The sequence below is a fragment of the Hypanus sabinus genome, chromosome 5 (assembly GCF_030144855.1).
Source record: "Hypanus sabinus isolate sHypSab1 chromosome 5, sHypSab1.hap1, whole genome shotgun sequence".
Lineage (NCBI taxonomy): Eukaryota > Metazoa > Chordata > Chondrichthyes > Myliobatiformes > Dasyatidae > Hypanus > Hypanus sabinus.
Window position 1 is genome coordinate 33,464,495 of NC_082710.1, and position 144,179 is coordinate 33,608,673.

The 144,179-nt window shown below is 40.1% G+C and overlaps 2 protein-coding genes across 3 annotated transcripts; both read right to left on the reverse strand.

Moving 5' to 3' along the window:
• Window positions 1-14,379: 14,379 nt before the first annotated feature.
• LOC132394042 (E3 ubiquitin-protein ligase MARCHF3-like) lies at window positions 14,380-104,529 on the reverse strand. Its single transcript, XM_059969693.1, has 5 exons — window positions 104,328-104,529; window positions 36,198-36,437; window positions 32,144-32,348; window positions 17,696-17,905; window positions 14,380-16,878 (listed from the first exon to the last, which is right to left on the reverse strand). The coding sequence occupies exons 2-5, from the start codon at window positions 36,383-36,385 to the stop codon at window positions 16,720-16,722; spliced, it is 762 nt and encodes a 253-aa protein (XP_059825676.1). The 5' UTR covers window positions 36,386-36,437; window positions 104,328-104,529; the 3' UTR covers window positions 14,380-16,719.
• Window positions 104,530-121,492: 16,963 nt separating this feature from the next.
• LOC132394043 (AN1-type zinc finger protein 5-like) lies at window positions 121,493-135,741 on the reverse strand. 2 transcript variants are annotated; one of them, XM_059969695.1, is made up of 6 exons: window positions 135,569-135,741; window positions 131,437-131,596; window positions 129,569-129,668; window positions 127,137-127,231; window positions 125,549-125,671; window positions 121,493-123,090 (listed from the first exon to the last, which is right to left on the reverse strand). In XM_059969695.1, the coding sequence occupies exons 2-6, from the start codon at window positions 131,585-131,587 to the stop codon at window positions 122,942-122,944; spliced, it is 618 nt and encodes a 205-aa protein (XP_059825678.1). In that variant the 5' UTR covers window positions 131,588-131,596; window positions 135,569-135,741; the 3' UTR covers window positions 121,493-122,941. The 2 variants fall into 2 exon arrangements, with proteins under 2 accessions (XP_059825678.1, XP_059825677.1); XM_059969694.1 differs by having other exon boundaries at window positions 121,493-123,093; window positions 135,569-135,739.
• Between the last annotated feature and the right edge of the window lie 8,438 nt (window positions 135,742-144,179).

Below are 144,179 nucleotides of genomic sequence, written 5' to 3' on the forward strand. Positions count from 1 at the left end.
TTCCTATGATACTTCTTGCATTGAAATATACACTACTTGGGACATAAGTTGCACCATGATTAACTTTAGATTCCTGACTTTGTTGTCTGAACAACATCTATCTATCTCCACTCTCTTCTGGCATTCTGGTTCCCATCCTATTATAACTCTTGTTTAACCACATCCCCCATCTCCTGTGTAGCACTAGCAAATGTTGCTGTTATGATATTAGTACCCATGTCGTTCTCCTGTTCAGGTACAAACTGTTTCTTCTGTACAGGTCCCATCTTCTCTGGAAGAGCGCTTGATAATCCAAACTTCTTATGCCCTCCCTACACAAGCTACTTTGCCATGTGTCAAACTGTATAATCTTTCTATTTCTGGCCTCACTGGCATGTGCGTGGTTAGCAATCCGGAGATCACAACCCTGGAGGGCCTGCCCTTAACTCCCTGAACTCACTTTGCCAGTCTTCCTATCCAAGTCATTTCTACTAATATGGACCATGAACTCTGGCTGTTCACCCTCCCACTTAAGAACACTGAGGACTTGATCTGAGATGTCATGGATCCTGGCACCCGGAAGGCAACATACCATCTAGGAATCTTGTTCTCTGCTCCCCTAACTAACCCATCTCCTATTACCACAGTTTACCTCTTCTCCCCCTTCCACTCTGAATCAGAGTCATCATATACAAACATAAGATTCATTTTTCTTGTGGGCATACTCAGTAATTTCATAATAGAAAACTAACCCTAATAGTATCAATTGGGTTGCACAAAAACCCATATTCAACCAGTGTGCAAAAGATAAACTGCAAATACAAACGGAACAAAGTAAGAATGGAGAGCGGCCATTGAAGGAGTGGAACTTCGAGGCTTTGGCAAGAAGAGGCGGAGGAGGAGCTTGCTCCCAGTGAGGTAAGGCTGGGTAAGGTTCTTTAATTTAATTAACTTAGGAGTTGGTAATGAAGGCAGTAGATAGGGCAGTCCAGTGCTCCGATTGTAGGATGTGGGAAGTCGGACAGCACAATTGTCTCTGATGACTACACTTGCAAAAGGAGCTGGATGAACTTTGGATCATTTGGGAGGCAGAGGCAGTAATAGATTGGAGTTTCAGGGAGATGGTCACCCCTAAAAGTTAGGAGACGGGTAGCTGGGTGACTGTCAGGAGAGGGAAAGGGAATAGACAGAAAGAGCAGAGCACCCCTGTGGCCATTCCCATCAACAATAAGTATACCGTTTTGGATACTGTTGGTGGGGACGACCTACCAGGGACAAGTTGTAGTGGTCGTTTCTCTGGACCCTCAGCTCAGAAAGGAAGGAGGGAAAAGCGGAGAGCAGTAGTGATGGGTGTTGTCTACAGGCAACCAAACAGTAGCATGGATATTAGGTGCAAGTTGAATAGGGAGTTAACATTGGCATGTGGCAAAGGTAATGTTGCAGTAGTTATGGGGGATTTCAGCATGCAGGTGAACAGGGAGAATCAGGTTGGTGCTAGATCACAGGAAAAGGAGTTTGTAGAGTGCCTACGGGGTGCATTCTTGGAACAGCTTGTACGAGAGCCGACCAGGGACAAGACTATTCTGGATTTAGTGTTAGGTAATGAACAGGATTTGATAAGCGATCTTGCAGTAAAGTGATCATAATATGATAAGTTCTAATCTGCAATTTGAGAAGGATAAGGGCAGCTTGGAGGTGTCAGTGTTGCAGTTGAACGGGGAAACTATGGAGCCATGAGGGAGGAGCTGGCCAAAGTTGACTGGACGGATAGCCTAGCAGAAAAGACAGTGGAACAGTAATGGCAGGTATTCTTGGGAATAATGCTCAAGGTGCAAAATCAGTTCATCCCCCAGAGAAGGAAGGATTCAAAGGGGGGAAAGGAGCCACAGTGGTTGACAAAGGAAGTCAGAGATTGCATAGCATTAAAAAAAAGGAAGTATGACAGAGCTAAGGTGAGTGGGAGGACAGATGATTAGGAAGTTTTTAAGGAACAACAGAACTTATCTAAAAAGACAATACGGGGAGAAAAAATGAGGTACGAACGCAAGCTAGCCAGGAATATAAAGGAAGATAGCAAAAGCTTTTTTAGGTACGTGAAGAGAAAGAAGATAGTTAAGAACAATGTTGGGCCCTTGAAGAATGAATTGGGTGAAATTGCTATGGGAAACGGAAATGAGAAATGAGAATTTAATGAGTACTTTAGATCTGTTTTCACTAAGGAAGACACAAGCAATCTCCCAGATGTATGGATGGGCCAAGGACATAGGGTAACAGAGGATATGAAACAGATTGACATTAGGAAGGAAACGGTGATGAGAAGACTGATGGGACTGAAGGCTGACAAATCCCCAGGTCCGGATGGTCTGCATCCTAGGGTACTAAAGGAGGTGGCCCTGGAAATTGCGGATGCATTGGTAATCATTTTCCAATGTTCCTTAGATTCAGGATCAGTTCCTGAGGATTGGAGAATGGCTAATGTTATCCCACTTTTTAAGAAAGGAGGGAGGGAGAAAACAGAGAACTATCGACCTGTCAGCCTGACATCGGTGGTGGGGAAGATGCTAGAGTCCATTATTAAGGATGAAATAGTGGCATATCTAGAGAGCAGTGATAGGATTGGGCCGAGCCAGCACGGATTTACCAAGGGTAATTCATGCTTGACTAATCTGTTGGAGTTTTTTGAGGATGTAACCAGGAAGTTAGATGGGGGAGATCCAGTGGATGCAGTGTACCTCAATTTTCAGAAGGCACTTGATAAGGTCCCACATAGGAGATTGGTGGGTAAAATCAAAGCTCGGGGGAAGACATTGACATGGATAGAAAACTGGTTGGCAGATAGAAAGCAAAGGGTAGTGGTGAATGGGTGTTTCTTGGAATGGCAGGTGGTGACTAGCGGGGTGCCACAGGGCTCGGTATTGGGACCACAGCTGTTTACAATTTACGTCAACGATTTGGATGAAGGCATTGAAAATAACATCAGCAAATCTGCTGATGATACTAAGCTGGGTTGCAGGGTGACATGATGAGGATGTTAGGAGAATTCAGGGTGACTTGGATAGGCTGAGTGAGTGGGCAGATACTTGGCAGATGACGTTTAATGTGAATAAGTGTGAGGTTATAAGAATCTTTGGTGAACCTTTGGGAATAAGAACAGGAAGGCAGATTATTATCTGAATGGTGTAGAGTTAGGTAAGGGAGAAATACAAAGAGATCTAGGAGTCCTTGTTCATCAGTCACTGAAGGTGAATGAGCAAGTGCAGCAGGCAGTGAAGAAGGCTAATGAAATGTTGGCCTTTATTACAAAGGGAATTGAGTACAAGAGCAAGGATATCCTCTTGCATTTGTACAGAGCCCTGGTGAGACCATTCCTGGAGTATTGTGTACAGTTTTGGTCTCCAGGGTTAAGGAAGGACATCCTGGCTGTAGAGGAAGTGCAGCGTAAATTCACGAGGTTAATTCCTGGGATGTCTGGACTGTCTTACGCAGAGAGTTTAGAGAGACTGGGCTTGTTCACGCTGGAATTAAGGAGATTGAGAGGGGATCTGATTGAAACATATAAGATTATTAAGGGATTGGACAAGATAGAGGCAGGAAATATGTTCCAGATGCTGGGAGAGTCCAGTACCAGAGGGCATGGTTTGAGAATAAGGGGTAGGTCATTTAGGACAGAGTTGAGGAAAAACTTCTTCTCCCAGAGAGTTGTGGGGGTCTGGAATGCACTGCCTCGGAAGGTAGTGGAGGCCAATTCTCTGGATGCTTTCAAGAAGGAGCTAGATGGGTATCTTATGGATAGGGGAATCAAGGGATATGGGGACAAGGCAGGAACCGGGTATTGATAGTAGTTGATCAGTCATGATCTCAAAATGGTGGTGCAGGCTCGAAGGGCCGAATGGTCTCCTTCTGCACCTATTGTCTATTGATAGTTAGGGGGACAGGGGTTCTGTGAGAGAGATTGAGAATCCTAGATGGTCTGTTGCCTCCCTGGTGCCAGGGTCTGTGACATCTCAGATCCAGTTCTCCATATTCTCAGGAGAGAGGGTGAACAACCAGATATCGTGGTCCACGTGGGGGCCAATGACATAGATAGGAGTAGGGATGAGATCCTGAAGAAGGAATATAGGGAGTTAAGAAAGAAGTTAAAGAGCAGGACCTCAAGGGTGGTAATCTGGGGATTGCTTTCTGTGCCATGAGACAGAGAGGGTAGGAACAGGAAGTTATGGCAGATGAATGCATAGCCGAAGAGTTGGTGCAGGGGGCAGGCGTTCAGATTTCTGGATCATTGCAATCTCTTCTGGGGAAGGGCTGACACCTGAACTGGAAAGGAACCAATATCCTGGCAGGCAGGTTTGCTAGAGCTGTTGGGGAGGGTTTAAAGTAGTTTGGCGGTGGATGGAAATCAGAATGTGAGTACAGAGATTAGGGTAGAAGGACAAGGGCATGATGCTATGTGTTCTGAGTTGGTGAGGAAGGACAGGCAGGGGAGAAAACATAAATGTAGCCAGTTAGAGGGGTTGAAATGTGTCTATTTCAGCACTAGCAGTATTAGGAATAAAGGGGATGAACTTAGAGCATGGATCAATATGTGGAACTACGATGTTGTGGCCATTACTGAAACTTGGCTGGAGGAAGGGCAGGATTGGCTGATGCAGGTACCGGGGTTTAGGTGTTTAAAAGGAATAGGATGGGAGGTAGAAAGGGGGGGGGGAGTGGCATTGCTGGTCAGGGATAGTATCACTGCTTTAGAAAGGGTGGACGCTGCAGAGGGAGTGTCCACTGAGTCGGTGTGGGTGGAAGTCAGAAATAGGAAGGGATCAATCACTGTGCTGGGAGTCTATAGGCCCCCAAATAGCCCTCAGGACACCGAGGAACAGATAAGCAGGCAGATTTTAGAATGGTGCAGGAAATACAGGGTAGTAGTTACGGGTGATTTCAACTTCCCTCATATTGACTGGCACCTCCTGACTGCAAGAGGGATAGATGGGGCTGAGTATGTCAGGTGTGTTCAAGAAGGATTCCTGACACGGTATGTGGAACGACCGACAAGAGGAGAGGCTATACTGGATCTAGCTCTGGGTAATGAACCTGGCCAGGTGACAGACCTCTTGGTGGGGGATCATTTTGGTGAGAGTGACCACAACTCCCTTAGCTTCAGCATAGCTATGGAAAAGCATGAAAACAGACAAAATGGGAAAGTTCTTAACTGGGGGAGGGCTAACTATGAAGGGATGAGGCAGGAATTAAGAGTAAATTGGAAACAGATGTTCAAGGGTGAAAGCACAGAAGTAATGTGGAAGAAGTTTAGGGACCACTTGTGCTGAGTTCAGGATAGGTTTGTTCCACTGAGACAAGTAAAAAATGGTAGAAAAAGGGAACTGTGGAAGAAGGAAGCATATGTTAGATATAAGAAGCAGGAAGCAGGAGGGGCTCATGAGAAATATAGGGTAGCCAGGAAGGAGCTTAAGAAAGGACTTAGGAGAGCTCGAAGGGGGCATGAGAAGGCCTTGGCATGTAGGATTAAGGAGAACCCCAAGGCATTCTATGTGTATGTGAAGAACAGAAGGATGACAGGAATGAAGGTGGGGCTGCTAAAGGATAAAGAAGGCAACATATGCCTGGAGGCAGAGGACGTTTGGGAGATCCTAAATGAATACTTTGCTACAGTAATAACAAGTGAAAAGAACCTTCATCAGGGTAAGGTTGAAATAGAACAGGCCTGTGTGCTGGACAATGTGGAGATTAAGGAAGAAGAAGTGTTGGATCTTCCTAAAAACATCAAGATTGATAAGTTCTCAGGGCCGGATGTGATGTACCCCAAGTTGCTGTGGGAAGTGAGAGAAGAGATCACTGGAGCAGTAGCTATGATCTTTGAATCCTCTTTGGCTGCAGGGGAGGTGCCTGGAGGATTGGAGAATGGTAAATGTAGTTCCCATGTTTAAAAAAGGTAATAGGGAGAATCCTGGGAGCTATAGACCAGTGAGTCTTACGTTGGTGGTCTGCAAACTATTGGAAAGGATTCTTAAGGATAGGATCTACGAGCATTTGGAGAAGTACAATCTACTCGTGGATAGACAATGTGGCTTTGTGAAGGGAAGGTCATGCCACGGGCACCTAATTGAGTTTTTTGAAGAATTAACAAAAGAAATTGATAGGGTGGTAGATGTGGTCTACATGGATTTTAGCAAGGCATTTGACAAGGTCCCCCATGAGAGACTCATCCAGAAAGTCATGAGGCATGGGATCAGTGGAACTTTGGCTGTTTGGATAAAAAATTGGCTTACAGGAAGAAAGCGGAAGGTAGTAGTGGAAGGAAAGTATGCTGTCTGGAGGTCAATGACTAGTGGAGCGCTGCAAGGATCTGTCCTGGGACCCCTGCTCTTTGTGATTTTTATAAATAACCTGGATGAAGAGGTGGAAGGATGGGTGAGTAAGTTTGTGGATGACACGGAGATTGGAGGAGTTGTGGATGGAGCTGTAGGTTGTTGAAGGTTACAAGAGGATATAGACAGGATGCAGAGTTGGGCAAAAAAGTGGCAGATGGAGTTCAATCCGGATAAGTGTGAGGTGATGCAATTTGGAAGGACAAACCAGAAGGCTGAGTACAGGATTAATGGTCAGTTACTTAAGAGTGTGGATGAACAGAGGGACCTCGGGGTTCAAGTCTATACATCCCTCAAGGTCGCTGCACAGGTTGATAGGATAGTTAAGAAGGCCTATGGGATGCTAGGCTTCATTAACAGGGGGATTGAGTTCAAGAGTAGAAAGGTCATGTTGCAACTCTACAAATCTCTGGTGAGACCGCACTTAGAATATTGTGTTCAATTCTGGTCACCTTATTATAGAAAGGATGTGGAAGCTATGGAGAGGGTGCAGAGGAGATTTACCAGGATGTTGCCTGGATTGGAAAACAAGTCTTATGAGGCAAGGTTAGCAGAGCTGGGACTTTTCTCTTTGGAGCGTAGAAGGATGAGAGGGGACTTGATAGAGGTCTACAAGATTATGAGAGGCATAGATAGGGTGGATAGCCAGTACCTGTTTCCCAGGGCACCAATAGCAAACATTACAGGGCATATGTACAAAGTTAAGGGAGGGAAGTTTAGGGGAGACATCGGGGTAAGTTTTTTACGCAGAGGGTTGTGGGTGCCTGGAATGACTTGCCAGGGATGGTGGTGGCGTCTAAAACATGAGGGGTATTTAAGAGCCTTTTGGACAAGTAGATGGATGAAAGAAAAATAGAGAGATACGGGGTAGTATTTTTTTTAAGGAATATATGGGAGGGCACAATATCGAGGATTGAAGGGCCTGTACTGTGCTATAGTATCCTAGTGTTCTAGTAATACTAATGAATAAATAAGCAATAAATATTAAGAACATGAAATGAACAGTCCTTGAAAGTGAGTCCATGGGTTGTGGAAACATTGCAATGATGGGGCAAGTGAAATTATACCCTTTGGTTCAAGACCTCAATGGTTGAGGGGTAATAACTATTTATAAACCAGGTGGTATGAATCCTGAGACTCCTCTGCCTTCTTCCTGATGGCAGCAGTGAGAAGAGGGCATAACCTGGGTGGTAGGGTCCCTGATAATTGATACTGTTTTCCTGCAACAACACTTCCTGTAGATGGCTCAATGGTGGGGAGGGCTTAACTCATGATGGACTGGACTTCATCCACTACAATTCGTAGGATTTTCCAGGCAAGGGTATTGGTGTTTCCATACCCGGTTGTGATGCAGCCAGTCAATATACTGTCTACCGCACATCTATAGAAGTTTGTCAACATTTTAGATGTCATGCTGAATCTTCACAAACTCCTAATTGCACTTGCATGCTAGGCCCAGGACAGGTCCTCTAAATAACACCAAGGAATTTAAAGTTATTCACCCTCTCCACTTCTGATTCTCTTGTGAGAACTGGTCCATGGACCTCTGGTTTCCACCTCCTAAAGTCACTCCATAGTTTCTGGTCTTGCTGATGTTGAGTGAGAAGTTGTTGTGACACCACTCAGCCAGATTTTCAATCTCCCTCCTTTATGCTGATTCATCACCACCTTTGATTCAGCCAACAATGGTGATGCAATCAGTAAATCTGAATATGGTACTGGAGCTGTGCTTAGCCACACAGTCATCTGTGTAAAGTGAATAGAGCAGGGGTGGGGGGCTAAGCGCACAGTACCTGTGCTGATGAAGATCAGGAAGGAGATGTTGTTGCCAATCCAAACTGACCAGGGTCTGAAAGTAAAGAAATCAAGGATCTGCAGAAGGGTCTTGGCCCAAAAGATCAACTGTACTCTTTTCCGTAGACACTGCCTGGTCTGTGGAGTTCCTCTAGCATGTTGTGAGTGTTACAGGGCTTTAGGCTGCTCACATGTTAGCATCAGAGACTAAAATCACAGGATCATCGGGCTTTCATGAGTATGTAATGTTTGCTCCATGTTTTGATGGTCAAAGCAAGCATAGAAGGCATTGAGCTTATCTGGATACAAAGCCCTGTTGTCTCCTATGTTGCTTGATTTTACTTTATAAGAGGTGATAGTATTTAAGCCCACCCACAACCGTCAAGCATCCATTGTTGGCTCAAGTTTAGTCTGGAAAAGCCATTTCACCTGTGAGATGATATTCCAGAGATTGTACATAGACCTCTTGTGACTTTCCTGGTCACCGGATTTGGATGCCTCTTTATTGGCCCTCAGCAGACTGCAGATCGTATGGTTCATCCACGGCTTTTGGTGGAGAAAGACTGAAACATTTAGTGGGGACACACTTGTCTACAACTGTTTTAATAAAGTCCATGGCAACCACAGTGTATTCATTGGGATCCACAGATGAGTCCCTGAGCACAGCCCCGTCCACCAACTCATAATTGCTCCTCTGCCCTCCACAATCACCTCCTTGTTGTCCTAATTTCCAGAGCTCTGCTTTTTAGCCTCTGCCTATGTGAAGGTAGGAGACTCAGTTTGCTATGGGGTAGTCTACAGCCTTGAATTCCTTTAAAAGTAGTTCTTCTGCTCTCAGAAAATGTTAAGTAATTTGTTTTGGATTAGAGTGGTATTTGTGCTTTCTGCAGCGCTCTAAGAAAATGGAACGACTATTCTGACTAATGAGACTTGAAGGTGAGCAGGCAATTTACAAAACTTTACTCCATGTCTGACATTGAGAAATAAGCCTGTTTAAGGTAGGGGTTGGCTTCTAGTTTCAAATGGTTCCATTTACAGTCAGAGAATGTATAATACAACCTGAAATTCTTATACTTCACAGACATCCATGAAAAACAGAACCCCAAAAGAATGAATGACAGAAAAACATTAGAACTCAAAAATCCCCCTCATCCTCCCCCATGCAAGCAGCAGCATCAACTCATCAACCTCCCCTCACCCACCCCTGCCCATTTTCAGCAAGAAGCTAGGTACATGCACTTCCATAACAGCAATACATTCTACATTTTACAAATTATTCCTTACTTCATTCTTTTGTTACAGTTTCAAGAATTTGGTACAATGTGCCAAGTTAGAAAGATGTTGTTTGTACAGATAGCCCAAGTATATTGGACTATCTATACCAAGAATCTTGTTTAGAAGAATAGGGGAAAGGGGATCTTGTTGAAACCTATGGAATATTGAAAGGCATTAAGTATAGTGAATGTGGAGAGTATTTTTTTTTAATATTGGGGGAGTCTGTGTCTACAGGGAACTGCTTCGTACTACAAGGATGTTCCTTTAGAACAGATGAAGAGGCATTTTTTTAGCCAGAGGTTGCTGAATTTGTGGAATCTATTGCCACGGACAGTTGTGGAGGCCAAGTCATTGGGTACATTTAATGTGGAGGTAGATAGGCTCTTGATTAGTAAGGATAGCAAAGATTTCAGGGAGAAGACTGGGGAATGGGGTTGAGAGGGTTAACGAGTCAGCCAGGATGGGAATTGGAGCAAACTCGATGGTCCGAATGGCTTAATTTTGCTGCTATTTCGTATGGTCTTATGGATCAGCTTTTGTAGGAAGCTACTAGACAGTGCTGCTTGATATTGAACCCAATTAATTAGGGGTAAGGATGAAAAAGATGTCCTGTTAAGTATCAAGTATTTAAAAATTTATTTGCTTCTAAATACAATATAAATGTTACTGGTAGTATGAGGGAAGAAGCTACTGTTCTTGTTCAGTGTGTGAGATAAACCAGCTGGACTGAAATCTGGAGTCAGTCCTGAAGTGTTTAGAATCAGAATCAGAATCAGGTTTATTAGTACCAGCATGTGACGTGAAATTTGTTAATTTAGCAGCAGCAGTTCAATGCAATATATAATACAGAAGGAAAAAATAAGTACGTAAATCAATTATGTATGTTGAATAGATTAAAAAATGTGCAAGAAACAGAAATACTGCATATTTAAAAACAGCGAGATAGTGTCCAAGGGTTCCATGTCCATTTAGGAATCGGATGGCAGAGGGGAAGAAGCTGTTCCTGAATCGCTGCGTGTGCGCCTTCAGGCTTCTGTACCTCCTACCTGATGATAACAGTGAGAAAAGGGCATGTCCCGGGTGCTGGAGATCCTTAATAATGGGTGCTGCCTTTCTGAGACACTGCTCCTTGATGATGTCCTGGGTACTTTGTAGGCTAGTGCCCAAGATGGAGCTGATTAGATTTACAACCCTCTGCAACTTTTGGTCCTGTGCAATAAGCCCTTCCATACCAGACAGTGATACTGCCTGTCAGAATGCTCACCATGGTACAACTATAGAAGTTTTTGAGTGTATTTGTTGACATGCTAAATCTCTTCAAACTCCTAATGAAGTATAGCCACTGTCTTTCCTTCTTTATAACTACATTGATAGGTTGGGACCAGATTAGATCCTCGGAGATCTTGACGCCTAGGAACTTGAAGCTGCTCACTCTCTCCACCTCTGATCCCTTGATGAGGATTGGTATGTGTTCCTTCGTCTTACCCTTCCTGAAATCCACAATCAGCTCTTTTGTCTTACTGATGTTGAGTGCCAGGTTGTTGCTGGGGTACCATTCCTCTAGTTGGCATATCTCACTCCCGTATGCCCTCTCGTCACCACTTGCGATTCTACCAGCAATGATTGTATCATCAGCCAACTTATAGATGGCTTGTTATCTATTTTATAGTAGCTTGTTATCCTTTGTTGCCACTTGAAGGATCCTCAATGAATATTTCATACTTGATCTTCCTAGCTACAAATATTGAGGATCCATTTGTATGGCCACACACACCATTTGTCAGGGTGGTAGTTTGGCTGTAGTGAAAAACTAGTCATTGTGTTGTGGAGTAATATGTAAGGGTCTTGGCCAGAAACGTCAACTTTGTTCATTTCCATGGATGTTGCCTGACCTACTGAGTTACTCCAGCATTTTGTGTGTGCTGCTTTAGATCTCCAGCATCTGCAGAATTTCTTGTGTTGGCAGTTATTAATCACGTTTAGAACAGGACTGTTCATAGGAATGCAGATAGCTGGAAGGTTTGGAATGTGAACGGCCGGTCTGGCGAATTGGCATTTCTGCATTTCTTAATGGGCTGCTTATAGTTTTGGGGAAGACTACATACCTCCTAGTAGTGTTGATTATATTGTGAATTTGTTGAGGCTTAGTGGCCTCTTCATTGGCTAGCTCTTTGTGCCTGAGAAAATAGCCTGTGCAATTGCTTTTGCTTTCTGTTGATAGCTGTCATGGGCGCACATGGGTAACAGGCAGCCGATGTTTCTGCTCTTGAATCCATGGAAAACCTCTGCACATTTTCCCCACACCTGCTCTGGGGAATTGAATGCAACTTTCCATTCTCTACCTACTGGCTGCAGAAAGCATGAATGTTGTAGGTTCCTTTCAGAATACAGCATCTCTTAGTGTCAAGTTTACAACCATATTCATTTCAGCAGCTTTTTTCTTTTTTGCCATTGTCATGGTTTGGGGCTCCAACAGGTAATTCAAACTTAAAGGGTTCTGTTGATTGTTGGGCTGTAAACATAATAGAAAATTCCAAGCAATTCAACACCTGTTATTTAACAGATGAAGGATTTAAAGTCCTTACTGATTTTGGTAACATCCATTCATTACTCTTCTACAGTTTAAAATCAATTTATTTCAGTAGCCACTAGATGTCACTGTGAGACCTGTTTCTGTCTTGAATTTTAGTTATTTTTCCGGTATCATTGACGATATATTTTTAAAATCTTTGCACCTCTGACAATGCCTTCATTGCAAATTGAAAGGGTGGAACGATGGGCCCTCTTCTCCAAAGATCACATCTTATTCCGCTCTGTGGGTTTTGACTGCTGGACTTCTGTTAACTGGACTACTTCGAAAACGCACCCGTATCAAGTTCAGATCCCCGCATGCCTCACGGCCGCACTCTTAGCCTTTTTATGGAACCACAAACCTGTTCAATTCAATTACTGTGGGTGTCGAGATTGTTCCCAATATAGAAATTGGACTACTATTGTTTCATGTACTTACATACATCCATATAGCTCTTTTCATTACACCAGTGCACAAGGGAAGACTGTTACAGAAAGTGCAGTGCATACAAACAAGATGCGACACCACGATGAGGTAGACTGTAAATTCAAGAGTCCAACTTATTGTACCGGGAGGCTATTTAGTTCTTATATCAGCAGGATAAAAGCTTTCCGTGAGCCTGCTGGTACGTACATCTTCTGCCTGATAGATAGGGGTGAATGTCTGCTGTGGGTGGGGTCTTTAATCATTCTAACAGCTTTGCTGAGGCAGCAAGTGTAGACAGAGCCTGGGAAGTGGAGGCTGGTTTCTCCGTGCTCAACTGCGTCCATGGGCAGAGCAGATACCATTCCAAGATGTAATGCATCCAGATAAATTAGTGAGTGCCAAAGGGGATATGGTGCATTTTTGACAACTTGGCGTGGTGGAATGGTAGGTTGTCAAATACAGAAAACTAATGGGCGTATTTAATACAAATTATGTGGCAACTAATGACACCTAAAGAACATGCTGGTGAGGTAGAGTTGGTACATAGAACCTGATTATTTTCGAATTGCTTCAAAGAAAGGCAGTAAGTGGACGAGGGAGGGAGTTCAGAGGCAGATCTAAAAGGAATTCTTAAGGTGGTAATGAATAGTCCGAGAGAAGCTACAGCAGAATTATTGAGAAAAAGAGTGTATAAAGAAAAACATTTTCAGACTGACTTTTTGTCAGAATTGGAAAAGTTACCTGCAATAACATTCCGGCACACATGGAGATGAGAAATGGCAAGATCAAAGGGATGATCAGAAAGCATGGGAGATAGGAGAGAATGAAGAATGTAGGGTGAACTGCTTGGTAAAGGGAGAAGAGACAAAAAGAACATTAGTAAAAACTCCCCCACCCACCCAGAAATCACAGGGCCACTTCCGTAGTTACAGTCTAAGAATTACTGCAGTAATTGAAGGGGACAGGTGCTGCAGTGGGAAGTATCTAGTGAGAAGCTGCTGCGGCAGCAGTTGTTCCAGGGATGGAAAGGGGAAAATACATCTAAAATCATTTTAATACAAATCTTCCATTAGCAAGATAGGGCAATCAGAAATAACTGACAAGGTATTGTTGATGTAATAGATGCAGGTTCAATAAAAGCACAGGTCATGTTGCAATATACTGCCCCTGCACTACAAAGTGGAATTATGGGGCATGCCAGCATCTTGAGGGGTAGAGTGCAGGGGCATGGTCACTTAACTGCTGGTAATAATTTGTTACTGACCCTTCAACTTCAAGCTAGCATAAATGGAACAGGGCCATTTATTTGAAAGAGTGTGATGAACATTCATCTAAAGACAAGGAAAGTCGGTGGGAGCTCTGGAAATGGTTGCATAAAACTAAAATGCATTTTAGATACTAAAGGTACTCATTGCAATTTATTTCATATGCAAATTTTGCAGCACTTGACTTCAGGATTTAAATTGCATCTGATTCCTCTCACTGAAGGTTTAACATTAAAAGAATACATTAACATGACTGAATTCTTAAATTCTGGACCACCTTTAAATCTGGGTATTTGTTGGAAAACTTGTATTTAGAACTGTAAGTCAAACGTATCATTGGGAAAATGCTGGAATCAGTGTTAAGGAACTAAATGAGGAGACATTTAGACAATTAAGGCAGTCAATCTTAATCAATATGGTCTTATGAAAAGGAAATCTTGACAAATATCTTAGTTTTTCTCTTGAGGATCCAGTAAGGTGATAGATGAATAGACACAGTGGATTTGAACTTCCAGAAATCGATCAGGAAACTTCCGGCACCTTATCACATGAGGCCAATGGCTGTGTGATAACACTGGCATGGATGGGGCAATATCATTTAAAAGAAAACAAAAGGGTTAACCTTTTGCATGACAGCAAAAACAATTCTGAAAAAACTTGTGAAAAGAGACAGTTAACATTTCAGGGCTGATGCAGTTCATCAAGATGAGCAAGAGTAAACAATTCCTCATGCTCTTTATTTTGTAAATATTGTAATATCTCATGGTTTTCTCATTCAATGGTTCCAACAAATATTGTTCCAAACAATAAATTGCTTCCTGTTTTCTAAGGACTCTTAATGATTAATACAAATTATACTTAATTTTAATTTCTGGTTAATAAAAAGATATAATATTACATTTGTACAAGTAAACCACAAGGAAGGAGAAAATACTCGCACAAAACTGGTATTCTCCACAGCAACTTCAATCAAGGTATCCAGGTATTTAAGTTATGACCACATGTTTGATCCACACTTTTGGAAAATTACCATGAAAGTTCTGTTTTTCCTCTTCACCTCCTTCACCTTAGCACCCTAAAACAGTGTTTATTTTAAAACATTAAAGTGGAAATATTCTTAAACTCTTACCTGATTTAAGAGTATCACTTTTTTTTTACTAATACTTTCCTGGAGGTAGCAGTTCAGTGTTGCGAGTCAACACTTGTACTTACAAGGGAACTTAACTCCTTTCCTTCTTGCTGTTATCCCTTGTTTTGCAAATTTAACTTTTAATCTCTATATTAGGTAGGTATCAAATTTAGCTACTTGTAGGTAGACAATTAATTAGATATAATGTGAAATCAATGTGTCTGAACTACCTGTCCTGAATGTTTGTTCCACCTTTTTATTACTTTGATTATGGACAATTCATCATTCCATAAAGTAATTGTGAAGTTCACAAATTTGGAAATTGAGTACTAATATCTACCAATTTTTATCTCAAACTATGAAAATCCACTTTCAGTTCAGGCTATTATGCTCTTCTAAAAATGACATACCTCTAGTGGGGAATAAAGCTGAACACTGAATTAGTTACATGGATAAAATAATGAATGATGTATAAGCACAAAGGCATAACGGGAGCTTATGCTAAACCAAATGCATTTGGGTTAATTTTGTAGTAGTAGAATAAATACTAAGAGAAATTGCATTTCAGTATAATCACACATATAATAGGAACCAACACAAGGTTTTTCAGAATTTTTGAACTAATTAGGAACATCAGTTCTGAGATCTGCACCACTTGTGTGTACGTACATAAAATAAATTTCCAACATTAAAATTATTACATCAGCTAAACATTTAGTAAGCAAACTAAAAGGGAATGCAGTTGCTAACTGAAGGTAAGGATTAAAGAAATTACTTAAATGTCTAATTCATGGTGATACTGTGAACAGAACGGTTAAACAATTTTACTCAATTTAAATTTAAATTGGACAGCAAGATTCTATGTTCAGAAAACATTTCCAAATCTTTTATAGAAAAAAAATTAGAGTAAAATTACAACTTTTGAAATATGACATCAAATTCACAGCAACATCAAGTATAAAGATCAATGAGGATAAAAAGAATCCAATTAACATTCATTTTCATGTAGCAAATAAATATTTAATATTTACCACCAATTCATTCTTGGTGAAATTTATGTTCATAGTTGTGACAAAGATTACACTTTTTTTTGGTAAGTCACCTGTATTTCATAAGTTATTAAAAAGTTTTAGCATTAAATCATCACTGTGCAATATGGCAGTGAAAGTTTTGGTTGTGGACCCACAGTTTAAATACTGTAGTGTGAGACCATGGCTTCAGAGCTGCACAATGGCAGTACACTATGCATGGCTCAGTCCTGGGCTGGGTGTGAAGGTCACCTGTGAAGTTACAACAGCTGGACTCAGTTGGGGGGGAAGGTAGTAAGAAGGGATCTTCTCCCCCCCCCCCCCCCCCCAGTCAAAGAATCATGACGATTGTGGCTGATCATCTCCTTAATAATGTTTTCTTGCACTGGATCCATGTCACTCAATTTTCCCTTAGCATTCAGAAAGACATTCACAGCTATTTTAAATGAAAATAACAGCCTCGACACCCCTCGAGAGAAAAGAATTTCAGATTCGCCAACACTAATAGAGAATTTTTTCCTCATTTTAGTATTAAATGGCTACCCATTATTAAAACTTAGTTGAGGTGAGGATGCTCAAGGACTTGTGGGTTTCAGAAATGTGAAATAACATCTTGCAGTACAGAAAATGCTTCCATAGCACAAGCCTAATGCATGGCTGTCCTTTCCTGTAAAATAACCGCAATTATGTGATTTGACCTAGAAACTGTTGCACTTGTGTTCCACTTCACATGAACAAAATTATTTTTTTCATATTTACAATGATAAAATGATAAAACACGGAAGTTAGGATATATTCTGAAGAAAGGTTACATCCTAAATGACTATATGGTTAAAACTCAATTTTAAATCCAGAATTGTGACATTGGCTAAGGTTACACAATTGTCTCTTTTGAGTTCCTCTTCACTGGATGCTGACCAAGAAGCAATTGTTGAGTAGATGATGCATCTGATGTCTTTGGGATAAGCAATATTACTCTCTGATTAGCTCGACGCCACTCATTATACAACCGGCAGTGGTAACGGAATGAAACCTGATTCAAAAGAAAACTCAGTTAGCAAATTATCCCCATATTTCCACAGATCAACAGCAGGGAAACCATTGCTAACCCTGAACAGAGAACTGCCCTGCTGCCATCCCACGTTATGTAACTAGCCCTCCACGGGCATGAGTTCAGATCCCATTAGGGTTGTTGGAAAATTTATGTTGTTAATTAAACACTCAAACATTTACGTTCATAATGATGAAATCACTGGATTGAGACATAGCTGGAACTCAGGGAGGGAGTGCAGAATATCTTGTAGAGTCATAGAAAACTACAGCACAGAAAAAGGCTCCAATGTGCATTTAGTCCATGCTGAACCATTATTCTGCTTAGTCCCATCAACCAGCATCTGAACCATAGCCCTCCACACACCTATCCATGTACTTATCTAAACTTCTTTTGAATGTAGAAATGGAACCTAAGTCTACCACTTATGCTGGCAGCTTGTTCCACGCTCTCACCACCCATCTCAGTGAAGTTCCCCTTAAACATTTCACCTTTCACACTTAACCTATGACCTCTAGTTCTTGTCAACCCAACTTAAATATTAGAGACAAATACAAGTAGTTAATCAGTAGATATGAACACTGATTAAAATTACTACTGAACAAGAGCTACTTGTTTACATGCACTAACTGCAACAAATTAGGGGCAGACTCAAGGAAAATATGTGGATGAGTCATTTCATTTATTAGAGAGCTGCTCTACATGTTTAATTAATGAATATAATGGCTGACAATATCTCTGCCATATCAGAGTGAAATTATGATTAGTATATTATGAGTAAGAGATAAATTATACTCACTAGTGTCCAAAAGAGATAAATAGTAAAGAGTGCAACAGTTAAGGCAATGAGTCCAATCGCTTCCAAGCGGCTGCTGAAGTGTAGATGGTCAACTGCGCCCCGTAAACACAACCAGCCCGAGATTGTGGCCAGAGGGGTTATAAACAGAAAGCACACCATGTCTCCGAACAAGGTCCGCTTCTCGTGTTGCGGGCCTGGATTTCTCAGCCACTGTATTGGACGAAAAAGAAACAAAAACACGTTTTGACTTAGTGAAGTTCTTCACATTCCTTCAAACAAAAATGGTCAAAGTCGAATTCTCACTGTGCAACATCTCAATTTTAACTGTACAATTCTTTTGTAAATACGTAACATGGCTTATTTTAAGCAGATATTTGGCTCGCTGTATCTGTGATTTCATTTAAATGGATTTCCCATGGAAAACAAGCATTTGAAACATTTTCTACACAGAAGAATTCAGGCTAAATCTTTACATTTAAAAAAAATTCTAAACTCTTACCAAATCCATACTGGGAACTGCTGAACCTTCACCTTAATCAACAAAAGCACTACTTTTAATCCTTACATTACTGAGAGAACATTTATCTATAGTGCCTTTTGAAGGTAAATGGTGCCTTTGCACCTGAAAAAAAGTTTCCTGTTGGGTTGCATGGGTCTCAGTATGGGCCCCTTGCTGTTGTAGTAAATATTTGGACTTAAATATAGGGACAAAAATTAAGAAGTTCGCTGATGATACAGAAAATTGGCTGTGCTAGACAGTGAGGAGGAATGTGATGAATGGGGTTGAATTCAGGTTGGATGTCCAGGTCCCAAGTATGTATGGGAGTCACAAAGGTTGGGACCACCCCACATCTCCGTGTTTGGAAGTCTGTGCGAGTTAGAATGTCAAAGTCCATACAAGTCCAGAAGTAGAGGCCCAAAGGTCAAACCCAGTGAAGTCTGGTAGGCAAAGCTGAAGGTTGAACCCTAGAGAATGAGTCCAGAGGTAGAAGCCTGAATGTTGAAGGCCAGAGGCAGAGCCTTGATGGAGTCATAAGGGCCTGAAAGAGTCATGAAGACCAGGGTCACTGGTGTTGGAGGTTTTTGAGAGTTCAGAAGGTCAAACCCTTGATCAGCTTTCTGGGATGAAGTCAAAGCTGGAGGTCGGACCTCTGCAAGTCTGAGAATCTGGGAACAAGGACTTAGGGCCTGGAAGCAGCCTGTCCTGGGTTTGGAGGCCTGCCTGGTTGTGTGAGTGGGTGGGACAGGAAAGGGGCTTGTTTTGTTGTTACAGACACAAATTGCTGGCTGACCTCAGCAGACAGGCAGCATCTATGGGAAAAATAAAGAGCCAACATTTTGGGCCAAGATACTTCATCAGGACCTCAGAAAGCGTCTTGACCCAAAGCGCCAGCTCTTTATTCCTGTCCATAGATACAGCCTGCTGTGATGAGTTCCTCCAGAATTTTGTGCACGCTACCCTGGATATTCAGCATTTGTAGATTTTTTTTTCATTCTGCTGTCTTGTTTTATTTTTGTTTCACTTGCTGCTAGTGGTGTTCTGTGGAAAATTGTGGGTATGGTACGTTGGCAGAATACGTAGTGACACTTGCAGGTTGGTTCCAACACTTCCTTGGATGTGCTGGTGGTTAATGCAAACAATGCACTGTTTGTTGCAATGTATGTACATGTGATAAATAAATCTGAACCTCAAGTTAAAAAGAACTTGGATAAGTATAATGTGCTGGATATAGACCTAATGATGGAAGATGGGATTATGCTGGGTAATGTTTTCAACTGGCATTAAAATGTTGGGTCATGTGGCCTTTTGTTATAAATCTTGAGTTGGAGAACACAGGAACATTTCCAATTACAACCACCTCATGTTTTTTGTGCCTTTCGATAGTGTTATGAATGTACCACAGCTCTGAGGGGCTGAAGGTAGCCCCCTCCTTTGTGAGAATCGCAAGATCACTATTGAGTCCGTTCAGGAGACCCAGGAAATGGGAGAGAGAGACGTGCCGAATACCTCGTTCCTCCGCGATGCAAAATAATGCGACATTGACCATTGTCTCCTGGACACCACGTTTGTGGATTGGGGACTATGCTACGTGCAAGCCCTCGGGCAAAGTGGGCTGGTTGAGAGAGGGATTACATCATCCCAACCTGATTGACATCTGAGACCCCGTGAGGAAGTATAAAACAGGGTCTGGGGGGAACAACCCCTTCAGACGCACCAGAAGAAACGCTAACGATCCCGTAGTAGCGGGAAGCCATTTGAAGGCAGTCACGTGCTGGAATCGGTGACTTGAACCACAGAAACCAGCTTTTAGCTAACAATGGGGAAGCCCGCTCCCCTGATTCAACGGATTCGCTTCATAAAAGACCCGGGCAAGTTTCTTTTCTCACCAATCTCTCTCTCCAACAAGTGAAAACCCAGCAGTCCCCCAAAAGGCTGAAGCCTGTCGGAACTGAGTGACTTTTATATTTCCATCGGACAATATATTATCCCTTAGACCAGGGGTCAGCAACGTTTACCACTGAAAGAGCCACTTGGACCCGTTTCCCACAGAAAAGAAAACACTGGGAGCCGCAAAACCCGTTTGACATTTAAAATGAAATAACACTGCATACAACGTTTTGTTTTGCCTTTATGCTATGTATAAACAAACTATAATGTGTTGCATTTATGAAATTGATGAACTCCTGCAGAGAAAACGAAATTACATTTCTGCATGCAACAAAAACATTTTGAACTCCGAAAAAAAGACGTTGGGTTGAAGGTTACTTTGAAGTAAAATACTCAACGTCTATTTGAGTCCTTCTTGTATTTATGAAAAACGCCAAACTTAAATTTGCCGCCAGCAGCAAACCAAAAATAACATCAGCCAGCTGTCAGCCTGAAAAATAAAAGGACTATTTCACTGAACAATGAAAACATATGAATATACGTAAAATAATAGGCAATTAAAATATTTATCATACTTGTTCAGGTTGACTCACAACTGACAATGCAGTCGTATTCAGTAGGGATGGATCGATGCTTAGGGGAGTGACCGGGAAGGATAATGTGTTTTTTTTCCTCTCTGAACTCACAGAAGCATTTCCCAAACGATGTTTGCATTGCGATGATTGCAGAATGTAAATACTCCGAATTTATCATGTCGTGACCTTGTTTGAACTCTCTCAAATTGGGGAAGTGAGACAATGTGCCTTTCTGTAAATCTCTGGCAAACACTGTCAACTTGCGCTCGAATGCCAAAACATCCTCCAACATGTGCAGGGCTGTACGTCCTTTCCCCTGAAGAGCTGTGTTCAGCGTGTTCAGGTGCGCTGTCATGTCTACCATGAAGTCTAGCTTTTCCAGCCACTCTGGCTGTTCCAGCTCAGGAAAGTTGAGCCCTTTGCTGCCCAGGAAAGTTTTCACTTCTTCCAGACACGCGACAAAGCGTTTCAGCACCTCCCCTCTGGACAGCCAGCGATAAAAACACGTTGTAGCGGTTGCTACACGCAGTCAGTAAACTGCAGTCAAAGATAGCTTTATTCGAACTAAACAGCCTTGCTTTTAAGCCTCCCTCAACCCGCCCCCATGGGCGCGGATGCTGCAAAAGACACGTACTCACAAACCCCCGTAGGCTATCTCCCTTAGCCTGAACGCTGGCTAATTGTGAGCCGGTTCGGATGTGTCAGGAAATGGGTCGCCACAACGTCTTATTTAGATTGTACAAGATCACCATAATCTTCAAATTTAGATTTACATTTCAAAAACTAACAAACTAACATAAAATACATTTTAATTAAATACTGACCATGTAGCGGTGTGCTACACGCAGCGCTAAAATTACGACACGGAGTCGGTAACTGCAGTCGAAGGAAAAAACTTTATTCGAAATCTTCAGCCTCACTTTTAAGCCTTTGTCAACCGGCCCCCCGTGGCGCAGAGGCTCCAAAGCTCTGTGCTCGCAAACCCCCGTAGGCTATCTAATTGTGAGTCGGTTCGGATGTGCCAGGAAAAGGGTCGCCACAACCAATTATTTCCCAAAGCAACAGGGAGCCGCAGCACAGACGTAAAAGAGCCACATGTGGCTCCGGAGCCGCAGGTTGCCGACCCCCGCCTTAGACAAACGATTGAGCTGTTTCCTATTGATGGTTATTATTAGACCCGCGCTTTTAGATTGAGTAGTGACGACGTATATTATCTGAATGTTTGTATTAATCTTATTTTTGTGCCCCTTCATAAATAAAGACTTTTAAAAATAGTACCGTCAGACTTCAACGGACCTCTCTATCTTTGCTGGTAAGTGAACCAGTTACGGGATTTCGTAACAGTTGGGGTTCTCGTCTCGGGATTTGACACCAAACTGGAGGGCCAGTGAATCGGGCTTGTAGGTCCAAAACTTGGATCTGGTTACACGGGTAGCCAGATGGGAAACCAGCAAAGATGGACGTGGGTGAATTTATAGAAAACCCGACTCTGGAGGCGGCCTCCAAGTCGGACTTGATAAAATTGGCGAAGGAGTTAAACCTCGCAGGGGTGAGGTTGTCAATGAAAAAGCAGGAGGTGCGAAGGGCAATAACTCAGTATTATATCGGGAAGAATGTGTTTACAGCTGAGGTATTGGAAAATATCCCTGAAAAGGTACCAGCTAGTGGGGCGGCTCAGTTAGAGTTGGAAAAATTAAGGTGGGAACATGAAATTAAGTTAAAACAGCTGGAAATAGAGAGGGGGAGAGGGGGAGAGAGAGAGAGAGAGAGCATGAACTTCAGCTAAAAGAGCTGGAAGCAGCTGAGGAGGAGAGGACCGAGAGGAGCGGTTTGATGTCAGTCGGGCGTTGAGGTTAGTACCCCCGTTCGAGGAGACGGATGTTGATAGTTATTTCTTGCTTTTTGAAAAGGTGGCAGTGAATCAGAAGTGGCCCAGAGAGCAGTGGGTGGCGTTGTTACAAAGTGTGTTAAGAGGGAAGGCCCAGCGGGCATATGTGGCGTTGTCCACGGAAGGGGAAAGGCAAGACGGCCAGAGGTTTCCGGGTTTGACCTGTTTTAATTGTGGAAAGGGAGGGCATATTGCATCACGATGCTTTGCTCCGAGGAAAGAGATAGGAAAAGGAAAAGCCGCAGTCCCTATCGGGTGTGCCGTGGTAATCAGTAAATCGACAAGAGAGCCCCGGGTAGACAGAGTACGAGAAGGGTCTGAGACTTGTCTGACACACGGAACCGTGTCTGTGAGGAAGGGGGAACCACCAATTCCCGTACGAATCTGGAGAGACACGGGCACTGAGCTGTCGTTGATCAGCAGTAAGGTACTAGAATTTGGTCGAAGAACGGGCATGGTAAAGGTAGAGGGGATCAGCAAAAGAATAGAAATGGTGGCCTTACATGAGGTCATTATGGATTGTGAGCTGGTGTCTGGACCCGTTGAAATAGGGGTGCCATCAGAGTTCCCGAGAACTGACGCAGACATCCTTCTCGGTAACGATTTAGCAGGTGGTAAGGTTTGGGCAGCCATGATGCCGACCCGCCGACTGGCAAGTGCGGTGGCCCTGCCCCTAGAGTCCCAGATCTATCCCGCATGCGCGGTCACTTGCAGCCTGTCGAGAAAGGCAGCTGAGAACGAGAGCAGTTTAAATCGGGCCAGTTTTGATTAGGCCGAGATGTTTCTACCGACCCTGTACCACGAGGGTTTAGAGGGGGGTAAAACGAAGAGTAGTAAAGTGAAGGAGGGTAAGGGAGCGGAGGTAGATCTGCCTTTAGCGAGGAGAAAGGTCCGAGAGGCAGAAAATAAAGATGAGGAACCGATAGAGCGGTTAAGAGGTCCAGAGTTGGACATGGATGATCTGTCTGGTTTGGCAGAACTGTTTGAGGAAGTTGAAACTCCTAAAGGTGTTCCCGATAATGAAATGAGGGCAGCCCTAGATGAAAAGGGTGCCCTTACCTCAAAGAAATCTGCTGGGTTGGCAGATGAGGTTGTTTCAGCCCACGGGGTTGAGTTTACTCCGGAAGGGAGTTGCCCAGAGAGTACCTGGGACAAACGGGGGAGCTTAGAATTTAAAAAGGGTACAGGTATTGAAAGCCTGGAAGAGGCCAATGTCCCGTTTGAGTGTGTCCAAGATGGGGATGCACGTGGTACTGAACCTAGTAACAGAGCTCAGAAGAAGTCTGAGGTATTTGATTTAGTGGAACGGGGCGGCCGTCCTTGTGGGTCAGATAGACTTGGTTCAGTGGGAAAAGGGTTAACCTTGGTAACCGTGGGAAGTGTGAGTTCACCGGTGTTTGTACTCGAAGGTGAGTTCAAAGTTAACGCAGAATTTAAGAATGGGGAGATGAGGATTATTATCGAAGGAAACAGAAAGTCTGTAGCTCCCAACTCGAATGAAGAAATTTTAAACCTGGCAGATCGCTTACAGAGTGAGCCGGGAGATAGCGGGGCCCCCCACTCTATTGTTATGCCAGGATGGGGTGTGAAGAGGCCAAATTCGAAATGCTACTTGAACAAAGAGTTCAAATTAAAAACCAATAGCCTGAAGGGTGCTGACGAAAGAGCTAGCCACCTGGGTAAAATTAAAGAATTGGGTGGAAATGGTCTAAGTTTGGGACACAGTGTTGATAAAATAACCCCTATGAACGAGGCGGGCGGGAGTTTACCACGCCAAATTAATCAAGTTCCCCACGGGGGGACTCACCGGAAAAGAGGCGATGGTTAATGGGGATGCCATTTTAAACAGGAAAGCAGGTTGTACAGGATTGCGCCAAAGCCTATGAATAATAAAGACAGCCCCTTGGAGACCTGCCGGTTAAGTAAAACGACCGAAACGATTAGTAGATTAGTATTCGCATAAACTTTTGTAGATGCACATAAGCTAAGATCACACCTCCTTAGTTTTGTTGCTGAAGGAAAGAAATAAAAATAGGTGGTTATTAAATTGAAGTCTGATGCTAAAAGACTTTAGTACAGTATGCGATGTTAAGATATTAAAGAAAGTGACACTGTAATCGTTAACTGTTTAGATACTGAATTGAATGTATAACTGTATTACTCTGTAAAAAAAAACTTTTGTATTGTGTTAGATTCTAAAACCCTGTAAGACTCTGTACTACTTCGTTTTCACTGCTGGTGAAAACGCTTTGAAGAAAGGGGGTGTTATGAATGTACCACAGCTCTGAGGGGCCGAAGGGTACGGGGTAGCCCCCTCCTTTGTGAGAATCGCAAGGTCACTATTGAGTCCGTTCAGGAGACCCAGGAAATGGGAGAGAGAGACGTGCCGAATACCTCGTTCCACCGCAATGCAAAATAACGCGACTTTGACCATTGTCTCCTGGAGACCACATTTGTGGATTGGGGACTATGCTACGTGCAAGCCCTTGGGCAAAGTGGGCTGGTTGAGAGAGAGATTGCATCATCCCAACCTGATTGACATCTGAGACCCCGTGAGGAAGTATAAAACAGGGTCTGGGGGGAACAACCCATTCAGACGCACCAGAAGAAACGCTAACGATCCCATAGTAGCAGGAAGTCATTTGAAGGCAGTCACGTGCGTTCGATTCTGTTGCTGGAATCGGTGACTGGAACCACGGAAACCAGCTTTTAGCTAACAACGGGGAAGCCCGCTCCCCTGATTCAACAGATTCGCTTCATAAAAGACCCGGGCAAGTTTCTTTTCTCACCAATCTCTCTCTCTCTCCAACAAGTGAAAACCCAGCGGTCCCCCAAAAGGCTGAAGCCTGCCGGAACTGAGTGACTTTTATATTTCCATCGGACAATATATTATCCCCTAGACCAGGGGTCAGCAACCTTTACCACTGAAAGAGCCACTTGGACCCGTTTCCCACAGAAAAGAAAACACTGGGAGCCGCAAAACCCGTTTGACATTTAAAATGAAATAACACTGCATACAACGTTTTTTTTGCCTTTATGCTATGTATAAACAAACTATAATGTGTTGCATTTATGAAATTGATGAACTCCTGCAGAGAAAACGAAATTACATTTCTGCATGCAACAAAAACATTTTGAACTCCGAAAAAAAGACGTTGGGTTGAAAGTTACTTTTAAGTAAAATATTCAATGTCTATTTGAGTCCTTCTTGTATTTATGAAAAACGCCGAACTTAAATTTTCCGCCAGCAGCAAACCAAAAATAACGTCAGCCAGCTGTCATCCTGAAAAATGAAAGGACTATTTCACTGAACAATGAAAAAATATGAATATGAGTAAAATAATAGGCAATTAAAATATTTATCATACTTGGTTAATGGGATTTCTGCTCCTGGACCTCAGCGCACAGCGTCTGCACATCAGGGCTGTATGAGGTCACCTTCATCTTTACACAGGATCGCAAGCTGTCATCTGTGAGGTTTTCAATATCACTCCATTTGTGTTTCTGAGCAAGAACAGCCTTCTGACGGGCAACATCTTCAAGGTCTGCTGTCAAGCGTCTAAACTTGGACACCCATATGTCTTTGTCGGCTATGTCGGCCAGTTCCATCTCAAGATCAGGTTGACTCACACCTGCCAATGCAGTCGTATTCAGTAGGGAAGGATCGATGCTTAAGGGAGTGACCGGGAAGGATAATGTGTTTTTTTCCTCTCTGAACTCACAGAAGCGTTTCCCAAACGATGTTTGCATTGCGATGATTGCAGAATGTAAATACTCCGAAATTATCATGTCGTGACCTTGTTTGAACTCTCTCAAATTGGGGAAGTGAGACAAAGTGCCTTTCTGTAAATCTCTGGCAAGCACTGTCAACTTGCGCTCGAATGCCAAAACATCCTCCAACATGTGCAGGGCTGTACGTCCTTTCCCCTGAAGAGCTGTGTTCAGCGTGTTCAGGTGCGCTGTCATGTCTACCATGAAGTGTAGCTTTTCCAGCCACTCTGGCTGTTCCAGCTCAGGAAAGGTGAGCCCTTTGCTGCCCAGGAAAGTTTTCACTTCTTCCAGACACGCGACAAAGCGTTTCAGCACCTTCCGTCTGGACAGCCAGCGATAAAAACACGTTGTAGCGGTGTCAGTAAACTGCAGTCAAAGATAGCTTTATTCGAACTAAACAGCCTTGCTTTTCAGCTTCCCTCAACCCAGCCCCCATGGACGCAGATGCTGCAAAAGACGCGTACTCACAAACCCCCGTAGGCTATCTCCCTTAGCCGGAATGCTGGCTAATTGTGAGCCGTTTCGGATGTGGCAGGAAATGTGTCGCTACACTTAGGTTGTACAAGATCACCATAATTACATTTCAAAAGCTAACAAACTAACATAAAATACATTTTAATTAAATACTGACCAATTATTTCCCAAAGCCACAGGGAGCCGCAGCACAGAGGTGAAAGAGCCACAAATGGCTCGGGAGCCGCAGGTTGCCGACCCCCGCCCTAGACAAACGATTGAGCTGTTTCTTATTGATGGTTATTATTAGACCCGCGCTTTTAGATTGAGTAGTGACGACGTATATTATCTGAATGTTTGTATTAATCTTATTTTTGTGCCCCTTCATAAATAAAGACTTTTAAAAATAGTACCATCAGACTTCTCTATCTTTGCTGGTAAGTGATCCAGTTACGGGATTTCGTAACAATAGATATCACTTTTCCCTCAAACCTCTCATTGTCTAAGACTAGTTCCCACCTTCTCTCTGCATTTTTGTTTTGTTGTGACTAAATCAAAGTACAAAAGCCTGAAGACCCACACTTGGCATTTTAGGAACAGCTTCTTCCCCTCCACTACCCATGAATACTACTTCACTATTCCTTGATGGAACTATTTATTTCTGTCTGGTACTGTGCTGCTGCTACAGAACCAACACATTTCGCAGCATTTATCAGTGATAATAAATCTGCTTTTGCTTCTGCCGCGGATATCCGTGGCATGAAACTCAGGGCTTCAAAGGCCTAAATGAGCGCAGCCATTACTAGGTAGAGCTAAATGAAGAGTTAACTATTCAGCCAATTACTTGCAATTAGTTCAAAAATTTATTGCTATCATAAAGGTAAAAAATTTCCATATAACAGAAAGATCTAGTTGGTAATGGGAAACCAAAAAACCCGACACAGAAACATCGCTACCCCAATCCATCAATAATGAGCAGCATTTAACTATGACGTCATTACGCAAGCCTACAACAATCCAAGCTTAATTTTTCCTGTGTGGTCTTTAAGCAATAGACTTACAACTTCCTACAGCATATAGAAATGCATTCAGTCCATATTGAACCCTGCACAATTTACTGCAAAGTTCATCTTTAAGTAAAGGTCTAAGTAGAGCTCCACATTTGCCTCAACTTGTATTCACTGCAAATGTTGTCACTCCACATGCAAAATGTAAAACTTTTTAACATGAAACCTGCAGAAAACTGCCGCAAGTATCCAGAACACTTTCACAATTTACTGGTATTATCTTGTGATCAATTCCTTCCTTCAGCTCACTTTTAAGTTGAGACTCAGTCAAAAGAGAACTTGCCATCATGCATCTGTAAGAATTAGATATAAACTACTTCTAGTCTTGTGTCTGCCTCTATTGTATTTGCTCCTGATATTAGAAATAGTTTATCAATTCACACCAGGCAACAATAGCATCACCAAATGGAGCAGCCAGACATTTACATTAATGAAATCAGAATACTCTTTTGGAATACAGACACTAAGCAAAGTACACTTGACGTATTAAGTTTTACATATAGTTTTCATCTTAACCCCAAGTGCTAATACAGTTCCTTTTCTGTGATTAGAATTTGTAGCTTCCCTAATGCTTTAAGTTCATTTAGAAAAATGAGAAAGGCAAAATAAAGAGGAAAAAACTGAGCATTGCCACCTTTAAAATTGATATTCCCTATGACACACAGGAGCCTTTCACCAATTTATGATCATGCCAGCTTCCAGTGGATAATCCCATTAAAACCATTATCCCTCTCATCATTTTCTGCACCCTTGTATCTCATTCTCTCTCATACATACTCCCCTGAATTCTTCATAGATTCTTTTTGCCATTACCTACTCTAAGGGCAATTTACAATCAATTCACCCTAAGTACATATTTGAAATCTAAGAAGAAATCCACTGCAGTCACAGAGAAGATGTCAAAATGTCACACAGACGGCAGCTCTAATCAGGAATGAACCAGCATCTTTGAAGATGTGAGGTGGCAGTGCTGCCGTGCGGCAAAATAATAATCACATGGGTATCCAATAAACAATCCAGAGCAGTTAGCAGAAGATTATGGGTATGAAGTAATAAAATGGTAACATTATTTTATAATAAACAATGAAGAAATATTAAAAGACTGTGGAACACTATTCCCATTAGCCCTGGAAGTTGCCCAAAAGCTCTCTGAAGGCAATTGGATTGGGTCACAGGACAACTCAGACAAGAGTTGTGTACATTTGGATCAAGACCTTCCAAACTGATTTCAAAATATTTCATCTTTGGTCTCACATTTCTCCTTCCAAGATGATTAACAAAATGCTTTTCTTCTTCTTCTTCTTCTTCATATTATTGAAATGCTTTACAAATTTCCAACCAGGAAAGCCAAGACCTGTTTATAAATATTTTATGATTATAATATTGAAATGCTTTACCCATTTCCAACCAGGAAAGCCAAGACCTGTTTATAAATATTTTATGATTATAATATTGAAGTGCTTTACCCATTTCCAAACAGGAAAGCCAAGCCCTGTTTATAAATATTTTATGATTATAAATTTGCATAAGTATATACCCAACAAAAGTTATATGAAAAGGAGAGAGGTTTAAGACTATAATGCAAAATATTCATCAGAGGATTCTCCTTAAAACCTTGCACAATCCCATAGCGTAACTGATACTGGCAGAGAACCACATCTGAAAAAAAATGGCAAGAACAGGAAAAAATGATTCAGTTAAAAATATGGAACTAGAGAATACATATACGTAAAATCACAGGTAGTGAGTGTTAAATTTTGGGGAAACAAGAAAGAAATAACTTTAGATGAGAAAGCATCTTGACATCAATATAGGTAACCATATAACAATTACAGCACGGAAACAGGCCATCTTGGCCCTTCTAGTCCATGCCAAACACTTATTCCACCTAGTCTCACTGACCTGCCCTCAGCCCATAACCCTCCATTCTTTTCCTGTCCATATACCTATCCAATTTTACTTTAAATGACAATACCAAACCTGCCTCTACCACTTCTACTGGAAGCTTGTACCACTCTCTGAGTAAAGAAATTCCCCCTCATGTTACCCTTAAACTTTTGCCCCCTAACTCTCCTACTCTCAATGGAAAAAGCCTATCCATGTCAACTCTATCTATCCCCCTCATAATTATAAATACCCCTATCAAGCCCCCCTCAACCTTCTACACTCCAAAGAATAAAGACCTAACTTGTTCAACCTTTCCCTGTAACTTAGGTGCTGAAGCTCAGGTAACATTCTAGTAAATCTTCTCTGTACTCTCTCTATTTTATTGACATCTGTCCTATAATTCGGTGACCAGAACTGTACACAATACTCCAAATTCGACCTTACCAATGCCTTGTACAATTTTAACATTATAACCCAACTCCTATACTCAATGCTCTGATTTATAAAGGCCAACATACCAAAAGCTTTCTTCACCACCCTATCCACATGAGATTCCACCTTCAGGGAACTATACACCATTACTCCTAGATCACTCTGTTCTACTGCATGCCTCAGTGCCCTACCATTTACCATGTATGTCCTATTTTGATTATTCCTACCAAACTGTAGCACCTCACACTTACCAGCATTAAACTCCATCTGCCATCGTTCAGCCCACTCTTCTAACTGGCCTAAATCTCTCTGCAAGCTTTGAAAACCTACTTCATTATCCACAACACCATCTACCTTAGTATCATCTGCATACTTACTAATTCAATTTACCACCCCATCATCCAGATCATTAATGTATATGACAAACAACATTGGACCCAGTACAGATCCCTGAGGCACACCACTAGTCACCAGCCTCCAACCTGACGAACAGTTATCCACCACTACACTCTGGCATCTCCCATCCAGCCACTGTTGAATCCATTTTACTACTTCAATATTAATACCTAACGATTGAACCTTCCTAACTAACCTTCCATGCAGAACCTTGTCAGAGGCCTTACTGAAGTCCATATAGACAACATCCACTGATTTACCTTTGTCAACCTTCCTCGTAACCTCTTCAAAAAAATTCAATAAGATTTGTCAAACATGACCTTCCACGCACAAATCCATGTTGACTGTTCCTAATCAGACCCCGTCTATCCAGATAATCATATATACTATCTCTAAGAATACTTTCCATTAATTTACCCACCACTGACATCAAACTGACATGCCTATAATTGCTAGGTTTACTCTTAGAACACTTTTCAAACAATGGAACCACATGAGCAATAAGCCAATCCTCCGGCACCATCCCTGTTTTTAATGATGTTTGAAATACTTCTGTCAGAGCCCCTGCTATTTTCACAATAACTTCCCTCAAGGTCCTAGGGAATATCCTGTCAGGATCTGGAGATTTATCCACTTTAATATTCCTTAAAAGCATCAGTACTTCCTCCTCTTTAATCGTCATAGTTTCCATAACTTCCCTACTTGTTTCCCTTACCTTACACAATTCAATATCCTTCTCCTTAGTGAATACTGAAGAAAAGAAATTGTTCAAAATCTCCCCCATCTCTTTCGGCTCCACACATAGCTGCCCACTCTGATTCCCTAAGGGACCAATTTTATCCCTCACTATCCTTTTGCTATTAATGTAACTGTAGAAACCCTTTGGATTTATTTTCACCTTACTTGCCAAAGCAACCTCGTATCCTCTTTTAGCTTTTCTAATTTCTTTCTTAAGATTCTTCTTACATTCTTTATATTCCTCGAGCACCTCATTTAGTCCATGCTGCCTATATTTATTGTAGATATGTCCCTTTTTCCTAACCAAGTTTCCAATATCTCTTGAAAACCATGGCTCTTCTCAAACTTTTAACCTTTCCTTTCAACCTAACAGGAACATAAAGATTCTGTATCCTCAAAATTTCACCTTTAAATGACCTCCATTTCTCTATTACATCCTTGCCATAAAATAAGTTGTCCCAATCCACTCCTTCCAAATCCTTTTGCATCTCCTCAAAGTTAGCCTTTCTCCAATCAAAAATCTAAACCCTGGGTCCAGTCCTATCCTCCTCCATAATTATATTGAAACTAATAAGTGTAACGTGTAACAATTTCAAAGGCTGTTAATACTCAATGGAAGCATGCTCCATTTCAAATAAAGCACGGATTACCCAATAAACACATCTTTCCAAAGATGGGCCTCAGCTCAAGATGAAAAGCTTTTCTTTATAAGTGACTCTCTAGATAGCAGTTCATGCAGTTGGAACTAAAGGTTCCTTCAGTTAACCTCCACCACATTTTTTGTTTTAAAAAAGAAATTTTGTAAACCAATTGCTGCACAATGATTCCTTTGAAAATAAATGAAATACAGACCTCTATTAATGGTCGAGGTTTCTGTTCCACTGAAAACTTGAAGTGGCAGAGTTCACAGTAATTGGTGTTTGAAGAAGAAAGCCAGTGTTCTAAGCAACTCCTATGAATAGTTCCTAGAGTCCCAGTACACTCACAAGGAGAGAGTAGATCTTCCTGATTGCTGCCTTCATGACAGATCCTACACATAGGCCGGTCATTGAATGCACTGCAAAGGAAATTGGTTCATCGTCAATGTCTGAAGCTAAAATACAATAACAGAATTGGTCGAATAAGCCTTCGCAGTCATGTTAAGAATATACAGCAGTTCTCACGACATATTCAAAGATTTATTAATTAAATAATAATGATTTTTTAAAAATTATTTCAACAAATAAATAAATAGCAGAGTTTATGGGGTCTGAAATCACACTCTAAAATGTTGCTTCCAAATCCAGCTTGCAGCATGGCAAATTTGCAGAGGGAATGGATTGGAATATAGGCACTGCACAATATACCACTGCTGCAGGACAAGACTGCATAAGCAATAAATATAGTGGTTAAAACATATTCGAGCTGGAAGCCTGTAATTAGTGGAGAACCCCAGGGATCTGTACTGGGACCTCTACTGTTTGTGAAGTATACAAATGACCTGGATGAAAATGTAGATGGGTGAGTTAGTGAATTTGTGGATTATATCAAGATTGGTGGATTTGTAGACGGTCTAGAAGACTGGCAAAGAATACAGCACAACATGGATCAGTGGCAAATATGGGCAGAGAAATGACAGATAGAGTTTAACCCAGATAAATATGAGACAGTACTGTGTTCAGGGCAAGCTTCTTAAGAGTGTTGCTGAGAAGGGAGACCTTGGGATCCAAGTTCATAGCTCCTTGAAAGTGGCTACACAGGTCAATAAGGTGGTTAAGAAGGCTTATGGAATGCTTGCTTTTATTTGTCGAGGCATTGAGTTCCAAAGTCAGGACGTCGCATTGCAACTTTAAAAAATTCTGGAGTATTGCATACAGTTCTGGTCACCCCACTATTGGAAGGATTTTGAAGCTTTGGAGAGGGCACAAAAGAGGTTTATGAGGATGCTGACTAGCTTAGAGGGCATGTGCTATGGTTTTCTCTGGGGCGTCAGAGGCTGAGGGGAGATCTGATAGATTATGAATGGCATAGAAAGAGTGGACTGAGAATACAGTATCTGTTTCCCAGGGTTGAAATGTCTAACACCAGAGGGTATGCATTGAAGGTGAGAGGGGTGGGTTCAAGGGGAATGTGAGGGTTAAGTTTTTTTAAATTCTAAGTTGTGGATGCCTGGTATGGTGGCAGAGGCAAATACATTACAGGCTTTTAAGAGATGGATGCAAGGAAGATGGCGGGATTAGAATTTGGGTATTCTTGGTTTAGCACAGTATTGTGGGCTGAATGGCCTGGTGCTGTGCTATTCTGTTCTATGAAGGTAAGCTACCCAATAATATAAAAGAGGATACCAAAAGTTTTCTCAGATAATAATAAAGAGTAAAAAAAAAGCTGAGAGTGGATATCAGGCTGCTGGAAAATGAAGTTGGGGAGGTAGTAATGGGGGACAAAGAAATAGAAGGTGAACTTAAGTATCTTGCATCAGTCTTCCTATAATCATATAACAATTACAGCAAATAAACGGGCCATCTCGGCCCTTCTAGTCTGTGCCGAACGCTTACTCTCACCTAATCCCACCTACCTGCACTCAGCCCATAACTCTCCATTCCTTTCCTGTCCATATACCTATCCAATTTTTTTTAATGGAAAAAGCCTATCCACATCAATTCTATTCCCCTAATAATTTTAAATACCTCTATCAAGTCCCCCCCTCAACCTTCTACGCTCCAAAGTCACTATGTGGAAAGTCATTGTGGAAGTCACTAGCCAAAGACAATTGCAATATCACTCCATTCTTTAAGGAGGGAGGAGAGCAGAAGGAAGGAAATTATAGGCCAGTTAGCTTGACTTCAGTGGTTTGGGGATGTTGCAGTCCATTATTAAGGATGATGTTTTGTGGTACTTGAAGGGACATGATAAAACAGGCCTAAGTCAGCATAGTTCCCTTAATGGGAAATCTTGCCTGATAAATCTGCTGGAATTCTTTGGGGAAATAACATAGACAAATGAGAGTCAGTTAATGTTGCTTACATAGTTTTTTTAAAAGGCCTTTGACAAGGTGCCACACATGAGGCTGCTTAGCAAAGTAAGAGCCCATGGATACTGGCATGGTTAGAAGATTGGCTAACTGGCAGGAGGCAAAGACTGGGAATAAAGAGGGCTTTTCTAGTTAGGGACTACAGTTTTACTGTAGGGGCTGGTATTGAGACCGCTCCTTTTCACAATCATTATACTGTATGTCAATAATCTGGAATTTGATGGCTTTGTGGCCAAGCTTGTTGCTGGAATGAAGATAAGTGGTGGGACAGGTAGTGTTGAGGAAGCAGGGAGTCTGCAGAAAGACTTGGGACTGATTGGGAGAATGAGCAAAAAAAAAAGTGGCAGATGGAATATAGTGTAGGGAAATGAATGGTCATGCACATTGGTAGAAGGAATTAAGGTGTAGACTATTTCTAAACAGGGAGAAAATTCAAAAATCCGAAGTGCAAAGTGACTTGGGAGTCCTTGTGCAAGATTCCCCCTAAAGGTTAACTTGCAGGTTGCGTCAGTGGTAAGGAAGGCAAATGCAATGTTAGCATTTATTTCAAGAGGACTAGAGTATAAATGCAAGGATGCAATGCTGAGGCTTTATAAAGCATCCCTCAGACGGCACTTGGCGTACTGAGAGCCACTTTGGGCCTTTTACCCATGAAAAGATGTGCTGGCATTGGAAAGGGTCCAGAGGAGGTTCACAAAAATGATTCTGGGAATGAAAGGGAAATGAGGAGTGTTTGATAGCCCTGGGCCTGTACTCACTGGAATTTAGGATGGTGGGGGTGGGGGGAACTTCATTGAAACCTATTGAATATTGAAAGGCTCAGATAGAGCGGGTGTGGAGAGGTAGTTTGCTATAGTGGGTGGATCCAGGATCAAAGGGCACAGTGTCAGAATAGATGGCAGTAGAGTTAGAACAGAAATGATGAGGAATTTCCTTAGCCAGCTGATGGTGAATCTCATAGCTACAGATGGCTGTGTGGGCCAAGTCAATGAGTACGTTTAAAGTGGAGGTTGATAAAATCTTGGTTATTTAGGACATCAAAGGTTATGGGGAAAAGGCAGGAAAATGGGACCGAGTCTGAACCCTTTTTTTGTGCAAAGCCTTAGAGATTGTGGAGCCATGAACTTCATCTCCAGTTGCAGCCGCTGACTTCTGCAGCTCACTGAGAGTGACTGATGGCATCACAGTTGTCTAACAAGTGCCATTCTTCTCTGGCAACTAAGTTTAGAGTGGCAGCTTGACCAGTGTGGTTGTGGTTTCATGATGAGCATCCAGCTCTGAGGTATGTTCAGTGCTTTTGAGATGGTCATATACTCTTCCCCAGACTTGTGCTTCTCTGCTATAATTTCCCTGACTTGTCGAGTGCTCTTTTGTCTTCATTTTGCTTTGGTCTGCTGAAAATCTACCGTATTGTTGGACCTTACACAAATTCATTGAAAACAGGTGATCCTCTAATTTTCTGCATCAATAAATTGGATGTGTCGGTAAGATAATACTGTATGTTACACCTGAAGAAAGTTCACAAAGTAATTACAAAGGGGATGAATACTTCTGCAGACTCACAATTTTGGTTTATAATTTTTCAGTTAATATTGACAGGCTTTGGAATGTTTCTTTTGATTTGCCATATTGCACGATGTTTTGCAGATTTGCTCAAAAAGTTCTACTTAGATAATTTATTTAAATTTAGAACGTGGGTCAGTAAAATATGAAAATAGTTGTGAGGGCTGGATTCTTTTTCAAGGCACTATATTAATTACACCACAAGTCAATGGCATAGTCTGTCTAATCCGATAACACAGATAAGGAATACACACTGGAATAAACTATTCTATGTCAAAATGCATTTTTACTTCCTTTTAGCAATGCTGAAAATAATTGAAAACATCTTTGTACCCGTGCGTATTTAGCGTTTTGACCACAGTTGTTGACAGCAGCTGCCTGTCTTTCGCAGAAACCTGCATCACGAACTGTGGCTGCCCATTCACTGCAGCAGCAGAGTCATCCACCGTTTTCACCAAAGGAACTAAGCCAGTGCAGTCTGGAAGGACATCAGGCAGATGAGTATGATGGTTGGTTGTCATGGTAACAGGTAATTAATCCCTCAGATAGTGTGAAAAACATTCATATTTCCATCTGGAAAAAAGGGGGGAAATATATTTTAATTATTAAGCTCTAGGACATACTGTTTCATGGAGATGAAATCTTAAATTAAGAACTAAATTCTGAAACTACTCAACAAGAAATGCAGCATCTGCCAACAGAGATAAAGAGATAATATATCCAGTTGAAACACAGATAATGTTCAGGTTTCATCTGTCATTCTATTGCAAAAGTATAGAATTTTTGCGACCACACCTGAGATATTGTGCACAGTTTCAGACTCCTTATCTAAGATGGGATGTACCGTACTTGAAGGGAATGCAATGAAGATCCTCTGGAATGGTTCCATGGTTGGTGGATTTGTCATGCAAGGGAGATACAGTAAACTAGAAATGTGTTTTTTTTAAACAGCTTAGATGAATCTCATGGAAGCTTACTAAATTCTTAAATGATTGGCAGACAAGATCCAGGGAGGATGTTTCCCTGACTAAAGAGTTTAGTGAACTCCTAACTGAGCGAAGGGAGAAAAAATTCATTCAGGAATGGTTGAATCTTTAGAATTCCCCACACCAGGATTCCTCAAGTTTGTCATAGCCAGAGGGGTAGTGTGGATCGCTCCCACTGGCCTCTGAAACCAAATTCAGCTCCACAAGTGGCTTAGCAACTAAGCCTGAAAGAACCATTTCTATTGACACAGAAGGGGTACAAGTGGGAAACTGGCACCTTAAGCCCAGTTGCTTCCGGCAGATGGGGCTCATCAGCTGTGGTTGGCAACTCATCTAGGAGAAGGAAAACTCTGATCTCAAATCCCTGCTGCCTTGCCTACTCATGGGGTAGGCTTCGGAAGTAAACCCTGAGCTGGAGTCCCTAAGGCAGTCCTCCATTGAGTTCAACACTGACTGACAACTCCTGTGATGCCACTGGTACCAAACTGTTTTGGTTTATGCCATTCCTTTGAACTCATCAGCTGGGAGGAGAGGGGAAGCTTGCTACATCGGCAGCATCTTGCTCTCCGTATTGTACTGCCTTGGCTGGCTTGCATATGGATGTAGGCCTCTAGGAAGCGACATCCATGGTTGATCCTGACCAGTGGAGGCCCTCCCCTTACCGAATGGACATAGAAGCTCAGTTGTTATACTCATTCAAAGTAGAGATACATAGACTTATGAACATTTATGGAAACCAAGGGTTATGTGGAAGCTGGTGATAAATGATGCTGAAGTGAAGATTTAGCCATAACCTTGATCCCACAGTCCAAAAAGACACCAGTTGGTAGGTTAATTGGTTATTGTAAGTTGTCCCATGGTTAAATGAAGATCAAGTTGAGGGATTGCTGGACAGCATGACTCAAAGGCCGGAAGGGCCTACTCCACGCTTAATCTCAATAGATAAATAAAAGCACTGCAAATTTAAATAGCTGAATGGCCTGCTGTTCCTCAAAACCATAACAAATCTAACTTGCAGAAAAAAGTGGGAGGAACGAAGAGAAGATATTTATTGCTTAAGTAAGGGTAGTATGCCTGCGTTACACGGGAGATCAGGAGCAACTGATCTTGAGGATTTAGTTTCAGGGTACTTGGAGGCACTTGATAAAATAAGCCCTCAAGGGAAAATCTTTCCTGACAAATCTGCTGGAATCCTTTGAGGAAATAACCAACAGGAGAAACAAAGAGTCAGTGGATATTGTTTATATGGATTTTCAAAGGCCTTTGACAAGGTGCCTCACATGTACCTGTTTAACAGGAGCCCATGGTATTACAGGGAAGATAGTAGCATGGATAAAGCAGTGGCTGATCGGCAGGAGTGGGAATAAAGGGGCCCTTTACTGGTTGTGCGCTGGTGACTATTGGAGTTCCACAGGGGTATATGTTGGGACTGGTTCTTTTTATATTACATGTCAATGACTTGGATGACAGAATTGATGACTTTATTGCAAAGCTTCCGGACAATATGAAGATAGGTGGAGGGGCAGGTAGTTTTGAGGAAGTAGGGAGGTTCTAGAAGGTTAGGCAGGTTAGGAGAATGGGCAAAGAAGTGGCCGATTGGAGTACAGTGTCAGGATGTTTATGGTGATGCACTTTAGTAGGAGAACTGAAAGGGCAGACTATTTTCTAAATGGAAAGAAAATACACAATTCAAAATTCTGCACTAAACATCAAGCAAAGCACCCATCCTAACTGGACCTATTGATTGCTCTGTACAGTCTCATTTGCTACCACCCACCCCTTTCATATCTTAACCATTTACCTACAAGCCATTTAGCCCAGTCTCTTGCATGATGTTGGGATGCAAGAAGAAACTGTACAAAACCCAAACAGTCACAGGGAGTCCATGCAAACTCCATAAAGACAGCATTGGAGAAAAGGATTGAAGCTAGCCCTCTGGAGCTGTGGGAAAACAGCTCAACTAGCTGTGGTACTGGCCCACCTCAAAAAGCTGTGAAGATGGAGTTGTTGAATATTTCAAGATAAATATAGACAAATAAATGAATACCAAGGGGTAGGGCAAGACACTGTATTCTTATACATATGTTGTGGAGAAATTACTTTAGTCAGAGGGTGGTAAATCTGTGGAATTTATTGCCACAAATGGCTTTCGAGGCCAAGTTATTGGGTGCATTTAAGGCAGCGAGATAGGTTCTGGATTAACCAGGGCATCAAAGGGTATGGAGAGAAAGCAGGGGAATGGAGATGACTGGAGGATTTGTATCAGCCCATGATTAAATGGCGGAACAGACTCAATGGGCCGAAAGGTATACTTCTGCTCCTATATCTTATGGTCTTAAGTTGTAACAGACAATATTCTGAGGGGGAATGACAGGAAGAACCTCCAGTGAGGGTACGTGAAATATGATTGTCATAATGTTATGTTTTGTAACTCCAAAACATAAAATCTAATTAAAAGAAAATCAAGAAAGCTGGGAGGTAACATGTGTACATTAAGTTTTTTTACTTCAAGTGAGACGTGCACGTCTAATGTGGTGGCATGATGTTTGCCACTTAGGCACTTTTACATATAACTGGCAATGCATTATGTAAACAACAGAATGCTTCATCAACATATTTACAAAACTACTCAAATATTACTAAAATATGAAATACACAACACTTTTTCCTGCTTAACTATAAACTCCAACTCAATATAAACTGCATCTTAACTACTATACACATAGTATACTATATAATACAATGACCAAAGAGACATTTGCAGCATATTAAAGTTTAAGCTGTCCCATTCAGGCCTAAAAATTTAATTGCTGTGGGGAATCTTGGGATAACTTTCCTGACCAGGGGAATCACTCTGCTTGGCAGGTGAGAGTTGGGGCTGTGAAACAATCTCAGGCTACATCCACACTACACCAAATAAATCCGTAACCGAAGCTTTTTCTCTTCGTTTTTACCCTCCGTCCACACTAAAACGGTGTTTTTGTCCCCCGAAACCAGAGCTTTTCAGAAACACTTCCCAGGGTGGGTATTTCTGAAAACTGCTTGGGCAGATCAGTGTGGAAGGGGTAACTGGAGACGTCTGAAAATGCTGTCAGATGGCAGCACGCCATTTCATTGTTTTCTTGAATGCAACCTAACAATTTCAGAACAGATGGCAACGGGACTGAAGCCAAAAAAGTTAGAAATGTCCTCACCAAATATTTTGACCCATAACTTACTGAATAAATAAGTATACTCACTTTGCCCTGTTTTCTGTCCTTGCTCATATGAAGGTGGTTTACCTATTTATGCAAGTACTTCTCTGACAATAGTTGTGTAACAGCCTAATGTAACACTGTATGGAAATACAAGATAACACTGATGCAGACATGTTTATACATTTAACAAAGTGCTTTATTAGTGCAACAAGAGTTAGTCAGTTTTTCAACGTTCGTCGTCAGCCAAGTCAATCTGTCCATGAACATCCTGTTGGTTGCCTCCGTACGCTCCAGTATTTGTTTTTTTTACTTTTAAGTTCTCTTGCGTGAGAGCCAACAGCTGTCCGTTGTTTTAAGTTTTTCTAGTCTGTAACTACACAAACGCGCACTTTTACGGCTAGAATTGACACCAAATATGTCGCTTGTTTTCGGTAGATGTGGCCTGCGCATGCCCAGTAGGAGGAGATTAGCCAAAATCTCCGTTTCAAGGTGGATAGAGATATTTTCAAAAACGCATAGTGTGGATGCCTATCGTTTTTACGCATAACCGGCGTTTTCAAAATTATCTGCTCTAGTGTGGAGGTAGCCTCAGGTTCTGGGGCCTCCTCTCTGGTAGCTATAGGAGTTGACTCTGGGACTACAAGAAGTGGTTCTGACAGTCTGGTGTCTGGAGGCGCTGACATCCCAAAAAATGCATAGCAAGCTTCATCGGATGACGTGGATCCTAATGTGTGACTACAGTGTCTGACATCAACATTTCCTTTACCTTTTTGAAAGCAACCTTACACTGTTTTGTCCATTGTCATTTCTTCCTGATCTGTAATAATGAGTTCAAGGGGTGGAGCATGGTAACCAGGTTTGGCAGGACTGTTATAATAATTGACAATCCTAAAAAGGACCATAGAATACGTACACAATGCTGGAAGAACTCAGCAGGAATTTCAGGAATCAGGAATTGATGAAGGGTCTTGGCCCGAAACGTTGGCTACTCTTTTCTCACGGATACTGCCTGACCTGCTGAGTTCTTCCAGCATTGTGTACGTATTCTTTGATTCACAGCATCTGCAGTTGTATTTTTGTGTGCTAAAAAGGACCATAGCTGTGACATGTCCTTTAGCCTTGGGCATCTACCACTCCTTGAATTTTCTCTCAGCACACTTATGTAACACCCTTGTCATCTCGATTACATGATCACAGTAAGCGACACTTCATTTATAGAATTCACACATTGCATTGTGCTTTCAGCCTATAATCTTCAAATTATTTTGACACTGTCTTGAGATTTTGGAAATGCTCCTCGACATTCTTACCAGTAACAATCTCCAGGTAACACTGAGTTCCTGGACAGTCTTGCAGCACCTAGTCGATAGCTTTCTGACACGAGTGCAGGTGCTGATGCTACTCCAAAAATACACCCATTATAGTGATAAAACCCTTTATGAGTGTTTAAGATGAGGAAAACTTTTGACTCTCCTTCCACGTCCATTTGTAGATAGGTCTCAGCTATGTCCACTTTGCTGAAGTGTTGCCCTCCAGAAATGTTTGCAAATATAAACTACTCTGGGTGGACAGTGTTGATCTACTTTCAGTACTGGATTGATGGTGACCTTAAAATCATTACAAATCTTGATGGACCCATTCTTCTCGGCTACTAGGACCACTGGCATTGTCCAGAGGCTCCACTCAAGCTTGGAAAGATTTCTTTCAGCCTCCAAGCTCCCAGGTGGTACAAGGAACTGGAAAGGCTTTGCAAAACTTGGGTGCAGCATTTTCATTTAACACTACTTACCCTTGATATGTTTGAGTATTCCAATGCCATCCTGAACACTGCTATGGTGTTATCTAGTACCTTTCATGATTTGTGTTCATTTGGCTTTATTGCTGGGGATGTGGCATACATGTAACAAATGTCATTCCCACAGGTGTTATGTTTTCCCCAGTACAAGTTCTTAGTTGGATATCTGCAGGCTTCAGTTTAGTATTATTGAAATGCCGTTCAAACTCATTTTGTGGAATAGCTGAAACAGCCAAGCCAGTGTCAAATTTCATTTTAGTTAATTTGCTGTTCATTTCTGGTGTAAGCCATATTGTTCTTTGTTGATAGTTTTACATTGTAAGACCCAAGGCTACTCACTGTGTCACTATCATAATCAGATTTGTCATCAACAGCATGTAGATTAGGGTTCTTTCTGAAACTGCATCTTGACTTTTTATCTATTTCTATTCTCTGGGCTGCCCATTTGTTTTTGTCTGTCTGACATGCTCTTTATGTGTCCTGTTTATTTCATTTTCTGCAAGCTTCACCTTTGAACCTGTATTGTTCTGGTGTATGTGAATCCCTAGCACAATGGTAACACAATCTATTTGCCCAGACTGGCCTCCGTCTAGATACTCCAAATTTGTTTCTGCTCACTTTCTTTCCTGACTGCAACTTAATTACATCTCTGTCAACGTTTCTATTGACACAGCTATTTCAACTGCTCTTTCAAATAAGATATGCTTCAGTTAGGAGTTGTTTTTGAATGCTTTCTTGCCAGATTCCTCAAACTAAATGATCTCTCAGTGCATTATTAAGCTGACAATGCTCAGACAGCATCCTCAATTCAGCCACGTTTGCTGAATTGAACCCCTCTTCCTTTTGATTCCACATATAAAACCCAAATCATTTGGCAGTCAACAATGGTTTTGATTCTAAATGTGCCTGTGTTACTTTGACGATATCAACAAAGTTTATTTCAGCTGTCAGGTGGCTTGGTTGGATTAATCAAACTCCTAAGCAAACTGCATACTTTTCCACACGATGCATTCAGCAAAACTGGCACTAGTTTCTCATTCTCTATTCCATTTACTTTAAAATACTGTTCAATCCATTCAATATACATATTCCAGTTATCTTTTGTGTAATCAAACATGTCAATCTTTCTGATGTACCTAGCCATTTCTGTTCTTTTTTTAAAATGATTATTATCATCTGGTACTTGCTGTGAATGTTTCTGTTTTCTGCCTTCCTTTAAAAAAATGCAAACATTACCTACTTCAACAGGTAGGTAGTTGCCTTGAGTTCATTTTAAAACTTCTTTGTCTCTACTGTTATGTTTTGTAACTCCAAAAGATAAAAATTAAAAGAAAAAAGAAGAGAGGCTGGGAGAAAAGTCGTACGTTAAGTTTTTATTTTAAGTAAGGCACTCATGTATCACGTGGTGTCATGATTGACGTATGCCATTTACAGATAACTGGCAATGGATTATGTAAACAAAGAATGCTTAAACAAACAATATATTTACAATATTACTCAAATATTAGTGGAATATTAAACAGACAATACACAGTTCTGAACAAGGGTTTGCTCATTTAAGATGAACATGAAGAGGAGCGTTTTCTCTAAGGGTCATGACCCCTTGGCAACCTCCACTCCAGAGAGATGTGAAGATGACTATATTTGAAGTGGAGATTTGATAGAGATTTGAACTATGGTACAATCTAAGGAGAGTGAGAAAGTGGTGTTGAGGCCCAGTGGCTCATGAATAATCTTACTGACGGCAGAGCAGTTCAAGATGACTGGGCTAGTCTTGCTTCAGTTAGTATTGTTGGCTTGAACATTGCAAAAGGTAATAACAAATTGACAGCACTCAGTAATTTAGTTGCAGTGGAATACTGAAAGTAGTTTTGGAGGTTTAACTTCAGAATGGATTATAAAGGCACAGAGCAGATACAGAAACCATTCAAGAAAATGATGTTTGCCAGAGGTAAATAGAAAGTCTAGTTAAACTAATTTTATTTAATTAGAGCAGAGAAAACTTAAGGAATTCTGACAGAGATGTTAGCAAATGATGTAAAGAAAAAAAGCAATTTATGGAATAAATATAAAATGTGCAGTGTGCAAATCTTTAAAAGTCAGAGAGTATATAATTTTAGAATACAAGCGGAATTCATAAATTTTAAGAGGAGAAAGGAATAAATCTTTTAAAGAAAATATATGGATATAGTGGACCTTCAAAGAACCTTACTGATATAACAGACTGAAAAGCCTCTTCCAGTGCCATTCAGTTCAGTGTATTTACTCAATGAACAACTGGAATAGGAAATATGAGCCATTAATTGAAAGGCATACTGGGGGGGGGGGGGTGGTATTATGATGTGGATTTTAAAGATTGGTCTTTGTCTTGCACCCAAACCTGGCACTTGGAAAAAATAATTCCTGGCTATGGGGCACATGAAATGTTACAAACTCCCAAAAATCCAATGAGTTTTACAGAAGTTCCATACTTGGCAAATTGAAAAGAGGGATAAAAGATAAGTCAATATTCCCTTTATTGAGTGATATATGCAAGTCATAGGCTACATAGGCTAGGTCTTGCTTAATATGAAATTGAGAACATAATTTAAATCTGGAGAAGGCAGAGCTCAGTTTACAGAAGTTTGGACAATGTGGTAGAAATGTGAATAAGTAAACTGAACAATTTTCATAACTTAAAATACGTAATTACATGTCAGATGAAATAATCAAATTTTGCTGTACAAAAATACAAAATACAACACTTTCATACTCCGTTTACTCTATCAGTTTCTTCAATCATATTACATGGAAACTACACAGAAATAGCCAATACCTACATTGAAAAAAATAATGTACTTTGTGCTATGTACAAATGTGGTGTTGGCACTTTGGGAAGTAATGAAGAATATTCTGCATTTTATCTACACCATTGAGGAAATATTCAAGGAAGATTTTTTTTTAAATAATGTGGGAAATATCTTGTTCTCATTTTTAAAAGGGTCACCAAATTTAACTTATTACTTAAACAATGCTGCAGCAAATCTGCTAAGAATTTCAGCTGTTTTCAACAAGAACTGTCTTAGAAAATCCTATATAATACCATGATTTTAAAAGAAAAACTTTGAATGACTTTATAGGCAATTTAAACCTAGAAAATACAATAGAAGTTCGATGCAGTTGATTTATACTGTCACTGTCCTCCACAGAAAACACTCAGAGTAACAAAATGCTCTTAAGCATCGAGGTAGCATATTGTGGAGAAATTAGAATTACAATAGGCCACCACAGAAAGACTCAGACCAGTAATAGAAGTCAATTTGATTAATAAAGTTACCTCCTAGTTGCATGATTTCATTACAATAGCCAGAACACTCAACCCTAATTCCATAAGATTTTCTCACTCCCATTAAGATCTATATATGATAATTTAGTAACTGCCAAATCTCTGTCCTAATAAAATGACCTTTCAAGTTAATGGCTTCCTTATTGATCAAAGTACTCCCAATTTTATTAACTAAAAGATAATTGTGAAGCCTGATAATTGTATTAAACTTTGATGGTACATAGCATCAAGTTATCTTCTTTTACACCACGAACAATTTAGAGATGCGTTACCAAATAATTCAACCACTAAGTACATACACTCATTCTTAAGTATTGTATGTTAATAATCTCAGCATTTGATTTCACTGATGGGTAAATAAAGCCAGAATTGACATGTTTTTTTACTCCAGCATGTAGTGAAAGTAGAATTGAAATGTAGAATTAAAATGATTTTTATTGTACAATATATACCACCCTAGGACAGCAATACTTTAGTCTGGCCAGCTCCAGACCTTCTAATGTGGCCATCAATTGCCCGTAGTTGACACCTATTTCTCCCAGAGCTTCCAAGTTGTAGTTGAAATTGATTACAGCAATGAAAAAGGAAAGGCAAAAAATACAACTGGCAACACTTCACTTGAAAAGAACTTACCAAAAATGATGATTCCCAAGGAGGAGTACGTTTAAACTGCACATCTAGAAAGAGCTTGAAATTGAACTCACTCCTTTGCACCCAAATCTCATTATCCTTCCTGGCTCCATTCTCACAAGATTTTCACATGCAGATTTTTAATAAAATCATAACCCTTCAACTTATACTCAGTGGCCTCTTTATTAGGTACAGGAGTGGAAACCGGTGTAGTCCCTGCAGCTGTAGCCCATCCACATCGAGGCTTGACTTGCTCTGCATTCTGCACATCACAGTTGTAGCACGTGGCTATTTGGATATCAGCTTGAATCAGTCTGGACATTCATCTCTAACCCCTCTCATTTTCAGCCACAGACTAAATTCTTGTATTTGCCACTTACTGGGACTTCTTTTTGGTTTTTGAACCATTTCCTGTAAAGTCTAGAATAGGGGTTCCCAATTTTTTTTTAAAGAAATGGATCAATAACATAAAGTAATGTGTCTGTAGACTCCATGATGGGAACCCCTGCTGGAAGCTGTTGTGCATGAAAATCAGCAGTTTCTGAGATCCACATTCAAAGTCACTTAGATCACATTTCTTCCCCATTCTGATGTTTGGTCTTAACAACAACTGAACCACTTGACCATGTCAAGCTGATTTTTTAAAAAAGTTGATACCTTACAGACACAAGTTTTCTCTGTTTCTCTTTGTCAAATGTCCACAGCCCACCAACTTCTCATTAAAGATTATGTTCAACTCTGTCACACCTGTTGTTGCGTGAATGAAGTCACTGGACAAAATGACTAGTAGAAACAAAGCAGCTTCTTTATTCTATAAAACAAGGTACAGGAGGCATCATATAGAGACACTAACAGTCCAAAAGTTTTGCTGGCCCAACGTGGGGCTCAGTATTTTGTGTGCTAAACATTAAAGGACAACTCCATATTTACAATATGTTGACAACGCTTTCTTTGAAACTACATATAACCTTCTGATTCACATGCACACCACAGACATCCAAATGAATTTTAATCAGCTTTGTCTGGACTGGGATCACAGCTTTTAGGAACCCATTGTTCAGAGCTGCACTCGAGATTAAATCCACAATACATTTTCAGATGTGAAGACTGGCAGCCAAAGTCAATTGCTAAATGTATATGTCCTACCCAAAAATCACTCTAACACCACCAATGACAAGGTTCTGTACATTAGCGACATAGAATATGTCGGTCCTGCTAGAGCTACAAACACTTCTCTTAAGTTTGAATAATAGTTTATTATTGTTTATTGAATTACATGCTTTATTAACTGGAGAACAAATACTGAAAGCTCTGAGATAAGGGATGGTGCAGGGGTGGAGGCATTGTGGAATACTGGGGCATTCCAAGCACAGAAGCAGAAATAAACATCCAGTGAGAAACTGTATTACTTTACATAAACAGATGCAAATGAAAATTGAGTGGTTTGAATGCAAAGTTTTATAACTGACCTTTATAATTTATATACAAAAGCAAACATTTTCTTAACTGATGATTCCTGAACAACATGACTTGCATATAGGATTGGAGAATAAAGCAAAATAATGAAAGCAAATTATTCACAAGTTTTTAAAGATTTACAGTCATCACAGAATATCAGTTTTCTCAATTTATAATCATAAATTTGACCATAAACATGCTTTGCAAAGAAATGCTTAATTTGGAAAGGTGTTAGTATCTTAAAATGAAAGATGAGATGTTGGTTGTTACAGGCTTTAAAATGGCTTCAAGCAAGGAATGCTGGTAAATTCATAAAAATACCAGTCATAATTCATGTATTTTTTTTAAGTGAAACTATTATTGCCTCATTGTTTGACTGGTAGCAACCTTAACAGAAACAAAGCTTGTTAATACACTCCAGCATTTGTTTCTTCATATATATTCTATATATGATGAAAAATGTAAATATTAAGTTATACATGCTTTAAAAATATTTTGTGCATGACCCTTAACTTCTTTCTGCTTATATAACAAAAGATGATTGTTGGGCACTGTTCAAATATACAAGATATGAGTTAATACCTCATTTCAAAAATAGAAGTTCCAATTATAAAGGACTCCCTTAGTTTATAATTGAGAACATTATCTTCTATTGTCAAAGAAAAATAAGGAGTTCAATATTGTAAAGCATTGTGGTCAGTGGTAGAAATTTTAAGTTAATATGCTAAAGTGTAATCAAACTTAAAATGCTCAACTCTCCATTCAATTTGCTCAAAAACGGCCAAGACACAGTTTATTCCTCTCTACCCAATTCTGCTATTCATTGCCGTCTATTTGGAGCTTTGCAGTAAGTAGTAAAATTTAAAGCTTCTAGTTATAGTTGGGGATTACATATACATACTTATTCACATGGAAGAAATGGGTTGGGCACAAGGAAAGGAGAGTGGAATATCACTTATTACTGATCTTGCTAGAGGAGCTTGTGCTATTCTGTTAGTAATTTTATAGGTAATAAAGGTAATCAATTTTCCAACAAATGGTATTGTTACAGACAGAGACTACCCAGTTTTGTAAAAACCTATTTAGATTCTACTGCAAAATTTCCAGTTATTTTTGTTATGGAAGAGTTCAGCACACACATAAATTACATAAATTCTGAGGTCTTTCTTATTTACTAAAACTCTGATATGGTGAATACAAAATGGAAGTTCCCCACTCTCAAACCATTTTAAACACACAAGAAATACAATGTGCCCATTGAATCACCAGACAAAATGCTTTCAAGTCAGCTTCTACCCTTTACTACCTCTGAACTGCAGTCATGTTACACATCTACTGTCGTACAGATTCAAGACTTACAAGATCTATTCTGCAGCAAAGTAGAAGCCATTGTGCAGTAAAGTTGAACCTGGCAATCATACATGTTCTGCAGATTGGAATGGGCCCATTTAATAACCTCAGTTTAATTAATAAACAAGTTGATTAGCATTTTAATTTATCAAACACATTTGTAAGCTCATAATTTCAATATCTTGGCCTTATAAGGACATGACTGAATGCTATTTCTTCATTACAAGCTTTCTTAATAAAATGCTGCTACATTGTATATGTAGTTACCTTGAGTCAAAAAACAAATGACGACTGGCTGAGAACTAAAAATTCACCACATAATCCTATTTATCTCATATATTTGAAACAAAACATTTGTTACTTAAAGGACTAGAATATTAATTTAATATCTTTTTATTCTACAAAAGACTTGCCTGTGTAGTTGAAGTCAGTATTTCTTGAAATAAAGACCAAGAATAAAATAAGATTAAATAGATTAGCGGTACTGGGATTTTCTGGCTGGCTTAATTTTTTTCATATTTTATTTTAAAAATTATCACACTGGTTTAAGGCGCAAAAAAGATTTTGTTGCCAATTTAAAAAAAAAGTCTTGTTCATTTGAAACTTGAAAGATTAACTGATTAACATTTATCTTCAGGGAAATGAGGTTAAACTGCAGAAAGGGTGGAGAGGAAGATACACATCTTCAAGTCCCAGATCTGGCATTACTCACTTTAAAAAAAAGGAAATACAGCTGCTTTGTGCTATTTTTAATTCTGTGTTAAAGTCTGTATGGCTGCTAAAACAAAGGAGTGCAAGTAGAACTACATTAAATGATAGCCAATTCAACTTACACTGATGTATAGTGTCAAAGAATACAGCTGTGAGATTCAGTGAAGTTATTGTCAGAATTTTCTGTGAGAAGCTTTCTCAAACACAAACTTACTGATATATAATATACAAAGCAGATTTCACAGCTGTAATCATATTCTTATTACTTGAAAATCTCAGAAAGCAAATGATTAAAATAATGAGTTTTGCTTTGAGGACTGTGTACATAAATTAAAACTTTTACAAATTACATTTGAATATATACTTAGGGCACATATGGCTTAAAAAGATAGGCAATAGTAATTAAAAACAGAGGAAAAATAATTTTCCTGCCTGAAGGTAGGTTCATGGATACCTTCCATGACAAAACATATAGAACTAGTTTAAAATTTAACAGCAACTATGTCAATGAAGATACACACACAAGATACTGGAGGAAGTCAGTAGGCCAGACGGCAGCAATGGAAAAGAGTTAACAGTTGAAGTTTTGGGCCAAGACCTTTCATCAGGACTGGAGAAAAAGAAGATGAGAAGTTAAGTAAGGTGGGGGAGGGGCAGAAGGAATACAAGGTAGGAGGTGATAGATGAAACTGGGAAAGGGGGGGTGGGGGGTGAAGTAAAAAGCTGGGAAGTCGATTGGTGAAAGTAATAAAGGGCTGAAGAAGGGGGAATCTGATAGGAGAGGACAGACCATGGAAGGAAGGGGGAGGAGCATCACGAGGAGGTGATGGGCAGGTAAGGAGATAAGAGAGGGAAGTGGGAATGGGGAACGGTGAAGGAGAGGGGAGGGGGCAATTACTGGAAGCTAGAGAAATCAAAGTTCATGCCATCAAGTTGGAGGCCACCCATATGAAATACAAGGTGTTTCACCTCCAACCTGTGTGGCCTCATTGCAGCAGTAGAGAAAGCCATGGACTGTCATGTCAGAATGGGAAATGGAAGTAGAATTAAAATGGATGGCCACTGGGAGATCTCACTTTTTCTGGTGGACGGACTGTAGATGCTCAATGAAGCAGTCTCCCAATCTATATTGGGTCTCACTGATATATAGGAGGCTACACTGGGAGCACCAGATACAGTAGGTGACCCCAACAGACACAAAAGTGAAGAGTTGCCTCACCTGGAAGGACTGTTTGGGCCCCTGAATGGTAGTAAGGGAGGAGGTGTAGGGACAGATGTAGTGCTTGTTCTGCTTGCAAGGATAAGTGCTAAGAGCGAGATCAGTGGAGAGTGACGAATGTACAATGGAGGTGTGTAGGGGCCGATCCTGTGGAAAGAAGAAATGGGAGTGGGGGGAGAAGGGAAATATGTGTTTGGAGGTGAAATTCTGTTGGGGATGTCAGAAGTTATGGAGAATTATGTGCTAAGTGTGTAACTATGATAGTAGGTGAGGACAAGAGAAACACTCTTCTTGGTGGGGTAAGAGGATGGGTTGAGGGCAGATGTGTGCAAAATGGAACAGATGGGGATAAGGGCAGCGTTGATGGTGGAGGAAGGGAAGCCCCTTTTTTTGAAGGAGGAAAACACCTCCTTAGTTCTGAAATGAAAACCCGATCCTGACTGTAGATGTGGTGGAGATGGGGGAATTGAAAGAAGGGGATGACATTTTTCACAAGTAACAGGGTGGGAAGAGGCATAGTCCAGGTAGTTGTGAAAACCAGTGGGTTTACAATAGACATCCGTAGATAAACTGTCTCCAGAGACAGAGAAAGAGTTATCAAGAAAGCGGAGGGAGGTGTCAGAAAAAGACCAGGTAAATTTGTGGGCAGGGTGGAAAATGAAGGCAATGTTGATTAAGTTGACGAGCTCCACAAAATTGCAGGAAGCAGCACCAATGTAATGTAGGAAAAGTTGGGGTGTGATACCAGAGTACGCTTGGAGTGTAGACTGTTCCACATGGCTGACAAAAAGGCAGGCATAGCTGGGATCCAACCAAGTGCCCATGGCTGCACCTTTTGTTTGGAGGAAGTGGGAAGAGCTGAAGGAGAAATTATTGAGAGTGAGGACTACTTCTGCCAGATGGAGGAGAGTCGTGGTGATAGGGAACAGGTTGGGTCTGGTATCCAGAATGAAATGGCGGGCTTTGAGGCCTTCCTGATGGGGGTTGGAGGTTTATAGGGACTGGACATACATAGTGAAATAAGATGATTGGTGTCGGGGAACTTGAAATCACTGAAAAGTTCACAAGATTGTCAAGTGTCATGGATGTAGGTGGGGAAGGGATGAACTAAGGGGATAAAACAGAGTCAAGGTATGCAGATATAATGAGGAGACACACTGCTTCTTGAAGAGCTATTTCATTCAGATGCACTAGTTCAGGACCTTTTCCATTTTGAGGCATTTTTGATGACACTTTAAATAAATACTAGACAACAGGGTGACCCATTGGGGCACCCGTTGAGAGAAAGGCAGTGCAGTTTGAGGTGACCAGAATGAACATTAAACTTTCCTGAATGCTATTGGTATTGCTTTGCTTTGGAAATTGAAGAAAAATCAGTTTACTAAAGAAGATGGATGCGTAGCAAGGCAAATATAGCTCCTCCTCGTTTAACGAAGGACACTTCTGATGGCAACATTTCTGGTTGACCTGCCACCCTTGTGCTTTTTTCATTGTTATTCTGGAGATGTGCAATCCTTTCATGCACCGTCCCTTCATCTCTTCAGCTGTTTGTTCTTTGTCTCTGATCGTGGAGACATGCATTTCTCAGCTCCTTTGTCTCTTCCTCTCTCCTCCTCCTGTGTCAGTTGTTGTCATTCTGGAGACATGTACGCCTCTCCTCCTCTGTCTCTTCTTTTCTCATCTTTTTTGTCCTGCCTCTTTGATCCTGAAGTCGTGAGGCCTTGGCCTCATCCGATTCTTGTTCTCTCTCTCTCCTTGCCGCTTCCCGATGACGTTTGGCGTCATCTCTTGACCCACTTCTCTTTCCACACGGCTGACCATATTTCTTTTACCCTAAAGCTGGATAAAAGATATGAAGCAGTAATACCAAAGGATGCTGATTATTCTTAATGATGTGGTTGGCATTCTCCTAAATGGACGTGATATAGTCACCACTCTCCTTTGACTGCAGCAAAGGGTTTTATGGGTGTCTCAAAGTATGTCATTACAATAAGATTTAACGATCTCTTATTGATGGGTAGCAGTTAGATCTGTCCCAATCCTGCACATGCTGATGGGGATCTATGACCACTTGAAATGGAGCTGCCCTGCCCTTTTGCTCCGATTGGTGTTGCTGCTCAGGCTGGCCATGTGCATGCGTCATGGTGGCGCGTCCCAATGTCCATGATGGCGGATCGGCTCTCGGGTGAAAGCAAGCCTGTTGATTTTGGTGAACGAGCAATTGTATACAAATATACAACCCTGAACTTTGCCTGCATTCTGTAAGTTAGCGCATTTTACGTCAATTGCACCAAAAAAAGTGCTGCTGTAATGCACTGTTTGCGCTAATTGGAGGTCACAAACGGGCAGAGCATGAGAGTTTTAGTAGTACAGGTTTTCCCGCTATCCGAAGGTCGAGCGTTCCTATGAAACTCTTTGTAAGCCGATATGTCATAAAGTGAAGGAGCAATTACCATTAATTTATTTGGGAAAATTTTTTCAGCGTTCCCAGACCCAAAAAATAACCTACCAAATCATACCAAATTTCACATAAAACTTAAAATAACACAAACGTATAGTAAAAGCAGGAATGATATGATAAATATACACCCTATATAAAGTACAAATATTGTCTGTACAGTGTAGTTTTACTTATCAAAATCGGGAAGACAGCCAGCCAAAATCAATTTGGAGAGAGTAAAGAAAAATCGGCACATACACTCATGTGCACACAACTGCCTGCACAAGGCTTCACGATCATGGTAGTCTTTCTCAGGGTAAACACATGTATAAAGCGGGTGTCTTTTTTTCATAAGAGTGAAAATCCTCTTTGGTTAGCGAAAACAGGTACTAATGTAGGTCTTTCGTAACAGCTAGCTGTCGTAAAGCGAATGTTCGAAAAAAGGGGCCACCTGTACAGATTGACTTACAATACAGTCAGCCCGCCTTATCTGTGGGGAATTGGTTCCGGGACCCCCCACGGATACCAAAAAATGCGGATGCTCAAGGTTCTTATTTAACCTGTCTCAGTGCGGGTGGTCTTTAGGACTCAGGGGAGCTCCAGACCCACCGCCCGTGGCCGCTGCTGAATCCGCAGTGTTTCTGTTCTGTTGATGGAAAATGATCACGATTGAAAATAAAGTGGAAATAATACAGCAATTGGAAAGAGGTGAAACGCCATTGGTAATGGGAAAAGCGTTAGGCTACAGTTGGTCAACGATTGGAACAATTTCAAAGGATAATGTGAGAATAATGGAGTATGTGAAAGGCCCTGCCCTGATGAAAGCTGCAATTATTACTAAGCAACTCAGTGGTTTAATTTTTGAAATATATATGTTTCTTAAGTGTTATATATTCAAAGAAAGGTAAAATATATACTATGCTATATACTATACTAGTACTATATACTAAGACAAACGTTAAACTGACCCTAAATAATATCGGATGTACCTGTTCCAACTTAGATACAAATCCGACTTAAAGACTGCCTGTACTTTCAATCATCTCTAGATTATAGCACTCGTTGGTTGAGATTACATGCTCAAACAACGAGCGCTGGAGAGAGAACTTCTGTTCTTTTCCCAATCTGCAGTTGGTTGAATCCATACATGCGGAACCCACGGGTAAAGAGGGCCTACTGTATTGTGGAAAATGAAATGTATAAATTCACTCCAGAGTTATGACGCTTAATGGAACTAAGTTAAACAAAAAAAAAGTGTATTTTGGTGTATTTTTCCAATACATAATAATATAAAGCAGCTACACAATAAAAAAAACCCCTCACAGAATAGAAGTAAAGAGTTCCAGAAGAAAGGTTTTAAAATTTAACATACCAGCCAAAGGATGATCAAAGGATATTCTGCAATTAAAACCAAATGACAACTCATGATTGCCTATACAAATTGATTTCCTTGCACTAGTACTCAAAAACGAGTTGCCCTGGGAGAAGCAAAAACCTGAATGTATGTAGAATATTCAAACAAAAATGTAAAGTCAGGGACAATATCAATGCCCTTGATTAGAGCATAACTTGTAATACAAACTATAAATAAATGGAGTTGTAGGTGTGATACGATTATCTTCAATATTTAACTTGATACACAGTATAGTTAATCAAAGGCAGACAATAAACAGTTAAAATATAGAAAGTACATTTTTGAGCTGTTAATTCAAAAGATACTGTACTTTCAGAGAAATAAATTAAAAAAAAAAATCAGGGTCAGCTGATGCTGTGGTTATACGCTTCCAGTTGAAAGGGAACTGACCTCCTTTCACCCTCTTTAATTGGAAACCAGACCACAGTATTAGCTGGCAAGAAATATTTCATAATTTCTCAGATCCAGTTTGAAAGGCTTTTGACTCACACTGTTTGAAATAATTGTAGTCACTTCCGATGCACGGAACTAATGTGCAGAACTTCAGTCATAGATGGCGGGGTATAGAGGGCTATGGTCCCAGTGCAGATTGATGGGAGTAGGTAGTTTAAATGGTTTCAGCATGGACAAGATGGGCCAAAGAGTCTTTTTCTGTGCTGTACTTTTCTACGACTATGATTCTTGCAGCACATCAGATTCATTGCTTCCAATTTTATTTCCTTCAAAACAAAAATACTTGCTTGCAAATGTTTTCAGCGAAATCACTGAATTGCAAACATTGATACCGCATAACACTAGGTCACTTCAGAAATAATTTTAATGTATGCTTGAACTGCAATAATGTGTAACCAAACCATACACAAACACATCCCCTATAACACTCTTGAGTAAAGTGAATGTTTTCCCTTGTATACTCAACTTTCAGAAGCTGCCAACAAGATGAACGTCTGATATGCTCACCAGCAAACCCAGTTCCTCAGGAGATCTTTCCAAATTTCAGACACATCTGAAGGTCAACTCAAACCTGAGCAATTTTGGCCCTATCTGAAACCAGCTTTAGCTAGTATTAGAAAGCAACATTTCTCTTCCTCCCAAGTTTTGTTTAGCCTTAAGAATTCTAACATCACTATGACTCTCAATAATAAGCTACACCCTCTAATAATGCCCAAGGTTTGTCCAATGCTCCTCTTAAAGTTGATTAGTCATGTTATACCAGGAATTAAAACCTATGCTGGATACAAAACATCACATGAAGCAATCATTAGATAATGAAAAAAACATTATGAAATGCCCTATTCATGAGCTTAATTGTAAATTTTCCGCTATCTAAATACTTGAGGGCCAACGTTAAGATTTACATTTAAAATAGAGAATGCCCTGAGAACCACAGAACCGTTAATTTACATTGACAGCAAGTAAATAATGGAATCTCCTCAGAAAGGTGAACATAGAATCAGAATTAATATCACTGGCAGATGTCGTGAAATTTGTTCTTTGTGGCAGCAGTACAATGCAATACATGTTAATATGTTTAAAAACATATATATATCAAATAGTTAAAGTAGTGCAAAAACAGAAATAAAAGAAGTGGGGTAATGTTCATGGTTTTGATGTCCATTCAAAAACAGAATGCAGAGGGAAAGAAGCTGTGCCTTCAGGCTTCTATACCTCCTTCCTGATGGTAACAATGAGAAGAGGGCATGTCCTGGGTGGTGGGGATCCTTAGTATGGACATCTTTTGAGGCATTACTCCTCGAAGATCTCTTGGATACTACAGAGGCTAGCACCCAGGATGGAGCTGACTGATTTTAAAACTTAGTAACATTCAACATTATCAAAAATTAATTACTTGTCAGAGCTGTTATCACATATCCTGCTTGAGCAAGATCAGTTAGAAGTACAGATTTTTGTTTAGATTCCAAGAACTGCTCTGATATTAAGGTACCACATAAGAAAATAGGAATATTATGAGTATTCAAAATTAGGGGCATGTGGTAGAATGGATAGCTAGTGGACAGAACATCAAGAGTATAGGCGAAGAGTTATTAGTCATAGAAGCAGAAGACGAAGTTTCTTTTTGGAAACCCCAATGTACAGATTTTAAATTCATGTGAATTCAGTAATCAGAATAAATTTTATAAACTTGTGGAAAGGGGAAGGGGCAGGTCAGTCAACCCAGAGGAGAATTTCAGTAAATTACAAGACATTAATCAGCATGCACAATGGCTAAATGACAAATTCATTTCAACACAGACCAACATGTGGTAACTTTAGTTAAGAAAAAAAAAATCACTTATTACTTGTAACTTGTGAGAAACAAAAGGTTCTCAGAGAAACAAATCATAAACAACAGATCTGGCTAATAAGGCCAGTTCTGGATAAAGAGAATTGAAAAGTACAATCATTATTTATCCGAGCCAAGATCTCTGACTATTGTGTACAATCTATTCACTGAATTGCAAAAACATATTGAAGCACTAAAAAGGATACAAAATGGTTTGCTTAGGTGCAATCAAAGGCAAGTTACCCTATTAGAAATTACGTACACATCTCCAACCAAGACTAAATCAAGAGGTATCAATAAAGTAGAAAAAGAGAAAACATTTACACTTATAACAAACATAAAAATTGGAGACATCAGTGCATAATGTTTGCCAAAACATGAAATTGGGGATTCATTAGTAACAGCTTTACCTAAATGGGACCAGGGTGGGGTCTCAGTTCCTTGCTAAGGAGTGGTAGAGAAGAACAGCATTGCTGCTCTTAAGTGAAAACTAAGTATGAAGGAGAATGGAACAGAATGTTATATTGGTAAGAGTTAGAAAAGAATGACAGGAGAGCTGTAGGGGAGCATTAAAACCGCAAAAACCGCAAAAAGTGAGCCGAATTGCTGCACATTTATACAGTTTTAATTTCATGTCACATGGCCAATGCCATTATATTTAAGTGAAGCTCTGGCACTAGAAACACATAATACCATGTGAACTTTAGGATGTTCCATCTCTGATCAGCTTGTGGACACATTTCTGTCACTTCTGGATAGAACGTTTGAACATGATAGTGGGCATATCCTAGCACAAAAGATGCAAGGAGTAAATATGATCACTTCAATATAACTCCTTCTGTCACTAATCAAGAGCAATGTTTCCAATCCTTCACTCTCTTGTTCCCAACTACAGACTCAAGATCTCCCTCTCCTCCTCCCCCTCTCCCTCCCTCTCCTCACTGATTCTTCCTTCACCCAGTTATCTGGCCCAGGGTTTCGACTCTGGTTTCTCCCTTATTCTATAATTGTACCTTACACGTGACATACCAAGGCACAGGCTCCATAATCTCTTGGTCCCTCACCCAAAGCAAAGACTCTGATCCCTTTCTTTCTTTCCCACCCCACTCCCAACAATCACAACTACAGCTCAGGCCCAATGGGGTTAAGGTCATTATCCAACAGAACCAAGCCCACCCAAGAATAAAACCACCAGGACAAGCATTCTTGACCCCAAATATATGACACTTGTTTAATTGCAAAATGGCATCCAGCTGAAATTTCTCAGGATTCAGTGTCGTACCCCACTGCAATTCCCAGTTCCTGGGTGCGATAGCATTTGTAGCTCATTGTGTTTGTAGCTCAATGTGCAGTTTGCACATTGCAGAGGTTCCTAAATTATAATTACATTTTAAATTAATTTAAGAATTGGTGGAATAAATTAGCCCAAAGAGGTCATGAAAAGTTTGAATACAAATAGGTTCTCTTGATTTTAAAATGCTACATATAAACTGTCAATTATACAATCAGTGGCTACTTTATTAGGTAAACCAGCTCATTAATGCAAATATCTAATCAGCCAAGCAAGTGGTAGTAACTAGCAGCAGTGGAAGATCCTGTGAGAATAGTTTCAAACATATCTTAATATCTCCCATCTTGCTTCACCACATGATAATATTTAGCAAGTTTTCTATAACAATGTAGAACTACTCTACATAGAACATGACCACAACACGAAAAGGCAACTGTGAATAGGAATAATCTCAGTGGAATTGAATCTTACTGGGAGATGAGTATAGAAACCAAGTTGTCTGAAATACTACTTCAGGTCAGGTTATAAAGGGAAGATGTCTGTTCAAGATTTTGAATCCTCCTATCAGTGGTTGTAGTTGAATAGGAAGTTAGAACCATTGTTCCTCCTTGTACTTCCAAATGGAAACTTGTTCAGACAGCAGCGAGATCAGGAGATAATGCCATTGAGAAATGCATATGAATATGTCAATATGCAGTTGCACTTAGATTATGAGTCATACTGTGTTCTAGTGTCTGTAAGGGTTTCCTTGATGTCACATGATTAATGTTCAGTGACAACAGCCGATTAATTTACAACACAAAAACCCACAGCAATGTTCATTCAAGCTGCAGAAAATAACTGTCTTCAATAAATAAGTTTCCTGGCCAGTTATTCAGATGTTTGGAAGAATTATTCCTTTTGAAAACAGTGAGTGGGGGGAAGAGATTAAACTCTGAGAAGATCTCTTGGGCTTTGTTAAACTTACAGCAAGAATGATGTGATGTTTGTTAATTGTAAAATGATATATTATTGCTTCATAAAGTGTTTTATTTAGAAAACAAAATATAAATTGACTTATAGAAAGGGAGATCAGTGATAGATTTTTCCATGAATACCACACTCTTAGTAGATGAAGTAATTGGAATAGACTGTATAGCATGGACAAATAGCAATAACATGTACACAGCTTTGTTAATAAACCATTATGTTATGATATTGATTGTGTTATCACCACATAGAAAACATTATAGTGAACTTAAATCATAGGTTGGATATGTTACCTTGCTGCAATTCCTCAAAAAAGAATTATATTATAGGACAATTGGTAGATACAAAAGAGATTAAACTTGCTAAATCTAAATCTTCACGTGTGTCCACCTTTGTGAAAATGCAATATAGCAAAGTGAATGTTGCCTCGGAGATGAAATAAATAGAAAATAAAGGAAATACAAACTAAATGAAAAGGCTGATTTAAGTGACCATTAGCACTATAAATACAAATAATGTTCACATTAATCAGTTAATATCATATATAGCATATAACCAAGTATAATTTTACATTGGTGTTGTCTCAACCAAATGCTATCTTGACTAACCTTCAATAAACATTTCAGATAATCTTACTTCTTAAAAATAAAATAGTCTAATCAGACTTGCATATCAAAAGTTCTTTTGAGCTAATTTATGATAGCATAAGATTGAATGACTAGCTTGCAATCATGAATAGGGTTTTGTCCTTTCTCTTTGAAGTTCTTTTTAACCTTTGAACACTGTTCATTATTCAGGGATTATAGATAAAGATTTAGATATGGTTGAAGTGAACCATGCTTTACCTACAATTCTCAAGGGCTATCTTCTTTGAAAATAAGAACGCTATACAGTATCTCTCAAAATACTTGGTATGCTATTATTTTACTAACTAGTGACATTTTCCACTTGAAATATAACCTTCAGCAATATATTTCTTGAAGCAGCATAATCTCAAGTTATAATGAATTATAAAATTCTAACATCTAGTTATAATAGTAGAATGACAAGTCATTTTGAAGCATGTTGAAAGGCCAATGCCTTAGCCAGCTTTGCCCCTCATACCTGTTTATAATAAAAACACTTGCAACTTCCTGATCATTTTGCCCAATGTATAGCAGCATTAAAATAATTTTGAAATTAAAGCCAAATAAATCAGTTGGTTGATAACTGTGCATCTTTAAATCTTGGATTCAGAATTGGAACAATATATTGTTCACAAAACATGATGTTTGCGAAACAAAATTGGATCAGACTGCTCTGCTGTTGGTTGCACAGAGAAACAGTGGCTTGTTGCTTAGCACATCAATCTGCTGTACACTTGTTGGCCACTTTATTAGATACACCTCTATATCTGCTTGTTAATGCAAATATCCAATCAGCCAGTCATGTGGCAGCAACTCAATATATTAAAAAGCATGCAGATACCACCAAGAGATTCAATTGTTGCTCAGATCAAACATCAGAATGAGGGAGAAATGCGATCAAAGTGACTTGGTGGCATACATTCTGATTTGAGTGTCTCCTGGGATTTTGACGCACAAGACCCTAGGGTGTACAGAGAATGGTACAAGAAAGAAAAATATCCTGTGAGCGGCAGTTCTGAGGGTGAAAATGAGAGAGGTCAGATGAGAATGGCCATTCTGGTTCAGGCTGTCTGGAAGATGACAGTAACTGAAATAACCATGCATTACAACAGCGGCATGCAGAAGAGCATCTCTGAATGCACAACACATCAAATTTTGAAGAGGAATGGCTACAGAAGAACACTACAAACATGTACTCTGTGGCCACTTTATTAGCTATAGAAGGAACATAATAAAGTGGCCACTGAATGTCTTTATCAGTGCCTGTGTACGAGCAGACCCCCATTCAAATGTCACCAATATTCTTAAAAATGTAAGTGAAACAGAGACACTACTTTTTCCCTTATTAGCAAGAGAGAGAGAGAGAGCCTCTGAATTACTGTTCACAATTACTGTTGAATTACTGGGTGAACGAGTAGTTTTTGGGGTACTGCAAGTCTGTGTCTTTATTGATGCTTTGCTACACACGAGTGATTGGTGAAGGGTGAAGATGCTTTTCTGCTGTTGGTGGAGGGGGGCTGTGCTTTGCTGCTGCTTACGCGTGGGAGGGGGAGTTGGGGGGAGCTTTGGGGTTCTAACATTTAACTGTCATTCAATCTTTGGGGCACTCCTCTACATTTATGGATATTTGTGAAGAAAAAGAATTTTAGGATGTATAGATTTCTGACATTAAATATATTTATTGAAACCTATCGAAGGTAAACTTCACCTTCATGATCAATCCACCCAGATTTTTCCAGCTCTGGGGCAAGAGAAAGCATGTGGACTGTCCCATTCTGACCCACAAATGTTAAGATGCCTGCAGCTTAACAGCCAGTGAGCAAATCCACCTCCACCTTCTCTACAAATTCATATATATTCTATGTGATGTCTGAAAGGGCAGACCGATATATGTCACATACCCATGAAAGGGCACAGAATGTGTGGAGCTCCAGTCAAAGTTTAATTATTAATATCAACAGGGAAGTGACTCAGCTTGTTTTATTGCATTTAACAGGAATCCAGTTGCAAAGGCAAAATGTTTATAATATTTTGACTTTAGCACTGTACTCCCATTAAAAATGACAAATATTTTTAGGGAAATTTTAATACCATCACACAAGAACTGTAACATGGCTACATCCTTTCCTTAAAGAAGTGGTGGCATTAAACACATGGGTTTCCTATAAATTGTCTGTTGGTCAATGAAAAAGGATAAATCATCTCCCACAGTTGAATTAACATCCTACTGATTCCATATTTTTTATTGATTTTTAATGCATTTTCTACAACACTACAAACAAAAAAAACCCCAAAAACAAAATAGGAAATTAGTACAGTGCAAGATAAACATACAATAGAAATATAATACAAAATAAAATAATTGAAAAAGCACCCAAGTTGAAGTCGTGTAAAGTTAGTGTCCACCCCCTAACCCCACAAAAAAAACTCCAGACCAACCAAAACAAAATGTAGAAAATATAAATCAGAACATTCAAACCCCCAAAACTGTAAATACAATTGAAAACAGAAGATAATAATGCCTACCACCTAAAAAAAAGCTAAAAGGGACTGGAAAAAAAACTTAATTAAAAGGAAAGTTATGAAAATACTCAACAAAAGGTCCCCAGACCTTATGAAACTTTATATCCGAATTAAGAATTGAATAATGAATTTTTTCAAGGTCTAAACAGGACATGATATCACTAAGCCATTGAGCATGCATGGGTGGGGCAACATCTCTCCATCTAAGAAGAATTAGACGTCTAGCCAGGAGAGAAACAAAAGATAATATTCGACATCTAGTCGAACTCAAGCGTATATCTGTCTCACTCAAGAAACCAAAGGGTTAGGTTCTAAGTGGCGATCCAGAATACAGGATAAAGTTATGAAAACATCTTTCCAAAATTTCTCTAGACTAGGACAGGTCCAATACATATGAATAAGAGAAGCCTCGCCACTTTTGCATTTATCACAAAGAGGATTGATATTAGGATAAAATTGAGATAGTATAGATTTGGACATATGGGCCCTATGAACAATCTTAAACTGTAAAAGACAGTGGCGAGCACAAAGAGAAGTTGAATTAACCGATTTGAGAATCGAGTCCCAAACCTCATCAGATAAAGGGATATTTAAGTCATGCTCCCAAGCCATTCTGATTTTATCCACAGGGGCACGCCGTAAGGATACTAATTTATTATGAATAAAAGATATTAAGCCTTTAATCCAATGGATTAATAGAAAGAAATAAGTCCATAGCATTTTTCTCGGGCATTTCAGGGAAGTTGGGAAATAAAGGATTGATAAAATGTCTGATTTGGAGATATCTAAAGAAATGGGCATTAGGTAGATTGAACTTAGCAGAGAGCTGTTGAAAGGATACGAAGCGATTATCAATAAAAAGATCTTCAAAATACCTAATGCCCTTTCTATACCAATCATAAAATGTTGAATCATACATACTAGGTAGAAAAGGATGGTTATGTAAAATAGGACTAGAAAGGGAAAAACAATAAAAACCATAAAATTTCCTAAACTGGGCCCATATTCGCTATGTATGTCTAACAAGAGGATTAACAATTAGTCTAGACAAACTACTAGGGAGTGCAGATCCAAGAAGTGCAGAGATACATAGATCCTTAGTGGAATTCAGCTCCATTGCTACCCATTTAGGGCTGTCAGACTGGCTATGAAAAAAAGGCCAGAAGACAACGAATTTTAGCTGCCCAGTAGTATAGATGAAAATTAGGTAAGGCCATGCCACCCTCTTTCTTAGATTTTTGAAGATAAACTTTATTAATTCTAGAACGCTTACTCTTCCACAGATAGGACAAAATAATAGAGTCTAAGGAATCAAAAAAGGTTTTAGAAATGAAAATTGGAATAGATTGAAATGAATATAAAAAATTAGGGAGAACATACATTTTAATAACATTAATACGACCTACCAAGGACATAGATATAGGTGACCATTGTGACAAACTCTGTTTTGTAGAGTACAAAAGATTGGCAAAATTTTCACAAAAAAGATCTTTAAACTTCCTTGTAACTGTAATACCAAGGTAGGTAAATTGATTATCAACTACTTTAAAGGGGAGGTTGCGAAATGCTAATACTTGTGGTTCTTTATTAATTGGGAAAAGTTCACTCTTACGTAAATTAAGTTTATAGCCAGAAAACTGGCTAAATTGATCAAGAAATGAAAATATTGGAGGTAAGGATGTGGACAGATTTGAAAGAAAAAGTAATAGATCATCAGCATAAAGAGAAACTTTATGCTCAACACCCCCCCTCCAGATCCCCATCAATTCAGGACAGCTTCGAAATGCAATCGCCAGGGGCTCTACAGCCAAATCAAAAAGAAAGGGACTTAAGGGGCATCCTTGACGGGTGCCACGTTTAAGGTTAAATAACTGGGATTGCTGAGAATTAGTCAAAACAGAGGCGGTAGGACATAAATATAGCAATTTGATCCAAGAGATAAAACTTTGACCGAGGTTAAATTTTGCTAAAACCGCAAAGAGGTAGTTCCACTCTATACAATCAAATGCTTTCTCCGCATCGAGAGAGTTTAACGCATTCAGGAGTCCCAGTTGAAGGCGAATATAAAATATTAAATAAACGCCATATATCAAAAAAAAGGAAGACGATTTTTAATAAAACCAGTTTGATCATCAAAAATAATAGAGGGTATAACAGTTTCTAATCTATGAGCCAAAACTTTGGCCAAAATTTTAACATCAACAGTAAGCAAAGAAATCGGCCTGTACAAGGAACACTCTGTTGGATCTTTGCCCTTTTTTAATAAAAGAATAATACATGCCATATATTTTTGTGCAAGGCACAGGAAACTACCCATGACAGGTAGTTTTGCTATTATATCATTAGTCTGATAAACAAAAATGATTAACTGGAATATGCAGGTCTAAATGAAGAATGCCAATATTCAGACGTTTGATGTATTGTTCTATCTGTATAGCCTTTATATGCAGAGGTGCTAAATCTAGCAGTACTAGACCTTTGCACCTGTTCTACCATTCACTAAGACCCCAAGTGATCTCTTCTCAGCAGTACATTTATCAAACAAATACACCTCCATTTCCTTAACATACAAAAAAATTGAGATTTTATATTTTAAAGGGTAATTATGTAACACCCTTTAGAGGTTCACACTGCCTGATTTGGAATGGATTCACTGTAACGTAGGAAACTGACTTTATCTACCTTACACAGTGGTAGGTGCATGGATCGTGCTGCTTGGGGAGGCGGTAGAAGCAAGTACAACAGCAACGCCTGAGAGGCATTGAGACGCACACCTGATGAGGTTAGAAGCAGAGGGATACAGGCCTTGTACCAACAGATGCGATTAGTTTAATTCGGTATTTTGTTCAGCACGTGTAGGCCAAAGGGCCTATCCCTATGCAAATGAGGTTGAAAGAATACAGGGAAAATTTACAAGGATATTGCCAGGACTGGAGGTTCAGAGTTACAAGGAAAGATTGAATAGGTTAAGACTTTATTCCATAGAGCAGAGAAGACTGAAGGGAGATTTAACAGAGATGCATTGATGCACCATCAATAACTCTTGGAGACGTGAGACGAGATACTGGCTTTTATTGGCTGGAAGAAAGAACAAGCAGCAATTGACCACCACACTACATCCTGGAGACTGAGGCTGGGACTCAGGCTCCAATCGCCTTTATACCGGTGTGGTGAACTATGTGCCTGTCTGGACACACCCCCTGCTGACTGCTCCTGTGGCTCCTCCCACAGGCCCCTGTATAAAGGCGATCTGAGGCCTGACGCTCGGCCTCAGTCTCCAGGACATAGTATGATGGACACTCACTCCTGGTTCCTTCTTCCAGTCAATAAAATTGATGCACCATCAATAACTCACACTGAGACGTAATGTGGTGAACTATGTGCCTGTCTGGACACGCCCCCCTGCTGACTGCTCCTGTGGCTCCTCCCACAGGCCCCTGTATAAAGGCGATCTGAGGCCTGACGCTCGGCCTCAGTCTCCAGGACATGGTATGATGGACACTCACTCCTGGTTCCTTCTTCCAGTCAATAAAAGCCGATATCTCGCCTTACGTCTCAGTGTGAGTTATTGATGGTGCATCAACCGGGGTCCCTGGGAGGAGCCACAGGAGCAGTCAGCAGGATGGGGGGGGCGGGGTGCGAGTCCAGACAGGTATATGTAGTTCACCACATGCACAAAATTATGAAGATACAGACAGGAGAAATTCAAGCAGGCTTTTCCCGCTGAGGTTGGGTGGGACTACAATCAGAAGTCATGGGTTAAGGGTGGAAAAAGGTGAAAAGTTTAAGGGGAACATGAACATGACAGAGGGTCGTGAGACTGTCGAACGAGCTGCCAGCACAAGTGCTGCATGTGAGCTAGATTTCAGCATGAGAAGTTTGGATGAGTACACAGGATGGTCAGGATATGGAGGGCTATGGTCCTGGTACAGGTTGATGGGAGTAGTGAGTTTATATAGTTCAGCAGGGACTAGATGGGCTTATGGGCCCATTTCTGTCCTGTAATTTTCTATGACTCGACTTGTCTATATTTCTAATCTATAAACAGAATCTCAGATAAATATCCCCACAGTACGGCACTGGATGATCAGCCAGGACTTTGTACATCAATTGCTCTAGTTGGACAAAATCTGCTGATTAAAGAAATCAATCAATGTATCTCAATATTATAGCAAGTTACTTCGAGGAAAATGCCAATTACCTCCTTCTTTCAGCTAGAGAAGTACACAAAAGGATACCAGATGCATGTGGGAGAAATCTAATATACTGCATGAATAACACTGACTAAGCTAGAATACTATAGCTTTACTTTCATCATGGGAAAGACACCATTTAGTCAGTTATATATTCAGATGGTATTATTTCCTCACATCATATATTACACTTCTTCTTTCAATTAGTTTCCTTCCAAATTCAGAAGAGGTTTCTAATGCAGATATATTTCTACAGCTAACTTATGCTCCCTACTTTCATTCTTGGGGCCATGAACCAACGGGTGCCTAGATAACTAACGTTGTCTAGGCATTAGTCTAAGTAATTGTGGAGAAAGGTAAGTGCTGAGAGTGAAAGGGTGAAAGAGGAAAAGTGACAAATGCTGGAACAAACGGGATCAATTACTGCATAAAAGACAATTATGCAATTAAAATGGTCATCTTCAAAGTTACATTGTGCACTAATAAATACAAATAATGTTTTATAAAGGTTAGAAACAATCACCAATTCTCAAACTGACTATATGCAGCCAGGACAATCAGAGGGGCCATGTCCTGAAGTATAAAATTGCACTGGAAACTTGACTGAATGTAGAATCAGGTTATCATCGTCTTCCATGAAATGAAATGTGTTTTGCTGTACAGCGCAAAGAAATAAAAACACTCTAAATTACAAAACAAGTGGTGCAAAAGCAAAGGACTAATGAGGAGTGTTCATGGACAGCTCAGAAATCTCATGGCAAAGGGGATGCTTCAACAATCCTAGTGTGACAAGTTCTGCAGGGTAGGCATATGGTTTTATGAAACTGTCTTTTTTTTACATATTATGGTATAACAGCAGTGGGTGCTGCTGAAAGAAAATATCATTCTTCTTTTAACTATACATGTTTTAAAATTTTGACAGCAGCCGTTTGAAGTCAGTGCAGAATTCTACATTTTGAAATATCCTTGGTAACCAATGTCAGAGAAGACATTCGGTTTCTAATGGCCAAATCCACATCAATAATAATGAAATCAAATGTACTTAACAGATTTTATATCGTGTTGATGAGATTTTAATGACGTGTCTGTGCCCCATTGAAAAGTGTGTTTTTGCATTTGTGCCTTGAATAAAACTGCCTGTTTTTACTTTTGTAATACAACTTTTTATTTATCCAACATGCTTATGGTGGGAAGTGTTTCTGATTTCGGAATGTATAATGAGATAGCTTGGGATCACCATCATCTCTGAATCTGAATTTATGTGCTACCAGCAAGCAATCTTTGTCTTCCATTTGTTCGTCACAAATACAGTACTGTGCAAAAGTTTATATGCACACACACAGTTTGTAAATCTGGTGAGAGCAAAGGATGTTGGGAATGGCAAGGGTGGAGTGCTGTGTTGTGGGACAGGTGGCAGAGGAGGAGTGCCGGGACAGGGCACTGAGATACCAGGCAAAGTTTTTTCATTCCAAATAATTGGTTTACTGATCATTACAGACTGTCTCTCGGGTGCTTCCCACTCCCTCCCCTGTTTCCAGCCAAAATTCCCCTCTCCTTGCTTGCAACCTTCCCACTCTCAGTTCCATATCAGCATCAGATTCATCATCACTCCCATAAGTCATGAAATTTGTTTTTTCCCTGTGGCAACAGAGCAGTGCAATACAACGTATCCCAGTTGGGCAACAGTTCTTCCTTATTCTGAAACACTTTCATTTCTGCATCCTCAATAACTCTCTCCTCCATTCCATAACTCTCGTTTGCTGAGACTTTTTCTTATTAATTGTTCTAACAAGGACAGCTGACTTCTTAGCCTTGCAGGCATTGAACTCCAATTCCCTCTCCTAATCCTTCTCCTCCAGATCAACGCAACCAGCAACCCCCGTTGAAATGACTCCTCTCCAAAAATTTCGTATGCCGAAGTTAATAAACTTGCACTCAAAAGATTTTTGAATGGAAGCAGAGCAACTATAGCAGGAGTTTCTTGCCGATCCTGGCTCAGTGATAGTAGTCATCACTTTGGAGTCTGATAGAAGCCTATCTACCACAGAGACCTGAAAACATAGTCAAGGTAATTATACGTACTGAAATTTGAGTGCAGCATTGAGGAAAGGATGTACTGTTGAAGCTGCTTGAATGAGATGCCAGGTTCTGCACATAATACCAAGGCCCAGTTCAAAAGATGGTCAAAGAGGCATTTCAACCATATGGTCAAAACTTATCACTCAGCACACTCTCAAAACAGATGCTATATCATTCAGCAACACACACAAAATGCTGGATGAACTCAGATGGTCAGGCAGCATCTAGGAAAATGGACAAACAGTTGTTTCAGGCCAAGACCCTTCTTCAGCACTGGAAAGAAAGGGGGAAGATGCCAGAATAAAATGTTGAGGGGAGGGAAAGAATAGCTAGGTCGTGAAAGGTGAAACCAGGTGGGTAGAAAAGGTAAAGGTAAAGCTGTCTGACCTGCTGAGATTGGTCAGCATTTTGGACATGGATTCGGATTTCCAGCTTCTTCAGAATTTCTCATGTTTCTGCTGCATCATTTAATTCACTGTTGGTCACACCTTTATTGGGTTCAATTTGTTTGTTTTCAGTTTTATGAGTGATTATATTTTAGGAATGCTTTAGCTGTAAAAATCTGCAGCAGATATGGAGGCCATGGCAAATGCAATGCAAATATATTTCTTTAAAAAAATACTATGTAACATGTAAATTTGAATGATCAATAGCTTTTAATAAAGAAATAAAACTGGGCATTTGCAGTAGACACGACTGCAAGGTTCCAGGCATCTTGCAAGTGCACGTATGTAACCTCTACTTAATTTCCTAGTCATACAAAACTATGCAAAGAAACAAGTTTCCTTCAGTGCTCAGAATTACGAGACTGTTGTGCTACCACCCATTGTACTGAAATTAAATTTAATGCATATCCAATTTTAAATGTTTAAAAAGGGCAAGATCACATGTAATAGGAGCTTTGCACGATTGCAGTGACATTGTTATTACACCTGCTCCAACCATTCAGACCGCAAGACACAGAAGCAGTTAGTCCATTCAGCCCATCGAGTTTGTTCCAGCATTCCATCATGGCTGATTTATTATCCATCTCAACCCCATTCTCTTGCCTTCTCCCCATAACCTTTGATGACTTGACCAGTCAAGAACCTATTAACCTCCATTTTAAATATACATATTTTAAAAATGCATATGTCTGGTTTTTGAATATAAATTATTTAGCTTCTACAGCTGTCTGTGTCAATGCATGTCAAAGATTCACTACCCTCTGGCTAAAGAAATTCGTCCTTTGCTGTGTTCTGAATGGACGTCACACTATTCTGAGGCTATGCCCCCAATCCTGGTCTCACCCACTATAGGAAACATCCACTCTATCTAGGCCTTCCAATATTCGATAGGTTTCGATGAGATCCTCCCTCATTCGTCTAAACTCCAGTGAGTACAGGCTCAGAGCCATCAATTGTTCAGCATGCATTAATTAACCCTTTCATTGCTAGAATCATTCTCGGGAACCACCTCTGGAACCTCTCTAATGCTAGCACATCTCTTAGATAAGGGGCCCAAAACTGCTCACAAATATACAAGTACAATATGATCACTGCCGTCTAAAGCCCCAGCATTATATCCTTACGCTTATATTTTAGTCCTCTTGAAATGAATGCTAATTCATGACTCAACCTGCAAGTTAACCTTTAGAGAATCTTATGCAAGGACTCCCAAGTCACTTTATCTGTCTCATTTCTGAATTTTCTCCCCATTTAGAAAATAATCTGCAGCTTTATTCCTTCTACAAAAGTGCAGTCCAATATCCACTTTTGCTTCTCGTTCACTTTGTATATCTGAAAAACACTCTAGTATCCTCTTATATTATTGGCTAGTTTTACCTTCATATTTCATCTTGCCTCCTTCTGGCTTTTTTAGTTGTCTTCTGTTGGTTTTTAAAAGCTTTCCAATCCTCTAACTTCCCACCAATTTCTGCTGTATTATATGCTTTTGCTTTTATGCTGTTTTTGACTTCCCTAGTTTGCCCTGATTGCCTCATCTTTCCATTAGAATACTTCTTCCTCTTTGGTATGATTCTAAGCACCTTCCAAATTCCCCTCAGAAACTCCAGCCATTGCTGTTCTGCCGTCATCCCTTCTAGTTTCCCAGTCCAATCAACTTTGGCCAGCTCCACCTCATACCTCTGTAATTACCTTTACCCCATTGTAATCCTGATATATCTGACTTTACCTTCTCCCTCTCAAACTGCAGGGTGAATTCTATCATATTATAATCATTGCCTCTTAAGGGTTATTTTACTTGCAGCTTCTTAGTCAAATCTGGTTCATCACACAACACCCAATCCAGAATTGCCTTTCTCCAAGTGGGCTCAACCACAAGCTGTTCTGGAAAGCCACCTCACAGGCATTCTACAAATTCCTGTTCTTGGGATCCAGCACCAAATAGATTATCCCCAATCTACCTGCCATATTGAAATCCCCCATGACTATCATAACATTGCCTGTTTTACATGCCTTTTCTATCTACAATTGTAATTTATATCCCACATCCTGGCTGCTGTTTGGAGGCCTGTATACAGGTGGCCCCCGTTTTTCGAACGTTCACTTTACGGTACCTCGCTGTTACGAAAGACCGACATTAGTTACCTGTTTTCGCTAACAGAAGGTGTTTTCACTGTTACAAGAAAAGGCAGCGCGCGAAAAAAGCAGCCAAGCTCCTCCCCCAGAACTGCATTATAGCCGGCATTGCTTAAACACGTGCCTCTGAGCATCTGTGCTTTATGTCGGTTTATTTTGTGCATCTGTTAGCAAGATGAGTTCTGAAGGTATCGGAAAAGCCTAAAAGAGCTCATAAGGGTGTTACACAGTGTAAAACTAGACACAATTAAGTGTTTTGATCATGGTGAATGAAGTAAAGACATTGTCCACGCACTGAAACATTTCGCACTATTTATATGGAGAGAGAGTGAATCTTGAAAGCTGCCGATGTTACTGTTCGTTCTGCTCGTAGCAAAGTGGTCTCTCTTAGTCGGCATCCAGTCATGGTTAAAATAGAAAGTCTATTGCTTGAGTGGATTGAAGGGTATACAAAGAGCGGTGTTCCATTAAGTTACCTTATACTTAAGGAGAAATCAGTCCGTGTTTTTAATAAGCTGAAACAGAAATCACTGGATGATGGTGATGAAAGTGTTGTAAAAGTGAAATTTAAAGGTAGTCATGGGTGGTTTGATCAACTTCTGAGGTGAGGTCAGCTTCATAGTTTAACGTTTACCTGAGAGAGTGCTTCAGCTGATACTGAAGCTGCCGAAACGTTCCCAGCAGAACTAAAGAAAATAACTACAGAAGGTGGTTATTCATATGTGTTTAATTGTGGCGAAACTGCAATTTATTGGAAAAAATTGCCAAGCACCTCAACCTCCAATGACTCAGCCTAACACACCAGTGTGCTCGCTGTCTTCCCAATTCTGGTAAGTGAAACTACACTGTACATACATTATTTCTACTTTATATAGGCTGTGTATTTTTATGTGTTATTTGGTATGATTTGGCAGCTTCATACCTTAAAGGTTACTGGAGAGAGTGCTTCCGCTATGTAGTGAGATCATACGCTACGCTAAACAGTGCTGCAATAATTGCAGAAAAGTACTTCCACTTTATATATGCTGTGTATTTATCACATCATTCCCGCTTTTGTTATATGTTACTGTTATTTTAGGTTTTATGTGTTATTTGGCATGACTTTGTAGGTTATTTTTTGGGTCTGGGAACGTTCACAAATTTTTCCCATATAAATGGTAATTGCTTCTTCACTTTACAACATTCCAGTTTACGAACCGTTTCACAGGAACGCTCCACTTCCGGATAGCGGGGGAAACTTGTATAACTCCCATCAGCATCTTTTTACCCTTTCAGTTTTTTTAACTCTACCCACAAGGACCCTACCTCTTCTGAAACTATGTAACCTCTTTCTAATGATTTGATATCATTTTTTTAAAACATTTTTTTATTAAGTTTTCAGATGATTACAGAAAGAAAAAAAAATACCCTCTCCCCTCCCCCCTAACATCCCTATAGAAAAAAAAAGAAAGAAAGAAGGAAAGAAAGAAAGAATGCCTGGATATCGGAAGATCCCCACATGCTCCATGGAGTTCTTAATAACTTTAGTATATATATTTATTTCTTTCCCCAAATAACGAATTATTTTATCTTCAGAGCACCTATATATTTAATCCTGTCTTTTGTAAATAAGGGCGCCAAATTTTCAAAAATGTTTCATATTTATCTCTTAAATTATAAGTAATTTTTTCAAGTGGAATACAGCTGGAAATTTCATTCTTCCAATGATCTATACTTAAATATGCATCCGATTTCCAAGTAACTGCAATAGCCAAATTTATCTGATCAGTGTTTCCGATGTAACCAAGAAATTGGTACTTTTTTACATTTTACTTGGTCTTGTTCTAAAATTCAACCTTTTTGGACAAATTTAAGAGTTTTAGTGGAACAAATTATTGGAACACAACTTCCACATAATCCAATATTATTTTTATTAGGCAAAATTGAAGGGATAAAATCAAAACCCAAATTGAATAAATATCAGAAAGAATTTATAAAAATTGATTTCATTTTTTAACCAACAAAGCCACCCCACCTCCTCTGCCCACCTGTCTGTCCTTCCGATACAATGTGCATCCTTGGGTGTTAAGCTCCCAACTATGATCTTCTTACAGCCACAACCCAGTGATGCCCACAATATCATACCTGCTAATCTCTAAATGCGTTACAAGATCATCTGCCTTGTTCCGTATTTTCTATGTGTCCTATTAACACTTCTGGTCCTCTGTTCATAACCCTTTTCAATTTTGCTCATATGATACACTCCAACTCATCCACTGACTGCAGCTTTACCCTTTCACCTACCTGTCCTTCCTTACAGTCTCACTACACAATGCATCAACTTATATACCAATTGCCCCATCCTTAGCTCGAGCACTTCAATTCCCATTTAGTTCAAACCCTTCCCAACAGCTCCAGCAAACCTGCCCGCAAGGATATTGGTTCCCCCTTGTGTTCAGGTGTAACTCGTCCATTTTGTGCAGATCATACCTTCCCCAGAAGAGATCCCAGTGATCCAGAAATCTGAGACCCTGCCCCCCTGCACCACATTGTCTGTATTATCATCCTATTCTTGCCCTGACTAGTATGAGAGTAACCAGAGATTACTACTCGAATGCCTCTTCTCCAACTCCCTAAACACACTGCGCGGGACCTCTTCATCTCTCTACCCTTGTCGTTGGTGCAAATTGTGCACCATGACTTCTGGCTGCTCACCCTCCCTCTTGAGAATCTTCTGCAGCTACTCTGAGATATCCTGGGCTCTTGCACCTTGGAGCAACACCACCATCCTGGCTTCTCTTTCGCAGCCATAGAATCTGCTGTCAGTCCCCCTAACTACCGAGTCTCCGATCACTATCACTGTCATGGCCTGGCTGCTGCTGCTGAGCTCCGATAGCTAATCCCAAAGGGATACTGTACACTTGCTGCTGAGGGGAATGGCAACAGGGGAACCCTGCACTGACTGTTTACTCCCCTCACTTCTCCTGGTGGTCACCCACCAACTATCAGATGCCTGCACTCTGACTGTTACCACCGCAGTAAACATTTCATCTGAGGTCTGCTGCCGATAATCTGGTTTTGAGTGTATCCAGCTCCAGCTCCTTGCCCCTGTCAGTCAGGATCTGAAGTTGGGTGTACTTCCTGTAGATGTAGTCATCAGGGAACCCTGAAATCCCATAACTCACAGGTAGAGCATTCCACTGCCTGAACTACCGTTCTGTCTACACTCGTTATACCTCTAACCTCTTGAGCTTAGCCTGCGCCTTTTCTCGCCTAAACCTAGCTGCCTTGCTTACAGTATGCTTCTTTTCATTGGCTCCTGCTGAGTGCTCAAAAGTTTGCGATGATTGCAGCTTGCTGCAAAGTTCTGAAAGATCCCGAGCTCTCTATAAGCATCATGCAGCTTCACCAACGAATGACCTCTTGCGATGACTACAGCCCATCGAATGTTTTATCTATATGCAAGAATTTCATCAACATATTTGCCAAACATAAAAACTACGATTTGCAATGTAAACACCACACAATGTTTCCTGCATATCTTTTGACACCAAACCACACTATAATAACTGAACTTCCTTTAGATTTAAATCTTCTGCAAAATAGCACAGAAGGGATGAAACCACTGATAAAATTTCTGCTGTGCTACACAAGTCTGCCACTTTACAAATGGCATTGCATTTGCCCAATTCCCCAGATAAATAACAAATCAAGTGAAAAAGATGTGTGATGAATGCAACTTGCTCAACAGGGCAATCAATATTAAGAAAATTCTTGTCACTCTCAAGGGAACCAGCATCCAATTGAACACCTTTGCCAGCTATGAACGTGGATCCAATTAGCTGATCGTATTCAGTTTACCAGTGTATGAATCAAAGCATCAAGTCAGTTACTGGCCATTTTTATTTCCCTGCCTACTCTATTCAATTAGTTTCTTTACAGCTTTCTGGCCTTGCACCAAGTTCACATTTATTTTACCTTCTGCAGAATGCTTCCATCAATTATATCAGCCTTTTTATGGACTTCTTTCCTTCCATCCTTTCTTTTACCGATTCAATACTTTTAAGAAAAAAATATTACACACACTTATTTTCCCCTTTGTTGATAACTCAATGACTTGAAATGCTAACTCTGTGTCTACTCAGATACAGCTTGCTGCTTCTTCAGCACATTCTGCATTTATGTTAGTTTTCTAGCTCTTTTAGTGTTTACATTTTTCTAAAGACATGACCTGAGAAATTCTTGGTATCAGTTAAAGCAAATGAAACAGTGTAAAGACAGTCAACATGTTTTGTGCAACAGTCCCACTGCAACAGACATGATTATTATGCTCAAGGGCCTTTCCTCTATCTGCACTGCAATCACGATAAGAGAATGCCATTGAATAGAGAAAACGCCAGGGAATGGAAAGATGGAGCTCGGGAGAACAAAGGCGATATGTACACAGGGAGAACAGAGGCAATGTGCACACAGGGAGAAAAAGAACTTAGAAAATTGCGTCTCCCCAGGACCAGGTCAGGAAGGAAGAAGTTTCGGGCTAGTGGGTCAGCTGCTGTAGAAGCGTGACATTATGCTGGAATTATAATAGCTTCTGAAGAGGACTGGATTGACACTGGGTGAAGACTGGGATCATGATGAATTGTTGAGTGGAAGGGAGAAACAGACGCTGCATCAGTACTGATGATGTGATAATGGTAGAGGAACAGAAGCAGGAAATCGCCAGCATTGCTCAAGATTAAAACTTGCCTGTATACTGTACGCAGCTTGAACTGCAGCAGACCAAGGAACTTATTTACTCTGACTTCCTTTGCATGTTGGTGAAATCAACATTGCACTCGTTGTGAAGGCCTGTTTCTGCTGGAGTTTTCCCATAGGTCAAGCTTCTGTGAGTGAATCACACAAAATGCTGCACACAGATATACTGCATACCACTGTGCAAGGACTGGCAGCTTTATACAACCTGAAGACACCCTCCCCTGAATGTGCGGGTTTCCTCTGGCTGTTCCAGCTTCCTCCCACATTCCAAAAACGTACCAGTTGTTAAGTTAATTGGTCATTGTAAACAGTTCTGTGGTTAGGCTAGGGTTAAATAGATGGGTTGTTGGGTGGGGTGGCTCGTTGGACCGGAGGGGCCCATTCTGCGCTGTATCTCTAAATAAAATAAATAAAGACATGGAAGCAGAACTGTAAATTTCCAAGATTGATGGCAGTAAGTCCCACAATCTGTTTTCTGGTTAAATTCTTTTGAGTCATACTCTTTAACAGCGAATTTACAGGCCTAAAAATGTAGCTGAAAGAATGACGGAAAGCAGATTGGTACGTGTGTACACACACACGTACACACACACACTCTGCTGGAACCTAGAGCAATAAACAATCTGCTGGAGGGACTCAACAGATTGAGCAGCATCTGTGTGCGGAAAAGGAATTGTCAATATTTAGAGTCAAAACCCTCCATCAGTTTCTTCAGACAAATGAAGGAGAAAGATAACAATTTACCAGGAATATTAAATTCAAACTCTTTGCAATGTACACTGTGTGGTAATTGTATTATGTGCACCTAATTGTTAATGCAAATAACTAATCAGCCAATCACGTGGCAGCAACTCAATGAATAAAAGCATGCAGACATGGTCGAGAGGTTCAGTTGTTGCTCAGATCAAATATCAGAAATGTGAACTAGGTGACTTTGACCATGGAATGACTGTTGGTGCAGATAGGAAGGTTTGAGTATCTCAGAAACTGCTGATCTCCTGAAATTCTAACACACAAGAATTTTTAGAGTTTACAGGGAAGACGAGAGTAACACAACTAGGTGTTACAACAGCCGTGTGCAGAAGAGCATCTTTGAATGCATAACATGTTGTACCTTAAAGTAGATGGGCTACAGCAACAGAAGACCATAAATATCCTCAGTGGTTATTTTATTAGGTACAAGAGGCACTTAATAAAGGAGCCACTGAGTGCAGATGATATTTACATTGGTGCACTGAAAAACTAGAATCAATGTCATTTTGTGAAGGATGTAGTAGAGATTTCCTTGTTCACTGTAGCCCAAGTTTACTTGTGATGTATAATTGACAAAGGTTGGTAGGTTCTTGATTAGACAGAGCATGAAGGGATATGGGAGAAGGCAGGAGACTTGGGCTGTGAGAGAAAATATGTCAGCAGTGTAATGGTGGAGCAGACTTGAGGACCAAATGGCCTAGTTCTGCTATATGTTATGGACTTATAATAGAACATAGAAAACCTGCAGCATAAAACAGGCCCTTCAGCCCACAATGCTGTGCCAAATATGTACTTACTTTAGAAATTACCTAGGTTTACCCATACCTTCATATACCTATCCAGGAGTCTCTTAAAAGACCCTATCATATCCACCTCCACCACAAATCACTACCAGCCCATTCCACGCACTCACCACTGTTTAAAAAAAAAACTTACCTTGACATCTCCTCTGTACCTACTTCCAAGCACCTTAAAACTGTGCCCTCTTGTGTTAGCCATTTCAGCCCTGGGAAAAAGCCTCTGACTATCCACAAGATTAATGCCTCTCGTCATCTTATATGGCTTATCAGGTCATCTCTCATCCTCCGCCGCTCCCAAGGCCTAGTTCATTCAACCTTTGCTCATAAGGCATGCTCCCCAATCCAGGCAACATCCTTTTAAGTCTCCTTTGCACCCTTTCTACAGTTTCCACATCCTTCTTGTAGTGAGATAACCAGAGCTGTGCACAGTACTCCAAGTGGTGTCTGACCAGGGTCCTATATAGCTGTAACATTACTTCTCAGCCCTTAAACTCAATCCCACAGTTGATGAAGGCCAATGCACCATGCACCTTCTTAACCAGAGAGTCAGCCTGTGTGGTCTACCACTCAATCCTGCCCCTGCCTTCCCTCTGCTTTCACTGTGACTGAAAAATGGCATATGGCTTTCACTCCTGGGGCAGGAACTATCTCCCATTCTTCGTCCCTGTCCAGCCGTTCAGGCGCACATCAGGACAAATGTACTGATGCAAGAAATCATAAACGACATACTGCTTCCAGTTTAAAACTTTGGAGTCATAATCAACCAGGCCTGAAGTTGCTAATTATCAAGAATGTACCCATGCTTGGGAGTGATTTATACTGTCTTGGCATATTCAACTGTTGAACCATTCTCTTTTACACTGCTAATTTAATTAAATCATTTTATACGCAAAATCTGAAAAATTGAAATATTTGGTCCATTGTAAAATATATTCTTACTTACACATTTCTCTAAAAACAGACAAGTCAATGGGTTTGCAAATACCAAAAATACCCAAATGCATTTTACTTATAACTAAATTCTAATGCACTAACTAAATTCTTCTATTCATAACTTTTTTTTAATATAAAGGAATGACAAATTACCTTTTAGTTACATAGGGAAAACCATTTGTTCTATAACACATCTACCTACATCCCTCTGACACTTTGATTCCACCTTGTATTTAATGTGTGAAAATTCAAATGAAAGGCTAGATTGTCAGGGAGCAGTATATACTTGTAGCTATGACAAGTATTGTTCATTATGTAGTTACGATTCACACACATAATGACTATTAACAAAAGATTTATAACCAATAATAATTTAGCATGCCATTTAAAATAATGCCACTTTCAAAAATTGTTATGTTTACAGTATTGTGTAGCATGCACATATTAAGATCAGAAAGAGACGGCTGTAATCAGTGCACCCTTTGGAAAGAATTGCTGACAACAACTTTTGTACTTCCATGTTCAACTGCATATTCATATAGTCCAGAAGTTGGTGCCAGATTCACAGTAGAGTGAAATTGTCATTTGTTCTCACTATTGTTACAATTCAAGCTAATGAAGAAATTAAACATCAATAATTCAACAAATAAATCAAATCTGAGCAAGTTATAAAGGAACAACTGATTTGGTGACAAACTACACATAAATCTTGAAGTTTTTGTTATATCCCATGGATGAAAAATGAATGTGTTTAGACCACTCGCACTTCTTAATATGCATTTATAATAGTCTGTTTAGTGAATAATAAAAAGTAAAGTGAACACAAGAAAGCAGGAGCAGCATTATGTCAGATGACCCCTCAAGCCTGTCCTAATCATTTATATGATCATGGCCACCCTACACCAGGCAGCACCTTCACCTCTGGGCCATTTCCGCATAACACTCAAATTACCCGATCACATGCCTGTGTGAGTGCATGTATACGGGTGCTTTGACACAGGCTGAATGGCTTTTAATAGGCTTAAGTTTCAGCAGAGTCAAGAAGGTGCCATTTTGGGCCTCCCTGTCATTGCATTAAGGATTAACTGTGTCAGGTCCATGTGGTAACTGCTGAATAATAGCCACACCATAAAGCACAGGCAACTTTCATTCCTCAATATAAAGTTTGGAATAGGAGTGTCAGAATTTGAAGTTTTAGACCATAAAACATAAGAGTAGACTCCATAAAACATAAGAGTAGACTTAGGCAATTCAGCTCATCACGTCTGCTTCATGGGTGATTTATCTTCCTCTGACCTGAATCTCTAACCATCGATCGCAGGACAATGTCATTCAAGGTCTTGGACCATGCATATGGTTTTTATCCCCCCCTAGTGAATAAGCTTCTCTGCTTACTATTTTGAATTATATTACTCAGTATTTTTGAATGTCTTGCACCTTGGCCCCAGAGGTATGCTGTCTCAATCAGCTGTATCTATGCATGCTTTGAATGATAATTAAACTTGATTTGATTTGAATAATGAGGTAATGCTCATGGACCACTTAGAAATCTGATGGCAGAAGTGAAGAAGCTGTTTGTAAAATGTTGATGGAGTCAACATCCTCCTCCCCAATGGCAGTAATAGAAAAGGGCATGTCCTGGATGGTGACGGCCTTTAATGATGTACACCACCTTCTTGAGGTATTGCCTCTTGAAGATTTCTTCCATAGCGGGGAGGGTTGTGCCCATGATAGAACTGAGGGAGTCTATAACTCTCTGCAGCCTCCTGTGACCTTGTGCATTTGAGGCTCCATACTACTGTGATGCAACCAGTCAGACTGCTTTTCAACTTACACCTGTAGACATTTGTCACTGGTGACAAGCCTAATCTCTACCAGCTCTTAATGTAGTAGAGCTGCTGGAGTGCCTTCTTCATGATTGTATCAATGTGCTGGGTCCTAGAACCTGAAACTGCTCACCCCTCAATGAGGACTGGACTGTATTCTCCTAACTTCCCCTTCTTGAAGTCCACAATCAATTCCTTGGTCTCACTGATGTTGAGAGTGAAGCTGTTGTTGCATCATCACTCAACCAGCAGAACTCTTTCCTGAAGTAACATACCTGGATTGCTATGGAATTAGCTAAACAGGCCAATATAAATGGTGTAGATCCAGGCAGAGGTTTAGATGTTTGGCCAGAGTACTACATTTTGTAGATCAAAAGAGCATCAATATAAATAAATGGGTTTGAAGAAAGCCTTTATTTATGATCTAATTCATTGTATGTCACATTTTTACCCAGAATGATCTGAAGTTTCCTAAATAACTTAAAATAATGTAAATCATACAAAGCAATAAAACTTTGAAGAATATTTGCAAATATTGAGTGAAGGAAGGTCTGTTTACCATTTCCTATGTCTCAAGCCAGAAGCTATATCATTGCTTCCAGCCGGCAATGCCTCATTTATATTACTTGGCTCCAATTAGAAATGTCCTATTCAGGAGGGAAGTCTGCCCTTCCGTACAAGTATACATATTGCTCGCCCCTCTCTCTCATAAAATTTTAAATGTTTTTACAGCTTGGTTTTAAACAGTGCTGGAAATTTATTTTGAGGGTCTGGCATATCAATGAAGTTGAATTCCATAGGTTATAATTTCCTCCTCCCCACTGAACTGTATGAGATTATCTCCCTGGATTTAAGGTTCTGAACCTAATCTGGTGTTGTTGCAAAGCAAAAACATTTTCAGCTATTGTGAAATGCATATCACAATGAGTGGGTAATTTTGGAATTTCTTTTATATGTTACAGAGCACAAGTCTATATTTGCATAATTGTCGTCGGCAGTGACAGGTTGAGATGGGTATTTAGTTTGTCAGATTCTTCTCATTTGAATGATAAGCTTTTATGTTTGTAGTTTTAATATCTATAATTGAGTTAATTGGGTATTTTAATTATGTCCTAAGACCATTACAATGAGCAATCAATAATTTCCCTTGCGATTTAAACAAAAAAAATATTTCCCGTGATTTTGGTAAAAGAACTTTGTAAATCTATTTATATTTTGGATGTGTTAGATTTCAATAAGTAGGATAGAGGGAAGCTTACAAAGTAAATTTAAAACTGGCAAAATGTCCTCAATTAGACTGATAGCTATATTTTTAAAATGTATTTAATCGGCTGGAAAGTACTTTGGATTCATTCTGAAGTTTTGAAGGCTTCTTTCTTTATTTAAGTTTAAAGGAATAATTGCAAAGCTAGTTCTGTCAATGTGACATGACATTGAGACTTAGAAAATACTGTTTTTCAAGTCATTTGAAGCTAGTGATAGAGCCAGTGATGCACCATCAATAACTCTCTGAGACGTGAGGCGAGATATCGGCTTTTATTGACTGGAAGAAAGAACAAGCAGCAATTGACCACCATACTACATCCTGGAGAATGAGGGCCGGGCTCAGGCCTCAATCGCCTTTATACCGGGGTCTGTGGGAGGAGCCACAGGAGCAGTCAGTGGGGGGGGGGGGGGGGGCGTGTCCAGACAGTTATATGTAGTTCACCACAGCTAGTATTCTAAATCTGAATTTAAACTCATATAAAAAGTGGTGTGACTATTTCAATTAAAAAGCTTAAAATGAAATGCAAAGGTAAGTTCATCAATATTGGATGAGGTTTAAGATGATTGAAAGAAGGGAAATAAACAGGAATATAAATCAGATCATTGGCAATAAAACAAAAATAAGTGCTATTCACAATTTACCAGTGTCATGGGCCATCCTTCACAGCTGAAGATCTGTTGTAAACAATTAACCACAATGTTCCAGAAACACTTTAGCAATCAGATTAATCTTACCAGCTGCAGTGATAACATCATTTATCTCAGGATAATTTTTTTTTTCACATCTCCAACAAATAGACGGTACACAGTCTTGAGGAATACAAGACAACTCATTTTAAACTTTCTCCAAATGAATTAAGATTATTCTCTTTCTTGTACTCCCCAGTAGGCAGGGCACAATTCTATCAAATATATTTATGAACCAATATCTGTTTTCTTTTACTCAAGCTTCATGAAATTAACACATGGTTCATCAAAGTTAAATAATATTTAACTTCATTAAATCACCAATGATATCTGATGATGAGGGGCATCGATTGTGTTTATAGTCAGAGGCTTTTTCTCAGGGCTGTAACGGCTAGCACGAGAGGGCACAGTTTTAAGGTGCTTGGAAGTAGGCACAGAGGAGATATTAGGGGTAAGTTGTTGTTTTTTAAAATAAAACACAGAGAGTGGTGAGCATGTGGAATGGGCAGCCGGCAACCGTGGTGGAGGCAGATATGACAGGGTCTTTTAAGAGGTTCCTGGACAGGTATATGGAGCTCAGACAAATAGAGAGCTATGGGTAACCCTCGGTAATTTCTCAGGTAAGGACATGTTCAGCACAGCTTTGTGGGCTGAAGGGCCTGTATTGTGCTGTATGTTTTCTATGTTTCTAACTGCAAAACAGTAGTAAAATTGCAGACCAGATAATTATCATTACTGGATGGTGAGAGCACAGATGGTAATGAAAGGTTGGTATAATGCCATAGTGATGATTTCTGCAAAGGTATATGCCACTCTACTTGTTGTCATAACTAGCTGCGATGAGCATTTTAGTGAAGGAGAAACGATTTAGCCATCTTCTTCAGTTTCGAGGTCTTGGTAATTTACTTGAAAATGTCATAAATTCTAGAATTGAAGATGCCACGTTCCTTCCCCCACCCACCACCAAATTCTATATTTATTCATTGTCCTACCTATTTTACACAGAATGCAATCAAGTGGAGCAGGGGAACATCTAGTTTATCCCTGTGTTAACTGAGTAGACAGCCATTAGCAACTATATTCACCACAAGCTAATGGGTTCCTATTTTAAATTCTGGACTAGCCTACATTGAAGTTATCAGAACAAAAGCTGCAATTTTAACTTGACAGGGAAACGTTAGAGCAATGTCAGCTTCTGAATTAGTACATGGGGCCAGAATTGTATAGCTTCCTGGGCCTCTCCAGAATTAGTCTTGCATGCTTGGAACTTCCTTCCCACTCATGATGGAATTTCTATTTTAGCAGGCTTACTCTGTGCTAGGGATCTTTCTCTGAAACCTGGAGTAGTACTAAGAACAATTTCAATGAGGCCCTCCCACTGGACTGGCAGGAAAGGAAATGCGCGTATTAACGTGTTTACCACAGAAGCCAAGGACTACACCGAATGGACTGTCCAAAGAGCTAATCACCAGGGTGTGGAAAACAGCAGAATATATAATAAGCAGTTGAGGAGCATGTGATTCAGTGAGACTAAATTTTGCTGCTGCACAGACAGATGCAAAGGCAAAGTGCATTTACAGTTCAAACTAAAGTGCTTTCTACAGAAGTTGATAAGGGGAATTGAAGGGGGAATTGTTTTCAAATCTAAATTTACTCCACTCATTTTTTGGGTTTATGAATTAACAATACTGTACATAACCTGATCTGAAGAGATTACAATGTATGCAATTTGTAAAAGTGATTATGTGGAAATTGTGATCTGTTTAGATTACATTTATGGTGATTTCAGTGCACAATAAAGTCCAAATTGAATTCAACCTGACATTTCAATTCCAACTCAAATTAATTTAGTACATTGTTAATTTAAAATTAATTTTTAATGTTAGCACAAAAACAACTCAATTTTGCATTCACATTGACCTTGGGTGTGGGGATCTTCTGCTTTTTCATTTGTCAGTACAGCATAGTCCTTCCATTAATTGACTCAGTAGGGTTGTTTCTGGTGTTTTCTGTTTAGGCACCTGCATGCCTTTAGAGCTGAAATATATACTCTTAGTTAATGTTCCTGCTTAGTAGGAAGTTCCAGGTACAGTACTTGGGTCGTATACATTTTGTGCTGGGAACTTGTTGTTCATGTTTGATTCACTTATAAAGATTTTGGCCTAGAAATTATATTGTGAAGCACAAGATTTTTGTGCTATCTAGTGCTTTGAGGTTATGAAATTGAGTTCCCAAAGCTATTGGGCTGTTCTATGACTGCAGGGTGCACCAAGGCAAATTGTATTATGGTCCAATAAGAACAATTCTCTTCAGCTCTGCATGATGACTGTCTGAGTATTGATAGTGTCTACTCGAATGTTACAGGGACAGCCCCTACTTTCACACCTTGCCCATGGACTGTTTGTCACACTCCCACCAGGGAGGATTCTCCATAGTACCCATGCCAGGACCACCAGCCTCGAAAAACATTACTTTCCCCAATCAGCAAGGCTGATCAACACTTCCACCCACCATCACGACTTTATCATTTCTTATCAGTCACTCCTGATACTTTGCATCACTTTGGATACAAGCCATATTATGCTTTTACTTCATTGTACTTTTGTTATTATCGTGTTGTTTAACTTATGTTTTTTTGTGCTGCATTAGATTCATTCTCCTTTGCGTGTGTGCTGGAAATGACATTTAAAAATCTTGACTCTTTTGACATGTGTTTTCAAGCATTTTTTCTAGTGATTTTTTTCTTTGGAAACACTTCATTTACGTAAAACAAAATGTATTGTAAGTTTGTGGTGTAACATACCACTTGTGGTATATTATCAGGAAAAGCATCAGATTTTAAAATGGCTTGGATTTGCATAATAGTTACAATTCTACTTTACATGAAAGTATGCATTAGAATGAGTAATAAATGCTATTTTAAAAATGTTGATATTGCCTTTTTTTGAAAATAGATTAGTTTAATCTGGTGGCAGTGAAGTAAACTACAGCAAATCATAAATCCATTTCCCACTCATGCTTCCTGTTAATATTCTGCATGCTGAGCATTAATTGATCCCTTGTGAAATAAGTAGATCATTTAGTGGGCCTCTGTGAAAGGAAAGAGTATTGTAGTGTTGTGAAGCTAGAGTTTCCATTAGCTTATAAGTTCATTCAACAACTTAACCCCCCTGATAAATAGGAGGCCCTGGACAATTCTGGAAAAGCAGCTGGAGAAGCTCTTCACTATTAACATACTTCCTTCTATTCATCACAAAAATATGTTTATTAAACTAAGCCACAAGCAGATAACAATAAATTATAAGGCATGTACAGGCAATTAATTTAAGAATTAATGTGCAAAAATTTAAACATGTTCATACTCTTTTAGTCCTGGGACCAGCTCAACTCATTTTTTTTTTGCTTAAAAACTTACAGAACAACTTTTCATTTGTTATTAGATATCTCTATCTATGCCTATATCCATATAGAGTCACAGATAACCCTCAGGTGAGAGGGTCCACTACTGACATAGTAAAACCTGCCTATATTGAAAAAAAAGAGGACAATATAGGCAAAATTGCAGGGGGAAAAGTGTAACATTTACTTTCAGCAGTAATTTTGCAAGATTCACTTTGTATATTGTTTTGGAGTGAGATGACACAGCTATGTTACATAAACATTCTGTACTTTTAAAAAAACTATTTTTGCCATTAGATCATGTTTCTGGAATTGTTTTACTTGGTAAGACAGTTTTCTCCTAAGTTCTTCTACATATTGTAGTTCACTTGTCTGATCAGAGAGAATGGCGACTGGGGTCCAAATCAGAATCAGGATAATATTGCTGGCATGCGTCATGAAATTTACTGTTTTACAGCTGCAGTGCAATACATAAAAATGAAAAACTAAATTTCAGTAAGTATATGTAGTTATATAGAAATACAGCACAGAAACAGGCCCTTCACTCATCTGGTCCATGCCCAAATCACTTAAACTGCCTACTCCCATCGACCTGCACCGGGACCATAGCACCCCCATATCCCTGCAATCCATGTACCTATCCAAACTTCTCTTAAAAGTTGAAATCAAGCTCACGTGCACTCCTAATCTTGGTGTCATCTGCAAATTACCATCACCATCCACATTACCATCCAGAGGACTGATATAGATGACAAACAACAAAGGACCCAGCACTGATCCCTGTAGCACTCCACTAGTCACAGGCCTCCAATCAGAGAGGCAACCCACTCTCTGGATTATCCCGCAAGGCCAATGTCTAATCCAATTTACTACCTCATCCTGAACGTTGAGCAACTGAACCTTCTTCACTATCCTCCATTCCTGTGGTACCTCTCCTGTCACTAAGAATGGTTTAAATATCTCTGCTAGGACCCCAGCAACCTGTAGGGTTAGAGGGAACTCCGTGTCAGGCCCTGGGGATTTATCCACCCTGATTTGCTTCAGGGTTGCAAACACCTCTTCTGTAACCTGTATCAGGTTCATGAAGTTGATGCCACTTTGCCTCAGTTCTATAGACTCTGTATCCATCTCCTGAGAAGGTACTGATGCAAAGAATGCACTTTGAATTCACCCATCTGTTTTGGCCCCATAAATTGATTACCATTCTGGTCTTTTAGAGGAGCGATGTTGTCCCTTACAATCATTTTGCTCTTTGAATTCCCTCTGAATTCTCCTTCACCTTGTCTGCTAGGGCAACTTTATCCATTTTTTAAGCCTTCCTGATTTCTTGCATTTCTTAATGGAGCAATCCACAAGCACCTCATTTGTTCCTACTTGCCTATACCAGCTACGCACCTCCTTTTTCCTCTTAATCAGGGCCTCATTATCTCTTGAAGACCAAGGTTCTCTACACTTGTTATCTTTACCTTTTATTCTTACAGGAACGTACAAGCTTTGTATTCTCAAAGTTTCATTATGGAAAGCCTCCCACTTTCCAAGCACACCTTTGCCAGAAAACAGACTGTCCTAATCCACACTCACCGGGTCATTTCTGATACCATCAAAATTGGCCTTTCTCCAATTTAGAATCTCAACCCGCAGACCAGACCTATCTTTTTGCATATTTACTTTGAAATTAATGGCATTATGGTCACTGGATGCAAAGTGTTCCATACACAAACTTCTGTCACCTGGCTTGCTTCATTCCCTAATATCCGTTATGATATTGCATGCTCTCTCATTTGGACTTCTACGTACTGATGAAGGAAACTTTCCTGAATACACATGACAAACTCTATCCCATTTGGTCCTTTTACAGTATGGGATAACCCAACAATGTGGAAAGTTAAAATCACCTACTATAGCAACCCTATGTTTCTTGCAACAGTCTGCAATCTCTTTACAAATTTGTTCCTCTAAATCCCTAGGAATGTTGGGTGGTCTGTAATATAACCCCATTAATGTAAAAAATGGAATTTAAATAAGTAGTGCAAAAAGAAGCAAAAAAAAAAGTGAGATAGTGTTCATGTATTCATTGTCCAGTCAGAAATCTGCTGGAGGGATAGAAGCAGTTGCTGAAATATTGTGCAAGTATCTTCAGAATCCTCTACCTCTTCCCAGATGGTAGCAATAAGAAGGTAGCATCTACGGGGTGATGGGGCCTCAATGATGGATGCAGCCTTTTTGAGAAATTACCTTTTGAAGGTGTTCTCAATGCTTGGGAGGCCAATGCCCAAGATGAAGCTGGCTGAATTTGCAACTTCCTGCAGCTTTTTCCAATCCTGTGTGATGGCCCCACTCTATCAGACAGTGATGCAACTAGTTAGAATGCTCCCCATGGTACATCTGTAGAAATCTGCGTGCCTTTGGTAACATATCAAGTCTCTTCAAACACCAAATGAAACATATGCACTACTGTGCCTTCTTTGTAATTGCATCAATATATTTGGCTCAGGATAGACCTTCAGAGATGTTGACACCCAGGAGCTTAAAACTGCTCACCCTTTCCACTTGATCCCAGGATGAGGACTGGCATGTGTTCTCTTGACGTCCACTTTCTGAAATCTGCCATCAATTCCTTGGTCTTACCGACATCGTGTGCAAGGTTGTTATTGCAACACCACTCAACTAGCCGATCTATCTCGCTCCTGTATGTCCTCGCCCATGAAATTTTGCCAACAATAGTTGTGTCACCAGCAAATTAATAGATGGCATTTCAGCTGTCCTTAGCCACACAGTTGTGGGTGGAGAGAATACAACAGTGGGCTAAGCACACATTCTTAAGGTGAGCCAGTGTTTGTTGGTGAGGAGATGTTATTTCCAATCTTTGGTCTCCTGATGAGGAAGTCAAGGATCCACTTGTAGAGGCCTGAGTTTTGAGTCTTGATTAAAACTGAGAGTACGATTGGGTTGAACACTGAGCTGTAGTCAATAAACAGCAACCTGACATAGATATTACTTTTGTCTGGGTGAACCAAGGCCAAGTGGAGTGCCAGTGAAGTGAAATCCACTCTAGATCTATTGTGCAGGTAGGCAAATTAAAGTGGGTCCAAATCCTTGCCTAGGCAGGAATTGATTTTAGCCGTGACCAAACTCTCAAAGCATTTCATCATAGTATATCGGAGTGCCAACTATCGGAGATAGTTGTTGAGACAGCTCACCCTGTTCTTGAACACTGATATGATTGTCACACTTTAGAAGCAGGTGGGAGCCTCCATCTGCTGCACTGAGAGATTAAAGATGCATCCGTTGCAGATGCATGCAAGTTTAAGCTTGGACAACCAATAGGTATAACAGTAGACATTGGCAATTAGAGTGCGAGCAAGCTGAAGTAGATTGAAAGATCTGACCCAGTGCAGCAGAGGCCAGTTATTGTGAAATCTGAAATTTTAAATATCCTGTATTTCACTTTGGGTGATAGGAATCATTATAATATAGAACACATAAGGAGGAAGTTTGGCCAAGGAGCTATGTGCCTGTGCTGTCTTTACGACAGTTATTTAGTTTATAATACTTTCGCTTAATAATTCATTCAATAGTATTTTCTAGTTAGAATTAGAAGTGTTTAAAGTATATTCATTGCATGTAAAATATATCGGCATGTGATGACGTCACATCTGGTTTCGCCGCGTCTTGTGGGAAAATACCAGTTTGAAATTAGTGCGAGGGTGGGGGCTTTCCACGAGGCTCACCTGAGCAGAAGTTGTTTTGCAGGCATGAGAAATCACAGTGAGAGCAACGCTGTAAGTTAATAGATAATCGATATGTTGAACTAAGATGTTAATGCCGATCCTGTTAGAAGTAACGACGGTCGATAATGTTTATGCTTTCGTTAGTTAAAGAGTCGCGGATAGTTTGCATGGAAGTGTATTTAAAGTAGTCAATGGAGCAGGTAAACTCTCCCTGTATACTGCACCTTAGTGTAATGCAGTTATAGTCACCTTTGCAAGTATTTACACTTGAAATGTGATATTAAGGAAGGAACAAATACTGTATCAATCTTGTATTGTTTTATCAACAGTTTTCACCATATGTTAATGTGAAGAGTGAACAGTAAATGGTTAATCTTACTGCGATCTGGTTCTTATTAACTGTGGTTTATCTCGACGTTTAATTCGGCGTTTCGTTACACGCGAAGGAGAACGTTACAGTGCCATTGGTGATTCAACTGTAGCTATTTACACTGGCTGGCACAAAGTGAGGTTTTTACACTGATAGTTATGTCAATATAAGCATAAATATTTATTTGAAGGAAGCTCATACAACCAATCCTGTTGATAATGACTCCTTACTGAAGGTAATCTCATTTTTTTTTTAAAAACAAGGGCATTATGCAACCATCTTATTTTGGCTCAGTTCACTGCTTTGTGTACAGTCAATAAAATGCAGATTCATACAATATTTCAGAGTGTGTACCCAAGACATAGTTTAAGTTTGGCACTTTCATCCAGTGTTATGAATATCCTATTGTTAAATTATTGTGTTTTAGATAATTAAATCTGATGGGACTACTCAACAAAAAACTGAGAACTCTTGCTAACATTTACACTTGTCAGAGCAATATTTGAGTTTTGCACACATATATTTAGCAAATGACTTTGGGCACCAGTCTTTGGATCGGAGTACAAACTGTGGATTTAATTTGGAGTGCAGCTCTGAACAATGGATTCCTAAAAGCCACGAATCCCACACCAGACAATGCTGATTAAAATTCATTTAGACGTCAGTGATGTTGGTGCAAATTGGGAGGTGTGAAGTTTGTGTGTAGTTTCGAAGAAAGCATTGTAGATGCATTGTAAATACGGTACTGTCCTTTGGTGTTTAGCACAAACTACCAAACCTCACTTTGGGCCAGCCAGACTTTTCGAATGAAAGCATCTCCACATGATGCCTGCTGTATCTTGTTTTGTCAAATAAAGAAACTCCTTCATATCTACCAGTACTTTCCTCCAGTGACTTCATTCACGCAAAAACGCATTCGACAAACACCAGCTAAAAGATTGACATCTCATGTCTTCAAATTAACTGCTATATTTGACAAGGTTTATCCACTTAAATACTTTTCATTGTGATTTAGAATCTTATTTTTATGCATAAAATAGTTTTCCAGAAAACTTCTGACAATTCGAGTCAATGAAATACAGAGCTCACTTCTACTTGGTAAATGTAGTTCCAAAGATAAAAAGGAAAACTTAATGCATTGGATTCTACTCGAATTGGCCTGCTCCTCACAAAGCGCACTCCTACTGTTACCGCAGTAACAGTTATTCTTTTGCAGCCTCAGAGGTCCAGCTGAGCACCAGGCCTCACTGTGTGGCTGTACCACGAGCAGATTCTGAGGCTCCACCTTTTGGACAGTCCTGAATGATCAGACATTTTAGAACTGCGACTGACTTTAAAACTTTAGGCATTAAAATGATCTCAAAACATATACATGAAATGGATTGATATAGAAAATAATTTTAAAATATTAAGGTTAAAGTTCATTTACATTTTCAGTCAAGATTGGCCATCCTTTTCTGATGAATGGTCTTGAACAATGTGACCCTGCATGGTTGGCATTAAGTTGAAGTTCAGGTAGAATGTATATCAGGCCCTTCAGCTCACACAGTGTCAATGCACAATCAAGCACCAGGCTGGGATTTAGCTCCTAGTATCTGGTTTTCCATGCTGCAAAAGGGAAATGAACTAACCCACATACTGCAGCTGCTGAAATGCTGCCTGGCGAACAGCAAGAATTGTAAAGTGAATTAAATTTTGCACCTATGCCTAAAGCAGACGTTAGATTATTAGTATAATTTATCCTTACTTATAAAAACATTGTTCTTTGTCTTTGAGGCCATTCTGCTATCTTACACAATCTTGCCATTACATTTTTAACTCTTGCTCCTGGCATGGTTAGCATTCTGTATTTTCTTTTTGCAATATCTTAAACCTCAGTTTTAATCTATCTGCAATCTATTAAATCATAGTCATTTTTGTAGTCCCTGTGGTCTATAATTCACTTGTATACCCTTCTCCATACTCTCTCACTTCTGAGCTACTGTGCCTTCCTTGTAAAAGTATTCAGCCCTTAGCCCTTTGTTTACACATATGACTATTACAACCAGGGATTCTGATGGATTTAACTGAGAATTTTTATTTGTGAATTGCATGTTCCTCCCCAGCCTCCACAGCAAAGCCCAACAGAGGAAATTATAAAGCACGACACACTAAAAATTCAAAAACTGCAATGTCAGCAGTTCAGAAGTATTAAACCACACTCCCCACCACCAGCTTTTGCAGCTATCACAGCCAGTAGTCTTTGAGAAAATTTCTAATGGCTTTGTACAACATGATGGAGTAACATTTGCCTATTCCTTCTTGCAAACTTGTTCAGGTTGATTGGGGAGCAGTGGTGGACTGCAGTCTTGAGGACTTGCCAGAGATGTTCGACCAGGTTAAGGTCAGGACTCTGACTGGGCCACTCAATGACATCAGTTTTCTTCATGTTTAAAGCCACTCCATGGTTACTCTGGCAGGGTACTTTAGATTGCTGTCCTGTTGAAAGACAAACTTCCTCCCCAGTTTAAGTTTCCTAGCAGAGGTCAGCAGGTTTTTATCCAGGATCTCACTGAATTTAGCAGCATTCATTTTCCTCTCAATCCTGACCAGATTTCCAGTTCCTACTGCTGAAAAGCACTTCCACATCATGACGCTAAGTCCAGCACACATTATGGTAGTGATGGTGCTCACTGGCCGATGCGAAGTATTAGATGTATGCCACATGTACCACTTAGTTTTCAGGCTAACAAGTTCCACTTTGGTCTCATCTGACCTCAAGACCTTCTTCCACATCTTTACAGTGTCTCCAAGTGACACTTTTTGCAAAGTATTTATGGGCAAGAATACGCTTTTGTTTAGACAGGGCTTCCTCCTTGCCACTCTTCCATAAATATCCTTTTTGTGCAAGGCCTTAAAGATTGTGGAGCCATGAACTTCATCTCCAGTTACAGCCGCCGACTTCTACAGCTTACTCAGAGTGACTGTTGGCAACACAGCAGCCTCTCTTACAAGCGCCATTCTTCTCCAGTGACATGGGTGGGAGAGGCAGATACACCAGAGACTTTTAAGGAAAGTCCAGATAGGCACATGAATGTAAGGACAATGAAAATTTATGGATACTGTGTAGGCAGAGGGGATTAGTTTAGTTAGCAACTTGACTACTAATTTAATTGGTTCAGAACAGATTTAAGATTTTATAGATTATTTCCTGAAAGGCAACCAAACTTCAAGAAACACTTAACAGCCATCTCTTCCATATACGGTAGTGGACTCACTATTAATTCTAATGGCTAAATCATGTCATGAACTAAGCCATTCATTCAACATGAGACTTCTTGACCATACTATAGACAGTGAATATTCATGATAGAGTAATCTATCACATTTTCTGGTGCAGCTCTATATCCCTGATGGATTTCCATTCTTCAGTTCTTATAGAGTCTGTTTTTTTGTGTTCAATTTTTCTGTATTTTTGCAGAAAGAAATAAAATTTCTTAGTTAAACAGGAAGTTAAACAGGAATATGAAGTAGAGCCAATTAAAATGGGTGACTTTAAACAATAAATGTTCTTTAAGATCCATTGCAGAATTGATTTATGATCATGAAGCTGTTTTCTTCAGCTGTTAGAAAGAAAGACTACATAAAATGCCATTGAGTCAAAGACTTATAAGATGTGAAGCTATCAGAGACAGTTACATAGCTGGAATACTTCTTGAGTAATGTGAGCAAATCACAACTCGTCAGTGCAGATATGGTATGTGTTTTCTCAACAGTTCAGAGTGTAATGAAAGCTGCTTTAGTAGTTTAAAGACAGCTGCTTTTGGAATAATAAAACATATTTTAAATTTGTTCTACAGGATGTGTTGCATTAATCACAAAGTCAACTCCATCTGTTTTAGTTGTAATTTTTCTTAGATTTGTACACTATAGAAATGATTGCCAACTGTTTCAAATTGTACTCACTAATTGTGAGATTGAGGAAACTCATATGCCTGTATTATTTCCTTTTAATAGGACTAGTTCTGGTAAAATACAATTTATACATCTTGTTTCACAATTGGAAACAATTAACATTTGCAAATTACAGTTTTTTTCCATGGAATGGTCAACATGACTAGTTCCTTTTTTTTCATGCATTTCCAAGTTTCTTGTCCTCAGAATTTCAAGCCAGATAACATGTTGGCAGGAGAAAGAATACAATAGAGCTATGTTGGATGAAATGTGTACAGTTGTTATTGCTGTGTCTGCAAAATTAGTTTCGAGCTGCAGTATAAAGAGGGCTATTTTTGTATTATAGAGCACAAGTGAAAAGATCCCAGTGGTAGCTAGCTGTTCCCTTGTCATAGCATCTCATAAAACTGTTGCCATCTGTCATGACTAATGCTATGGCTTAATCAGTGTGTCAAATACAGTTTGCCACTTGCAATACAGAAACTTTTGTTGTTTAAAAAAAAATCAGTTCTTCCATTCATGAATTGCTTTGCTGGCAGCCTTGTAGGAGGATTTTTTTTAAAGAAGAAATGCGTCAGGATAAACTGCTAGTATAGTGGCTGTATTGAGCCAATGATCCAGAGTTCTGGACTTACTGTCCAGAGACATGGTTAAGTGTGGAATTTAAACTCAGTAAACATCTGAAGTTTACAACAGAAATTTGGTCATTAATAATGTTGATCACAAAGCCAACAGCATTTATTAATATCCTTTAGAAAGCAGGAAATCTGCTATCTTTAGACAGCCATGCTAGCATGACTCTCCCGTCTCATTCAGGTGGTTGATTATTAGGTGCCCTGGATAGACCCAACAAGTTCAATTCTACCATAACAACTACACCCAGTGGCCACTTTATTAGCTATTAAAGTGACCACTGAGTGACTGTTTGTTGTCTGCTGCTGTTGTAGCCCATCCATTTCAAGGTTTGACGTACTGCATGTTCTGTACACTGCTATTGCAACGCGTAGTTATTTGATTTACTTTTGTCTTCCTGTCACAATGTGGCCATTCTCCTCTAAGCTCTTTCACTAACAGGGCATTTCCACCCACAGAACTGCCACTCACTGGATTTTCTTTCTTTTTGGTTTTTGCACCATTCTCTGTAAACACTAGAGACCGTTGTGTGTGAAAATCCCTTCTCTGAGATACTTAATTCACCCCAGCTCCACTCATTCTATCGTCAAAATCGCTTAGATCACATTTCTCCCCCATTTTGACATTTGGTCTTAACAACAACTGAACCACTTGACCATGCCTGCATGCTTTCATGCATTTAGTGGCTGCACCATGACTGGTTAATTAGATATTTGCATTAACAAGGTGTACCTAATTGATTGGCCACTGAGTGCATGTTGAAATAATGAAAGTATTAAGCAATATAGACCTCCTGGCATCAAACTGGTCACTGAACTGAAACATCGAATTATACTTTGGTTGACTCATCCTCCTCAAGAGCATCCAGGAACTAATGTCTACATTAAGAGAATGAAGATTTCTCCAGCAAAATCATGATACAGTAATTCTTACAGAACCATCCCCTAACGATTCCCTAGTGCCTGGCTCATTCACCTCTCATTGTACACACCCACTGGGACAGTTGTTGCGGTGACATAAAGCCAGAAGGATACAGCTGGGGAATCTTAAACATTGATTCCAAATCCTATGAAGTCTCATTAAATCATGTCAGGCCTGGGCAGGGAAACATCCTCTTACCATCTGTACAATCCCTCAGCTGATGAATTGGTGTTTTCCTCCTCATATTAATGCATGAAAGAAGATGTACTAAATGCAGCAAGGGCACAGAATGCACACTGGTCTTTAATATGGTGGCAAGGCCACTGATTGAGGTTCTTGAGTCTGTGTGAAGCAATGGGAGGAATAAAACCACTTGATGTTCTCACTAGTTCACCTCCGGCAGAACCATTTGTCCCTAATAGTTATACAGTCATTGCATAGACCATCTTCAAACCAAGACTACCCTTACCTTGTACTGTGCTGATCTAAAATTGTGCTAACTGGATAGACTCTGAACAGATCTGGCAACCCAAACCTGGGCATCTGTAATGTACAGGAGGCCAGCCACAAAAATATAGACTGTCACTGTTTGATTCTGGAACCTCCTGGCCCATACTCAGCCATTATGTTCAAGTCAGTTGCTCATCCCTTATAAAATGCTAAGTGAGGAAGGGTATGCTAGTTGGAGCACCAAGCATATCCAAGAACCAAGTAACAGCAAGGTAAAACTAAAATAGAACAAGCTATACACAGGGTTAAGTGATCTCAAAACCAATGTAACAGATCATAGTGTATCTAGCATTAAGTCCTTCCAAGTTGAAATGTGAAAGTGTCACACCAGTCAATGCAGATCAGTAGTAACACTGTCTTTTCGCTGACAGTCAAGAATGCGTGCTCAGCCCACTGCACTACTCTTTCTACACACATGACAATGTGGCTAGGCACCTTACCACCAAACCAGCAGGCAAAGGGGATGCTGTTGTAGTGTGGTGGAGTGACTTCTACCTTGCTGAGGCCAGGCTACAACTCCTAAGATACCTTCTGCTTACCCCTTGAAAAGCGAGGGGAAAGACAGGAACTGCAAGGGTAAAATGATGGGAATTGTATACAGGTCCCCAAACAATAGTAAGGATGTGGCCTACAAATGACAAAGGGAGATAGGAAATGCATGCCAAACGGGCAATGTTACAATAGTCATGGGGGGGGGGGGGTTCAATATTCAGGTAGATAGGGAAGATCAGGATGGTGCTGGATTCCAGGAGGAGAAGTTTCTTGTGTGCCTACGAGATATCTTTTGGAGCAGCTTGCGGCTGAGCCCACTAGAGTATCAGCTATTCTTGACTAGGTGTTATGTAGTGAACCAGAATTGATTTAGAAAGCTAACGGTAAAAGAACCCTGAGTGGCGAGTGATCACAATATGATAGAATTCACCCTGAAATTTGAGAAGCTAAAGTCAGATGTATCAGTATTACAATGGAATAAAGGGAATTACAGAGGCATCAGAGAGGAGAAAGCCAGAATTGATAAGGGTGAAAAAACCCACTGGCAGCGATGAGCAGCGATGGCTGGAATTTCTGGAAGCAATTCAGAAGTCACAGTATATATCCCAAAGAGAAAAAAGTATTCTAAAAGCAATATGACACAACTGTTAGTAATAAGAGAAGTCAAAACCAACACAAACACCAAAAATGAGGGCATATAACAGAGCAAAGATTTGTGGGAAGTTAGAGGACTGGCAAGATTTAAAGACCAACAGAAGGCAACTTGAAAAGTCATTACAGTAAAGATGGAACACAAAAGCTAGCCAGTAATATAAAAGAGGATACCAAAAGTTACTTCAAATTTGCAAGTGTAAAAGAGAAGCACAAATAAATGTAGGACTGCTGGAAAACAATGCTGTGGAGGTAATAATGGCGGGGGGGCGGGGTGGTGGGGACAAGGAAATGGCAGACAAACTGAATAACTATTTTGAATTAGTCTTCACTGCATCAGTCATCAGTCTTCAGTCTTCATTGAGCAGTATGGTGAAGTCTGTGAAGTTACCATTATTGGAGAGATGATTCTTGGGAAACTGAAAGGCCTGAAGATATATATCTGGACTAGATTATGTACACCTCAGAATTCTGAAAGAGATGGCTAAAAAAATTGTGGAGGCATTTATAATGATCTTTCAAGAATCACTAAATTCTGGAATGGTTCTAGAAGACTGGAAAATTGCAAATGTAACTCCACTCTTCAGGAAGGGAGAGAGGCAGAAGAAAGGAAACTATAGGCTTGTCAGTCTGACTTCAGTGGTGGGAAGATGTTGGAGTTGATTATTAAGGATGAGCTACATTATCACATTCAGCGGGGTTTCCTCAAGGGAAAATATTGCCTGACGGAATTCTTTGAAGTAGTAACAAGCAGAGTAGGCAAAGGAGAATTGGTTCTTGTTGTGTACTTGGATTGTCAGAAAGCCTTTGACAAGGTGCCACAAATGACGCTGCTTAACAAGCTATGTGCTTATAGTATTACAGGAAAGATTCTAGCATGGAGAACGCAGTGGCTGATTGGCAGGAGGCAAAGAATGGGAATAAAGGGAGACTTTTCTGGTTGGCTGTTGGTGACTAGTGGTGTTCCATGGGGTCTGTGTTGGGACCGTTCTTTTTCTGTTATAGTTCAATGACTTGTTTGATGTAATTGATGAATTTGTTACAAAGTTTGCAGACAATGTGAAGATAGGTGGAGGGGCAGATAGCTTTGAGCAAGTAGAGGCCACAAAAGGACTTAGACAGATTAAGAGAATGGGTAAAGAATTGGCAGATGGAATGCAGTGGCTGGAAGAGTATGGTCATGCACTTCCCTAGAAGAAATGAAAGGGTTGACTATTTTCTAAATGGAGAGAAAATACAAAAAAAACTGAGGCACAAAAGGGTTTTGGGCATCCTTGTGCTGGATTTCCTGAAGGTTAATTTGCAGGCTGAGTCTGTGGTGAGGAAGGCAAATGCAATGTTAACATTTATTTCAAATGAACTAGAATATAAAAGTAAGGGTGTAATGTTGAGACTTTATGAAGCACCATTGAGGCTTCACTTGGGAGTACTGAGCAGTTTTGGGCCTCTTATCTTAGAAAGGATGTGCTAAAACTGGAGAGAGTTCAAAGGAGGTTCATGAAAATGATTCCAGAATTGAATGGCTTGTCATATGAAGAACGTTTGATGGCTCCAAGCTCGTATTTACTAGAATTCAGAAAAATGAGGAATGACCTCATTGAAACCCAATGAATGGTGAATTGCCTTGATACAGAGGCATGCTAGAGGATGTGGAGAGGATGTTTCCTATGATGGAAAGTCAAAACCTAGAGGACACAGCATCAGAATAGAGAGGCTTCATTTTAGAATGGAGATGAGGAGGAATTTCTATACCCAGATAGTGGTGATTCTGTGGAATTCTTTGTTACAGTCAGCTTTGGAGGCCAAGACATTATATATATAGATTCTTGATTGGTCAGAGCATGAAGGGATACAGGGAGAAGACAGGAGGTTGGAGCTGAGAGGAAAATTGGATCAGCCATGATGAAATAGCAGAGCAGACTCGATGGGCCAAATGGCCTAATTCTGCTCCAATATCATATGGTCTCAAAAGGAAACCTTTTAAGAACATCAGAAAATTGTCTCCAACACAACACTAACCTTATCAACTCTGGAGAACTCCCATCAACTGTCACCAAACTCATTGTCTTTGCCTGTTCCTGCCCCACTAAACTTGAGTCCGCATACCTCAACTCCATTCTATCCCCCTTGGTTCAGTCCCTTCCCAACTATATCCATGGCACTTCAGGTGCTCTCGATCTCCTCAACAACTTTCAATTCCCTGGACCTGATCGTCTTATCTTCACCATGGATGGTTAGTGCCTATAATCTGTTCACCTCTACCACCACCTCTTCTCCGTCTGGCTGAACTGTTTTTCACCCTCAACGATATCTCTTTTGGCTTCTCCCACTTTCTCCAAACTCAAGGGATAGCAATGAGCACCAGCATGGGAATCAGCTATGCCTGCCTTTTTATGGGCTACGTAGAACAGTCCTTGTTCCAATCCTTCCCTTGTAATGCTCCCCAACTCTTCCTGGACATCATTGATATCTGCATTTGCAGCTTCATGCACTCAAGCTGAGTTTGTCAATTTAATCAACTTTGACTTCTACTTCCACCCTGACTTTAAATTCACTTGGTCCATTTCTGACACCTCTCTTCCCTTTGTCAAACTCTCTGTCACCATTTCTGGACATAAATTGTCTACCTACATATTTTATAAACCAACTGATTCCCATGGCTATCTTGACTATATCTCTTCCCACCTCATCTCCTGTAAAAATGCTATTCTCTTTTCTCAGTTCCTTTGTCTCTGCTGCATCTGTTCCCAGGATGAGGGCTTTCTTTCCAGGATATTGGCAATGTACTGCTCCTTTAAAGAACGGGTTTCCCTTCTTCCACTGTTGATATTGCCCTCAACTGCATCTCCTCCATTTCCTGGACATTTCTTCTCACCCTGTCTTCCTGTCATCTAAACAGGAATAGACTTCCACTTGTCCACACCTACCATCCCACAAGCCTCTGCATCCATCAAATTATTCTCCACAACTTCTGCCATCATCAATGGGATTGTACCATCGAACACATCTTTACCATCCACTATTCCTGGCTTTCTGCAAGGATCATTCCCTCCATGCTTCCCTCGTCCATTCATCCCTCCCCATTAATCTCCCATCTGGCACTAACCTCTGCAAGCAATAGACATTCTACACCTGCCCATTCATCTCCTCCCATTCAGGGCCCAAAACAGTCCATTTAAGGGAGGCAATACTTCACCTGCAAATCTCTCTGTGTCATTTTTTGTATCCAGTGTTCTCGACGCGGCCTCTTCTAAATTGGTGAGACCTGACACATGTTGGTGGGCTACTTCATTGAGCATCTCTGCTCCATCTGCCTAAACTGGAATTCCCAGTGGCCAACCATTTTAATTCCTATCCCATTCCAACATGTTAACTCATGGCCTCCCTTATGCCACAATGAGGCTGCTCTCAGGGTGGAGGAGCAACACCTCATACTCTATCTAGGTAGCCTTCAACCTGATGGCATCAATACCAATTTCACCTTCCAGTAATTTTTTGGTTCTCTCCCATTTCCCTACTATTCTATTACCCTCTCTGGCCTCTTATCTCTTCTCCTCACCTGCACATCAACTCCCCCTGTGCCCCTCCTCCTTTCCTTTCTCCTATGGTCCACTCTCCTCTCCTATCAGATTCCTTCTTTTCCAGCCCATTACCTCTCCCTCCCACTAGGTTTCACCTATCACCTTCTAGCAAGTCCTCCACCCCCATCCTCCACCTTCTTACTCTCACATCTTTCTCCTTCCTTTCCAGTCCTGAAGTGTCTCAGTCTGAAATGTCGACTGTTTAATCCTTTCCATAGATGCTGCCTGACCTGTTGAGTTCCTCCAAGATTTTGTGCGTGTTGGTTTGGATTTTCAGCATCTGCCGAATGCCTTGTGTTTATGTGTTACTTCATGTAGTTTTTGTTCTCCCTGTGCTTTCTTCAGCAAGAAAGAACAGAAATCAATGTCTTGCTATTTGAAGGGCCAGGTAAATAACATATAAAATGTGTCTCAAGAGGACTGAGAAATTGTAACGCTTTCCTCTCCAACGTGGTGCTGTGAAACTCAAATTCCAATGGATAATGCCAGAAACAGATTTTCCGCTGAATCATGGTAAATGTATTTGTTTTTTTAACAGTCTGAGGGAGGAACAAATTCACATTTTTGGTTCCATGTTAACTCATTTATGTCAATTGCTAATTTCAATAATTACTTTTACATGAAAGATATTACAGGACATATAGAGAAAATGTTTCTTCATTGTTGTAATGTTAAAAATTCTACCCAACGATTTCATCGTGCAACACAAATATTTTTTAAGTTTCCACCATATCACTTACAGATCTCGAGTGGCAGTGAATTATGGGAATGAAGAAGAACAATATACAACGGTGTATCTGCTTGAAGCCTAGGCCCTCAGTGGCAAAACTTTCAGAACAATGTGCTTTTTCTGTCAAGATATGCTAATTAATCCAAGCACGTTGAATCAGATGCAGATTATAGACATCTCATTTCTGGAACTGGTAGCTAAATATAATCACAAGTTCAACTGCTTCTTGCTTTGTATGTTAACACTAATTTATCATTTGGTCAAGGCAGAAAGACAAGTCATTTGAAAAATGATAAGGGCAAATTCCTACAACTTTGAGCCATATTCCATAAGTAGCATATAGTCCAAGTTCTTCCTTAAGTTATTTTATTAACTTATTTATTTATGGACATTCAGTGCAGAATAGGCCATTCTAGCTCTTTGAGCCATGCCACCCAGCAATCCCTAAATTTAATTCTGTCCTATTCATAGGACAATTTACAATGACCAAATGATCTATCTAACGCATCTTTGGACTATGGGACGAAACAGGAGCTCCCAGAGGAAACCCACGTGGTCACGGAGCGAATGTACAAACTCCTTGTAGACAGTGGCGGGAAGCGAACTTAGGTCGCCTGTACTGTAAAAATGTCGTGCTAACCACTATGCCACTGTGCAAATATGATCAATTAAAATTTGAGTGTTCATGACTCTTTTAAGTAATCTGTTTTAATTTTTCTATTAAGTATTTTTTTAAATCTGTTTGAGTGTTTCTTGATATTTTTAAAAACTGAGCACAGTCTGCAATATTTTCACTTGATAAACAATGAACACAACTTCCTTCATCTTAAGGTTAATGGCAAGTTTCACAACTGCAATTTTTAAAAAAAGCAATAAATGATACAATAAAGCATGTGATAAATAGCTCAAATTACTGGATTTTCAGTAACTGATACTAATCCTCACAGCAGCTTTTTCAGTATAATAGACGAGTTACTTTTGGATCACATCTGAAATGTGAAAATATTTTTAAATTAATTGAAGTTGTGGGGGCAGAACAAAAGTAGTATTTTCAACAGCAAAACCGAATGACATTCGTTACAGAAACATTGCTCAGGCAGTGTCCTAGAAGCAAACATTCTTAGCCATGTCATAAAAGCCTTTCCCTTCATCATAACATCTGAATAGGATTAGTTAAAGATGAGAGTGTTCAGCTCTGATTATCTGACATACTACAAACAATGAGTTCACGTTTACATCGTGCAAGCCATTCGCAACACTTAGGTATGCACTGATGTGAACAGCAGAGCTCAGCCAGCATATTATGAAAATGATCATCTTTTTTAAAAAAAAAACAGAAATTTACCTCCTCCCATAAGGCATAGGATCAGAATTCAGCCAATTTAGCCCATCCACTTTGCTCTGCCATTCGACCATGGCTGATTTATTTTCCCTCTCAACCACATTCTCCTGCCTTTTACCTGTAATCCTTACAAATCAAGAACCTACCAACATGCCGTTGATAGTCAACAGTATAGTCAAGAGAAACCCAATTTCCCTTGGGATCAATAAAGTATGTCCGTCTGTCTATCAACATCACTGAGACCCCAACATCAACCAGAAACTTGACTATGGTGGCAGAAGCATTTTTACTTTGGCTTGTCAAAACCTTGCCACATTCTACAACAGTCAGATCAGAAGCACATCAAGAAGCTGTCCATTTGTCTGCAAAGTGCAGAACCGCTACATAGAAGCTTTGCGTTACAGTAGCCAGGACAAAGACGGCCACTTGACAGGCATCCAATTCATTGTTCTGAACAATCACCCCCTCCACCACCCATTTGTAATGGTTTAAGTGGGTACCATATACAAAGTAAACTACATGCATATCTTCTTTCCGACATTATACAGAAATGTGTAACTGCTACCATCTCAAATGCCAAGGACAGCAGCCTGCTGAGAGAATGCCATCCTACAAATTCCTTTCCAAGTCCCACATTATTCAAATGTTGAATAACTATGATCCTTAGTTACTGTAAAGTCAAAATTTGTTCTCAGGTGTTATAATTATGGCTTAAATAAAGCATTAACAAACCATTATAGATGAGACTGAGCTTGTCTCAGACAGGTTCTCAACTCTTTTAGGCTGGAATGAGTATTGGGGGAAGAGGGGAGGGGGTTGAAACAGAGTTCAGGAGAAAATAGCATCAGGAAGGCTGCAATATCAACAGCCAAAATGATTAACAGCACAGAGGACTGCATATACTACCAAAGTACCTTAAGGTGGTCAGCATGATAGAAACAATTCCCACCTTTGAAACTGCTAAACGGGGAAAAAAAAATCCTGGCACGGATAAATTCTGCAAAATGTCAGTACTAAAATATTTATACTTTTCTGCCCACTGCTAATTCTCCATGTTAAATGTCAGTCTTCATAAAGCTTATTTCTCAACACTCCAAACGAGGTTCCCATTGAAGAGCAAAATACAGCAGACAAAATTCAGAAAGAAAATAATCAGAAGGTAAGGCAGCATTGATAGAGAGAGAGTAGAAAAAGAAACAGAATTAGTGTTGTGATGAAAAGTCATGGATTGGAAAGATTAACTCTACGCCTCTTCACAGATGCTCTCTGACGTGCTGAGACAGCGTTCTGGTTTTATTCATTTTTGTAAATTGAATATTCACGATAGTGTCATCCTGCAAATGTTTCTGAACTCTCGAGTTACTGACCAGTACAACCGAGGATTTTAAGAATATAATTTTTCGTTTCTATCAATTGCCAAAATGCAGCTTGCGTGCTATTAAACCTTCGAGATTATAAATTAATATATTTGTCAAGAAATGTTTGTAGAGTAACATAAACATGTAGGGTGCGTGCATTTAACCACTTAGATCTATTAAAGCATTTAAGAATGTTTGTAAAGAGACACAAAACAGCAATTTTGAAAATGCAGAGTGCGTGCATTTACCGACACCCCCACCGAGATTGTAAATTAAACATTTGTTAGAAATTGTTTGTAAAGTGATATTTAAAAATCCACCAAACTGTTGCCATCTACAGTAATTCCGCCCGAATTACTCGCGTTAACCCTAACGCAGCTGGATGGAGCACGGTTAGATGTAAACTGCACTAGAATGCGTGAGCAAAGAGACAACACACAAGATATGGGTTCTTTTCATTGTGCCCTTCTGAAGGACGGGGAGAATCCCTCTCCGTAAGCGCACAGTTCGTAAAGTTCACGGCCCGAAAGACACAGGAAGAAGCTCAAGATCACTGCCATCATTACCCCTTCACGGCGACACACGCCGAATTCTATTTTTGAACCATGACAACCAAGTTTCCATCCACTAGGATTTCCTAATCCCAACTTTCAGTGTTCCTGTCACACAGCCCTCAATAAATGCCGCAGCTGGACTCGGGTTAATCACTCAAAACCGCAAACGTCAGAAGAAAATGAAACTCACCGAGACACTCGCGCTTTTTTTTTACTTCGGCTGCACCAGCAGATTTCTCTATCCGTCGTTTCCAGTTGTAAGGCTGAGAGAGGAAATGCTCGCAATAACAAGCTTGTAACAAATAGCTTGCATTGGCGGAGTTCAGAAAGAAATAAAATCAACGGTTCCGCCCGCGAAACCAACGTGCCCAACGCCGCTCCCTGAACCAACCCTCCGGTAGCCTCCAACCCACGCCCCTCGGTGAGACTGACTGCCGGCCCAGCCAGTCGCGGTAGCGACGCCCGACTACACGCTCCTATTGAAGGCAACCTCGCACTGAAACACCTCGGACACAAAGCAGACCGCGCCTCCCAGTGTCAGTGTTCCAAAGAAGCGAGAAAAGGTAATGATTGCTTTGTGGACAATCATTACCAGCCCAGGGGTACCTTAATATTTCTGTCACATGAACATGCGTAGATATGATATGCCTTGCTGAAGATCTCCTGCTAAATGTATCAAATTTTGGCTGTCTTTAAACGCACGAGGAAAATGCACCTCCTATCTTCTTAACTATGTTTCATGTAAACGCTATTTCCTGCTTCTAGGCTTGCATTGTAATAAATAGACGACGATGATAGTATCTCAACAGCTTTCTGATTATTAGAATCAGAGGGTTTGAATTTAATCGAATTTATACGAGAGTTGTCTGTCATACATATTTTAAAAACGCACACACAAAATCCCGCCAGCAATTTTCGTGCGTTGCTTGGATTTCCAGCATCTGCAGATTATTTTTCGTGTTTGTGCTATTATATATTTTCAATGTTAATGCCATACTGCTACGTTTTAAATCCTTTGATTTTTCACTCTAGATTGACCGATCTTCAAATTTTCACTTCTTTGTAATTGTCTCCTATCTAAAATTACATCTTAAACAAAACTTGGCATTAAAAATAAAATGGTTAAAACCCTGTTCTCTCCACTTTAGTTGCGTCATTATGTTTTAAATCTGGAGTTACATTTCAATTCTGCAATCGAAACGTGCCGATTGTGCCAAGATGTCTCAGCTTGTAAAACATTTCTTTAATTCTGTTATTTTCTGCCCATGATCTTAGAGAGTTCAACATTTATGATGGAGAAAAACGTGTATTAAACACAAATTTAGAACTAACGTGGCGATATTAGCTGCGCGAGATCGATAAACAAGTTAGGGTGGATCTTAAAGCAGCAAAAAATGCGCAGCAGAATTTACTTCGTGTATTTTCAATGTGTATTTTAATGAATTCTCTCTGTGAAACAAATAGAGATAGAAAGGAAATTGGCTGAGAATGGAGAGGTTTTCAGATATATCCGAGTAAGGTTGAAGTGAACCAGAGGAAGCCAGGGAGAAGAGAGAATGTCCTGGGAGAATGGAGACTTTCATTAGCTGGCAACACGAGTGAATCTGCAGATGCTGGAAATAAATAAAAACACAAAATGCTGGCAGAACTCAGCAGGCCAGACAGCATCTATGGGAGGAGGTAGTGACGGCGTTTCGGGCCGAAGCTGGTTGCTTTACGGAGGCAGCGAGAAGTACCGAGTCTACATAGGGGATGTTATTTTCCATGGTGTGGTGGGCTGTACCATGTCACGCCACGAGCAATTGATCTACCGAGCCCTTTCCCATCCAGTTCGGATGCATGATGAAAATTGGTAAGGGTCGATGGGGCCACACCAACTTCCTTTATCCTCTTGAGGAATTAGTGCTGTTTGTGAAGATGGTATGCAAGACAAGATTTTCCTACTGTACCTCAACACGTGACAGTAATAAGCCAATTTAACAATTTAGAGTCAGAGTAATACAGCACAGTAGACCCTTTGGCAAAACACATCCTGAGTTCCTCCAGCCTCTTGTGTGTCTTGCTTAAGATTTCCAGCATCTGCAGAAGCTCTTCTGTTTATGATTTGTTGCTCTACTGCAAAGTTTCTCCTATCTTGTCTTTGATGGGAGTTAATTGAGGCCTTTTGGCTCAATTTGGCCATGCCCACAAAGATGCCCATCAAAACTAGGTCTATGTGTTTTCATTCAGTACATCCCTCTAAACCAGGTGTTCCCCACAACTGGGTCCGTGGACTCCTTGGTAAGTGGTAGGGGTCCAGGCAATAAGATAAGGTTGGGAACCCCATCTCTGAACCTTACCCATCCATGTGTCTATGCAAATTTTTTTTAAAATTTTACCTACTTCAAGCTTTTTATCTAGCAGCTTATTCCATATGCACACCATGACGTTGTCCCTCAAGTTCCTTTTAAATGTTTTCTCTCTCACCTCAACCTTGTTGTTGATTTACTTTTCCTATTCACTCTAACTGTGCCCCTTATGAACTTCTACAAAGTCACTACTCAGTTTTCATACTTCAGGAAAATAAAATTCTCCCCTTCAACTGAGGCCCTCAAGTCCTGACAACATCTTCATACATCTTCCTTGCACTCCTTCCAACAGTGGCATTTCTCTTATAACAGGATAACCAAAACTGTACCTACTACCCCAGATTCAGCCTCACCAATGTCTTGACATTTTTTTTTATCAGGTGCAATCGTGAGCAACAGCCAGATCAGAAATGCTGATCAAGTCAACTAGTTCCCAAGGAGAACTCTGATAGGCCACTCAGACGGTTCACTGCTGCTCAGCGATAGAACATTAAAAAAATAACATGTTAAATTAAGAAACATTAAAAAATAGTAGAAATACTGGAGTCATGATGAAGTCTGCTGGAGAGAGGCATTTATACACATGCTGTCCTCCATAATTCAGAAAGATTGAAGGATAAGGTTACAGGTGACAAAACGTGACAGGAGCACTTGGAACTAAAAACTAATCCCTACCAGGAGAAAGCAGCCCCTGATCTGCATCATAACCTCCCAACCCCCATACTTATTGACCCGACTGACGAAAACCTGTGAATAACACACCTTTTTCACCACTCTGTCGACCTGTTATACAAGTTTCAGGTCTTCCTTAGTCCCTCTGTTCTAAGACACTGTGCACGCTCTTACGATAGAAATGAAAATGCAACCCTGGAATTGAGCACTGTTTACCATTGCATGATTACTTATAAGACTGATCAAGATCTGCCTGTAATTTTAGATACCAGCCAAGTTGTTACTTTTGTACATCCATAAAGTCCCAGTCCTCTATTTAAATAAAACATCCATTTAGCTTTTAGTTTGAGAGTCTTATCTGAACTCATTCAAATGACATGGGCTATCATATTATGATCACTGCCTCCTAAGGATTCCTTTACTATAAGCTCCCTCATAAAATCCGAGACATCTGAGCTTCCTGTAGAAGTAGTAGAGGCCAGTTCAGTTGTGTCATTTAAGGTAAAATTGGATAGGTATATGGACAGGAAAGGAGTGGAGGGTTATGGGCTGAGTGCGGGTAGGTGGGACTAGGTGAGAGTAAGAGTTCGGCACGGATTAGGAGGGCCGAGATGGCCTGTTTCCATGCTGTGATTGTTATATGGTTATTACATAACACCCAACCCAGAATTGTCACTCCCTTAGTTGGTTCAACTACAAGCTGCCCTAAAAAAACATCTCATAGCCATTCCGCAGATTCCTGTTTTTGGGATCCAGCACCAACCCAATTTTCCCAAATAAAATCCCCCATATTTATTGCAATATTGCCCTTTTTATATGCCTTTTCTATCTCCCATTGTAATTTGTGGCCAACATTCTGTCGACTGTTCGGAGTCCTGTATATAACAGGGTCTTTTTACCCTTACAGTTTCTTAACCCTACCCACAAGGATTCTACATCTTCTTATCCTATGTCACCTTCTTCTAAGGATTTGATTTCTTTTTTTTTACCAATACAACCACACCAACCCATCTGATACATGTTCAATACAACGTGTATCGCTAGATGTTAAACTCCCAACTATGACTTTCTTTCAGTCACGATTCAGAGATACCCACAACATCATACCCTGCAAATCTCTAACTGTTCACACTTTAATCTCAATAAACAAATTCCAGCGTCCTAGGTAGCATCAGAAAGTTAAAGTCTGTCCCAAGTCTTATAGGCTCATCAGGCCGGTTTCTGTGGTGCAAAGCAACTGAGAGTACGAGACTCTCCCCTGGAGAGAGGACGCCAGCATCTTGCTGGTACCCATTTTCAGCTGGGTGGAGCAATGAGTGGTTAAGTGCCTTCCTCAAGGCAATACGCTGCCTTGGCTGGGGCTTGAACTCATGATCTTCATGATTGCTAGTCCAACGCCTTAACCACTTGGCCACGTACCACACGTAGCATTAGTAGCATTAGTGTTGCATATAATTAGACATGATCTCCAAACGAATGCTTAGCTAATCTTTGTTCTAATGCATACATTGCCAGTAAAAAAAAATTATTCTACATCATTTGTTATAAGCTACAATAATTCAATTTGTCAACACTTTGTCAACTGACATAACAGATCGAGAGGTTTGTTTATCATAACCACATTGATAATGAAATGACTTGATATGTGCCTGTAGTGCTGCTGGTAGGTTTTTGTTGCATATTTACATAAAACAAACTTTGAATTTAATCTATTTTGATCTGTTCATTCGACAGTTATTATAATTGAAGTATGCACATTGTAGTAAGCAAGTAGTAGAAGATACTCACCACCCTCATGGCCCCTGTTGGTTGGTCCAACCATGGATGTTGTGTCCTTGCTGCCAAAGTCAATATGCAAGCCAGGGCAGTATGAAATGACGAGCCAGCTGTTGCCCATGCAGCAGTCTCCCCCTCTCCACACAGCAAGACCGATACAATTTGATACCAGCCATGTGTCACAGAAGTTGCCAGTCAACATTGAACTCAACGTAGGACGTCTTAGAGACCCCAGATGTGTTTTTTTTTCTCGATGTTTACTCCCAGAGCATTCTGCATGAGTGGGTATAGTTGCAAGGTAGCAGAGGTTTGAGAGCAGATTTTTTGTTCTCGTAGATGAGCTGTCAGCTGCAGCTCATGAGTCCCATCTGCCGGAAGCAAATGATTTTAAGGCATCCTGCTTTGCCCCTTCTCCAGTCAATAGAAATGTTTCCATTGGGCTTAATAGCTCAGCCACACATTAAGGCCAGGAGCTGGACTTAGTTGTCAGAGGTTATTTGAGATGCATGCTATTGGGAGCAATTAATAGGTAGTGGGAGCTTTTCCTCACTACCCCACTCCTCCAAGCTATGGGCTATGATAACTTTAAGGAACCATTCAGTACATACTGTCCTGGTTAAGTAATTGATATTTCCTGATTCTCCTCCCTCTTTCATAGGAAAGATATTTCTGGTTTGCAATTTGTTTACTATCTTGCTCTCGTTACCATTTCCAATAAGTTCCCTTAATACCCTCTTCCAAAGGAGGAAAGGCTAAAATCAGTTGTCAGATCCCAATTGTTCCTAAACCATATGCTAACTATGTTAAAGAGAATTATCCTTTTTTTAAAATTGAGATACGGGACAAAATAGGTCCTCCTGGCTCTTCGAGCTATGCTGCCCGGCAATGCCCTGATTTAATACTAGCCTAATCACGGGACAATTTACAATGACCAATTAACCCACCAACTGGTATATCTTTGGACTGTGGGAGGAAACTGGAGCACCCAGAGGAAACCCACCTGGTCATGGAGAGAACGTACAAACTCTGTGTACAAACAGGGACCGGTGAGAATTGACCCCATTCTTCTGTACTGTAAAGTATTGTGCTAATCACCATGCTACTGTGTCACCTTAACCACAAAATCAACCAGACAAATGCAGTCCTTGATTTTTTTTCCCAAATGCCCTGAGTCTCAGAATTTGCTATATTGAGAACTGGGTGTGAACTTGTGGTCTTTAAATTATTGTGATCTAGTATTTACATCAAGTATACTATTGGTTTAGAAGTACTTAATCCTGAAACTGTAAAATGTTGACTGAATGCTTTTAAGATTTAAGTGTGCTGTTTAGATAACCAAGATTCAATTATATATGATATTACTTATCTCAAATTGGGAAACTGACAACTGATTATTGCCTAAATTAGATGTTACATTTTGTCATACAGAGATGCACAAGATTCTGCAGATAGAAATATTGAGCAGCACACACAAAATGCTGGAGGAACTCAGCATGTATCTATCTATAGGATGTATCTATGAAGGGAAATAAGCAATTGATGTTTCGGTCTTCCTCAGGACTGGCCAAGAATTGGGCAGAAGATGGCGGGGGGAGGGGTGGGGTGGGGAAGGAGGAATACAAACTGGTAGGTGCTTGATGAGTCCAGGTGAGGTAGAAGGTAGGTGGGTGGGGGAGGGGGGATGAAAGGGAATGATGTGAGAAGCTGGGAAATGATGTGGAAGGGGTAAAGGGCTGAAGAAGGAGCGGATAGTAGACATTATCACATGAGAGCAGAATTAGGCCTTTCAACCTATTTAGTCTGTTCCACAATGGCTGATTTATTATCATTCTCAATACTATTCTCCTGCCTTCTCCCCATAACCTTTGACACCCTTACTAATTAAAAACATATCAACCTTCGCTTTAAATATACTCAATAACTTGGCCTCCACACCAGTCTGTGACAATGAGCTCTATGGATTCACCTCTGACTAATGAAATTCCTCTTCATCTCTGTTCTAAAGGGAAGTCCTTGTATTCGGAGGCTGTGTCCTCTGGTCCGAGACTCCCCTATTATAGGAAGCATCGTCTCTATGTCCACTCTGTCCGGGCCTTTCAATATTCAATAGGTTGCAATGAGATCCTCTCTCATTCTCCAGTGAGTAGATGGTCACGTCCATCAGATGTTCCTCATACATTAACCCTTTCATTCCCAGGATATTTTTTTTGAACCTCATCTGGACCCTTCCAATGCCAGTACATCCTTTCCTAGATAAGGGACCCAAAACTGCTCCCAATACTCCGTGAGGTCTGACCAATGCCTTATAAAGACTCAGCATTACATTCTTGCTGTGAACTAAAGGGAAGGAGATGGAGAAACTGGAGGAAAAGGACAGGTTATTGGGGAGGAGGAGAGAAGGGGTGAGAGGGCCACTAGAATGTGGGAAAACAAAGAGAGTGTAAGGAACAAAGGAGAGTGTTTACTGAAAGTTAGAGAAGACAATGTTTATGCTGTCAAATTGGAGACTACCAACACAGAATATGAGGTGTTGTTCCTCTAATCTGTTTGGCCTCTTTGCCAAGATATTGAAGTGTATTATTATTGATGAGGTTTTGGAGTACCTGGAGGCACATGATAAAATAGGCCAAAGTCAGCATAGTTTTCTAAAGGGTAAATCTTGTCTGTCACATCTGTTGAGATTCTTTGAGGAAATAACAGGCAGGATAGACAAAGGAGGGACAGTGGATGTTGTTTCTTTGGATTTTCAGAATACTTTTGACAAGGTGCCACACGAGCCCATGGTATTACATGAAAGGTATTAGCAGAGACAGAAGATTGGCTGACTGCGAATAAAGTGGGCCTTTCCTGCTTGTCTGACTGTGACTAGAGGTGAGTCACAAGTGTTGATGCTGGGACTGCTTCTTTTCATGTTATTTGTCAATGATTTGGATGTCAGAATTGATGACTTTGTGGCCAGGTTTGCAGATGATATGAAGATAGGTGGAGGAGCAGGTAGTGTTGAGGAAGCAGGGCATTTGTAAGAGGACTTAAGCATTTTGGGGAAATGGGCAAAAGGTGGCAGATGGAATATAGTGTAGGGAAGTGTATGTTCATGTGCTTTGTTCGAAGAAATAAAGACATTGAATATTTTCAAAATTCAAAATACAGAGGTGCAAAGGAACTTGGGAGTCCTTGCGCAGGATTCCCTAAAGGTTAACTTGCAGGTTGAGTCTTTTGTGGTAAGGAAAGCAAATGCAATGTTAGCTTTCATTTTGAGAGGACTAGAATATAAATGCAGGGATGGAATGTTGAGGCTTTATGTGGCATTGGTCTGACCACACTTTAAGTATTGTGAGTAGTTTTGGACCACTTCTCTGAGAAAAGGTGTGCCGGTTTTGGAGAGGCTCCAGAGGAGGTTCACAAACATTATCACAGGTATGAAAAGGTTAACATATAAGCAGAGTTTAATGACTCCAGACTTGTACTCGATGGAGCTAGGAGAGCGAGGGGGAATCTCTTTGCAAGCTATTGAATATCGAAAGGCCTACATAGAGTGGCTGTAATTATTATTAAGGGCCCCAGCACCCATGGCATGCCCTTTTCTCATTGTTACCATCAGGAAGGAGGTACAGAAGCCTGAAGGCACACACTCAGCAATTTAGGAACAGCTTCTTCAACCCGACACCCAATTTCTAAATGGACATTGAACCAGTGAACACTACCTCATTTTTTCAATATGTTATTTCTGTTTTTGCGCAAATTTTAATGTCCAATATGCATATGTTGCATTTAATTTATTTATTTATTCTATATTATGTATTGCATTGAAATGCTGCCGCTAAGTTACGGTAACAAATTTCACAACACATGCCGGTGATAATAAACCTGATTCTAATTCTTCTGGAGGGGGTGTTTCCTATAGTGGGAGAGTCTAGGACCAGAGGGCACTACCTTACAACTCAGAGGCATTCATTTAGAACAGAGATGAGGGAAAATTGCTTTAGCCAGAGGGTAGTGAGTCTGTGGAATTCTTTGCCACGAATGGCTGTGCAGGCCAAGTCATTGGGTATATTAAAAGTGGAAGTTGATAGGTTCTTGATTAATCATGGCATCAATGGTTACAGGGAGAGAGCAGGATAATGGGGTTGAGATGGTTAACAAATCTACCATGATGGAATGGCAGAGCAGAGTCCACAGACCAAATGGCCAAATTCTGCTTCTATGTCTTATGGTCTAATACCATAAAGTGGCCTTAGGCTCACATGTACAGTTGAGCAAGTGCTTCACTCTTTCCAGTTAGTTCATACAAAAAAGTTAAGTTTTTGATCAAAAATGTATTTCCCAATCTATTTGTGCACAAGTGCTTGGAAATATTCATTGCTGCAGGTAATGTGCTCAAATGGTATTAATTTGAAGATTACAACAGAGTCAGCAGCAGCAGAAAATAAACTGGAGAATTCTATTTTGTTGCCCATGTAGTGCACAAAAATTCTAATTTTACCATTAAATCCATTAAATGCAGTTATGGAGGATTATTGCAGCCTGCTTGGAGTGTACCTTTGGTATTAAAACAAATGAACAGTCTCCAAATCATTTATATCAATTAAAAATGATCCTACATTCACAAAGCTCCACATCTACTTTGCATTTTAGGAAAGTCGTCATGTTTGGTAATGCCCATGGTAGAAAAAACAATTCCTGCATTCGGTGGCACTTTTTTCTCTTCTCAGTGCAAATAACAAGTTGCTGAATTTGGAAGCATAACACCCAAAATAGAAACAGTGTGAGTGAAGCAAGACAAAGCGCACATATTGGAAGGTAGCATCCCCATCACCACCACATATTTATGTGTCTGAGGATACTATACTAATTGGAAATTATCAACCTACTGTAGTTCAAGTTAGTAATTAATTTGTAGTTCCAAATTCCAAGGTAATTTTACATGATAATCTTAGTTAGAAACATAGAAAACCTACAGGCCCTTCAGCCCACAATGCTGTGCCAAACATGTCCTTACTTTAGAAATTACCTAGGGTTACCCATAGCCCTCTATTTCTCTAAGCTCCATGTACCTATCCAGGAGTCTCTTAAAAGACCCTATCGTATCTGCCTTCACCACCATTACCGGCAACCCATTCCACCCACTCACCACTCTCTGTAAAAACTTACTCCTGACATCTCCTCTATACCTACTTCCAAGCACCTTAAAACTGTACCCTCTCGTGTTAGCCATTTCAGCCCTGGGAAAAAGCCGCTGACTATCCACACGATTAATGCCTCTATCAAGTCACCTCTCATCCTCCGTCACTCCAAGGAGAAAAGGCTGATTTCACTCAACCTATTCTCATAAGGCATCCTCCCCAGTCCAGGCAACATCCTTGTAAATTTCCTCTGCACCTTTTTTTTCCATTTTTTAAATTAGTTTTTCAAAACATTTTAGAAATTAAAAACCCCAAATCTCAATGAGGAACATTAAAACAGTGCAAAATTAAGCATACAATAACAATATACTACAAAGGAAGAGAATTTAGCAAAAAAAAAGCACCTGAATTAAAGACTAGTAAGCTTAGTGTCCTCCCCAAGCCCCACAACACAAGAAAAAACAACAGCAACTCCAGACCAACCACAACACAATATAGAGAGTATAAGTCAGGACAGCCAAACTCCCAGACTGTGAATACACTCAGCAGCAGAGGATAATAATGCCTTCTACCAGAAAAAAAAAGGAGCTGAAAGCAAGGGACCGAAAAGAAAAAAAAAACCCTAGTCAAGAGGAAGTTTATGAAAGTACTCGATAAAAGGTCCCCAGACCTTATGGAACTTTAGATCCGAATTGAGAACTGAATAATGAATTTTTTCGAGGTCCAAACAGGCCATGATGTCGTTAAGCCATTGAGCATGAGTGGGCGGGGCAGCATCTCTCCATCTAAGGAGGATCAAGCGTCTAGCCAGGAGAGAGGCAAAGGATAATATTCGGCATTTGGTCAGACCCAGACATAAATCTGTCTTGCCCCAAAAACCGAACAGAGCAATTAAGGGGTTTGGTTCTAGGTGCTGATTCAGAATACACGATAACGTAGTGAAGACATCTTTCCAGAATTTCTCCAAGCTAGGACAGAACCAGTACATATGGATGAGAGAGGCCACGCCCCTCTTGCATTTATCACAGAGCGGACTAACGCTAGGGTAGAATCAAGATAGTTTAGATTTGGACAAATGGGCTCTATGAACAATCTTAAACTGTAAAAGGCAGTGGCGAGCACAAAGAGAGGTTGAGTTAACCGATTTGAGAACTGAATCCCAGCTCTCCTCAGATAAGGAGATATTTAAATCCTGCTCCCAGGCCATTTTGATTTTATCCATGGGGGCCCGTCGTAAGGCTGCTAGTTTATCTCGGATGATTGATATTAAGCCTTTACCTAGTGGATTCATGGAAAGAAATAGGTCCATAGCATTTTTCGCAGGCATTTCAGGAAAGTTAGGAATTAAAGGAGCAATAAAGTATCGGATTTGGAGATATCTGAAAAAATGAGCATTGGGCAGATTGAACTTAACAGAGAGCTGCTGAAAAGAAGCGAAGCGATTATCAATGAAAAGATCTTCAAAATGTCTAATGCCCTTCCTATACCAAACCTGGAATGCTGAATCGTATGTAGTAGGTAAAAAAAGGTGATTATGAGCATTAGGGCTGGAAATGGAAAACCCCTGGATTTCCTGATCTGAGCCCATATACGCAAAGTGTGTCTAACAAGAGGATTAGCTATTGATCTGGGCAGGCTACTAGGGAGTGCAGAGCCAAGAAGTGCAAAGATAGATAATTCTTTAGTGGAGCTCATCTCCATCGCCACCCAGTTAGGGCACTCGGGTTGGTCTGCACCTTTTCTATGGTTTCCACATCCTTCCTGTAGTGAGGTGACCAGAACTGAGCACAGTACTCCAAGTGGGGTCTGACCAGGGTCCTATATAGCTGTAACATTACCTCTTGGCTCTTGAACTCAATCCTACGGTTGATGAAGGCCAATGGACCATATGTCTTCTTAAGCACACAAGTCAACTTGCACAGCAGCTTTGAGTATCCTATGAACTTGGACCCCAAGATACCTCCGATCCTCCACACTGCCAAGAGTCTTACAATTAATACTATATTCTGCCATCATATATGACCTACCAAAATGAACCACCTCACACTTATTTGGGTTGAACTCCATCTGCCACTTCTCAGCCCAGTTTTGCATCCTATCGATATCTCACTGTAACCTTCCACACTATCCACAGCACCCCCAACTTTTGTGTCATTGGCAAATTTACTAACCCATCCCTCCACTTCCTCATCCAGGTCATTTATAAAAATCACAAAGAGTAGGGGTCCCAGAACAGATCCCTGACGCACACCTCTGGTCACCAACCTCCATGACCGTCTTCAACCACTCTTTGCCTTCTGTGGGCAAGCCAATTCTGAACCCACAAAGCCAGATCCCCTTTGAATCAGAATCAGAATCAGACTTTAATTGCCAAGTACCTGTACACATACAAGGAATTTACTTCCGGCATATGTTGTCTCTCTGCTCATAACAGATGATAAATATAAATGAAAATATAGATTATACATACAAGTAGTGCAATCCAAGTAATAGTTAGCCGACAGTTAACCGGCAGTTAACTGTTCAGCAAAGTGACTGCAGTAGGGAAAAAACTTCTCCAGTGCCTATTAGTCTTAGTCTGGAGGGATCTGAAGCGCCTACCAGACGGAAGTAGTTCAAACAGTCCGTGCACAGGATGGGAGGAGTCCTTTATGATGTTCCCATGCCTCCTTACGTTCTAAATAAGTCTTGCATGGGGTACCTTATCAAATGCCTTGCTGAAATCCATATACACTGCATCTGCTGCTCTACCTTCATAAATGTGTTTAGTCGCATCCTCAAAAAAAATCAATCAAACTTGTAAGTGATGCTGACTATTCCTAATCATATTATGCCTCTCCAAATGTTCATAAATCCTGCCTCTCAGGATCTTCTCCATCAACTTACCAACCATTGAAGAAAGACTCACTACTCTATAATTTCCTGGGCTATCTCTACTCCCTTTCTTGAATAAGGGAACAACAACTGCAACCCTCCAGTCCTCCAGAACCTCTCCCGTCCCCATTGATGATGCAAAGATCATTGTCAGAGGCTCAGTAAGCTCCTCCTTTGCCTCCCACAGTAGCCTGGGTATCTCTCGTCCAGTCCCGGTGACTTATCCAACTTGATGCTTTCCAAAAGCTCCAGCACATCCTCTTTCTTAATGTCTATATGCTCAAGTTTTTCAGTCCACTGTAAGTCATCCCTACAATCACCAAGGTCCTTTTCCATAGTGAATACTGAAGCAAAGTATTCATTAAGTACCTCCACTATCTCCTCCAGTTCCATACACACTTTTCCACTGTCAAACTTGATTGGTCCTATTCTCTCTTGTTTTATCCTCTTGCTCTTCACATACCTGTAGAATTCCTTGGGGTTTTCCTTAATCCTGCTCGCCAAGGGTTCTCATGTCCCCTTCTGGCTTTCCTAATTTCATTCTTAAGCTCCTTCCTGCTAGTCTTATGATCTTATAGATCTCTATCTTTACCTAGTTTTTTGAACATTTCCTAAGCTTTTCTTTTCTTCTTGATTAGATTTTCAACAGCCTTTGTACACCATGGTTCCTGTACCCTGCCATCCATTCTCTGTCTCATTGGAACATACTTATGCAGAACATATCCCCTGAACATTTGCCACATTTCTGCCTTCAATTTCCCTGAGAACATGTTTCCAATTTATGCTTCCAAGTTCCTGCCTGATAGCTTCATATTTCCTCTTACTCCGATTAAACACTTTCCTAACTTGTCTGTTCCTATCCCTTTTCAATACTATGGTAAAGGAGATGGAATTGTGATCGCTGTCTCCAAAATGCTCTCCCACTGAGACCTGACACCTGACCAGGTTCATTTCCCAATACCTGATCAAGTACAGCCTCTCCTCTCGTAGGCTTATTTACATATTTTGTCAGAAAACCTTCCTGAATACACCTAACAAACTCCTAGTTCAAAAGAGAACCCATCAAATGATCTTGAAGCAAAACATATACATATATATGTATATAGTTTGAGGCACTTTCATAGTTAATTTCTCGAGATGAAAGCATTGTGGAGTCATTGGTTCTTCTCTGAACTTGAAATAAAGTGAGCTTTTCATTTCAAATTTTCGTTGTATATCATCATTTAAAAACAGGCAAAGTTACTTTAAACACATGCTCTGAAAATAACTGCTAAGGGTTCAAGCAAGCTTTATTATAATGAACTATTCAGACGTACAAAGGCTAAACAAGGATTTGGTTTACGGGTAGGGGAGCAACAGTAGCTGGCTTGCTACTGTCAGGAAACTCCAGTCTTAACATTTGGCAGAGGGTGGAAAAGTTAGAAAAGGGGAAGGGGAAGGCCGATTAGCTTACAGGTTTTAGGAATTTGTAGCTGGTACCAAGGTAATTAAATGTAATACGAGTAGCGGACTGATTTAGCAAATTGGCTACCATATTAAACTTTAGAAATTCTCCATACAATATTTATAATTTCCCCAAGTTGAAATGTATTTTACAGACAAGGGAATGCACAACTGAAAACTACACATTAATATCAAGTCTTCCAATAAATGGGATCCATCCATCACCAGGGACACTTACCACCCAGGATACACTTTCTTTTCGCTGTTGCAATCAGGAAGGTGATACAGGAGCCTCAAGCCTTGCCACCAGATTTACCTCTCAATTATTGTGCTCTTCATTATATACCTCTATAGGGTTCATTTTTTCCCCCCCTATGGACTGTCACTTTAAAACGCTGAGATAATTGAGGCTGAATTTTCCTCTGTTGGATTTCTACTCACTACAGAATTGCTGGGTTGCCATGGTGAAAGAGAGGTGGAGTTATTTGACGGCCAATGGGTGTTTACACAAGTTCGCAGCATGTTTATGTTAAGCAGACACACATGGTCAGAGTTGAGATGGGTTTCGATCATGGAAAGTGAGTGAGGTCGCTGGTTTAAACTTTCAGTAGTCAAAAGGGGTGAGTTGAGATCAATCCAAAGTATTGATAAATGACTCTCACAGTTGCAAAGAGGGGAGAGAAAGGTTTGAAACAGAAGAAACCTAGTGACAAAGAGATCACTATTTGGACTCTCTCCAAGTAGTCTGTAAGGGTGAGTTTGATTCCATTTGACTACGAAAGTGGTTGTCACATAGTTAATCCACAAGAGTGGGTTCTCTGGTGAGGGAAAACCTTTGTGAATACAAGTGTTAACCCTTGTCCGTGTGTGGTAGTTCACTGAAGGCGGCAAATCACTGTTGGAGTTACTTCATATGTCACAGAAATGGATAAGTGGCTATCACGTTGTGCGTTTGGGGTAACCTTGTGGAATCTACTGGTGTGTCGACCCTTGCCTGGGTGGTAGTTTTCCCTTGAAAATGGTCCCCTTTGTGATAAGCTACTGGTGGTGATACTTCGTGTGTGGATTCAGAGCTGATGGCGGAAGACCAATGACACCTGCTTACTTGTTTTCCTATCATTGATTTTGCCTTTGGATTACAAATATCTCTCTCATACTAACCATAACAACTCCGTGCATTGAACTGAACTAGATGTTAGATACATGCAACCCATTACCATAGTCTAAACCTTGCTACCTGAGCTTGAATGAGTTTGGGAATTATATTTACACACATATATGCATAACATTGCTAAGTTTTGATTTACCTGTTTTAAGTTACTATATTAAGTAGTTACAAATGCAAGTAATGATTTTAACATCAAAACCAGACTCCAGATGTGTTCTATTGCTGCAGATACTTCTGCACAGTTGTGTGTATGTAGCATGTTGAACCATAGGGAATAACTTGATTTGCCCCTTTGAAAAATTACCACAACCTTTCAAGGACTCATCTTATGTTCTTGAAATTTATTTATTATTTCTTTCAGTATCTGCAGAGTTTGTCATCTTTTGTACACTGGTTGAATGCCCAAGTTTGTGCAATCTTTGTTGATTATTGTTCTATTATGGATTTTTGAGTGTGCCTGTAAGAATTATTAATCTCAGGGTTCTACATGATGATATACATGAACTTTGATAAATTTACTTTGAACTTTGAAATGGTTTGTTACGAAATTTCTATTAAAATGCTCCATCTTGCAAAACTTCCTGAAATGGCCCAGTTGTAATGGATATTCATTTTCTGAATAAACCAGATATGCCCTTTGACATTGCAGGATGAGCATACAAATTGCAAACCTCAGATAATGTAAGTACATTTGAGGATTGATTTCTCTGTATTATAGTACTTGGAAATTACAAGAACATGCAGTATTATATTATTTAAAGACAAATCAAGTTCTGAAAATTAAACAGAAGCACAGCTCAGGTGGTACATCCTCCCCGTGAATTGTGTGGGTTTCTCCAGGTGCTCCCGTTTCCTCCCTGTCCATACACACTTGTTAGGTTTGTTGGTCATTACAAATCCTCATGATTAGGCTAGTGTTAAATAGGTAGATTGCTGGGCCAGAAGGGCCTGTTCTGTATCTCTAAATAAAGGCAAAAACAGACAATTCCAGTTATTTGGCTATAAGTTTCAGGGTCGCTGCTTATTTGGGACAATTCAAAAAAATAAAACCTAATTGAGGAAATAGCCAGGATGTCTTTCATTTATTTGGGACATTATGCTTCTTAACTGGGACAGGAGACTGTTGCCAAAGTTTCTAACTAGCATCATTTGTGCAACCATTAGATATCACATGCACAGTGTAGTTTTTAAAATAGTGTGTGCACTTGTATTCAAAAAGCAGTGATTGCTACCAATAGTTGGCAAGAAATTCAGAACTGTTTTGCTTACTGCATTCAAGATTGGAGATTGTAGAAACTACTAGCAATGAAAATGAAACAATTTCACATGATCAAGTCAGGAGTTACAAGGAATTAAGATAACAATCTTGAATACTATGAAAACAAAGAAGAGAATACACAATCATTAATAGGATTGTGTGAAGGCAGGCCATTATCTACAGAGCCTGTGTTGATCTTGTTCATTTAGGGCAAATTCCTCCATTGATAGTTTTGTATTAGGATTTGTGGTACTGTAGTATTGAGTATTGCAATTTGTTCAAGCATGTAATTCATTAAATAGCTTGAATTTTAATACTTTATTTCTATGAAGCTTTGGACATTTGGGACAGCTACTTAATAGGGCCAAAATGTATTGGTCTTGATTTGCCCCAATAACCAGAATCAATTATTAAAAACACAGGGTTAAGCTTTGGGTTACCCATTTCATATTAAGGGAGCCAAGATTTACAGATACTTCCAAAAATGCAGTTATACTTTACTAAAAACTGAGGGATGTCTTGTGACCAACATAATTGTATCTACTTTGAAATGCAGGTCTGGGTGATGTTTGCTGAACAATATCCAGGAGTAAGCTCCAACCAGCTCATCATATTCCATAAACATCTGATAACAAAGTTCAACCACAAACCCCACTACAGTTGAGTATTCAGGGGTGGTAGACAATAAGCAAGTGCCAATAAACCTATACTTTATTTACATCCTTTTGCATAAATGCCAACTAGCATGATAATATGCATTACATAAATATAATTCTGTACAAATTACATACCCAAGATTAAAAAAGCATAAATACTGTAGTTTGTCAAAAACAAGCTCCTGTGTACTGTGGTTAAATGTGAAAGAGTTATTGCAAATTTGGACAGTAATTGAGATCACAGCTTGGATAAAATTGTCAAGATTCTGATCACACTACACATGTAAGTAGTACTGGATTTAAAAAATACAAATACTTTGTACATCACATCTTCCAATAAGATTTAAAAAATACATCAGCTTAAGTATATTGCAATTTCTACTGTTCAACATGAATACACTGCCAAGATGTGCAGTCCATGCAATAAGCCAATGCTACATTTTCACTGTGACACAATATACAACCCAGTTATAATGCACTGTGGTACTGTGTATGTGGAATCAATGATACATTTATCGTACCAGCAGACAGTACTCTGCTCAAGCCAACACATCTGTTTGAATACTCAAGGATAGTTTAGAAAACCAAATTGGGTGCCACATGCAATAGTATGGGTCATGCAGGCACTTCAATACCAGGTTATTGATACCAGCACTTTATTGCATTTTTGGCATCCATGTGGTGGAAGGATACAGTCACCAACATGCAGTATAACTGGGATATTAGTTGCCTGGACACAGCTTGAAAATGACTTGCTTATAACAGGCATTAGTAAGTCATTCACAACTTTTGTAAACAAAGCCTGCATCATCATTAGAATTAAAGCTTTCATAAATGAAGCTAGGCTCAAGACTGCTTTTGAAATACAAACAGACTGATCTCTACATTCTGACCATAACTGAGCTTTCCAAACACATACAGGTTGAATTTAGAGGCAAGGAAAAGTTACTTGTAATATTCAACTAAAAAGCCTTCCCTGTTTGCTCAAATTTTCCCTGAATATCCCCAGCAAGAGACAAAATTAACCTTTAAAATTGGGTCTATGTTCCTAGAATTGTTTGAAAAAAGTCACTTAACCTAAGTATTTAGTATTCTATGATTTCTTTACATCCTCCATTTAATTTGAGAGCATCAAGAAAGCCAAGACAAAAAAAAAATCTGCTTAGGCACTAGAATTAGGTTGACAGGCTTTTGGTTGGTCACTTTACTGAATTAAAAGCATTACAGCAGGTCATCAAGTTCACTTGGCACAAACTACTGTTAGGCATATCCGTTCTGTTGACCAATGGGTTTCCCTTGATTAATGTAATGCTGTGTGCTCAATTGTATCTGTGAGCAAATCAGGTCACTTAATTAGGAGAAACTAAGGTTAAAGCATAAATTTGAACAGACAAGGATTTAGCCCATGCACCTGCTCTATGAAAGATCCCAAAAAAAAGAAATGCAGTCTTTGATAGCATGTTGTTGGGCCTCTTCAGTTGGCCATTTAAATCCTCTGTATTTTCTCAGCTACAATAACAGGATTCTCTTTCCTGATCTTCATTGCTGCTTCTGCTTTGTAGTCATAAGGACAATTGTGTTTATCTGAATATCGGTGAATTGCACAAAACAAGTTCCCACATCGACAGTCAAAACCTGCTATAGGAAAAAAAAGACGGCAACTTTACCAAATTGTAAGCGACACTATTCCAATATTCTAAAGTTTGGAAAAGCTGTTCAAAGTTTAGCATTCTGCCTTTTAAATATCACAACAAATGCGTTATCAATAGGGATAGGAGTAGTACTGGAGGATTGGAGGGTTGCAAATGTTGTTCCCTTGTTCAAGAAAGGCAGTAGCAATAACCCAGGAAATTATAGACCAGTGAGCCTGACTTCAGCGGTAGACAAGTTGAAAATCCTAAAAGGAAGGATTTATAAGCATTTGGAGACCATCTGAAGCATGGATTTGTCAAGGGCAGGTCATGCCTTACGACCCCGATTGAATTCTTTGAGGAAGTAACAAAGCACATTGTAGGTAGAGCAGTGGATGTAGTGTATATGGATTTCATCAAGGCATTTTGTAGGCTCCCCCTACAAGGTTCCTTCAGAAAGTAAGGAAGCATGGGATACAAGGAGACCTTGCTTTATGGATCCAGAAATGGCTTGCCCACAAAAGGGAAAGGGTGGTTGTAGATGGTTTGGATTCTGCATGGAGGGCAGTTACCAGTGGTGTTCTGCAGGGATCTATCTAGGACCCCTCTGATTTTTATAATTGAGCTGGATGAAGTAGAAGGGGTGGGTTAGTCAGTTTGCTAATGACAAAGGTTGGGTGCTGTGGATAGTCTGGAGGGTTGTCAAGAGGTTACAGTAGGACATTGATAAGATGCAGAACTGGGCTGAGAAGTGACAGATGTATTTTGACCTAGATAAGTGTGAAATGGTTCATTTTGGTAGGTCAAATTTGAAGACAAAATATAACAGTAATGGTAAGACTCTTAGCAGTGTGGAGGATCTGAGAGATCTTGGGGTCTGTGCCAATAGGACACTCAATGCTGTTGTGCAGGTTGACGGTGTTGCTAAGAAGGCACATGGTGTTGGCATTCATCAACTGTGGGATTGACTTCAAGAGCTGGAAGGCAATGTTACAGCTATACAAAATCTTGGTCAGACCCTACTTGGAGTACTGGACAACTGTGTTCAGTTCTGGTCACCTCACTACAGGAAGGGTGTGGATACCATAGAGAGCATAGAGGAAATTTACAAGGGTGTTGACTGGAATGGAGGGAGTACCTTATGAGAACAGGCTGAGTGAATTTGGCTATCTTGTTGGAGCAATGGAGGACAAGGGATGAGCTAATAGGTGTAAAAGATGAGGGGCATTGATTGTGTGGCTAGCCAGAGACTTTTTCCCCAGGGTTGAAATGGTTAACGCTTGAGGGCATAATTTTAAGGTGCTTGGAAATAGGTACCGAGGGGATGTCAGGGTTAAGTTTTTCCACACTGAGAGTGGTGGGTGTGTGGAATGCATTGCTGGAAGCAGACACAATAGGGTCCTTTAAGAGTCTCTTACTGATAGTACATGGAGCTTAGAAAAAAAAAGGTTATGCCCTTGAGAAATTTTAAGCAGTTTCTAGAGAGGTTTCATGGTTGGCATAACATTGTGGGCTGAAGGGCCTGTAATGTGCTGTAGATTTCTATGTTCTAAATGGTAAAGTTGCTTCAAAGGTAGAAAGACTGAAGAAATGAAAATACCAGCTTAATTTTACTATGTGACCTGCTACATATTTTGTGAATTAAGCCAGTTTTCACTTTTGACCTGGATCCACTTCCACCAGGCTTTAAATCAACAAATGGGAACATTTCATGCTATAACCAGGAAAAGTAGGAAGTGAACTCCAGCACAAATGGTTAGAAAACTAATTGATCAGGCTAAAACAAAGTTATGATAGACAATTCTACAAGTGATATCCATCTTTAAAGCTCAAGTAGGGAAATATGGAAATAGCAAAAAGTTCAGTGCACTTCTTGTCCTAATAGATTTCTCGGAAAGGATCTGATGGTTCAAAAGAAAGGCATCAAATAATGTTTGAGCAACTTATTGTACTTGATGCTCAGAATTCAATTCAGCTTATTTTTCTAGATAATGTGATAGACAATGACAGATCTTCAGACAATGGAAACACTGCAGATGGCAGCATCTTGAGTATGATAGCAGTTTGCCTGAGAGATGCAAGACAGGTGGACTGGCAGATCTTAAACTTATAACTGGAAGTTGACATGGATGAGATGCACCTCAGAAATTAAGGTAGGACCTTTAAAATTTCCTTCCCGACTATCAATACAAAACTAACCCACATTTGGTTATGTTTCAGGTTGACACACTTTGTTGAACTAAAATGAAAGTGGGTTATCATCACCTACAGAATGGAAGGCAAGCTAACCAAGAAGAATACTAATATTGTTAGAAAGTATTCAATACAACCAAAAATCCTTTTGCAAGTTCTTTTGAGATTTATTTAAAAAAAATCAATTTTAACAGTCAACCAGGCCACCAGAAGTAGCAAAATCCCAACTCAACAAGATATACCCTTAGTTTTTAACCCACCAGGCTCACCTGCAAGACCAACTTTTTTCCTGCATTGAAAACATCTATTTTTCTTTGGTCGAGGAACATCCACAGGTTTTTCTTCTTCCCTTGACATAGTATCAGGCACAGATGGAGATGCTTCAGCTACAACTATACAAATAAGTCCATTAATGCAGAATTTGCAGCTTAAATCATGTACATTCCAAATTAGTCATTGGTGTTATTGAATTTAACTCATTTAACTGATTTGCAGTTTCACACAAAAAATTAGTGGGTGTACAAATGTCAATTTGAAATTTTACACCTGAATAAATTAAGACTAGTCATTGATCCTAGAAGCTCAAGCTCACTAAATGTATATGGTAAAACTGCATTTGTAGAGCATCCAAGTAAAACAAAAGAAAAACAACACATTTGGTACGAACAGAATGTGTTCTTGAAAACTTTGGAACCCCATCCTCCAAACAGGATCAGATTTATTGGCTACCCCAACTTGTCCAGATGATGGTAGTTAATTGACTTTGAACTGCTACAATAATTCTGGAGAAACTACATCTATAACACTGATGACAAGAATGTAGAAACTTCCAGGTCAGGATGGTATTACTTGAAGGAAACACTGCACCATGAATCTGAAGTTCTTGCCCTTTTAGGTGAACATGGATCAGAAAGCTGCTGTTAGTAGATGCATATCTACATGTTACTTTGTAGATGGTACCTACTGCACCCATGTGCAATAGCAGTGGTTTAAAATGATGAACGGGATATTAAATGGATTATAGTTACTGGTGTCAAGCTTTTATTTGTTGGAGCTTCATTCAACAAAAGTGGAGAGTATTCCATTCCAAATTGTGCCCTGAAGGTGATCAGAATAGTGCTAATTAGCCTTCATATTACACACTATTTATGACTAGTTTGAGCTTTTCCTTCAACCCGCAGATTTTGATGCCATGGATATGGGAGGAAGGTCATTAACAAAGTACTTGGTTGGTACCAGAACATAACACCAAGTTGCCTTACACTACAAACTCCAAAGTTAGCAGGACTAACAAGTGCCTACATTAGCAGATTGAACTCATTGGATGTTGGAATCCTAGCTATTAATAAACTAGATTATGATTTGGATAGTGACTGAGAATGCTTCTAATTTTGCCGATACCGAGCGAGATGGGAAAGTTCCTCAATTCTCCGGGGGCTATTTTTTTTCAGACCCAAGCCTGAACAGGCAGTGTATATGGAAAATCTAGTCATGTACTTGGACAATTGTTAGTATTCCAAGAATGGGTATCATAGTATATGCTTAAATTAATATGCAAGTTTAAAGGTCAAGTTAAAATAAGACACTGAAATTTTAGCCTTGACAATAGTTGGACTGTAGTACAATTGTCTCCTTTTCCATATGGAAATGTTCCTCCAATATGGTGAAATAAGACATCTTGTGAGCTGGACATTGAGAAACAAATTACTAAAAGGTTAGCAGAGGAAATACTGCTATCAACTAAAATACAGATGTCTCACTGGAATCATTCACAAATCAGTATTAATGTTCAGGCCAAGTCATAGCAAAACAAATTTGTTGCATCCATTATCTCAGAAATGCTTAAAACTTGCATACCTGGCTCTGTTACCTCAATTTCTGCATCTTTCTTCTCTTGGGAAATACTCATTTCCGTCATTTGCTGCGTCACAGGCAAAGCTGAACCAGAAACACTGTTAAGAGCAAAAAGCCTCATCAGGACACTGAAAACAATGGTAAAATTTGAAGAGCTGGAATTGAACACCCTTTGGAGTTGGTGTTAAAAGCATCTAGATAAGAGTGTAACACTAATGGTACAGGCAGAGGATAATTGGGTAACCACTAGGAAAGGGAGTAGGCAGAATGTAGGACTGCCCTTGAAAACTATAATATTGTTTAGAATAAGACAACAAGACTAATATGAACAGAATTAGACCATTGGGCCCATAGTATGCTCTGCCATTTGATCATGGTTGATTTTCCATCTTAACCTTGTAAACTTTGATGCCTTCACTAATCAAGAACCTTCACTTTAAATGCACCCAAAATGTTAACCCTTTCATTCTTGTGACCATTCTCAATCTTCCTCTGGACCCTCTTCTATGTCAGCACATCCTTCCTTGGATACTAGGCCCAAAATTGCTAACAATCCAGATGTGGTCTGACCAATGCCTTAAAGCCTCAGCATTACATCCATGCTTCACATTCTCGGCATCTGGAAGTAAATGCTAACACTGCAAGTTAACCTTTAGGAAATCTTGCACTTGACTCCCAAGTTCCTTTGTACCTGATTTCTGTACACCTTTCAGTCTGCCACTTTGCCCATTCTTCTAATCTGTCCAAGCTCTAATGCAAACACTGCCTTCTCAGCAGTATCTGCCCCTCTACTTCTATGCATCATTCACAAACTTGGCTACAAAGTCATCAATTTGGTATATCCAGATAATTAACATACATTTAAAATCTGAAAAGTAGTGAACCCAACAACAACCCATGTGAAGAACGACTATCACCAGCAACCAACCAGAAAAGGCACCTTTTATTCCCACTGTTCAGCAACTAGGGGAAATACTATTGGGAAGCTGACTGTTTAGAAGGCAGTAGTAGCCAGGACCATAATACTGAGCTCTGAGGCTCGGTAGGGAAGGGTGAAGGCCAAATGGACTATAGTGATAGTGAATTCAGTGGCTAGGTGGGCAAGTAGGAGATTGTGGTCACAAAAGGAACCACAGAATGGTGTTGTCTCCCTGGTACCGCAGTCAAGGATGATAAAGGGGAGGGCAAACAAGAGAAAATCTGCAGATGCTAGAAATTAAAACTATACACAAAGTTGTGAGCATATTGACACAAGTTAAAAGGACTTGAAGGGAGTAATATCTGGATTACTTCCACTACGATGTAGTAGTAGGGATAAAAATACAAGTGGAAATGCACAATGAATCATGGTTGTAAATTTAGTATGGGGTAATGATTCTGGTATTTTTGGGCTATTGGTGACCTGAACAATTGGGATAGGTTACACCTGACTTGAAGGACAACAAAAATGCTGGCAGGTTCAGAATATTTAACAGCACTAGCTGCAAGATCAGCTCAATTCCCATCACTGTTTGTATGTGTTTCCGATGACTCCATGACTTTCCTCTGGGTGCTTGCATTTCTGCTCACATTCCAAAGATATACAAGTTATGGGCATGCTGTGTCAGCACCAATGACACTTGTGGACTGCCCCAGCACATCTTAGACTGTTGATCATTGAAATATAGTAATGTATTATTTAGCTTCAATGCTTTGACAAATAACGCTAATCTTTTCTCAGGCAGATTCACTACTGCTATTAGGATGTGTAAAACAGCCATGCTCCATAAAGGAGTGCAACCGGAATAAAAGTGCAAATTTAATCTTGATGCTAGAAAACAACTTAACTTTTAAAAATATTAACCAGAGACATTGAGAACTTCAACCGACAGCCATAAAGAGTCCAAGAGAAAAATTAGCAAAGGGTCTCTGGATCTAATACCCAAGTTACATCTCACATTGCAGGCCATCTGGCTGTTGAAAGTTTAAGTAAGCATAACAGGTCAAAATCTAGTTCAAATATTACAACTGTTATCAGTTTAGTTGCAATGACCCAAATTAGAATAGAGAAATCCAGATTATAGTTTACTGTTCTTCACTATTTAAAAAACTGATTGACCAGAGTCCTTCACAAAATAAGCTATCTAGGTAGCTTCCTGTGAACACTAGGCGAGGAGACAAATAGATTTTTTAAAAAAATGTAAAAAATAACCCAATTCATTCTTACAAATGGATACTTCAGATTGAACTCAAAAACTTAAAATGAATGTGATCACTACTTGATAATTTGCAATACTGGATTGCATTTCATTTGGCAAAGTGGTAAAGTCAAATTGTCATTAAGAATTATGTTCATGTCAGACCACTAAAATAGTGCAATTATCCCGAGAGAATTTCATTTCATTGTAATTTATAACTGCCAATTAGGCCATGATTTATTCTCATATAGCAATTACCTCGATTTGACAGTAGTATTAATAGAAGCATCCTCTGAATTAAAGCTTTCTGATCTCTGCACCTGAGTGAAGTCTGAGCTGCTGGAAGTACTTGATGCACCTTAAACATGAAGAGTAAAGATTAGTGACCTATATTTACTCAGAACCAGATTGCTGCCATTCAAAAGTGGCAAGAACCCACCTCCCCTTCAACCATTTGGAACCCCAAGTCACTATTTACCTCAGTTAAACAGCTTCAGCATTAAGGTTTGACATCATTGTGACCAAATAATTCTTTTTTAAAAAAATACCACACAAATGATAAGAAAACCTAAATAGCATCTCTTATAGTCTCAAATGTTTGATCATCTCCTTATATAGCTCTGTAGATATTCACCCTTCTAACCTCAATCAAATGAATTTCCCTGTTAAAAGTCAAAAAGACACTAAAGTGCCTTCAAACTCCTGCACTGTAAAGAACCATAATAGTCTTCATTGTGCTCATTCACCAAGTTCATTCCCATTCCCTTTCTTCAAAGACTTCTAGTTCCAGCATGCCAAGAAATTGATTCCTAATATCCTAGTTTCCTCCAAGCACCATTAAATACCCTTTTATGTCTTCGCACTGGACCTTCAAATGCTGCAGATCAATGTTTAGTCTCCCTCCCTCAAAATTTAGTATGCCAACCCTTATATTACAAACCAGAAAATTAAATCCTTGCATTGATCTGGCTGTAATCAAGGTTCCGTTGCATTCATCATTCCAATGAAGTTTAGAAAATAGTGAAGAACTTTTAACCTACTTTAAGATCAATTTTACTCTTCCATCCTGCATAGCTTTCCGCTTTTGTCATCCATCATCTATGAGATTCACAAAAGTCCTTAATGTATCTACCTCTACTACTACCCATGACCCACACATGCTTAAGCTTAACTTTGACATTCCATCCCATAGTTTCCTCCAATCACCTAAAAATTATTCCTCTTATATTAGCAATATCAACCCTGGGGAGAAAAACTTTCTGGCTGTCCACTATCATTGCCTCTCGTCATCGCTCAGAGATCTATCAAGTCACCACATTCTCCTTTGCTTCAAAGAGAAAGTTCTAGCTTGCTCAACCCACCTTTCCACTTCCTTGTCCAAGACATTTAAAAATCATGCATAGGGTCCCAGAAAAGATTTCTGTGGAACATTGGTAACCAACTTCCAGGCAGAATATGCTCAATTGATTGCCACCCTCTGCTTCTTGTGGCCAAGCCAATTCTGAATCTCATGCCTCCTAACGTGTATAATCACCAATTAACTAAACCCACAAGTGGATTTTAATCCACAAAATTGAAAACAAACATGGAATTAAACATTAGTTTATTTTATGATCACCTCCACACCCACAGCAGCTATCTATTGGGTTTAAAGCAGCACCCAAGGTCTTCAGGGAAAGTTTCTTTTGTTTAGTCAATATTGTCCAACAATTAAAACATGCTTCTTTCATACCCTCCAAACTTAAATGACAAGTTAGAAATTCATCTGTAACATGGGAGGGGGATTAAACTTAATTTTGCTTAATAAAGGCACCCAACTAATTTCTCTGTAGAAACCAAATTAGGAATTGAACTGGAAAAGCTATAAACAAATCAGACATTATGAAATGACTTTCCTTAAAGGATTGTCTAGCTCTTTTTAAAAACTGGATGCTGCAGATTGTGTACTTTAAGGATTTAAAAATACAGAAAGTGTAACTGAAGGACACATTAGCACAACAATCTTTTTCTTCCAACTTGTCCTATATTTGAAACAAACTTCATGCTACAGTGAAAACAATTCTCATGAAAATTTTGACAAAACAAAAAAATGTTTAGAGCAGAAAAACATACTCCATTTTGCTTACCTAAAGGACTCATTCGGCCACCATTTTGTTGCCTTTGTAAGTGTTCCTTGTAGCAAACTGAACACATTCCATTTGTCCTAGGATTCCCATAAAAGCCACATCCAGTAGTGCACAACATTGGCACTTGAGTTTGATTAGTTTCTTGAGCCATGCTTGTATACTATAAACAAAACAAATTATGGACTTTGTCACAACATTGTAAAAACTGGTTCTAAAGCATCTGGTAATGTAAACTGGTTTTACATTAGAGCATCTATAGTGTCCAGTATGAAAAGATCAAAATCTAAGCACCTTGTTGCTTGGCTTTGGTTTTCAGTAGTCAAAAGTAGACCACCCATTTCCATCATTCATCAATTATAACCGATCTGCTTTTAGCAATACTGTAGTACCCCAATAGTCAGCTTCCCTTAACATCCAGAAATCTGACCACTTGATACAGCTTCTGCACAACTCCATATAAGGAATTCCAAAGACATCTCACCGCTCGCAAAGAAATTGCTTCAGAGACCCAAATATCCACGAGGTACAAGCGGCAGAGGACAATTAACAACTCTGTGCAGCCAGGAAGCAACTGAATCACACGTTTTGGACCTGTTCAATTCAGTAATCATAAATCTATACATGTTATGGCTTACAGCCATTTTGGACCTATACAACTCTATGTCTTGTATACAGATCAGATGTTTCAAGACATTTCTTATTTCTGATTCAAAGGCAAAATGAGGAATGGAAATTTAAAAAGTATGAAATTTGAAATTGAAGGAAAGCTGTTAGTTTGAAAGTCATCAAGACCAGACAGATAGCAACAATCTTTAAAATAAAATTTGGAAAAGCAGAACTAAAAGTAGCACTTTCCCATTTACCATAATTAAGTAAAATCAACAAAAAAAGCACACTTCAGCCTCTTGAGTTTACAAAAAATTATGAGGTTCAACTGAAAACTATTTTTCCATCTCACTTGGGAATTTAAATCAACTTTAGAATGAGCATTCATATCTTGAAAGATTAGAATGCAAACCAATCTTGATTTTCACTAAGCATTGGTATTTATGCTCTTCAGAAATTCCCCAGATGCAAAAAAAATATCACATTAACTTCTCTCCTTAGGTTTTGCTATGTGCAGCACCAGCATGCATCTTCATTTCCTTCAACATGGCATAACATGACCCACATACACTCTACATTGTCTTGATCACAGCAAGAAAATCCAGAGCCGCACAAGTGAAAACATTAAAAAATGTTATAATTATCTTCTGGCTGTAACACAAGCTGTAACTGTTACTACTGTTGGGATTACAATATTAAAATAGCATGGCATTTATTGTTCCCTAGAGCAAATTTAAACATTAAATTGACAAGATGGTTGTACAAAATTCCAAACCACTAAACTGAAACTAAATTTACCATTTCATAAGAGCCAATTCTAAATGTGCTGCTCATGGTAATTTGAACAGATAACTCAAAACAAAAACAACTTAAGTTAAAGCACTCCAAAGTGACCAAGTGATGTAGTTTACATGTTGTCTTCAACCACTACTACTTTCAAATCAATGGATATGCAACTATCTTAGAATGTTTATGTACAATCAACTTCCAACCGTGCAAATTACACTATCTACAACTGAGTATTCAGAAACACCAGACCACAAATTATGCCAGTTCAAATAAGATACGATTTTTTCATCAGCTAGTTTTATATTAGATTTCTACTTCAGCTTCCCTCTATGGCCAGAAAGTGAAGTATTTGCTGAAGGATGTAATAGTTATTTGGAAAACTAATAGTAAACTATGGCTTCAACATAGCTCTCCAAGAACAAGCCCCTAAATGAGTAATTATGGGAATTATTATTAAAGCAAACCTTATTATATGGAAAACTCCCAGAATTAGGCATACAAAACACAACCATTGTATGACTCAAAAATAAATATGTAAATGGAAGTTGGTTTATTGCATTCACTTTCCTCAGCGCTAAGAATACAACACACTTGGATCTCACCACAGTAGACAGCAATGGCAGTACTGTTCCCTCCTCATCTCTCCACTCTCTCTCTCTCTCTCTCCCCTCCACATAGTGGTGACAGCAGTCACAAGTGCACAATACCAGAAGCCTGTACTAAAAACAGTCATGGAAAACACAAGCAAAAGAAGTGTTTTGCAATCCCATGCCTCAGCAGCAACTGCTGCCAGATCAACACCCAACAGAGGCAGGAACAAAATGTGAAAAGTCAATGTTTGAAAGTTCACAACGTTCAGTAGGAACATACAATCAACAACAACACTTAAGAGCATTTTAAGTAATTAAGACTTAACAGTATTTACAAAAAGGTAGTTATTGCTGCAGAGGAAACTCAATGACATTGAACAAAGAACAAATATTAGCTAGGATTATTTCCTTATTTTTTAAAGGACTACACTAGGAAATATCAAACATCCTACCCAAAGAAGATTCAGCATCATTTAAGAGGCAGGATTACAGTAATTGCTGGCATTCTCCCTTCATTCTCAAAAGGTAATCAGCCAGCAGACTACCAAGGGCATTCATCTAGGTTAACATGTTTATCTTTACCATACTCTGGCAGTAAGGAATATGCCAGTCTTTTTTTTGTGGCCAAAATATTGTAAATGCTCATTTGGAAAGGGGTCAGCATTAGAGGTGGTGTCAGGCTGAATGAGCCTGGGAATAGATGGGTTCTCTGCCACAGTCTAGGATTTTTGGCAGGCAGTGAGGGCAAAGTGATGAAGGGACAGACAAATTAAGGCACCCTATTTATCAGGTAGAAAAGGTTGCCAAAAAGTTCTGGAAGCCACTTATTTAACTGAAAATGAACCAAAGACAGGTTGTGTGTGTAGGGCCTTGCCAAGTCTACACCTTGACTACTTTGTACAGATCTGGTTGCCTTAGCCAGGAATTGCCATTAGAGGGAGCACGAGATACTAGACTGGTTCCATACAAGAGAGAAGTAGACTGGAACTACATCCGAACTGTTCAAGGTTGAGTGATAATCTATTTAAAACCAGAGACCAAACTGGCAGATTTAGAAGCATTAGCATGATTGAGAAAGTACAGGGCAATTAATGCAGATGAAGGATCTGCAATTGCCGAGTTTGCTGAAACGCTGTATGTTAATGGTTTAATGCATTCAGATCTACTCAAAGTTGGAACTCTTTCCGTTTTTAAATGCTCGAAACATTCGCTAAACAATTCAGGTGTCACTATTCCCCAAAAATCTTCAAGCCAAGTATTTCTCGGGGGAGGGGGGGGTCGGTGTATGCCTTTGATGATACCAGCTGTACGCAGAAGACCAGCATGTTAAATTTTGCTGAAGTACACTGAAATTTGAAGTTTGGTAGAATCAAGGAAACCTTCCCTACATGTATGCATTACACCCATTATATAAAAGCAAGTGAGTCAGATGTTTAAACAGCCAGTGGCTTGACAGCACTCCACGGCTATCGAGCCCAGAGACAGACTGGGAAGGAGGAAAACGCAGAAAAATGGAGGTGGAGGAGTCACAATCATTAAATGGCAAAGTAGGCTGGAGCAAAGGTTGACCCATTTCATTATTTTATAGGGGACAAAGGGACAACCACATCACGTCATAATATCAAGATGAAGATGTCCTCTTCGACTCTCTGGCAAGGAGCAATCATTTTAAAATAACACTTCTCAACCAAATTATTTCCGGTATCAAACAAGCAGCCTATTCGCGCAACACGTCACAGGACAGGGTTACTTAAAATAGAAACTACTGGAAAACACCCCACATCAGCTAGGACAGCAAATCACCGACAGGCTTCGTCCTCTCACACAAACACGTCAGGCTCACGATTTTAAACCCCCACCCAAAAGGAAGTCGACAAATTACACTCAAGTCCTACTCCACAAGGAACACCCGATCACATCTGCTGATGAGCAAAATGTCCTAAAAATATCTCCCAGTCTTCACCAAGGACACACGGGGTGGGTGGGGGAAAGAAGCGAATGCGTCGTCCGTCAGTGGGCTTCAGCCGAAACGGCGGCCCACCCCGGCGCCTCCTCATTGCGTGAATACCGTGCCTGGCGCCGGCCGGACTCCACTCCTTACAGCGGGGACAGGGAGTAGGCCCAGCCGCCGCGCTTTGTTCGCTCACCTCGTCCGCCGAGCTCGCCCTCAATCTGTCCGCTCGGTCGAGCTGCGTCTGCCTTCCCGTTCTCCCCGCTCCGGCCGCTGCCCCTGGTTCTCCGCCCGGCCTGCTCACGGCTCGCTCTGTAGCCGGCTGCTGCCCTTCGTTGTGTACCTGGCCTCCTCACTCCCGCCGCCGCCCGCCCGCCTCACCCACTCAACTACTCCGGCGGAAGTGCTCGCCGCTCTCCTTTTACCGAGCCGCTGACGTCAGGCCGGTGCGATTGGCCGCCGAGCGCGAGGGTCGTCGCGTTCCCCGCCCCTCCGGCCCCGTTTCCCGGAAGAGCAGGTGCTCGGCGATGAGCTGCCAGGGCGGAGGCACGTGTGGCGGGGGCCGGCGCCGGCAAACAGGACGTTTCTTCTGGGATACCAGTTTCAGTTTACAGCCAGAAGACTTCACAACAGAACAGTCACCCTGTCATCCCCACCTGCGCCCACCACTCACAACTTGTCCGTGAAACCTTGCCCAGCCAACACATCCAATACTCCCTCTTGACAGACTCTCAACACTCCCCGACCTTTACAGCACAGTAAACACCCAGCTACTTCTCGTTTCTGTCCACTCGAATTACTGACTCATTTTATGTATCAGAGACACACGCACCCGCCTCTCCCAATCCTTGTTGAAAACCAATTTCAAGTTCATTGCCATGACCGTTGATACAGAAAGTATAAATACTTAAAAACACTTTTTGCAACAGTAGCACAGCTCAATACAAACATAAGTTAACATAAACTTAATCAAAAGTAATGCGTCTAGTGTTGCCTTTTGATACCTTGTCTACCAGACAAATACAATCAGTTTTGAAACATTCAATTGACCTAAATTCACCAATTTTCAAAGGAAGAACACCCCATTGCTCTACTATTTTAACATTCTTTAATTTCTAGTAATTTCCCCCCTTTCTGCTCCCCATTCTGGTAGCCTTCTTACTCACTCAATGCCTCCATGTGATTTTCCTCCTCGTTCAGTTTCTTCCATGGCCCACTTCCCTTTCCTACGGAGTTCCTTCTTTTTCAGCCTTTTAGCTATTGCCCCTATCCTCTCCCAGCTTCTTAATTCATCCCTACCTCACCCATCTAAAGTCTCACCTGCCAGTTTATAGTACATCTTCCTCCCCATACCTTCTTATTCTGGCTTCTGCCCTTTTCCTTTTCAGTCCTGAAATGCTGACCTTTTATTTTCCTTCATAGATGTTACCTGATTTGCTGAGTTCCGCCAGCATTTTGTGTGTGTTGCCTAAAATGTGTAGGCCTGAGTTTAGGTTAACCATCATTTACAAGGAAGTCACCAGCACCTGGTAATTTTCATAAATTCTGGGGAGACTCTTGGAAGTTCCCCATGTATTCCTGTATCATTCTGGTAAAGATATTATGCTCCTCACAAGATAGATATAATTGTTTTGTAGCAGTGACAGGAACAATGGTACAAATGGTATCCATCCAGACACCTCTGTAACTGAGGTAATCCTTTTATTCTAGCTTTCTTAAGAGGAGGTCAATTGTCCATTAATAATAACAATGCTGGGAATATTCAGCCTCCTTTGTTTTAGATTTCAAGCTATTGTTGTGTTCTGTATGTCACAGCACCAGCATTTTGTGTTCTTTCTCTGCCTGTTCCCATTTTTTTTTACACACCCTCCAGACAGATTAGTTGTATTTGACAAGACTCTTCTCTCAACAGCAATCTGCATCACTTCATTTCTTTTGGTCTCCACCCTGTCACAGATAATCCGTCACTATACAATATGAATAAACAGTCTTTAACACCAAGTCTGAGGAATGCCTATGGCTTACACACCAGCTAGCACAGTCTTGACTGAGCCAGATCTTGACGCAGTGATATGGCTATCCAAGAAACTCAGGCTCTACAACACAGACATAGCATGCACAAGGACATACACAGACAAGGTTGTACTCTGATTTCCCACCCTCACCTCCCATTCACACTCATACGCACTAATTGCTCAGAACCTCATCCAGACTGGTCCCATTCCTGCAATGGTTTGCCTCCCTATCTGGCTGCCAGTGTCTCTCTTACCTTGTCCTCCATTTCAGCCCCCTTTCCCTTGCACTCACTCCTCTTCCCTCAGCACTTTTCCCACTCTCCAGCTGCTGACTTGCACGCTCTCCAAGTCTAAGACTGCTCAACAACTGCTGCTGCTCCTTCACTTCAAGGTCATTCCCCAATATATTATAAATAAATGATGGAGGTGTCACTTTTAGAATTAGAATAAACATGCAACTGGTATCGTAACTGGAACATACTAGAGCTCAGCAGTATCCAATGTCTGTTTTAGGAAACATCAGAATTGCCAGTGAATATTGGAAAAGTTAAGAAAAAAAACTTTCTTATACTTTTCATCAATTTTTCTCTGAACAACACATTATGAGGCTTTGAGAACTCTATGGAAACATCAGAAAACAGTGAGGAAATTGGGTTAGGAAAGTTGCAGTTCCACACCCTGGGCTTGTAATTTCATTACTGTGGATCTGGGGAGGGCAAACGGGGGAGGGGTGAGAGAGGAGAAAGGGGGTAAGCGGGGAGAAGGGGGTAAGGGGAAGAGAGGGGGAGAGGAAGGACAGAGAGACGAAAAGGGAAGGGAGAGGGAGAGAGGTATATGTCTACAATTAGTGAAAAAGTTGAAATGTACAAACAAATATGAAGTGGAGGTAAATTCACTTACCTTGGTGCTGAACTGATTCCAATGGATTTCCCCTATGGACTCATGTTCTCAATATTATTCATCTATGTATTTATTTGTTTGTTTGTACTTGCACAGTTTGTTTCCTTGAAACTTTGAAAGTATGGTGAACTACATATACCTGTCTGGACACGCCCCCCCCCCCCCCCCCCCCGATGACTGCTCCTGTGGCTCCTCCCACGGACCCCGGTATAAAGGCGATTGGGGACACCGCCCCGGCCTCAGTCTCCAGAATGCAGTGTGGTGGTCAATTGCTGCTTGTTCTTTCTTCCAGCCAATAAAAGCCTATATCTTGCTTCACATCTCAGAGAGTTATTGATGGTGCATCAGAAAGAATCCAGTGGAAGGTCTTGTGTACAAACGAGCCTTACAGTTGATTTAGTGTTTAGAACTACAATGTCCATGGAGGTGTCAAGGTAGAATAAAACTACCTTATAGCCACAAATTTAATGATGTCTACAGTCAGAAGACAACTGCCAAAGCTTCGGTTTAGATGTTGAATTTAGCATCATGTGATTGCAAGTGATAAGTGCCACATAATGCATTTAACAACAGCTGTTCCCCAAGCAATTGTTCTTTGAAAGACAAATGGACACATTGCACCTTGACCACTGAATGTTTTCTCAAGTACAACATGTGAGCACAGAGACAGCTACTTTATCAGAAGGGAATCTGAACATGACAATGAATGTGCTCACTATAAAACCTACGTTCCAATCAGCTATAAGATGAGATCATGTGGTCTTTACGGTTGCAATCCTGATTGACAGGAAGCCAGTAGATCCCAGGTTAACACCCCAGATGACTGTCCCTGAAGGGAGAAGGAAACATAAAATATGAATGTCAAATATTTACTTTTTGTTAAGAATAAGGAAAAAGATCATCATAAGATCTTCTTCATAGCATGTTTTGATATGTACATTATACTATATCTAATATGTTGTTGAGTGCCATCAAGTCGTAGTCAACTCACGGCGACCCTATAGATAATGTAGTGCAGCGACCCTATTGTTAATGTAGTATGGATAGTAGATTGCCAGGCCTTTCTTCCACACAGATACTGCTGCTGCCCAGGTTGGGACCTGTCCAGATTCGAACTCAGGACTATCTGCCTCAAGGTCCAGTGCTGATGCCACTACTCCCCCCACCAGCTCTATCTACTAAAAGACAATCTCTTATTTGCTTGTAGTTGTAATGGACTGTGATTGATGGCCAGCAATGATGGGCAAAGATGAGTTAACAAGGCCAGCAACTGACTGGGCTCCAGCAGATGCTCTGTTCAGATTATCGAAAGGAGAGTCAATTTCCACATTGCAGCTTGTCAACAAAGATTTCCCAGTACGTTGCTCAGGAGGACTTAGTACTAAATCTGGTCTACTAATGTAATTGGACTGATCAAAGTAAAAAGACAAATTTGAGTTTATTGTATGTACAAGAACATCTATGCACAGGTACAATGAAAAGCCTATTTGCAGCAGCATGAGGAACATCATCATATATGATGAGTTGTGTCAAAAAAGTACCATTTTCAAGAAAAGCATAAATAAACATAATAAGGAGTATTTAAAATGGGAGCCAGTTAAAAGTTAGAAGTTAAGAAGTATTCTCAGTTTATGTTACATGGCCTTGTCAATATGAAGGACATTGCTAGGAGTTTTGTGTATCAGGCAAATTGATTTATCATCGAAGAAAGATTTGTCTGTACATCAGTAATGCACAGTAACGTTACCCGAAGTCAACCCAATGACTATAGAAAGTTCAATGGATTAATGATGGTTTTTGACAAAGTGGAACAGTCATTAGCTTGTGCAGATTGATGCAATCTCAAAATGAACTGAAATCAGATATGGAGGTTCTTGTGATCACAACCAAAATACCATTGAAGAGTAGGGATGCAACCTCGCTGCACGTGAAACTCTGGCAGAACTAGTGTCTGACAATGGTTCACCGATCCCATCACATTTATTTGAGAGCTTATGTGTGGTATCAAATGCCTTGCTATTTCCTCCATGTTTACATGGTTCCTTCCAATAGGCAGTGGAGAGACCAGTGCATGTGATAAATGACGCCTTGAAGATGTAGGTGTTCCAAAGTTACTTCAGCTTCACAAAGAGTCATTGGCTTTTTTTGTTTAGCTAGATTAGGATCTTGGTGAAGGAGCCCAAACCTACAGTGTGAAGAGGTACTTAGTGGAAATATACTTATCAGAAATATCCATGTAGATCAACGGATCATGGTTTGAAACATCTTGAGGCCAAAGAAGTACATGATGTTGAATCTATTCCTGATGCTTACGCAGAGATAACTTCTGTTCCAAGAGTCATTGAATGACAGTGAGCCATTGAGAAGTAACTGTTTCCTCATTTGCATGGAATCAGCGTGAATATAGTTTTAGAGACAGGTATACAATTGAAGACATCAGACTGGCTAAGGAGGCCAGCCAACATATTGAGTTTGTAATGTTGGCAAATATAAATGTGAAAAATATTTATATATGCTTTCTTCAAAAAGGGAAAAAGTATGGTGTATTTGTATACAGTTGGATAAATAAATCATGTGGTCAGTATTTCATGTAAATTTGTGAGCATTGCATGTCGCTAGTTCTTGGCTAAAAGAGTTAAGAAGAAACATCCTTGTTTGAAGTTCCTGTGTCCTGCAACTGTTACTGTATTTAGAATCTGCCAGAACTCCAGAAGAGTACATGATCCACTGTAGAGTGCTTTCAAGTTAATTTTCACAAAATTATACAAGCAAAGAAGTAAATTGTGATGCTTACCCTGCTATTTTTAAGCCATCTGCTCTCACTTTCTCTGTCTTGGAAATTGTATTTATATTGCTGAGACCCAGCACAAAATGTTCTTTTGTTTAAAAAATAAACCTTTCCCTCAGATTACATCAGAATAAATGAAAGAAAACAAATATAACAGGGAAGTAAATAAACGAAAATGAACCTGATTTTCATAATCACTTTTTTTGATTGGCATAATCACTTGCATATAAAGAAATATTTCCCATGAATTTGATCTAAATGTTTTGGGTTTTTTTTATAAAACAATTAACAAACCTCTGTTCTGCTGTCCTAAATATTAGGTAGAAATTAACTGAGCTCAACCCCCACCTAAATTAGCCTCCACGTTGCAAACAGGCCAAAATGATGTCACACAATAGGGACTTACTGATGTATCAAGTGACTGTGAGAGGATCACTGGTAGGACAGTATGTGCTAACCTGGAGGGGTGACCTCTGGGCGAAAACAATGTTCAATTAAAAATAAAATGAGTGGAGAATGTATATCTAAAATTCTCCAAATGAAATGATACCACTTTAAACTGACTGCAAAACCATTTTGCTCACAGTACGAGCAAAAACTATTGGCTTAACTTTATCCTTCCTAATAACCCATTACAAATATTTATTGGTATTAGAACAAGACACTTATGAATGTAGAAATTCAGTTGTGCAATTAGGCAAATCAGATTTCCTAACTGCTTAAAAATGATTTAGTGCTGATGTACTTTGCGTACAGACTGCAGTTAGATTTACCATCTGTGCAAACAACAGAACTATTTTCCATTAAATAAGATCTTACAAACACAAAATAATTGAATGACCACTTGCTTAGATTCAGTGTCCACTTTATTAGGTACACCGGTACACCTGCTTGTTAATGAAAATTTATCTACATGGCCAATCATGTGGCAGAAATTTGATGCATTAAAGCAAACAGACATGGTTGTTGTTTGGACCAAACATCAGAATAGGGAAGAATGTGATCTACGTGTCTTTGAAAGACGGTAATAACACCAGAAGATATAGGAGCAGAATTAGGCTGTTTACCTCATTGGATCTGCTCCGTCATTTCATCGTGGCTGATCCATTTTGCCTCTCAGCCCCAATCTCCAGCCTTCTCCCCATATCTCTCCAACAGTACATCCTTGCTTTTATATTCTAGTCCCTTAGAAACAAAACCTAACATCTAACTATCTGCCCCTTCCCGTATCTTTGTATTGTCCACTAACTTTGCCACAAAGGGGGAGCTTAGGAGAGTCAATGGCACCTAATAGTAGATTCCTTTGCTTGCATCTTTGGAAACAGCTCTATTTCTATCTTTAAGATCTCTATTTTTCCCTTTCAGGGTTCTTTTGAAGACCCTGACCTGGAGCTAAACACTGACTTTGGTTCTTTGCGGGAATGGGACCCACTCTCGGGGTTTCACGACTAGCCGTTATTTGATATGCGGCCTAGGAGTTTAGCTTGCCTTCCAAGATCTGGGATCTCATGGCTTTGGAGTCAGGTAAACCGAAGGTCAGAGCCTCCACAGGAATCCAGTGTGTCGTGGGAGACAAAAAATCGAAAGCAGTGAGCTGACTGCTGGCTGTGTGCCCAGAGACTTGAGTTCTTTGGGCACAGAGGTCAGAAAAAGCAAAGCAATGGGCTTTTAACATTATAAATCAGTGAGTTGTTTGCTATGTCTCCCCACTCGCTGTGAAATGGGGACAGCTCTTTTTTCCTTATTAGAGAGAGAGAGAGAGAGAGAGAGAGAAAGAGCCTGTAGTATGTCAAATTATCGGGTGAACGAGTAGCCTTTGGGGTACTGCAAGTCTGTGTCTTTGTTGTTGCTTTGCTGCACGCTTGAGTGCTCAGTGGTGGGTGCTGATGCTTTTATTTTGCTGGTGAGGGAGGGGGATTATTGCTTTCCTGCTGCTTATGCATGGGAGGGGGAGCTGGGGGGGGGGTTTGGGGTTCTAACATTTTAACTGTCATTCATTCTTTGGGAACACTCTGTTTTTGTGAATGATTGTGAAGGAAAGGAATTTCAGGATATATATTGTATACATTTCTCTGCAATTAAATGTACCTTTGAAAGCTTTGAAGCCATCACTTTCATTATCCAAGTCATTGACATATAATGTAAAAAGAAGCAGTCCCAACACAGACTTCTGTGGAACACCACTAGCCACTGGCAGCCAACCAGAAAAGGCTCCTTTCATTCCCAAACTTTACCTCCTGTCAATCAGCCACTGCTTTATCCATGCCAACAACAACACACATAAAATGCTAGTGGAACACAGCAGGCCAGGCAGCATCCATAGGGAGAAGCACTGTTGACGACTCGGCCCGAAACGTCGACATCGCTTCTCCCTATAGATGCTGCCTGACCTGCTGTGTTCCACCAGCGTTTTGTGTGTGTTGTTGTTTGAATTTCCAGTATCTGCAGATTTCCACGTGTTTGCTCTTTATCCATGCCACTCTCTTTTGTGTAACGCCATGCCTCATGTGCAACAACTTACCTAAGGCCTTCTGAAAATCCAAGTACACAACATCAACCAATTCTCTTTTGTCTATCCTGCTTATAATTTCATCAAAGAATTCCAACAGATTTGTCAGGCAAGTTTTTTTCCTTGAGGAAACCGTATTGACTATGACCTATTTTATCATGTGCCTCCAAGTACCCTGAGACCTCATCCTTAATTATCAACTACAGCATCTTCCCAACCTCTGACATCTGACTAACTGGCCTATAATTTATTTTCTTCTGTGTCTCTCCCTTCTTGAAGAGTTGAATGACATTTGCAATTTTCCTTTCTGCCGGAGCCATGCCAGAATTAATTGATTCTCGAAAGATCATTTACTAATGCCTCCACAATCTCTTCAGCCACCTCTTTCAAAACTCTGGGGAGTATGGTATTTTATCCAGGTGATTTATCTGCCTTCAGACGGTTCACTTCCTCAAGAACCTTCTCCCTGGTAATGGCAACTTCACGCACTTCTGCCTGTTGATACTCTTGATCTTTCAGCATACTGTTTGTGTCTTACACAGTGAAGACTAATCTTTGTCTACCATTTCCTTGTCACCCATTACTACCTACAGCA

Coding starts and splice junctions, on each gene's coding strand:
- LOC132394042 (XM_059969693.1), bottom strand. CDS start 36,385: ATGACAACCAACCATCATACTCATCTGCCTGATGTCCTTCCAGACTGC. Junction 32,349..36,197: donor AAAACGCTAAATACGCACGG/GTACAAAGATGT, acceptor TTTCCTTTGCAG/TGCATTCAATGACCGGCCTA. Junction 17,906..32,143: donor AACCTCGACCATTAATAGAG/GTCTGTATTTCA, acceptor CGTCCAATACAG/TGGCTGAGAAATCCAGGCCC.
- LOC132394043 (XM_059969694.1), bottom strand. CDS start 131,587: ATGGCTCAAGAAACTAATCAAACTCAAGTGCCAATGTTGTGCACTACT. Junction 129,669..131,436: donor TGGCCGAATGAGTCCTTTAG/GTAAGCAAAATG, acceptor TTCATGTTTAAG/GTGCATCAAGTACTTCCAGC. Junction 123,094..125,548: donor GAAAAAAGTTGGTCTTGCAG/GTGAGCCTGGTG, acceptor TTTTTCCTATAG/CAGGTTTTGACTGTCGATGT.